We start from the raw sequence: 129,456 nt of genomic DNA, 5'->3' as shown, positions 1-129,456 counted from the left end.
CTTGTGCAGCTGCTCTAGAGGCTTGGGTTTTGCTCTTTCTGAGACTTTGGAATGGAGCTTACTTTCAGGCTCTGAAACTGAACTCTAAACAGGATAAGTATTATTAGACTCTTCCTGTCACAGGTCTTTGTAGTATCTTCCCTTCTTGGATTCAGATAGATTCTAGGCAGTTAGTCCTAGGAGCAGATCTCCCTCCGACTGGCACGGGTTTTGTGCACTTCCTCTTCCAGCCAAGGCCCAGAAACTTACACTGAACAGCAGCAAGTCCATTTGCCTTTGAGAGTGGGGCTGCAGGAGTGCGGTCAGCAGTTTGGCTGCACCCAGCTGTTCAGATGATGCATACAGCCTTTTGTGGTGTGCAAACGGGCCAGCCCCTGGCTCCCAGATCCATGGAACTTGGCACTTCAGGTATTGATCACAGTTCAATTTTGAAAATAACGCTACATCTTCAGGTGGTTTTTCCTTTCTCATGTTTGTATTAAAAGAAAAGCTAATAAACTCTATTTTAATTAAAGTCAAAGGTGAAGTGTGTCTTCTGTACAGCGTCTGGTTTCAGTCCCCCTCACAAGCAGCTGGTGCTGGGCAGCTTCTCTCCCGTATGAAAGAAGGAGCCCCAGTGGTATGAGTTAAGGACCCTCCATTCCCTGGACCAGTCCCTGGCCTTCATTGTGTGACAGTGACTCATAAATGTGTGGGGAGCCAGTGCCAGAGCTCATTTGGTGTCCTTGGGAATTAGACCTGACTAGGGCTGCTCAAATAACCACTCACTGACAGTTCCTTTGCATACAAATGGCCTTTAAGTAGGGCCATTCTTGCTGGAGGTGGTTTGATGTTAACTCCTCCCTTGAGGAACACTAAATGGGATGCTACAAGTGACCTAATTGCTAATGAGCTTTCCTTCCCATTGCACCACCAGGTGCCTTCAACTTTGTGGGATCAGCCTGATGATACACTTTGCTGTGGGCTGGCACATGGCTTCTGCAAACGCAGGCATGCAGCAGTGGGGTGCGCAGCAGCGCTTGGGGTTCTCACTGACCTTTTTTGCCAAGTGGGATGGAGGCTATTCCCCCTGATCCGATGGCAGGTGCATGACAGTTCGAGCTGACAGCTGCTTCTGCACTATATCCTGCAGAAGGCTGCTGAGCTCAGTTTTGCCTGGCTTTAGTTGTACTGCAGCATAGCCCAGAGCATGTTGTCGATAGCAGTGTGATCTGTTCAGCAGACACTAAGCAGGGCTCCACTACACCTCAGCTTCTTGAGAGGGAAAAGAGCAATTCCATTTAACATTCTGGTTCCCCCTCCCAAAAGCGTTAGATCCTGGAAAACACAGCTCATGGGTTTCTTAGGTAAACAATGAAGAGTAAACCACATAGCTCCCTTTTGCAGGGATGAGCAGTGATTGTGTTTCAGGAGGAATTACATTTAAGGGGTTCTTCTGGAAGGTGAACTGGGGGAGGGAGATGCCCTGTAACTTTCACTGTTCTTTATATGGTGGCAGCACTGTTCTCAAAAAGGCAAAAGGAAACCTGCCGTCATAGTCAGAATACTGGAATTGCAGAGATGGGCACCTACCTCTGCTCCCAGGGAAGAGGAGCCAGCTACAGGATCAGTGTGCCTTGTTGCTCTTAATCCAACATCTTTAATCTGTTGAGGTGACCTCTGCCTGCACTTGGTTCAGGGCAGCACCCCCCATCCAGCAGTGAATGCTGTTTGCAGAGACAACAGCTATGTTACGGACCAGCAGGAATCGTGTGAGCGCCAACAAGACTTAACACAAGCATCATGTGTCCTCAGGGGCAGGAACCCAGGGATGGGTCTGTGGGCTGCGTGATGCCCTCAGCAGTCCTTTCCTTCTGTGTACAGGAACTGTGTATGCTGTTTCCAAGGGGATTTCATGAGAACCTCTCCAGTGTGGGTTTGGCAGGTAAGAGGACAGGTACTTCAGGGGCAGAATGAACGTCAAGACCAGGGCTTCTGGCTACGAGTGCAGGCATTGAGCATAACCTGAGCGAGCAGAAAGGGACAGAAGAGCAATTGAGCCAAGGGCTTGCGCAGGGGTTGGCAGGTGTGCGTGGGGCAGGGCGCGCTGGTGGGGTCAGTGCTTGGCATCGGGCAGGCTGCTGCCTCCCTCCTGTGCTGGTGTTTCCCACAGCACAACAGCGTTACGTAGGAATGAGTTTCCATAGTGTTATCTGGGAAAACTCCACTTGCACCCAGTGAGGTGTTTGACAATATACAATGAATGACATGGTGCTGCCAAAGTGCCTATAGCGCGCTTACTAACACCACCACCCCACAACTGACTGCCTGGTGAGAGAGCATTCACCTGCCCGAACATGGGATTATTTGTCATAGGATTAGCAAAGTCTCAGGCTGCCTTTGTGGACAAGGCATGTTTTAGGTGGAACAACCACTTTGGCTTTGCCCTATGCTATTAAAACCTATTTGAGAAGCCACACGGTTCCCATGCTATCAGTGACATTCTCCATGCTTCCCTGCCTGAAACCATGCTGCATTTGCACTGGTCAACCCCAGGGAAGCCAGTGACTGCCTTGAGAATGGCCTAAGTTGGCCAAATGGGCCATGGAGAGCACAGGAGTGACACAGCAGGACAGCACCAAGCTGTGCACAGCCACGTGTGCTCATAGGAGCAGAGTCCTACAGGTGCTTTGTAATCAGCTCCCTGCAGTAATGGCCCTTCCCTTCTTATGGAAAGGTAGCTCAAATGGATACAGTGCTGCCAAACTGGTGTTTGCTGAGGACACGGCAGCTCCCTGGGAGGCAAGGGTAGACAACATGGCCCCTGGTGAGGAGCTGGAGTTTATCACAAGGCAGCAGGAGCACCCACAGCCCCTCAGCAACAGCATGAGACGTGCATGTCCCCACACACCCCGGAACAGGTGCCCTGCATGGGATAGGATCAGCCCCTGCCTGTGTGGTTTGCCTCTACTTGAGCAGTGGGCGCAGATCACCCGGCAGATCACTGAGGAATCAGGTGAGTCAGTCTGTGCGGCTGTCAGGTTTATTGCTGGGTGCTGGAATGCTGCTTCCAGGTAAGCGATCCTATCTGGTGGAACCTGGTGTGTGCCTACACACCTAACTAGATAGCAGAGTCCTGCACCATTAGTCACCATTAGAGCCAGCCTTAACCTCTTGCTGTCCTTCCTGAAGCGCTCCTCCCAACACAGAGCACACAGCAGATGGCAACACGGGCACTCACATCAGCAGCAGCATCCTGCTCCGCTGCGAGCTGTCACCTGCTTGGCCTGAGGAGTATCAAAGGGCACCTCCTTGGGGCAGGAGCTGATCCTGTGCAAACTGCAGGGCGCCAATAGAAGTTGATGGTTAACCCTCTTCTACCGGCAAGCTGTGACCTTGGCCTGTCCAAGGAAACTGGTTGTCAGCGAGGCCACGGGCACCAGCTGGAAGCACAGCAGCCCCTGAGGATTAAACCCTGCTCAGAGACAGGCTCCTCACCCAGGCTGCAACACACAGCGTCCATGGACACCAAATGCACTATTGCTGCCCCACAGCAGTGCATCTGCCTCACCAGCCCCCCCAGTCCCTAGTGACCCCAGCCCTGCACAGCCCTCCAGCACATGCTGCCCTGTTGTGTCCCCCCAATGGAGTTTTTATGGCAATTCATATCCCAGCAGAAGCAAAGAAAACCACACACACACTTGCTTTTGGTCCTCATAAATAACTAATCTCCATACTTCTCTTTGAATAAAACTTCTTCAGCTTTTCACAAAATATAGTACAGGTATTTAAACAACAGGGAACAGCATCGGGAACAGAAGAGGCAAAACCCAATGTGTGAATTGGCCACAGCATACAGGGCACACGGCAACCGCTCCTTTCCCCCTCCAGCCACTTGTTGCTGAGAAGCCAGGCTCGCACAAACATTGATTGCATTAACCTGCCATTAGATCGAAGCTGAAAACGCTCGTGCATTTTTCAATAGGCAATGGTCTGTAGCTAAGCCTGGATTTCTTTTTAACCTTAAAAAAAGAGCTTTACAGTCAGTTGCACTTTGGAAATAAAACAAAAAACAACAAAACACCACCTTTGACACGGTTTTGTTCGTTGTATTGCATGATGTGTGTTTAGCTGTATCGACAAAAGGCACTATAGAAAGAGAGGAGTCCAGCCAGGCGTGGATTGGAGCAGGTTGGAGTCATTTAATGCCCTGGATTACAACACAAGACTACCCACAGCACATCTGCGCCTGACCTGCCTTGCTGCTGAGAACACACCTGCCCCAAACCTGTATCAAAGGTCACTACAGCTTCTGTATGTACAACCCAGGCTATAATACAGCTATTTACAGTTCCTAATACAACGTGCTGCAATCCTGTCTACGGGGAAGTACTGCAACACGTTGCAGGGAGTGAGACCTGCTGCAAGAGCGCTGATCGGAACGGCTGAGCAGCCCCTGCACCGCTGGCTGCTCTGGCCACAACGCCCCAGACACGCACACTTGGAACCTTGTGCCACTGGAACATCCCCTCACTTCCCAGGCTTTGGCTTTAAAACAAGGCGGAAACCATCTTGACTGAAGTGGCCCAAGGGTGCTGAGAACAACCCCGGGTCCTTGCAGTCCCGCGGGAGCAGAGCCAGCGGTTGTTCCCCAGTGCTCGGGCAGCTAGGTCAGCGTGCCACGCTTGAAGGAGGGCAGAAAGGACTTGAGTAACAGCTAGGTGGTTACATATATCACCACTGGGGGGGGGGGGGGGGGGGGGGGGGGGGGAATAAACCAACCACCCTAAAAAACAGAACAAAACACAGAAAAAAAAAAAACCAAACCCACGCTGTATTCCCCCCAAAACCCCCACACAAACCAAACGGGTGTTTGAGCACGCAGCCTGCAGCCAGACTCCGCCACCTCCCACCAGCCCTGCCCCATCCCGCGCTGCAGCGAGAGCCCCTCGCCCTTGCTGTGCTCGGTGAAGTTGACGGCAGCGCTCCCCCCTACCCTGCCATCACTCTGCTTATCAAAGCCCTGCTGCCACCAGCGCTTAACACCAGGCTCCCTGTCTGTCAGTGCTCTGCTGCTGCCGGACCTGGGGTTGCTGCAGGGAAGGGAGTGCAAGCGCTCTGCCGAGTTTTCCTAAACCCACCGCTTGCTCCCGAAGCCGGCACTGGTCCGACAGCGGAAAAAGCAGCACCAAGTGTTGAAGCTGCAACAAGTGGCAAACCCAGCGGCTCCCCAGCCCTGCCGCCCGGCTGGGAACCCCCATGCACACAGCACCCGCTGGGCTGGGCAGGCCAGGGGCAGGGTGCTGGGGCTGGCGCACCCCACGTAACCTGCACAGCACGAGTGAGGAGCGAGAAACCCACCCCGCTGCAGAGCAGAGGCTCGGAGCAGCATCGGCCGCTTCCCAGGCACACGGCGGCTCAGGAGGAGGCTGCTCCTGGTGCTGAGGCCAGCGGTGCCCGGGGTTCCCTGTGACCCCGGTGCTGGGACAACCGCCTCGTCACCCGCACAGCCCCTCGGGGCTCCCGGGAGCTGCTCCAGGGTGGTGGAGCCGGCTGCCCATTGCAGAGCACTGGTTGAACCTGGGATTCGGTGCCACGAGCTGAGCCCCACCAGCACCAGCCCCTGCCCGGCCCCGAGCCCCTGCCCGGGGAGAGCCGGCATGCGGGAGAAGGGACCTTGGGGTTGCCTGGTTCCCACCTGCGCTGCAGGCAGTTGGGACCCCATCCCTGCCCGCCTCGAGGGCTGGGTGGCAGCTCCTCCCTCCTGCCCCACCACTGCCTGTGAAGTCCCTGGTCACAGAGCTCCCTCCGTCCTGTTCCTTCACAACACGGAGCTGTACCGGGGCTCCGGGGGCTGCAGGGGCACCGTCCTGCTGCAGCCCAGCAGGAAGGCAGCCCCCACTACCAGCTCTCCCCGGGCCCCCCTCACCACCCCCACCCCCCCCCCCCCAGGCTCTAGTGAGCTGCTCGGTGCCAGTGCCAGCACCAGCATCACCCGGGGTTGGGGACACCACCTGCCCTGCCTGCTGCATCTCTCCCCTTCACCCAGCACCAGCAAAACCTGCCCAGAGGCTCCCGGTGGGAAACAAATCAGTGCTCAAGGGCTGCCTGCCATCTGACTGACCCATAGGCAGCAGAACCCTCGGACCCCAGGCAGGACATGGGACCCCAAATGAGGCATACACCATGGTGCCGGGCTCCAGGCTTCCGTGCCCCTCTGCCCCTACACTGCTGGGAACACCTCGCCCTGCCCTGCCTGGGGCTGTTCCGTGCCCTGCGGGCATACACACTTGGTCCCAGGAAGCACTACCATACAGGGGCTGAGTATGCCAGGGTAGCCCAGCTGCCAGCCCCTCTTCTGTGGCCCAGGGTCTTTGTAACCCTCTTCTCCCTGTGGCTGGGGTCATCGAGGCTCCCTCGGTCACACGTGGGACAGCGGGACCTGTTTGTGGTAGGAGGCCATGCTGGGCAGCACCGTCCTGCCGGCCAGCGCTGGGCTGGCCTCACCATACACAGAGGCTCCCGCTGGCTTCCTGGCCCGGCAGCAGTGGGCTGTGAAGCGCCTCCAGGACTCTAGCGTCTTGCCAGACCAAATCCAGACACCGGAGGTGATGCCCACCACAAGGCACATGAAGTACTTGAGCATGAAGACGGCGTAGTCAGGCTTGGGGCGGTGGGGATCCCCCGGGCAGGAGCAGTTCTGCGCCTGCTCCCACGCCTCCCGGTTGTGCTGCTCGTAGATGTAGCAGGCGATGACGATGGTGGCAGGCACGGTGTAGAGCATGGTGAAGATGCCGATGCGGATCATCAGCTTCTCCAGCTTGTCAGTCTTGGTGCCGCCCTGCTTGATCACACTGCGGATGCGAAAGAGTGAGACGAAGCCAGCCAGCAGGAAGAGGCTGCCAGTGAAGAGATAAACCACCAGCGGTGCCAGCACAAAGCCCCGCAGGTTCTCCAGGCTCTGGTTGCCCACATAGCAAACCCCAGCCACCGGGTCACCATCCACGGAGCTGAGCGCCAGCACAGCAATGGATTTGGCGCTGGGGATGAGCCAGGCAGCCAGGTGGAAGTACTGTGCGTAGCTGGCGATGGCCTCATTGCCCCACTTCATGCCAGCTGCCAGGAACCAGGTGAGGGACAGGATGACCCACCAGATGGAGCTGGCCATGCCAAAGAAGTAGAGGAGAAGGAAAACCACGGTGCAGAGGGCAGGGCCTGTGGTCTCATAGTGGATGTGGTGGTGCTCCGGGTTGCAAGCCACGTTGGCATGCCCTGCCACCAGCCGCACGATGTAGCCCACAGAGACGAAGAGGTAGCAAGCAGAGAGGAAAATGATGGGGCGTTCGGGGTACTTGAAGCGCTCCATGTCAATGAGGAAGGTGGCCACAGTGGTGGAGGTGGAGAGGAAGCAGAGGATGGACCAGAGACCGATCCAGAAAGTGGTGAAAGTCTTCTCGTCCTGGGTAAAGTAGGGCTGGTAGCAGGGGATGGCACAGTTGGGTACCTGCCCCGTCCTGATGCGGTTGTACAGCGGATGGGACTCCTTGTTGATGGGGATCAGAGGCGCTTTGCACTTGCACGTCCGGCCACAGTCCAGCCCCGAGGGGCGCTGCCCATCAAGAGGAACCAGGTTTTTGGTTGCGTCCTTGGCCGGGCGCGTGGGCTTCCCGAAGAAAGGTGGCAGGGTGGTGGCTTCCGTGCGATTGTAGCCCATGCAGAGCACCTCGGTGTCCCCCAGCACCGGCAGGCTGTCGCAGCTCATCCTCTCGGGCCAGGCGAAGCCGTACTGCTGCATGATGGGCGAGCAGCCTGCCTTGGCCCGCTCGCAGACGGAGCGGCAGGGGGGCAGCGGCTTGGTGTAGTCGGGCAGGCAGATGGGGGTGTACATGCTGCAGAGGAAGAAGCGCAGGTCCGGGGAGCACTGGATCTCCACCAGCGGCCAGAACTGGTGCACCTCCAGCCCGGCCTCGTCCTGCGTGTCGTGGTTGAACTGGTTGGGCATGTAGGTGAGGTTGTAGCCGATGCCCTTGCACATCGGCACCGTGATCTCCTGGCACACCAGCGCCTTGGAGGCGGCGCGCCCCGCCGCCGGCAGCCCCAGCAGCAGCGGCAGCCCCAGCAGCAGCGGCAGCCCCCGGCCGCCCATGGCCGCCGCGCGTCCTACCGCAGCCGCATGCCCCGGCCACCTGCAGCCGCCGCGCCGGAACCGGGGCCCCGCCGGCAGCGGGACCGGGACCAGGACCGGCACCGGGACCTCCACCGCCGCCGCCGCCACCTGCGCTCTGGGGCAGCCGGGCGGCCCCGCGCCGCGCCGCGCCCGCGCCCCGCCCGCGGCACGCCCCCCTCCGCGGCCCCGCCTCGGGAGCGCTCGTGGGCCCGCCCCGCACGGGACTCCGCGTCCCGCCGCGCTCCCACCCGGCGGCGGCGCTGCCTGAGCGCCGGCAGCTCCGACCCGCGCCCTGTCCGTGCAGGGCCCCGCTCGCCCCTGTGGGCGTGAAGGGTAGAGCGGGACGGGGGCAGCGGCTGGAGGAGGAGGAGGCGGTGCCTGCGGTCGTGCCGCTTCACCCCTGCTTGTCGGAGCCTTCAGCCCCTCTCCGAGAGAAAGGGGCCTCACCCCGCCGTAACGGGACGGGGCAAAAGGGGAGCCCTGGGCCGGCGGAGCCGCGCACGGGTCCTGTCCCGCCTTTGCCTTGCTCCGGTAACCGTGCCCCAGTACAAGGGTGGCGGCAGCACCTCCCTCTAGCTCCCCCTGCCGCTGCCCGCGCCCCGGCTCCCGCCTCCGGCAACGCGGAGGCTCCGCGGGAAGGAGGGGAACCGGCTCTGCCGCGCCGCGCAGCTGGCACGGAGCGGGCGGCGGCGCTGCCGCATTCCTGCGCTCCGGCCGGCGCGGGCCGCGGGAGGCGTTTCAGCAACCAAGCGGGCGAGCCCGGCGCTTTCGAGAGTCCCCGACCGGGGCAGAGAGCCCTCCCCAGAGCCCCGGGACACGCGGGCTTCTGCCAGAGCGACCGCGTGGATCGCGCTCGGCTGCCTCATGTGAGGAGCCTGAGCTCCTGCACGAGCGAACACCGAAGTTACAGCCCGGATTTCGGAGACTTCCGCGGCACATCCTGGGCATGCAAGGGAACACTTGCTTCAGAACCCAGATGTGGGACTCACAGGCTGCACCCGCTATGGCAGCACCCTTATTCTGGCCAAGCAGAAAGGCTGCCTCCAAGCCCTTGCACAGGAGCTTGCCACTCCTCCTCAGCAGATGGGGATGGAAGGGCGAGTTAGACCAGAGTGCTCACATACAGCACTGGATTTGCTAGTCAAGGCATACCCACAGCACATCATGTACGGGGACAGCTCACATTCAGCCCTGGTGCTGCAAAACACCAACACCCCAAATATCCCCAGCGCCCAGAAAGCAAAGACTCAGGGCAGGACTTAGCCCCTGCCTTCCACACAGAGGTAAAACCTGGCTTGACTACTGCCCTGTGGCCAGTGGCCCTTGCGCCTACGAGCACTGACTGCTGCTACCACACACCAAAGTCCCCAGGGATTTTAAGGCCAGAGATCTCATTCCCTCCTCCAAAATCCTTTGTGTCTACAAGTCCACCCAGCCTAGGTGCGCATATCATGTGGCACTGCTGACCTTGATGCTGAACAACTTTTTGTTTAAAAGGCAAAAAAAAAAAAAAGGCTCAAGTCCCTACACCTCTTTGCTTTATGCTGCAAGTTTTGCCTGTAATAAAACTGCAGAGAAAAGAATTACCAGTCACATGTTCCTCTGGAGCACAGTGGCATATCCCTGTAGCAGGATCTATACCTTTTAATTCTCCCCAACAAGGAGTTTCTGTGGACTAGCAGCCCAGCAGAAAGCAATCACAGTTTCATTATGGCTTTCAGTTGATTATCTAAGTTATAGCTGAAAGCAGAGGGCAGCCTTTTTATTATCATCATTGCTGTACAATTAGAAAATGCTGATGAAGCTCCACGAGAGCAGAAATTCTCTTTTTCTGCTGGTAGTTTTCATTTTTCAAGCGTTCCCTTGGGCAGTATCTTGGTTTGATTTGACACACAATGAGGAACAGGTATAGAGGTGGCAAGGGGGAAGATAAGAAGGGGAAATGGGGGTGTTCTCCATTTCAGCTAATCTATCAACTCTTGTAGCCTGGTTCAGGTTTCACCACTCCTCCAGATGTACCTAATTCTTAGAGCCTGGCTGTAAATAATGCTATATTGGCTACACTGGAGACACATAAAACCCAATTAAAAAACAGGTAGACATCTGTTGACTTGCTCTGTGCTTCTGCTTCCTTTTTGTTTTCATGAATACACAGCAGAACAGCCAGAACAGGACTGAATATGGTGTAAGTGCAAGTACAGTTGATAGGCTTGTTATTAACCTCTACAGTGCAGTATGAGAGTACAGTGCTTTAAGTGCATCCAGCACTACTGGTGACACAAGCTGTGCCTGCACAAAACCTGTCGTACCCAACAACAAAACAGAAACTGTTTCATGCCCCTAAAACCATGCTGTTGTTATTAAAAACTCTACAAATTATTAGGAAATGGCTTTACCTTTAATCCATGTGTGGAGGAGTTCATGAAACTCCATCACACTAGACAGGTCTGCTCAGAAGTCCAGCTAGTCCCTGCTCATGGCTCCAACCCACAGGATATAGGCTGATAATATACGTGCCCTCACAGACATAAGTTCCACCTGTTGAGGCATTTCCAGCTGCAGGGCAGTGGTTCCTGGTAGAAGCAGAAAGTGAAGAAGAGGAAAGTATTTCTGTATTTGGTTCTTTCACTGCTGTGTTGTCAGCCTGCTCTGTTCACCTGCACAAACAGCCTTTGTGAGGACACTGTGACTTCTGACAGACTTTAGAAAAGGACCAGGCGAGCTCCCTTTGTAAAGACTAGCTATTGCCCTTGCTCTTGTTAGAGAACTCCTGGACTTTTGGCAAAGAGCTTTTCAGCCCAGGCTCTGGGCAGGGATAAAGACGGGGCACACTGATCTTGCCTATACCAAAGCAGGGCAGGAACCTCCTGCCCCTCCTGCTGTAGTACCAGCATGCTGCCCCTGGACCTCGACCCTTCCTGCTTGGAACAGCAGATCCCAGTTCTGTTTGTACTGCTGACCAGTCCCTGGCCCCAGAGAAGGGAGCAGTGGGGGCTCAGTGCAGGTGACTGGAGGCTGTGCAAGCTCAGGTGCTGCTCGAATTAGCTGTGAGCCCTCATAATGAACTGCTCGAGTGAGGTGTGCTGGGGACCACAGGGGTGTTTGCAGCAGCACAAGACCTGCACCAAGCCTTACCGCCTGCCAGGGTGCAGGGATGGACAACCAGCACATCTGGCATTATGGTGCAGCCCCCAGCCAGCTCCAGCACAGCAGACCCACCATGTACTGGTACAAAAGGAGACTGATACTACCCTTACACACAGGACACGGTTGCATGCTGCACCAAGACAGCTGTGCCTCTATTTCCACCTGTGGCAAGTGTCTGCATTCCCACCTGCGAGTCGTAAGGCCAGCATCACAAACCTCGGCACTGAGACTGACATCCCATAACTGGACCTGGAGCAGGATTTCTGAATAAGAGACCAAAGTCCTTGCTGCCCTGCAGGCAGGAGGGACCTGGAAGGTAGGGAGATGGGGCAACTCTTAGACCTTTGTGATCACAGCAGAATAAGAATCATTGATGGCATCTGCAGAGGGATCCTGGCACCTGGATCCTACCTAAGAGCAACAGCAGCAAGGGAAAGCATTTTCTCATGTGCCCAAATGACTTAAAATGTGGGCTGGGAACAGGAATCCAGATTTAAATCACTTGAATGCTTTTCACCTTGGATGGCTTGTGGAAATTCCCTAGAAATTCCTAACCTATACCAATACTGTTTGGTTTTATTTATACCTCTATAATTACACACCTTACTATAGGAAAACCAAACCATGCCAAACTATAGTCATATTCAAAAAGCTACATGGAACTAGACAGCTTCTGAGTGAATTAATGCAAAAAAACCTAATTTCCAACAGCAACACAGACTTTAGCAATGCCTGACCCAAGTGCTGCAGCTTGTAAATGTGAAGTTCAGATAAATAAGACTGAAGTAAAATCAGAAAGCGTGACTGCATTTGAAACTCATCTTGCTGGACTTGTCAATTATTACTCAACAACAGCTGTACATACAAGTGCACATAAAATCTACATAATCTGTTTCTGTTGGTCTCCCTGGGCACCAGGACCCCTTTCTGTGAGGCTGGTACACCAAAGTGGTGTTCCTGCCCCAAGGTGCCAGCACCACAGCACGCACAAGGCAGAGGCAGGAGCATGGCCCTGGTCTAAAGGCACAGGAGGGGTGATTGAGGATGAGGAAGGGTCCAACGCTGAGACTGGGAGGAGACAGTGAACTTTACATTTGATTTTCTTGGGGGGCACACTGCAGCCTGGCCCTTTTCAGATCTGCAGGTTTTGAAACACATCGCGTTGTGCTTCTTTTTCCTTGTCTTTCTTTTTTCTTTTTTTACACAGGCCCTTGAAAAGAAAACAGCCCCATAGTGAAGCTGACATGATAAATTAGCATGGCCCTGGCAAAGCCCTCACTCTTCATTGGGCAAATACTTATTTATGGACTTTCAAATTGTGGCTTATGTAACAACAGGGTGAGTGACTTTCAACAAAACTCTGCCATGTATTGACCCATAGAGCCTAATGGGTCCTTCAGAGCAATTAGGATTTATTGTGTTAGCGGCTATTGTGTATAGAGACCATTTTAAAAACATGTGTTATTTACCCAGAAGGCAGTAATGACTGCTTAAATACACAGTCAGATTGTTCCTGAAATGCTTGCTGCTCTATACATTGCAAAAAAGTTACTCCAAGTATTTTCCAGCTCCACTGGGATTTCCAAGCAGGGTAATTGTAGGGCACATACATTTGTATGCTTATAGCTGTAAGGGAATTGCGCTCTCAGGAAAGCTGCCAAATGAGCAACCTTGAAGCATGAAATCTGAGATTTTTTCTTGACCAAGGGGCCAGTGCTTGCCCCTCTTGTGGTCTGAGCAGCTCAGGCCATTTCCCAGCTCCGAGAGCAGAGCATTCCCCACGAACTACCCAAGTTTTGCCCTGACTGATCTGAATGTCCAGCAAAAGTGACCTGAACAGCCATGGCTTCCACCATGGCCCCTTTAACCCTCTATGTGCATGTGAGGTGGGACCATCACCACTTCCCTGCAGTCTCCTGGGGACTGGCATGCAAAACCGCAAGTGTTGGCTTCTGAATGCGGGTGCAGATTTGAGAAGCCCAACCTCTGGCCAGCCTCCTCAGCAGGCATGAAGGAGCTTGGCTTCACTGCCTGGCAAAGATTGGTGCTGGCTCACACCAGCTTCGACACTGAATGCGAGTAAAACAAAACCCCAACTCACACGTGGGAGCAGTCAAATGGCTCTATGAAATAACAACAACAGTAATAATAACAACAAAAAAGACTAATTACGGCTTGCTTTATCTTCAGACCAATGCTGCTTTGATCAATGACGTCTCTAAATAGGTAGGTCCTTTTTCTGCCCCCTTTGCCATGAGACACCTCTGGGGTGAAACTGCTCGAAGCAGTTCAGCTCTGGCACAATGCTTTCCCTGCCCTGCCTCAGGTCACAACCTTTGGAAACTTGTTTCTATTTGCTTGTTTTGCACCAAAGTTAAATCAACATCTGTCACAGCAGCAGTACTTTATCTGCCCCATCCCTGGCAGTGTTCAAGGCCAGGTTGAATGAGGCTTGGAGCAACCTGCTGTAGTGGAAGGTGACCCTGCCCGTGGCAGGGCAGTAGGAACTTGATGATCTTAAGGTCCTTTCCAACCCTAACTGTTCTATGATTCTATGATTCTATTCTGAACACAGACCAAAGTCGCTCACTAAAACATGCCACCCAAGGCTCTGTCCAACCTGGCCTTGAACACCGCCAGGGATGGAGCATTCACAACCTCCCTGGGCAACCCATTCCAGTGCCTCACCACCCTAACAGGAAAGAATTTCCTCCTTATATCCAATCTAAACTTCCCCTGTTTAAGTTTTAACCCGTTACTCCTTGTCCTGTCACTACAGTTCCTAATGAAGAGTCCCTCCCCAGCATCCCTATAGGCCCCTTTCAGATACTGGAAGGCTGCTATGAGGTCTCCACGCAGCCTTCTCTTCTCCAAGTTGAACAGCCCCAGCTTTCTCAGCCTGTCTTCATACGGAAGGTGCTCCAGTCCCCTGATCATCCTCGTGGCCCTCCTCTGGACTTGCTCCAACAGTTCCATGTCCTTTTTATGTTGAGGACATCAGAACTGTACAGAATACTCCAAGTAAAGTCTCACAAGAGCAGAGTAGTTCAAGTTCAGTCTGTCTTAACCTCTTACGATGCTATAATCCAGATTCCCCAAGTGCAGTGATTCTGGACCTTCTTGAAGCAACCTTAAGGAATCTTTATTTCCAGAAATTGTTACAGACCTATCCCCTGGGAAATGGACTCCTTTACAATATGCCACATTTCCCACTCAAGATCAGAGGCAATTAAAAATCACACAGTATCTGAAAGCTTCATCCTGCATGCACACTCATCTGTAGTACCCCAGAAGAAGGAAGTCCATATGCAATACACACGTGCTGTGTTTTCAGGTTTTCACGAACCAGTAAGTATCAAGGCCAGACACCTGCTGAAACAATGTCCTCTCCCTGACCTTTCAGGCATTCATGCTAAGACCAGGCACTTCAGATTCTCCATGTCTGCTTTTGACATCCTTGAAGTGCTTGACATAGGGCTGGAGGAATATCTGGAGCTAAGGCTTAGTGAGGCATGTCATTCACATCAAATGAACCAAATTATGTTGAAATACAGATTTAAATCCCTGCATAATCAACATTTATTGAACACAAGTAAAAAGAGGCAGAAACAGATGAAAAGGTAATTAGCACTTTCTGGAATTATACATGTTTTGATTACTTCCTCCTGCAAGTCATGGGATAATGTAATACACAGGTCATAGGATGTTGCTAGAAACCTTCACATTCAGGTATTAGATGGAAGAATTAACACATGCAAGTGATCCACAGAGCTCAATCTTAAACTGCAACAGCTTTAGCAGGGACTAGTGTCACAGAATTGGAGTACATCAAGAGATTTGTTGGGCAAAAGAAGGAGCCCATTCTCTAAATCCTGTACTTCACTGCCATGTGCAGCACCATCAAGTGCGCAGTGATATCCTGCTTGGGATATGTCTTGGTGATGCAAGAAAGTGCTCTAAAATAGTTTCCATCTTTCTGGAAATGCTAGCACAGGGGTGCCAAAATCTTTGATGTGAGGCTGTGTAGTCCTTACAGGCTCTTTTCACCAGACTGATACAATCAAACTGATTGTATGTAAGCAACAAGCTGACAAAAAAGGTAACACAACCTCTGCAGAGATGGGGTTCACACAGGCCAGCTCCTTCCTCATGGCATGACAACAGTGGAGTAGCCCTTCTCCATGCCTCCCAGAGGCTGGCACTGCCAGACCCCAGCCCTCACTACACTGTCACAACACAGACAGGACCCACTGAGTGTGCTTGGAAAAACTACCATATGAGCTTCTGCCACACCACCTCGTTATTTGCCCCTCACTGCACTGGGTGCTGAACGCATCTGCGGTACAAGCAGCTCTCAGGTTGAGCAGCCAAGGAACATAAAATACAGAAGAAATAACAGGTAATTCTGACTGCTTTTGCAGATAGAAAAGTTCTGTGATTTGCCCTTATGGCCACACAGAGCTGGGAAATCAACCCTCCAGTCCTGAGCTGGAAAAAGACCATTCTGGCTCCTGCTGCAGACGCTGCCCTCTGTTTCCGTTCCACTAGAGCACATTAGGCTGACAACCTCCAGCGCTACGCTGCAGGGATGTGAGGCTGCACGTCCGTTCAGTCAGGGCCAGGCTGACTGTCCTGGAGACAAAACCCCTTTCTGGTAGAGGTGCAGTCTAGAGGGGAAGAAGGCTGATTCCTTACCTGTGCCAGCCAGGCTGCATCCCAACAGGACTAAACATCCCTCTTTGGGGGAGGAAGGGAGAGGGCAAGGTGAGAAGACAGTGTAATCCTTTCAGCTGAGACTCTGCCAGGGATGCTGCTAATTAGCAGAGAGCGGACATATCATGGCTGGTGAGAGACAGGCACGTTCTGTGTTGCAAGACAGTGCCTTCAACCAGCTCTTATCTGTGAGACACGTACACTGTGAGCTCCCTGATCCTGTTTGCTTTGTGGGAGCCGTCCCAGCAATGCCAGCCAAGTCCTTGATGCCCGCTGTGCTGTCCTCAGTCTTGTGTGAAACCCGTGATGGGATTTTGGACAGACCAAAAGTCTTGGTTGTGAATCTTATTTTCACTGTTTTAATACAATCAAACCCATTTTGTATAGACATACAGAGTGGCTGCGACTTCCAGGTCATGGGAAAAGGCTGGTACTGGAGAAGCAGCTGCATCTCTTACATTTCTCAGGTATCTTAGAGAGATGTGAGTGTTGTACCCGTAGCTAACAGAAGCAATGATGAGGTATTTTCAGTCTCTACCAGAAGAGAAACGGTGGTCCAAAACTGTACCTCTGTGTGTGTATCGTTTTCATGCGCTGCAGCTCGGAAGTCTTTCCAGTGCAGACTACTAAATTTGATCAGTTGGTGTCTGGTCTAATTTATACTGATCTGAATCTGCCAGAGTCCAGTTTAAGTTGTGGGATTGTGTCTGGTCTGCTTGGAATCAGCACCTGTTCCAGAACCCCTAGGTTCTGGAATGCACATCCATCAGCTGAGAAGAGCCAACAAACTCATCACCAGGCCTTGCAGCATCCTTCCATAGATTTTATTTAGATTCCCTGACAACATAATGAGACCAAGCCATTAGGCCTGAACTAACTTTACTTTTCAGCATGAGTATGACTTAGCACCTAAACATGAATGCTCACTCAATAGTGGGCCCCTCTGGGAGTGGGAACCTGCCCTTCTGGTGAGGCATGATAAACGATGCATTAGAATTCGGGCCTGTAGACAGCTTGCATCTGCTTCTGTAAATTGCTTCTAAGCAGGGACATCCCTAATGGTAAGATATGATAACAATTTGAACAAAGAACTAAGCATGTAGCTCTCAGGTATTAGCAGTTGATCAATACTACTAAAGCTAAAAGGTAACCAATAGACTGTCATTGCCAGTAGACACATAGAACCAAGTGTGCAGTAGGATAAGAGGACTACAGCTATATAACTTACTGAATTGTATGTGTGGATGCTTTAGATAAAATTATATCAAGATGACAATGTAAAGCATAAACCCCCCTGAAATTTACTGTGCTTGGGAGACGTGTACGGAGGTTTGAACCCCGTGCGCTCCCAGCGCCAATAAGGGTCTGTGCTTTACAGAGTGTACTGTGAAGTGATTCATTTGAATTACTGCCTTATGGATCTTTCAATCTGGCATAGTCCTGAGACACAGCTAACTGCTGGGCATGTAAGCTCCTGACTAAACCTAGTATGAGCAGTTCAAGAGATGAGCTGAGACTGATGAAAGCAACTAGCTGATCCCTACAGAAGCAGAGATTAAACATACTCAGCTGCACACTAATGCAGCTACCCAAGGCAAACCCAAGCTGTGCTGGGCCAAAATGTGCTTTAAGAAATACCAGTGAAGGCCTTAGCATGACTGAGAGCTGGCACAAAAACAAGGGGAAAAGGGTGAGTATAAGTGCTGTTTGCACTGTGCAAGACTTCTATGGAGAAGGAAGGACTGGTCTTCAGCCTGAGCAGATTCCTCACACCTATTAAGTTGACAGGGCTGCTATCGGGTTTTCCCTATATAGATCCTACAAACCCGTACAGGTGATTATTTTATGAGCAAAGAGGGGAACACCTGAAGCAGAAGAGAACAGCAGCAGGGACCTCCAAGGCTCTGCTGGGAGAAGAGGGACAGGCCATGATCAAACACAGCCCAGTGCGTTGTGCCAGGCTCCAAAAAGTGACTGGACTGCTGTAAAGGTCCTTGACAGAGGCACAGTGCTGATCCCAAAACCATACCCCTGCACCCTGGCTGCAGAGCGCCTCCTGTAATTGGCTACGAGCTTTAGGGAACAAAATCCAATTTACCTGCCACAAAGAAGAGCTAGATGAGGCCTCCCCAAAGCGTGCTGAGCATAGGAGGGCTGCCAGTTCCCATCCCTGCGCTGCTCCCCTCCGGCCGGATCCGGAGGGAAGGGGGAAGGGGCAGCGGCGGCAGCAAGTGCAGGAACAATTCACTGGAGAGCCACGGCGCTCTTTGCAGTTTGCCCACTAATTACTATTAAGCCCTGGTTCCTTTTTGTGTTCCAAGGCGCGTCTTCAATGTGGCACTGCTTCTTGGGCCTTTCATGCGGCTGGGCTAACCCCTGAATAGCAGGCTTCGCCCCCCCTCCCTTCCCCGCTACCTCTCTCCCCCTCCCTTTTTCTTTCCTCCTTTTGCTTTTCTGATAGTATTTTCTGTCCATGTTGTGTAAGGCCCTAAATGAATCTTGACTGCCCCTACAGCCGACTGGAGACGAACAAAAGCGTCCCATTCCAGTGGCCACAGCGCCATTGTGTGCCCTAACAATGCACTAATTGGCGGTGACAATTGTGCGGCCCGGGAGGAAGAGGGGGACGGGGGGGGGGACGGGGGGACGGACGGACATGGGTCTTTTCCAATCAGTGAGGAGAGTCAGTAAAAAGGAGCGTGAGGAGCCAGAAACACGCTCTCATCCGCATCTCCTGCGTGTATGTCCCTGCCAGTCCCAAGCAGTTTGCTCCAAGTTCCCCCCAGATTCCCGCATAGAAGGGTAAAGCGAGTGATTTTAATGGGTGGCTATGCAGAGCAAGAGATGTGTAAAGTAAATGCGTCATCCCGCAGGCTGTCTCGCCATCCCAGAGGCTCAGGAACCCATGTGATGAGGACACCACTGAGATATTCATGAGAAAAGATCACACACAAAGCCAAGGGGACGCTGGTGCTGCAGCACTTCGCTCTGGGTACACGTGTGAGAGACAGCTCACCTCTTATTGAACTGAAATACCCTTTCTTTGCATAAGGACAGTGGGATGCAAGGACAGGGTGTCCTACAGTGCTCTGCTGGGGTAGGCTGTCCTGTAGAGCAGGAGCTTGCAGAGCTGTTGAGAGTAAGGAAACACATCTGGGCCACATCTCCAGCACCGGCTGAGCTGAGGATGGGAGGAATGAAAGGGACATGTGCCACAGACTGAGGCTTTTTACTGCCACTGTGACACCTCCCAGGACTCAGAGGGAGGGACCAACCCAGCCTCATACTGAGATTCAGCTTGAGTGAGCCCGTGGTCTCTCAGAGCTGTCCCAACACAAAGTTAGCCCTGGTGTTTGGGGGGCTGATGTATCTCATGAGTAAGGGACAGGCTTCAGCGCTACTCATAAGCTTTCAAGATCAAACCTGGGACAGGAAATGGCATAGACAATGTTTCTGAGAAAGAAATATAGAAAGTTTACCCAGTTGCCTAGGCTAAAAATCAATTCAGTTAAGAGATGTGGGGTTAGATGCTGAAGCGCTCAACATCTACCCAATGTTTTCCAAACAAGCCTGTATCAGCTCCCTCTGGAACTTTGGTTCATGACAAACAAAACAAGGCAAGCTAGGCTGGTGGCCACACTCAGGTTTATGAAGGGATCTGAAATGCCCCTTCCAAAGGAAATGATTCTCTGTTTTGAAGTGGGCTGATTTTCGAGAAGCACTGTCCAGAGTAGGGTCAGGAAGCAGGTAACTCTCCCACCGCTTGTAGGACAGCTACAGGACAGCTGTAGGACTGCTGTGCTGGAGAACACTGGTGCTACATGCATTGATTGAAAAGAACTACTTCCTGCATCTGAAAAGAAAAAAGAGTACACCTTCCCATGCAGTGGCATTTAACCAGGGAACAACTACACAGGAACCACCTCTAGTGGAAGAGCAATACGTGGTTTGGAGAAGAAATCTTGCTATAACCTCATGAAGAGCAGGGAGGACAAACTGGAGCCGCAGACCCATGGCCATGCAGGCACTGTGCCTGGATCTAAACTCCCTGGTGCTCTGACTGATCGGGACTGGCATTTCAGTTTGGTCCACTACATATAAACACTGAGCTCAGCTGCAAAGTCTGGTCCTGCAGCCAAGAGGGGAAGCCTACTGTGAGCCCAGTGTGAGAGGTGGAGCTGCAACAGCCTAGAGCTGAAAGAGTGCTGAGTCCAGGGCACGCTGTGTAGGAATGCTGGGACCCTGGACTCTTGCCCTTTTCACCTCCTGGCTGCCCTGACCACAGTATTTTTCTTAATGTCATCTTAGCTTTTATGGGTCCTTGTCAGCATTCCTATGAAACACCAGAGGACAATTCAGGTCAGATACATCTCTGGTCCTGGTAGGAACCCTCATCTCTCTCCAGTGGTTGCAAGGTGGACTTGTCAGCTGCATTAGGCTCCTAAAACTTGGTGGTGCCAATATCCTCTCTGAGTCAAAGCCACTAGTTACCTGCTCTAAACATAGTAAACGTGCCGCTTGTGCTCACCCTCCCCTAGCTGGCCTCCACACAGCTCCTGCCAACAGCTATGGAAACATTCCCATGGATTACCATGGGTGCTGGAGGAGGGCCTTATATAGTGAGACTTCTCTGCCTCCCCTTTGCCCTAAGCCCTTCACAGAAGTACTTTATTGTTTTATGACAGCGCAGTAACACTTGATGTAAATCCCTATGCATGGCTAACAATGTCAATACTGTGTAAATGCCTACAGTAGAGACGCTTATTTTATTCGACTGTTGCCCTCTTTTACCTGTTATCAGCCAGGGTTAACTCTGTGCTAGATGTATATGCATTTTACAAGGAATCTGCCAATTTTATACACTGCTACAGCTCATGTCTCTGAACACCGAGAGCCCAGCTCTGGTTATCCACAAACTACAGTTTTAATTGAAGTCAACAGAGCCTGTACCTGCTTAAAGGATCAGTCATGCTGTCTGTTAAATCAGAGGCAAGTGCCCTTCAGAAGTGCAGAGTCCAAGCTGGAACAGGACATTTTGCAGTATGTACACAACAAACAACATCCACCAGTGTCACTAACAATTGCGTGCTGATGTCTGATGAGAGAATGTGCTGGAGTCTCAGTTCTTCCACCCTAACCTTGCTCCTGTCAGAATCAGTACACCTTGCTCTCAGAAATCAGTGGGAATACTTACAGGGGAAGGCACAAGTCAGTGGAGAGATACTCATCATGTTCCATGATTTAGTTATTGCACTTTAGGTACCGGCCTGCAGTGTCAGTCACAAATGAGATTAATTTATAATCTTTAGGGCTATGAAAGCACTTTGGACTGAAGTGCTCCATGCACACTGATTACAGTTACAGATTCAGTAACTTAGAATCACAGAATCATTTAGGTTAGAAAAGATCATTGAATCTAACTGCTAACCTAATACTGCCAAGTCTACCACTAAATTGTGTCCCTAAGCATGCCAACATCTCTTTTAAATGCCTCCAGGGATAGTGACTCAATCACTTCCCTGTGCAACCTGTTCCAATGACTGACATTTCAACTTGTACCATTTTATTTTTAAACAATACTTAACTTTACTAACAATTCCTTCTTATTCACCTCTAAGCACATCGTATCATACCTACATAATAAACACCTGGGAACTTCTAAGTCAATGAAAGTTCAGCCCTTAACACAAGCTCTTATCTGCCTTCTCTTGCTTACCCAGATGAGCCTTACAACTTAATTTTTAATATCTGAGGCTAATGCCTCTAACTCAGTTATAGAAAATCAAGTCACTTCCTATAAAGAGCAGACTGACTTTTTAGCATGTTTACAGCCGCAATGCCAAGTTTTATATTTGTCTATGCTTAAAATGGTTGGAATTTACTCCTGCTTGCCTTGGAGATTTTGTCTGGTTTTACTTGTGACACCTGATTATCTGAGATGCTTTTCACCACCTTCTCATAGTAGTAATACTCAGGCCTCTAGATGGGACCTCTATTTTGGAGATCATTTAGCTAAACAAGAACTCTAAAAAAGACAGTCCAGTGCTATGCACACACATACAGAATGCTTTCATTTGCCCTCAGTATGCTTTTCACTGAAAAAGGTATGGTAAGCCCCAGATCTGAAGGTCTCTCTCCGTCCCTAAAGAAGGATCCCATTTGGGTTAATCTGTTACCATACTGTAATCTGGACTGTATCATACACAATCTGGAAAATTTGAAAGGAAAAGAGGTCTTGTTTCCTTGAGCCTGGAGCACAGTTCTGGACAAGGAGCTTGTACCATTTTGACAGTGTCCTCAGGACTTCACAGACTTGTGAACACTGTCAATCCCTGAAGAAGAGCTGCATTGCACTTCTGCCACCTTTTAGAAAGCCACTCAACTTCCTATATTAAACCAAATGCTGTTAATTCTGGTCTAAGAGCTAGAGGGGTAACTTTAACAAATGAACTGCCCTCAACTTTAAGAGAAGAGCTAGAGCTTGACTTGGCATGCTCAGGTGATACAAACCATAATATCACTCATGGGACTTGGCCATAGGAGATGATCAACCCTCTTGGTTCAACCTATTGTAAAGCATTTAACATGCAATAAGAATATGAAAGTACAAAACCCAAAAGACTTGCTGCCTTGGTTAAAAGATTTGCCCGTGATCTAATAGTCCCAAGCACATAAGCTTATATGGTTATAAACCACTGACTTGTCCCACCAGCATGAGGAGTATTAACCATGAAGAGAACAAGGCGGGTGGATGCTCTGTGGGTGCCAGTCCCTTTGCTACTGCTTCCCGGGGGACCTGGATGGGAAGCTGCAATTCACAGTCTGACTGGTATTTTCTGTGGCCTGCTGCATTGAAGGCTAGCTGATAAATTAACACAGATGGCTAACAGACCAACCCCAAAAGCATGGCTGTGTGGGTGTGCACGCAGCAGTTAAGAACAGAGCTGCCAAGGTAAGATTATTTGGCAGAGTTACACTTCACAGGAGGGCACAGCTTTCATGTAACGAGCCTGCACAACAGGGAGAAAAATCCCACCACTGTAGCTCCTGACTGGAACCAAAGGAAAGGTTGCTTGAAACTCCAGCCCTCAGTTGCCCATGACAGCTATTGGAGTATGTCCTGTCAGCATCTATTTCAGTGATGGTTCATACACTCGAACAGAGCACAACAGGGAGGCTGGGCACAGGCAAGGAGGACAGAAGAAACTGCATAAATACAGACACAGGAGGACATGAAAAAAACAACCAAAGCACTCCTCCCAGGGCTCCCTAGACCCCTGCTCTGTGTTGATGCTTTTCCTACCATCTCTTACAGGGTGAAGTGAGGAAGGGAGGTGGCAGTGAATGGTGAAAGAGACATCATAATGGAATTTGCTCACCTTGTAAAGCAAATAAGGAGGAAGAGAAGGTCTCGCCCCATGGTTTTCTTGTGCAGCTTTTGTGGTCCTGGTCAAATATTAACTCCTTGCTTGTAGCCTATTTCATCACAGAGATGAAGTCCAAAGGTTCCTGCAGGGGAGAGGACTGACATTCCTGGTGGGCTTCTGGTCTTTCTGAGGAGGAGCAGGAAGACAGTGAGGGAGGGGATATTCCTTCTCTTTGAAGGCCACAGGAGCATGGGGCTGGGTGTGGATTTCTCTTGGGCCCTCAAGCAGCAGGTTTATGCCCATGAGCTCCACCATGGCTCAGTGCTGCAAACCTTGGTCACCAAAGCCAGAGCTCCAAGGAGCTGCGTAAGTTCTTTAGCTGCTGCACTGCAAGAAGCAGCCCAGAGGAGCAGGAATCATGCCTGCTTCTACATCTGTTGGCTGGACAGCCCTTATGATGTGGGCAAAGTCATGCCCCTCCGGCCCTTCAGTGGTCCCTTCAGTCCAGCTGGGAAACGCCTCCCTTGCTTAGGACTCAAGCCCCTGAGCTTGGACCCTTCTGGCAGAGGTACACAGAGAGCCACACAGTGGGGAGCTGCTTCCCTATGCCTCCTGCCTGCCTCCTAGGAGCTCCATATCCAAAGGTGTCTGGCAACAGCTCCCACCAAGTTTCCCTGGAAGCTGCTGGCGCTCAGCATTTGTGGCCCAAGCACTTGTGGCTTTCAAAAAACACTGGAGAGATTTAACTGGGAATCCAAACCTGCAAAGCTTGATGCAGTCATTGACAGTACTGCCAGAGAGCTCCTGGTTCAGACCAGGAACAGTAAATACATCATTTGCTTAGATTTGGAAGTCTTTCTGCCAGCAGATTATCACTTTTAAGGAAACTAGCATTCCAAAGCTTGTCCTACCCAGGACGCAGTACCCACCAGAAGGCAAATTAAAAAGGACAAACAACTTTTCTTAGTGTTTATTGAGAGTTGCCTTTATACACGAGGGACTGGTGCTCTGATGCCGTCACAAGTGAACCCAAATAAACCCTGCTCAAGTGTCAAGCAATTCGACCCACTGAATTTAAATTAGAACATTATTACACATCAAAAATAAATTAAGATGACTGCCTAGTAGTTGCAGATAATGAAATAAAAATCCTTGTCAAAAGTAAAAAAAAACCCAATGCAAACACAAGAACAATGAAACACACAGAATGATGTTGCCAATAAGTTAACAAATAGCACACACATGTAATGGTTTTCCAAAAGCTCAGGGTGCACTGTCAGTGATGCTGAAATCCATTGCAAGTGCTGCAGGTGAGCTGGTGCTCAGGCTGCCAAGGATAGCATCAGCCACTGTGCTCAAGGTGCTCACGCCTGGCTCCCCCAGCTTCTAACTGCCTCAATTGAACTAAAGATGGTTTAGAAGCTGCTTTTATCACTTAAAACCCTTCAAACACACATTTTGGTCATGAATTCTTACTTTTGCTTAGCTCAAGTACAGGAGGGACTGATATAAACTAACCTGGTATCACAGGTATCAATGCCATTAAAAATCAGTCTGAAAGCACACTCCAGTTAAAGCAAGATCGACTTTGTAGACAAGTGCATAAGCAAAACCAAAACAAACCCTTTTCCCACCAAAACAATGCTGTGTATTCAAGGATTTATATTGATTCAACATGTGAATTAGACACATGTAAATAAATCATCAAGCCACTGACACTTGTGCACATAGACGAGGCCTAACACACTTTGGTCCTAGAGAGCTGAGAGCTTTCCAGGCCTGGATTCCTCTGATGCTGCCCACAAGTGACACCTTTGTGATTTGGACTAATGGCCACCCTAAGGAATTTGTCATTTTAAGATGTGACCCCAGGCAGTGTGTGCACACCCGGGTTTTCAAGTAAAGAAGGACTTTGCACACCATCATCCAGGCTGTGTCCTCACTACACTGCTAAAATGCAGTGACAGCACTGCCACTGTCAAATGTGATTCCTGCTACTGGTGTCAAACACACACTTAAAAGATCACAGTCAGTATGGACATGTGCCCAGGACTGACACATGCCAGAAGTTAGCCATACACTTTAGCAAATCATGCTAAAATCTGAACAGGTAAGGCTGACCAAGCCCGCACTGGTTAGCCGGTTAGCCTTCAGGGAACCAGGCTGCACTACAATTAAGACCTCAGGAAATGCCGTCACTCCCATGGCACTGGACCTAGCTGTGCATGCAGGTAGGGAGCACCGCATGGGAGTCCCTCGCCACATGGCATGGGCTGCCCAGTGGTTCCAGGAGGAGCACAATTGCATGTGACCTGACTGCATTTTAATGCCCAGTGCTTGCCATTATATATGCACAGCTCCTGAAGGCCTTGCGTAAGCACAACCGCTGAAGACAAACCCAGCTAGTCTCCAAAATACAGGTAATAAAAACCAGCGCCGTCTCCATGCTACCCTTTCACATATTTCCTTCTCAAAGCATAGACAGTAAACAAATTTTATGGTCACCACTCCTAGTGAGATGGAAACTGCCATAAGGAAGGGTTTTGAGCTCCAGCTCCAAACATGCTGCCTCATAGCAGAGCATTCCTGACAAAATTTTTCACTTCTGAAAATTTAAGGCACCAAATTGATCAAAATGAGGGGTTTCCATGCAGTGTGATGTCTTCAGAGCTGGTATATGCAGCCTGTAGAGCTTACTTCCTGAGGGAAGAACTCAGCTGCCCCTGCAAAACAGCATGCCCAGCCATGGGAGAGCTTCAGTTTAAGTGTACAAGTTAATCGAACAGCAGATTCAATCAGGAAATCCAAAACAAGGAGATAGACACTAATGTACCGTACCGTAAGGCACTCCTACTGGGAAGGGAAAACTGGAAGGCAAATTAGGAAGGAGAGAATGATCAGACTCGACTGGTTCAAAAGCAGCACAATGAGCTCAAAGTCTAGCTGTAGGCTCAGCACTGCTGAGCAGACAGGGGCAGAGGGAGAGGGGGGACTGGCTTGCAACTGATCAGCAAAGACGATGGTGATGATTATTCAATTACACTTCTTTTACAGAAATCAACAGTCATCTGCAATCCAGGCCGTGACCTTGGGAAGCTCAGGAAACTCAGTGGCTTTTGTTGCTACAGAGAAAAAGCAAAATACAACTGTGCAGCTTCTGCATCTCACTGTAAACAGACATCCTCTGCTTTTCTAAATCTTTCAGGATGTTATCAATCCATTATAATATACATAATCCTGATATTAGGAGAAGCCTTGACAAGAGGAGCACCAGAGGTACCCTGAGGATTCACTCCTAAAAGGCCATCAGAGCCTGTGGAGTACTGTGAAAAACTCAAGCTCCTCACCAAAAACACACTTCTCTCAGTTATCTATGAAACCCTCACAACTGCCAACTCCTATCCTCCCGGCAATGAGTTCATATTGGTATGCGTCACATCCCAAAACCATCATTTTTCATCACCTAAGACAGACCAAAGAAAAAGCAATAGAAAGAGTTCTACATAAGAGATCAAAATTTTTCTTTTTATAGGTTGCTAATATACAAAGAAGCTGCGGTTTGCATCCACTAGGTAGGTCCTTCGTCTCATCAAAAGAACACTGGAGGAAAAGAGACTTAAATAAGGATCTCTATAGTGTCCTAGATTCAAATAATCTCAGACTAATCAAACTGAGATGAGAAGTTTCTAAGCAGCTCTAGAGGGTCCGGCTATAGTCCAATGCAGCGAAGTACCCTATTTCTACACTGATTACAAGCTCTGTAGAGGCAAAAGCAGTAACTGGATGTACAGATCAATTTCTCCTCTGACAGCTAGGAAAGCACCTTCTCTGCGAAGGAGACAAACAGCACATTTTATCCTGGTTCACAATAAATGCTATTGTTCCAATTTATTCCACGCATGGGCAGGAGGAGACTAGAAATACCAATACGTAATTTCATCCCTGTGTGTGTGGGGAGAAAGTTGTGCAATCTGGAAAGACCCCAGGTACTTTTCCAGCTGATGCCCACCCAGAAGTCTGCAGAACAGAGCCACATGCAGGCTATGGTCTGCAGAAGGGAGAAAATGAGTAGCTAGCAGTGGGTACCAGCCTGCAGCACTGTTGTATAGCAGAGACAATCACATGAGGGCATAGTGCTGTCTGAAACCCAAACCATCTACAGAACCCCAGGCTGAGTCTCCTGCTAGCAGATGGCTCTTGCAGGAAAACTATTCTTTCAGATTTGGGGCTTTTGGGAGTTAGCAATGTGAACAGTAGTTTCAGTTAATCCTTTTGCCTTGCAGTCCAGAAAAATGAATAGGGCATGTTGCTACAGCATCAGCACCTTCTGAGGGCAGGATCAAGCCTTTTGTTATGCTTACATAACTGTGACAGAAGACTTCATCTTATGCATTCATACGGAGTAACTTCTATTGGGTAGAAGCTAGGCATCCCTGAGAGGAAAGCATCTTCCATATTACAGTCTGCTCCTATAGATAGCATGAGAAGCTGTATTACTTTTCCAAAGCAGAAATAAACGCATGTCCATTTTAGGAACTGGCTTGTTTTCAACAACACTGAATTTTAAAGAAATGAATCTGACTTGTACAGCATCCTTTTACATAAAGCCTTGGGTGCCACCAGCATATTGTAAAAATACACTTTTGCTCTTTGCTGTTAGCAACAGCAGTGGTTCCAGGCTCAAGACTAATTCCAGTGCTTTTGCTGACATCAAACTCATTTTTACTGTAAACCTCCATTAGCAAAGAAACCGTTCCACAACACCTGTACAAACCCAGAGTAACTCCAGTGCTGTCTGTGCTGTTATGCCAGCATTCAACTAGAACATTTAACCTCCCACACAACTGGTGCTTTGGAGATCAGGACATCTGACAATGTAATTAGTAGTCTCCAATGTCTGAACCTTGATTCCTTGACTCTGTAGGGTTTCTGACAATGCACACAAGCATCCACCTCTAAATTGAGCTGGACATGAACCAGCGCTGTAAGGTGTCTTAGACACCAGAGCAGGATGATATGCAAAGCACCATCTTTTTTCCTTTAATGACCCACCATTCTGTCTAGAGCTAATTCAAAATAGTACCTGCCAGATTCTGAGTTTCAGAGCTGTTGGCTTTGCCAAAGGACTAGCTGTGGTGACACATGCTGAAAAACATGGGAGCGTACTGTTTATTCAGCCAGTAGCACTGCAGTTCCTGTTTGCATGACTAATTCCACAATACTTCCTCAGTGTTTGCATTTGTGAAAATGCAGGGAATTCTTCACATGGGAATGGACTTGCAAGGAACATTCTATGTTTAAGGATGATATCCAAAAGCAACTCATTTCGCATGAGGAACAGTGAGCCGAGACAGACATCACTGTTGTAGGGGAAGTATTAATTTTAGTGACAAAGGTGCATGATTCACCAGGTTTGTTAAATAATTGAATCCCTATACTACTTTGCCAAGAACATGGAAAAACCCTTACTTCCTTCCAAAGAATCCTACTGAGAGAAGGACTTCAGAAAAAGAAAGGCACTGGTTGTCTAATGTATACAGATATAAACATGCTTCTATATACATAGTAGTTGCACTCAATTTGAGAAAGCTCAGCTTCTCCTGCTTTCTTTGACTGGAGGCTGGAAAATGTAACCACATATACTCCAGTACAAGGCAACTCACTGTAGCATTCTATCTTTTAATGTAAGCATGATGTACCCTGTTCCTTTATTTAAAATACTTAAGCAATTAGTGAGGTGCTTCAACAATCAAGACTACTTTCTGCTTTGAATACAACAGCCTGCAGATAATACAGGAAGCAAAGTATTCCCATTTTCAAAGCATTCCCAATACATATATGACTGGCTTATTTCTCCTGAAACCATATTTGCTTTCTGTATATAGATGTGTGTATGTCAATGCTTTCATATGTACGTAATACACATATTATTGCACAGTCTGGAGAAAGATTTAAGAACGTGGATTGGAGGGAGGATGATCTCTAAGTGCTCACTGGAGGTGAAGCTGCAATGAATCAAACATACTGTCAGTAATGACACATCTCCCCAGCTAAATCCATCATGTATTTCCCTTTTACAGTACATGTAATTCACTGCTTTCACTACTTCCCTGTGTTACAGGTGTATGGAGCAGAACCATACCTCAAGGAATTTCGTTCTCCACCATGGAAGTCACTACAGAAGTATAAAATCCCTTAGAGCTTGCAGAGAATGCAGGACACAAGTTGCACATGAACACCACAAACTAGTGTTTCACAATTTTGGAGGTATTTTCTGATTACTGTGGGCAGGACCACTTTCCTGACTATGAGTCTAACAAGTTCAGGTTAGAGAAATGCTTAAAGTAAACTTCATGAAATTAAACCAAAGCCAATGTGGACACTTAAAATGCCTTGAAATGTGAGACTAGCAGGAGGTCAGAACCTACATCATGTTACTGGAGACGAAGACATGGTCTCACATAGATGGAGAATAAACAGCCTAAACTCAATGGGCTTCAGTGACAGAGCTTTACTGATATACCCAGCCTGAAGTAGCAAGTCCCCTGCTTATCTGCGTATGGAATAGATCACTGGGTTGGTTCTAAATATATAAATATAGCTGAAGGAATTATTCTGTATCTTATGATTGCAAGCACCCCAAATAAGGTTTGATGGGAGATACTATTCTTTCCTCAAGAAGTGACATGTAAATGCACCAATCCTTTAAGAACAGCTCTCTGGAAACATGAGAAAATGGAACCATGTGTCCACATTAGAAAGAGCAGGTGGGTTTAAAATCATTCCTGCCCCACTGGGTTCTGTGAAACACCTCACCAGAACCTCTGCTGAGGCTAATAATAAATAAATAATACATATAAATAAGTAGATGGTTCATCAATTCTAAATTAACAACATAAAATTCATGTGGTTGTGGCAGCAAGTATTTTCTGCCTTCAAGAAAAGTCTTCTCCAGAGGTGGAAAAGAAAAAGTTGGGTGCTTAATTAGCTAGACCTAAAGCATTTCAAGTAAACCACATTTCATATGAGAGCTAGCGGCTGGACTTCAATGCAAAATGCAGTTTAGCCATTGGTATTTCAAAGCCAACAAGGCTTTACGGCCACTTTGGCAGCTGCTATTCACAGATGAGGAAGGTCAGATAATACTTTGCAAAAAGATGTCTGCCTGGCTAAGCCGAGAAGTTTCTTCAGCTGGCAGCTGGGAAAGGGATTCTCTTCAGGCTGGCCACTGCCTCGAGGAACTCATGTGTTCTGATATGATAACTCAAACATGTTGTAAGACTCTTCAAAGTTTTCATCCATATTCAGTCGCCTCCAGAAGGATTTCTGCTTCTTCTGCAATTCCTTACGCACACACCTGGGGCATGGCACAGCCTTCACTTTGCACTCAGAATGGAAGACAGCACCACAGCTTTCACACCTGCAAACACAAATTAGTGTCAACATTGAATGATAAAATAGGACAAGAGCATGCAACGGACATCACATGGATTGCGGGCAGCAGATATTCCCTCAAACAGTTCTGGTAGCTCAAAGAGCACTACGTTTCAAAAGAGTGGAGCTGTAAAAAACACTGTCTTGCCCCCACCTCTGCTGGTATAAAGCTACTCAGGACCACTAGAATAAGCTGACTTGCTGCCACTGCTGAGAATCTGTCCCAGCACCAATACTTATCTTCTTATTAACTAGCATTCAGGTCTATCACAGAATAGATATTTTTGTTTAATGAAAGCCAAGTTTGCTTCTTTGGTTTGTAAATGAAGAGTAACAATATTCATTTCCATCAAGATATATTTCAGCATTTGTAATAGTCAAGATAAGACATTTTCCTCATCGATGTTCCAGTGGTCAGCTGTTCTTAAGTAGAGTCCACTTCAACAGCAGAAGTCACCCCATGAAGTAAAAAACCCCTCAAACAGAGGCGGGTAATGTCTTCTGCTCTGTGTCCTGTGGAAGACTAGACTAGAACACCACAATTATTGCTTCTGTCTTTCAAAGCTGTGTTATTCCATTCTAAAATACAGTATCAGAACTCCAAACAAACCAACTGCTCAAACAAGATGACTGGATTACTCTTGAGGCACTCTGATGCAATGGATGTAATGTCACAACAGATCAAGCCCCAGTTCCAGATAGCAGTGGAGCAATGAAACATCTGGTGATCATGGCGTGGGCTACAACTGAACAGTTGAACATTCTCAGCCTTTCAATGAAAATAACTGTCTGTAGAGATGAGTTAAGAGTTAAGTCTCTACAGCTTTGTAAGCAAATGAAATTAATAAAAGGATGACAGTGTCAGAGCTAAAAAGTCTTAGATTTCAGTTGGATAATCAAATAAAGCAACAAAACATCAAACTTTAGAGTGATTTTCAAATAGAAATGAGGGGCTCTGGCCACCCCAGTGATTCTGTAAGGAAGTCTTGCAATGCCTTGTACTTTCCCTTTTTCGCAGCTATTGTAGTCAAATGACTACAGAAGAAACCAAGTGCCTGTTGTTATATCTTTACTGGTTTTTTTGCCTTTTTGCTTTGAGATTTTTTTGTTAGGTATTTTTCTTTGGACATTTTTGTTATTTTCTTTGGACCTTTTTTTTTTGGTTGCTGTTAGAAATAAGGTTCTTGTCTTCAAGGCTATGAAGAAAACCCCCAACACTGAGAAGCCATAAGGCAAACTGTAGCATTTGGCATGCAGTCTGACAATACTGATACAAATCCATAAGCTAATGCAACCTGTTGGCTGTACTGCCTGCATCTGCATCTCACCTGTAACTTTTAAAACCTGATTCCTGATGTGGCTGTACTTTAAGTTTTATGCATGGGTCCAAATGTGGTCTAAATTTCAGTATCTGCAGAGCTTTGAGAAGGCTATGCAGAGGCTACAGAGGCACATTTCTAGCTAGCATAAGCTGATAAAACCCAAAAAACAAGTAAGAAAAGGAAGGTTAAAGAGGCTAAGTATAATGCTCTATATCCACAAACTTCTATGCTCTCTCACAGTAAAACTTGACTGTTGTATTTCTAAATCCAGTTAGTGAGTATAAATCTAAGTTTGAATCGGGAAACTGGCTCACACAGAGGTATTTATCATATCTGTGCGCAGAGAGTGTGTGTTATGGCGCTGATCCAGAGAAGCACATAAACACATGCTTAGGACTCATATCCCAGTGATCCCCTTGGGATTACCGATCTGCCTACAATTAAACATGTACTTACATGCTTTGCTGGATTGGAATCTCCATGAACAGACATTAATGGATGAGGGAAAGATAGAAAGGACAGCAGTGTCTTAAAAACTTTACACCATTCTGATCTGACACTAATGGTGATTTTATCAAGCTAATTTTCCCTTGTTAGTCAGCAATTTACAATGCCCTGAAAGTTGCTAGAGGGTAATGATTGATGAGAAGTGTAATTTTGTGCGCTCACATTGCCACTCCCTACCCTCGCTCAATATTTCTCCACAGTATGCACAGAGGTGATAAAACTTATCAGAAATTGCTGCTGAAATGGATGGAGCAGGATGACAGAGGAGCCAGCACACCTACTCTTCCCATTAGAGAATATCAAAGGCCATCAGCATTAAAAACAGATTGATGGTGTTTAAATGATGATTAATTCATTTTTCAGAAATAAGCGCATGGAAAAAATTAGCAAACTTCTCTCACATTGCTCAGAACCAAAAGGGAGAAGAAGTGTCTGCACTGTCATTTATCAGAGTCGGAGCCATAGCTGAAGCTCTGACCGGGACCCCATGCTGTCAGGCACTTACCAGAGGCAGTCCAAATAGCCAGACCTGGGTCTCACAGCCCACTGCACTGGCAGCCAGCATGACCACTGTTGGTCCATTCTGATGCCCTCAACCCTGACTGCTGCTCTGAAGACCTATTTTCTGCTTTTTCCAGTGAAAGCTGAGGTACTCGCAGCCCCAGCCGTGGGGTGCAGATAACAACAGCCTGGAAGAACAGTGCTCGAGCTGGAGAACAAAGCTGCCTCTTGCTCTCCATAGGGACAGGTAGAGAGGATACCTGGGTCAGCCTTCACTGTGTGCTTATATCCTCTTATTGCTAAAGAAACTCAGTCACTAGGGCAGGGAGAGAGGAATGCTGATCTCACTCTGCCTTTGTGCAAATGATTAAGTTACTCCCTTTAAAGTGATGGAACTATATTACCCCAAGCCACCTATAGCTTTGCTTTTCATCAGATCAGATACAAGTCAATTTTAACTGACCCTGCAAAAGTCAACTGGTTGACCATTCCTAATCTCACTGTGAGAAATTTTCCAGGGATGCCAAAAAATCCCACCAAAATTATATTCCTTCCTGGAATATTACAAACAGGTTGCTTCTTATTTAATCCTGACTATTAACTTTAAATCCATGTGTGAGTTTCACAGCTTTTCTTTACTGTCATTTTCAAGCCTCGCTATTCCAAAAAGTGTTTCTTTCTCTGGAGAAAAAGTACATTTTATAGTCTATAGAAGGCTCATGTAATATTTCACTACACTTACATTATCTTTCCCTTAACCTTTCTTCTTGTCACAGGTAATTCACAGCTCAGGTACTACTTCTGAATCCTGACTTCTCTGGTTAGAGGCCAAAGCATCTTTTGTGAGACTTCCACTCACCACTGATAACAAGCTGATGAGGCCATAGCTGTTCAGGCCTTTCATGTTTCCTTCTTTAATGAATGATACTGAAATACTGCACATTAACAGCATCTTGCTATTTCTGAAATATTATTTGAAGAATTGAACATTGCATGTTGTTTTCATACAATTTTCTGTCTTCTAAGAAGGCAACTGAAATACCTTCCTCTCTATTTCAGTATTTTCTCTCCTTCGTGACCAACTCAATTTCTACTGAGACTACAGGGGGTGTTTTATGTTTTAAGGATGTCTCACTTGTTTGAACATCAGAGTGACAAAAATGTAGAGAATTATTCAATCCTCTAAATAATTTCTATTGCACTGAAAACTGTAAGAAAGAAAGGGCAAAGCTCTCCACAGCCAGACAGGCACGATAATGCTCTTATCATTATCAGCTACAAAAGAAAAGCCTTTCTACATTAAAAGCATAAAATCATTCCTGTACGCCGAGGAAATGCCAATGTTAGTATCACCCATGAAGCCTGGGCATTTGAAACATTTACATGTCAATATTTGGTAAACTGTAAATTCTGCCAAGTTATTTTCATGCTTCCCACATGTATTTCACAGGCTTATGGCTCAAGTAATTCTAGATTCTGCACAGCCAACTGATTACACTTGTATTTCTCCTCTGCACTGCACCATCATTTAGGTGCCTCTGGGTATGATCAGGTGCACAAATAGGCAGGGGGCAACATAAAGAGGCCTCAAAGACCTTCCACATTAAGCAGACAAAATCGACCAAGGATGATCAACCGGAGGCCCAGGACCTCATCTGAAAGACAGGGGTTTTGCCTCCTAGGAACCCTATATGTTGACAGACTGGCCAGTGTGACCATGTTGGGATGAAGCTGCTGTGAATGGCAAGGTTTATTAGAACAGCTTCTTTCTAGAACATTTAAAAACCACACTTCCTCTGTGTCAGACCTTGCACACATTTGCTCAAGTGAGAAATCCCTTGAAAGGAATTTCAGTAACTGATTTAGGGCTAAACCTTCACTGACTAGACCTTTTCAGGTTTTTTCTTCCCCTCCATGCAGAGTAAAACCAAGATAAAACGGGATTGTTCATTACGCTTTCATTATGGTTTTTAGATGATGCTATACATTCACCAAGCATCCAAAATACTAAGCCACCTGTAACCTGGTTATTAAAACACCACAGCAGCTGAAGTAAGCCTTGCCTAGGGATTCCGGCATGATCACCATCCCACGCTATGCACATGTGCCTGTCTACAAGTATTTCTTTCCCAGTTGTGACACACCTTTCACAACTCTCAGAGACTTTAGTAGAACACAAAGAGAAGGAAAATGGACTAGCCTGTGTTCACCTGCAACACAAAAAAAGCCCCAAAGGCAATCAATGCCTGACACACACGTGCAGCAATATTATTACAGTTGCCTAGGAACCAGCACAAGGAGCCTGCCTAAGGAGGGACGCCCATGTAGTAAATGAATGGAAGAAAGTTGGCACTAGTATGACATTGATTTGTCCCTATAAGGAGCTTGTTAAGCTAATACCTTGTATGACATATGGTTTTTACTAGACATGGTTGGGTTATTTTTAATACCATACTTAAAAACTGTTAATACTTCAGACTTGCTTTTGAAAACTTTACCTCTGAAAAGGAGAATAAAAAAGGGCAAACAAAACCAGAACAAAGCCCACTTACCCAGCCCTCCAAATTGTTACATGCCTGAAATTCACTCTAAATGATCAATTCAGTGTTCAGGGAGCCAGCAGTGATTCAAAGCATAATTGCAGTTTTCCTTTCCATATACTTGCTCATCAGACAGGGCTTGCCCTTGATATGCCAGCAGAGCTTGAAGACACTCTTCATTTATAATGGCATGGCTGGGTCTCGGGCTGGTCCCAGAAGGTACAGAGACAGCAGACATAACTGCAATTGCCAACCACTGGCCCCACTTGGCCCCACCTGTATGCGGGGGAAGTGATGCAGTGGGGTGACCTGGTTACAGGTGGCAGCGAGCAAGGGGTGTAACAGTGACACAGGCTGCACCGATGGGACTTGTCAAGTAGGGTGCCCACGGTTCACACCTCTGGAACAGCCTCAAGGACCAACCCAAACGGTGCCTCCCCATCTGAGCCATCTCTTGCCCCTCGTTCTGTCATGCCAGCACCCACTGCCAAGGTAAGCTGCATCCTACAAATGTGCAAAGTGGTCAGAGATATTAAAGCCTCACAAATGAGGGGGAAAGCGGGCAGCTCACTAAGGGAGATAAAACTAGCGGTGTTCTGCCAGTGCGGAAGCAGCTTCATCGTCAACCCCTCCATTGCTACACATACAGAAATCACAGGGCAGGCCTTCATTTTGGGTGCTCACAGAACAATTTGTTACAGACCAGGGCAGGCCGAGAAGAGCTTGATTTAACCACCAGCTATTCTCCCATGACAGCTGTCTAAACAGGCAGTTACCGCACCAGGGCATTGCTGCAGGGTCAAGCAGGAGCAAAGAGACCCCTGCAGCCCCCAGACCTCTCTTTGCAGAGCTCCATCACTCCTGATTAAGGAGGGAAGAGTGTCCTCAGCTCCCTTCTGGCTGTGGCTGCAGGGATTTATGCTACATTTATGTATGTATATTTTCATGCTTGCATCTGTCAGGAGAACTAAAAACTGTCAACCTCAGTACTGCACTTTCCAAGCCAAGTTCAGAGGCCGCAAACCAAGTAATGTGGCCTGTACAAAGCAGTTCCCAAGAAATCAGTAGAGGGACACTAAAATCAGTATTAAAACATTTAATCTGAAACTCTGTGATTACACTTTAGTCAGCGGAGCTGAGTTACTTTGGAAAAGGGAAAAGCTCTACACATGGTAGATCCGCTACCTGAAAACCAATGGAGAGGCCATTATAATTTGATTGGATGATTCTACTATTCGGCATCCTTCTGTAAGTCTCAAGTCTGGAAAACCTGTGATTAAATCAGGATTTATGCTTTTAATAAAAGAAAAAGGCAAAGGCACCTGGACTTCATGGCTCTGCTGTAATATTAAAACAAGCCTACCTGTACCCAAGATGGAAAAAAGGAACTGAACATTCTTAAAAATGAAGTACATAAACAACAAGATTCTTAAGGCAATCTTAGAACGTCTGAGCACTTAGAGTAGGCAGTTTTGGCTTTTGTGGGCTAAAAGGCAATTGAAAAGCTGTTGTCTGGCCTACTAGGAACCATATTTGGGAGACTGAGCCTATCTTCAAAGGGGAATTTGCATGAGGAAGGAGGAGGAAGAATTAAATGGCAAGTTGGAAATAATCTAGTGTGAGGAACAAGGCACAGCAGGAAAGCTGCAAAATAGAAACTGGAAGTGAGACGGCTGCCACAGCCAGGTAAGAGCACAAGGCCGCACTGCAGAGACCTTCCTACCCAAAATATACATCTGCCTCTACAGCGAATGTTCTAGTTACTACCACTCTGACATGCAACAGGTAAAACCAACCTCTAAAGCTAATACGCTTCTACAATACGAAAGAATATATTTTATCTCTTTCTTTTTATGTATTCTAGATAACATTACTGCTCTACCCTGCACAGACAAAAAACAGATCTGTGCCAGAAGATTCTGACCAGCTTTGACAGATTGAGGTAAAATTAAATTATCAAGAGAACTTAACATCTACTTAGCTGCCCAGGTTTCTTTAAAGAAAGTGCTGAGCAGCTCATTTCAAGGTGCTTTGAACCGACTATCAACATAAACTAAGCTCTTTCAGTAAGTAGGTACTAAACTACTAGCACAGCTCAGGTGGGCTTGGGAAAAGGCTGACTAGCATGAAACAAACTAATCAAAGCAAGAGGGAAAATTAGGTACTTTGACTGATGCCTTTGACCTGTGCCAAGGTATTTCCTGGAAATGCTCTATACTGTATATTTCAGCCTTACCACGTAAAATCTATTCTCCCAAATGCTCAAAGCTGGTTTTGTCCAGTGACACAGCATCCATAACAGGGTGAGGTGTAATCTTGCAAAGACTTTGGCATGCACATAAAGCTAAGCACAACTTCAGAGCCTTTAGTAAGACTTCTCAGTATGTATAAAGTTAAGTACATTCATACATCTTATCAGGATGGTGGCCAAAGATTATAGAGGCATCCAAGCTGGTTGATATAGTCAAGCCTGTTCTGTGGCACGTCTATTTTAAACTTGGGTCTTCTGGTTTGTGTCTTAAAAGGTCTACATGTCTTAACTGATCTGCAGAACAAATTAACTTTGCAAAGTGAAAACAGTTTAGCCTTGATAAATGAATACAAAACACAAAACAGCAACTCTCCATGGTTCACATACATCTACAGTCACCACACAAAGGCAAGGAATTGACTGAATCCTTCTTAACCAAGCAAATAGCTTTACCAGCAAAACATGACAAATTGCCTGTGAAAATAGTCACTGGGATGCTGGCAGTCGGGCAAGCCCAAAACTTTATTAACAGGGTAACATACAATAGTCTTAACCATAGCTATAATTACTTGATTATCTAATTGGACAGAAACCCCTTTTTAATGAGTAATTCTGTTCTCATTCCAATGGTATTTTTCCTCAGTATTCCTTAAGATTTAAAGCTTGTTAAAAATTGTTCTCGGTTATAAAACAAATCCAGCCACATATTACAGACAATTGTACCACTCCACAGGCATTTTCTTTACACTTCTGATTCATTTTATTTTATTTTAGGAGAAAGAAACAATAACTTTTCACCACAGTAATGAAGAATGAGTAATATCAGAACAATTTGAGGGGCAGTGCCTGGTTGCTAACAAATGGGCAAGAATACCACTAACAAGGCTATTTATAACCAGGGGTATTTAAACTCATTTCACAACACTTGTAAAAAATAAAATTAGTGATAGGATGGTCTTCTATGTTCATTTACTAAATTTAAGCCTGGGGCAAATTTTGTCCATGAAATAAAACAGGAGGTAGATGCTCACATCGTTTAGGTTGCCAGAGCTCCAGCAAAGGCAGAGCTGTAAGAGTTTACATTAGTTGGCAATTTGCTTCATGAAAAGTGCAATTAACTCAGGAGGCTTTAAATATAGTTCTCATGACTTAAAGGCCCTCAAATACAATGCCAAAATCGTGAAATTTAGGAAGAACACTTATGAACAGTTACATAAATACAGGTAAAGCAGAAAAGAGGAAATCGGGACAGGGGAATCAAAGTGGCTGGAAAAGGTATCCAAAAGGATGGGACAATTTTAAAGAAATTGTTTAACTACTGAATCACAGCTTTCATTAAGCCGTACAGAATGGCCACTTCCCAAGAAAAGCCACAGAAAGGAAATATCATTAGAAAGCTTATGACTTTGTGAGCCCATCCTTACATTCAAGGCAGCAAACTGTTGCACTGTATTGTTGAGCAGGATGTAAAGAGCCTGCCAAGCACAGCCCACAGACCCGCTAATTAAGTGAACTGATTGTGTTTGTTTTGGAACCGTTTGCCAACAAAGGAATGTGTCATGCTGATTAGTGAGAGAAGGGTATGTAATATATGTGCATTCAAACCCTGAGGAGTGCATAACCCAGGTATTCACTGTTTGCTCAAGGACTGACAAAAATTACTCTCAAGCAAATAACCTGACCAAAGAGAAACTCCAGCTCTCAAGAGGGGCCCTCCTTTTCTCTCAGCTGCATCTATCTAAAGAAGACTCATCCTTCAAAAATTCCTACTGAAGACTGCTCCAGAAACTTCTGAGAATAGTTTGGAGAGAAGCAATCTCTCCACCTCAAAGCTGACCTAAGAGACCATGAAGATGGAAAGATAACAACGAGCTGAGAACCACCTTGGAATTAAAAGGCCTCTCTGACAGCTGTCATTCTTCTCTTCAAAGAGCAAGAAAGGTCAGGGAGGTAGCCAGAGAAACAAATGCCAGCTCAACACAGACACACACACACACACAGACTTTGCTTTTCAAACATTCAACAGAGAGGTAAAGTTTGCAAAAGCTGTCATGCACCCACTTTTGAGTATTTCTAACCAAACAGCCCAGTTTGCTGGTAGAATTAGCACCATACTTAAAAGTGAATGAGCAGCACTGAAAACCAAGAAGGAAAAACATGGTCTTCAGACCTCAGCTGCTCTTCCCTCCTTAACTCAGCAGCTACAGCCAGGTTACTTGGCTGTCTTCTATTGAGTACAAAATGTGAATACTGTGCTGTAGACAGCAAATCCAGAAAACCAGCATGGAGAAAGGAAATCACAGTCAACTCTCACTGAACATTTGGACTCAAAATAGTACAACCAAATGACAAATCGGAGCTAATTGTTTACTCGGAGCTGTGTATAACACTTAGCTAACAAGGAAAGCTGAACACATCATCAGAAACTTCAGGTATAATTTCAAGTCTTCCCACAAACCTTTTCTGAGTTGCCATTCCATCTGCCAGATGTTACACTGTACATCCACCTATTTCTGACTAGCCTCCTCACCTTACACTTGTCACCGTAGTGGTCTGCACACCTACCTCAAAACTCTCTTATGTCTAAGACGTGGAAACAAACACAAAACCCCTCTATCTGGCCTTCTCCCTCACTGCTTTATGGCTGATGGAGCTGGACGGTAAAACAGACAAACTCCTCTGCTGGCATTACTTGCCTCCAGCCTGAAGGTGGAAAAGAGAAAAAACATGGAACTGAAATAATCTGGTTAGTTTCACAGAGGTGCATGTGCACACACCAGTACTAATGAGACCAGAAAACTAACTAGGAAAGGAAATGGAAAATGCTGGGGATAAAATCAAGGTTTAATGATAAGGAGCACATAAGGAGTAAGGAGAATGACCCCTGACAAAATAAGAAAGAAAAACATTGGAGAACGTTTTGTGCTGATTGTGTTCTAATTAAAGTCATTAACAAAGACTGCTGTCTTTGGCATGACATCAACCACGACTCCCTATTTGTGAAACAAGAACAAAAGTCCTTTCTGGCTTCTAATTCACACAAAACCAGGAGCTAGAGCAGCTTCTTTCCGCTTTTGCTGAGCTGCTGACAAATATTATTTGATTCCAGAAGGGTTTATACTCTGTAATTGCAAGGTATTGTCTGATCTCAGCTGAAGGGTAGGGGAACAATATACACCCAACAATGTTTTTGTGACCAAAAATCCTCCAGACAAATCAAATGCACAGGCATTTCAAGTAAACCTGTCTTCCTGTCTTCCCAAATGCTCTTAAAACTTCTCATCAATCTTTGAGGAATATCTTCAATTGCCCCTTATACCGTCTCAATAGACATCTTACGTTTTATGTCATCTTAGTCTCTTTCTAACCCAGCCTTTTTAACTACCATGCACCCCAGATACATTCCTTCTCGAACACCGGTTATAGAGCTCAGCTGCACACCTTGTTTAGCTTATGTCCACTGCTTTGTCAATGCAGTTTTTAGAATGAGAGTCTGAGTTTAAAAAAAAAAGAATGTGCAAACAGTCTTTGAAATTCAGGTCAGGCTGAAAATCCCCAAAGAAAAGTGCTTGGTTACTTGTAATTTGACATCTTTGTGCACACAGGGGAATCAGATTCTTAATGAAGCCCTTTCAACAGGCTGGTCCTGATTGTTTCCAAAGGTGGCTCTTCAATATTTTTTCCCTTCAGTGGAACACTTTGGAGAACAAATTAAAATGACCGTATTTGAAGCAGCCAGAAAAGTACTTATCTGTGGAGGAATGCTGTGCTGTCAGGTGGACTGTCCTTCTGGTGAGCTTAAGAAAAAATATCACCTTTATTTGAAATACAAGACATTTTTGAAATGCCTCGTATTTTGTATTGCAATTGCGAATTGTATTTATCAATGCAGCAGTAGTACACTGCTGCATTGCCAAGACTGCTCCGTTTTCCTGCATTTCGCTTCTAGGTTTCCCATGCAACTCCTGTCCCTGATCTGGCATCCAGTACTCCGTATAATGAGAAATAAAGGTTCTTTTGTTTACCTTGGGAATGGCATATGCTTATAGTTATTTTGTATCCACCTGAGAATAGCAATGCCATTTACAAAAAATAAAATCTTACATACAGAGGCACAGAGGAGTCTGCACACAGAAAGCAGAGAATTAGCCAGAACATCATGGGGAAAACACTGCAGAATAGATGGTTATTGTTTTATAATGGATAACCCCAATACATCAGGGGCCCAGTGTCATCAGATACCAGAAGGATGTCTGTGATCACTTTAGCGAATCCATTTGGGTTTTTAGGACACTTTGCAAACTCAGAACAGCTTTGGATAAGTCATACTGGGCCATGCTAGTGGGGTCATTTCCCTTTTTCAACAGTTGTTCTGAGATTCACAAGGTTTTGGGAAATAGCTCTTTGTATCTATTGCGAAGACCACTCGTGGTGGCCTCCCTGAACCAGTAATTGAGTGTATCTGATCAGAAACACGCATTAGTGGGATCCAGTTCCCAGTTATTTAAATAAGAGGTCATGAGGCTGAGAATCTGCAAGAATACCATACAGGAGTCAAACATATGACTGACATGACAGTACCTGCTTGTAGAAATGTCCTCAAAGGGGTAAAGGATTTCTCCATTGTTGCAAATCTCACAAATGAAACCCTTTTGACTACAAAGGCTGCAGCTGTACACATGAGAGGTGGCAAACTTGATCACCTTCCCCAAGAAAGGAGCCAGCTTTCCTTCGATAACCTGAAATGAGGAGAAGACAATACTGATTGACAATAACATGCAAGATTAGTAGTCATTTTAAATACAACAATATATTCATAGAATCATAAAATAGTTAGGGCTGGAAAGGACCTTAAGATCATCTAGTTCCAACCCCCCTGCCATGGGCAGGGACACCTCACACTAAACCATGCCACCCAAGGCTCTGTCCAACCTGGCCTTGAACACTGCCAGGGATGGAGCATTCACAACTTCCCTGGGCAACCCATTCCGGTGCCTCACCACCCTCACAGTAAAGAACTTCCTTCTAATATACAATCTAAACTTCCCCTGTTTAAGTTTTAACCCGTTACCCCTTGTCCTATCACTACAGTCCCTAATGAAGAGTCCCTCCCCAGCATCCCTATAGGCCCCCTTCAGATACTGGAAGGCTGCTATGAGGTCTCCACGCAGCCTTCTCTTCTCCAGGCTGAACAGCCCCAACTTTCTCAGCTTATCTTCATACGGGAGGTGCTCCAGTCCCCTGATCATCCTCGTGGCCCTTCTCTGGACTTGTTCCAACAGTTCCATGTCCTTTTTATGTTGAGGACACCAGAACTGTGAACTTAGTATTCATATACTAAGGCACAAAAAAGTAGATAAAGAGCTAAAGGCTTCCATCTTATCTAACTGACAGCAATGGATACTGCCTTACATTTACGATTTTCCGTTCTTGTTATTTTTTATGCACAGATCACAGTTTTGTCTTTGTTCCTTTTCCTCCAAACCACAAGTTTTTAACTATCTTTTTGTGAAAAGAACCCTGGGTTTCCTCCTTTAGTAATGTTGTGTTTCCCACTAAAAACCATTAAAACACAATATTCCTGTCGTTGCCAAAATGAATGAATTCTCAGATAAAGTCTTGAATAGGAACTGTTTTCTTCCCCTTCAGTGTCCAGCTCTCAAATCCAGAAGTCCCTCAGTGCCAGACAATCCTGCCTAGGCCATTAGAAGTGATTAGCACTCCCGGTGCTGGTGTGAAAAACCGGCCATGAAGTATAGATTCAACTGCTAGCCACAACACTCATCGAAATTTGTGACTTGGTGACAATGCCTCAACAAGGGGTGCTATTCAGGCAAAATACTTTCCATTCACATCAAACTTCCAGAGACTTTAAGGAATTCTGCTGGTGGAGGGAATAATGAAGATGGAATAAGGCCCCAAGTGTATATTCTTCTCTCCTAAGCTTCCTGTGGTCTGAATAGCTGCCTGCAAGATTACTGATAGAAATGTTACAGGAATTGATAGTGAACTCCTATAAAAAGGAAAGAGAACACAGTAATTGCTGATTGAAGACTTGCACAGGGCCCTGCCCTAAAGCCTCAGAATGAGGAGATATACACTTAAACATGTGCTAGATTCAGTTCAAGCACCCCTTCCCTAAATGTGGTAACAAACCACTTGTAATTTGGGTTCAATGTAAACAAATCTACAGAAAGCAAAGGTCAAGGCAGAGAACAACAACAGAGATTTTGGAAGGACTCCTTCCGTGTGTAACATAAAACAGAAATAAACTTGTGTTCCAGGGTAGCCAAGAGGGCACATGAAAAAGGAAGTAGCATTGATGTTGATGGCATCGAATAGCATGGACTGAATTGTGCCCCCTCTTTGCTTTCACTTCTAGCCTGCTAACATCTGCAACAACAGGAAGTGGCAATGTTATTGCTAGTACTGCAGATAGGACATCTGCTCATGTTAGAGGAAAAATGACGTTCCTATTGCATCCTGGTATAGGAAGATCCCCTTCAACCAGAATATAAACAATGCAGAGAAGCTGCTGCACGAAATATGAAGTCATAGTTCAAGGCAGTGGTATCACCAACCTTCTAACAGATAGTCAGAAGTTAGTTTAGCTCCCCTTGGCTGGATTTTGTCTTTCATCTTAGAGAAAGAAATGTTCTGCTTGCAGACTCCAGTGTTACAGAGGGTCTGAAAGCCAAACAAGTTGGGAGAAGGGGAAATACACAGAAGCTAACAGTATTCAATAAGCAGGAGGAAAGAAACAGTGAAGCCACACAGGCCGTGACAGTGTGACAGTCACCCTCCAAAAAGCCATTTAGCACTAACAGATGAAGTATGCATACAAAGCTAATAAAAACATATTTCCCAAAGCATTTTCATGCTCCAGCAACCAGCTCTGACAGGCCACAAGCACTCAGCTTAAAATGCCAGGCTGAAGACAGAGCTGCAAACAAACTCTGAGTCTGTACTAACATCACTGTCATCAAGGACTTTTGTTAAAACTCTGAATTAAAATCATGATAATAAATATATAATAATATAATAAACAAAATTAACATACTATATTACCTTCCTAAGCACCAGGGGTGAATTTAAGTCTGTCCAAGGTTTCCTATGAAGAGCTCACAACCTAAGCAAAACAGATTGAGATTGGGCAGCTGCCCCTGAGGAGCTGGTGTTATTTGCTCCTATTGATTTATTTATTTGTATGGCTTGTTGTAGCACTGTAGAGGGTTGGTTTGTAACTCTGGCCACTGCAGACATATAGTGAAGATGGTATCTTCAAAGAGACATGCATGCCAATTTTGCAATGTGAATTATAGGCCATTTTACTATATTATAGGAGGAACACAAAATGCAACATCAAACTGATGTTATCACTATTTTTAGCATCTGTAAATTTTGTGTCATTTTGTTTCATCAGAGACCTCAAGGCTGTGCACAGGATGCAACTTTTCCATGCAGCACCTTCTCTCATTTGTGTTTGTAGCTAAGAATAATAAAATCCTCATATCCATTTACCCTGGCAAGCAAAAGGGAAGATTTCTACCTTCTGTCCCCAAGAGGAGTTTCATGGTAACACTTCCACAGTGAGTGTTTTATGGCTTAGGAGAAGGAGTACAGGACATGTAATCAAAGGTGACAAAAACACTCCTGTGACTTAGCACTCTCTTGTCACAGCCAGAAGACCAGGGTCAGTCAGTTTAGACATCCCAGAACCACGATGTCAGAGTCCCAGGATATTCTCCCAGTTGATGCTGCAATGTGATTTTGAGTTAAAGGAAACACAAGTGATTAAAGAATAGAAGTGTGTTAAATGAATGTAATGCATTATCCAGATATCAGGGAAATCATGGAGGGAGGGTGTATATGTGAAAGACCTCAAGAGGACATCTTGGCAGAGCCAGTAACATCTATGTCATTCTTTACAGCTCTATCTGTTACTAAAGCCTTCCAGTAACAGAGACCGCACAGCCTACGTGCTGTCTAACCCAGCACACACCTGGTCACACTGTTGGAGGCACTCCTAAGCTTTGACCCAAAACTCTCCTAAGGACATTTCAGTTTACAAAGTAAGTTTACAAAACAGAGAAACTGTGAAATCACACACTACAAGCTGCAGAAGTCCATCACATTTATTGAATTGTGACAACTTAGCACAAAATGTAAGTTAAGAATATACCAAAGGAATAGAAACCAAAAATGTCAGCATTGACTTCTCCCTGAAGCATAATAGCCTTGATACCTGAAAAGGCTTAAAAATATATTCCTGCCTAAAAAAAAAAGAGCATCAGACTTAAACTAAAGTTTTTCAAAGTTCAGATGCTTTTCTACCTACAGCTCACATGAAGAGCAAGGTCTGTTTTCTAATCCAAATTCTTTGTAGTGAAAGCAATTGTTTCATTGACCAAAATTAAGGATGAAATAGTGGTTGGTCCTGGTCATCAACTGATGGAGGATGCAATGCAGCTTTTTCTTCCTAAACTAGTCAAGGAACCTATCCCTAAAGGATTCTGGACATGGGGCCATGTTTTTACAGTGAGCTTACCACTGCTGTACCTGGAATATTCTGGGATATGCTGCTTCATGACAGTTGTGTTCAGAGACTGAAAGCAAATTGTGTCTCTGAAAGGCTCCAGTGTTGAGATCAGAATCGCTGTTCACCTCTACGGATCGGGAAAAACACTTCTCCAAGCTACCACAGCACAGAAAGCCATGGCTTGGCACATTGCAGCTCCTAACTGCATGTCTCACACTAGGACTTGTATAAAATACACACCCACCTGTACACACATAAAAGACAGGCCCTGCCCTCAGAGCACTTGTAATTTAAATCAACAAAACAAATACTACTTTTTACACTAACTGCCACGTATCTCCCACCCTAAGTGGGACAAATTGTGTTTTGGAGGAGCATCCCAGACAGGCTCCCTGCCCACACTGCAGAGAGCATCCCTCTGGCCAGAGCACGGCTGCAGGGGCAAGGGCTGCTTGGGAGGCAAGAGGAGAAGCCAAGAAAGCCAGCAGGAGCAGCAACCTGCCCCACTGCCCAGCCTCCTGCACCCAGATTGGAAAGCTGAGGTGGTATGGGGAAGCAAGAGGGGAAGGCAGACACTTGTCTGCAGCAGTGGAAGAAACTAAAGGGGTATGCAGTAGCTGAACACATGCCAAAAGGGTGTTGGGACAATCATTTTAGATGATTTCTAGAACAGAGGCTTTTCATACAAGTTATGAATAAAGGTAAATTAAACTTTCTTCTCTGTGTATCTTTGTGCTACCACTCACTTGGGTAGCAGTATAAATCCAAAGAAACAGTTATGCTCTGTATGAGGTGGGGAGGAAATATGGGGACTGCCGAATTTTAGCATTCAAGCCAATGTTGGCAACAGCACCGAGAGCCTTGGGCGGAGAGAAGACACGATTCACATGCACTGAGTTATGTTTTTCCTGATTCAGCAAGAAGACAGAGAAGATGAAAGGCAGCAGGGGCTATGGAACAAGTTGAAATCCCTTTGGATGCATCACACTAATATGATCATGAGGGCAATGTGTGATCAGTCAAAGTTTAACTACTCGTCAGGAGGGCGGCTGGCCCCCAGAGGTTTCCTGATCCTTTTATCCAAAGACTGCAAACTACTCATAGTACTCTCTTCTATCAAGGTGATGTTTCGGAAGCAAGTGGGCAGCCAGCTATCTCCAGAGAATAACTGGGAAGGCCACAGACCACACAGCATCCTTCACAGGCAGAGAAATCCTACTCAGTGGCATTATGCACATAACAGGGCCGTTGCCCACAGACAACTTCAAGGAGTAGCTCATATTGCTGAGGTGACTCTCACTGGTATCCCTGTGTCCTACCTACACAACACATTTCTGAGCCCACAGCGCTGCCCTGCACTGGGGAAGAAAGAGTCCCCTCACCTCTGACACATGCTGAGCTACAGCTCTGTCCTGACCCCACTCCTTAACTGAGCTCTACAGACCAAGCACAATGCTCATACAAGTCCACCTCTGAAGGCCCCCACTCGCTGGGGGTTTAGCCTCACTCCTAAACCTCTTTCTCCCATGCAGCACAGTACAGGAGGGTCCAGAACCCCAGCCCAGAGCAGAGAGGAGTCAAGTCACTTTGTCTTCCCTTTTCAGGCAACAAAGACTCCTTGTATGAGAACATACTCACCAGCATGAAGGAGGGTTGCACAAACTAGTCCCACAGGACAGCAGTGCAGTGAGCAGTGTTGCAATAGACATGTTTTCATGAAAAAAACAAACTAGAAAAGTGCCCAAGTAGCAGAACTTCTTGACTCTGTTGAGAGTTCTAACCCAGAGAGGTGGTAACCAGACAGATGGTAACCTAAACTCATGGCTTATAACTTTCTGGTTGAAAACAGAACAAGACATGTCACTGAGAAGCAATCTAACTGATTAGACAAGGTAAGTATGGAAGTCCCCTTCAAACTCGGACTCTGTCATTCGCAAACAGGTGACATTAGGGCTTTAGGGGAACTAGAGCAGGAATGTGCAGAAATAGAAGGAAAAATGAGTCAGTTGTAACGAACTATTGCTTCAAGTAACGCCTCCACAGCTTTCTGCCCACCTATTACACCAGGTCCACAGAAATACCCAACCTTTGCATCATGGCCACATAAATCAACACTGAAATCTATCAAACATAATGAACTTCCTGGACAGGAGAGAAAAAACAGTACAGTTTTCAGCCATTCTCAGGGCAGTGAGTGTTTGTTTTGAGGGCAGGGCTCCTATCAGCAGTGCTAGCTAAAGAAGTAAAAGGTAAGGAGTCAGATTCCATCCCTGCAGGAGGCTGTGTTGTGAATTTGAGTGAGGGTCACCAAATCTCCTACCCCATCTGTGCATTTTTACCAACTTCTAAAAGCGCAGTAGAGAGAAGGAAGAGAAATCTACCCACATCTGTATATTCTGCCACTCTGGCACAAGCGACAACCAAGAACCACCATCACTTCACCGCAGCTAAGTGATCAGGAAATAAACTCTAAGTAGGGAGCTACAAATGTCCCCAGCTCTCCTGAGTCCTCAGACCTAGACCTCTGATTCCTCATGTACTAGAAGCCCAGGACAAAACCCCGTTTCTAACCTCACAAAGGAGTATCTGTTGCTACTGCTCTGCTCAAGAGCCCTGCAATCAGGGTTCAGTATTCCAGGTGAAGTGGTGAAAATGCCGTAAAACTCCAGTTCTGTATCATTGCGACTGTGAGACAAACTAAATCTGCCTAATGGCTCTGTGACCCCACCCTTGTAAATCAGTTTGTTAATCATTATTGTCAGAGAGGTGATAAAGCTGGTTTATAAGCCAACACTGAAGCAGTAACATTAACTACTATGTAAGGGTTGGTGTATTTCTCTGCAGATAACATTTATTTGAAGGCACTCTCTTTAAAGACACAGGTTTGCCTTGTAACCTCCTTCTGGAGCACAAGCAATCTGCTCCACTTATTCCTCCAGCCTGATTTACATGTCAGACATAAGTGACGCCTGGAGGGGATGGGTTAAGTGATACGAAATCCCTACACCACCTTGAACTACAGGTTCGAATCTCAACTGGGTTGTCCTGGCCTCTCCTTCTGACAGGACAAAATTTATGATTATTTCTCAAGGCCAGACGCACACTTGGCTCTATCTGAGAGACAGACACAGACAGAATTTGCCAGGAGGCACTGACGCAATGCAGAAGAGACATGAAAAGGCCAAGAGGCACTGAGAAAACAGGAGGGGTGATAGCCGTGAAGCTCATTCACCATCACCAATTATATATATTGAAGGGATAGAAAGTACTTTAATTATTGGGATTAGTGTCAGAAGCATGTCTGGCAGAAATAAGCTATCTGAAGAAGCGGTCAACAGTTGTGCACAGCTTTCCACCGTCCTAGAAAGACAAGGTTTCTGCCTCTTCCTGGTTGTTTTCTTTCTACCTCTCTAGAAACAGGTAGTCTGAAACAAGTCTTCTGCTAACAAGCTCAGCAGTAAGCTTTAGCTTGCCTAGCCTTCAGAGTACCATAGAGAATGCGCTTTCTGGAGTGAATGAAAGGGTAAATGAAATCTCCTGAACAGATCAGTTTGGATTCATCACTGTGCTCACTACTCTCCAAATGCCACTGGTGGAAGCTTTGTGGAGGACTAAACACTCAATAACATTTCTTCACCTTCAGACAGTAATCTTTCTTCACCTTCAGGATAGATAAGAAATACACTTCTGAAGGAACTACCAATGATACAAGAAAATAGGGCTAGGAAAACCGCTTCTCGAGACCTCCTGTTTACTCCTCACCCTGTGGCACAACCGACTGATAACTGACTTGCATAAAAGCTTCTCACCAGAGATCCCCCCAAACTCTCCAGTGCTCAAAATAGCTGGAAAGTTGTTCCCAATGCCTGCTTTTCTGCTGCAGTCAGTAATCTTTGTTTCACACTCTACCTTGATCCTTACATGGTACAACCTATTTCAGAAACCATTTTTGATGCATTCTTATCTCTGTCACATGTGATCTCTGTCACAAACCAGGAAGAGCAAAAGCAGTTTAGGGTGCAGGAAAGCTACAATGGTTGCCTTTACTTATTTGCTAGCTGGAGAACAAGCAGGTGTTTTTTGCATGCATTAGGCGTGGAGATTGGGCATTAAAGCACAAAGAGTAAATAGAATCTCCACCCTGTGACAGATTTCATCAGGGTTGGGATTTCTGTGATGAAAACATGGACTTGGAGACAAGCATGGTACAATATGCTTAGCTAAGGATAATGCAAGCTGCAGAGAAAAGAAAGGGAAAACATATTGCCCAGCTGGGAAGTTCCTCATCATTTATATTTAGGGAACAGACAATGCTCATGGACTGCTAATTTCCTTGAGGATTTTTTCCCTTCCGTTCACCACATTCTTAACACCATGAATTCTTGTTATGATTTCAATGCATAATTAATCTTTAGTTCAGAGGAAAGGGAAATGGAAGGAGGAAGGATGATCATGAGGTAAAAGCCCCAGGGAGGCAGATATCAGATCTCAGCTCTGCCCCATCTTTTGTGCAATATACTGGTCCGGTCAGCTTGCTTTGCTCCACTTTGACTCCCAGTCATCTCTTTCAGATTGCCTGTCTTGTTTATTTAAATTGCAAGTGACTTAAGGGAAGAATGATTTCTTAATATATGCGTGCATGCACACCAGAATCACCGACTATGCACCTCTGTAAAACCAATTCAAAAAGAACACGGCAGTAACTTCAGGAGAGCCCCATTCTTTTGTTGCTACTGCCAATCTCAGTTCCTAACAATAAGAGTGATACCACCCCATCCTCTCCGTCCTCTTCCCTTTGCAGCTTTTGCAGGTGTCTGGCTGCTGGTAGCAGGGTGGCAGCAGGGTGGACAGGAGTGGGTGAGGCCAGAGACTCATCCAGTGCTGACACCAGCGCAAGGTGCTGGCTTCGACACATGACAGCATTTTGCCACCACTGACCTTGACACAGACAAAGCAGCATCCCACAGCCATACATTGTGCTGTGCTAACTCAGCCCCCCCTCAGGGCAGAGAACAACCCGAAAGGAAACCTGGCAATAAACACTGTGAAGAACAAAACAATCCCAGAAAACCAACGACTAAATAAATCAAACAAAAGCAGAAATGAGTGAGAATCTGAATAAACAGAAATCACAAGCTCCCTTTGACTTCTTTGCACCAGGCAGTCCACACTGACAGCAAAGCCATTTGCTGTTTGAGGACCTTTCCAACCAGACCACTCAACATGCTGCACTTTGATTTGGTCTTAAACTGATATTCCATAAATTAGCCAACAACTATAACAGGCACTGGGAAGAGGAGGAAAAACAAGACAAGGTCAAGAACAAATACTGCTAATCTGTGATAAGCACATATAGGCAGGGGGCAAGGTGAGGATGGAGTTTTACATTGGCTGGGGGAGAGGAACAAACTGGTGACAGTCCAAGTGAATTTATAGCAGGAGGCAGAGAGGATGACAAGGTCCCTCCAAGCCCTCCCCAACAGCTCTCATGGAGAGAAAGAAAAGTTCGAAATCTCAGCAAGCCTCTGGGTACAAGCTGACACAAGTGAGAAAGAGATGGAACTGGCTCAGTACAAACAACATGCCTGGGAATCACTTGTGCCAACTCCTCAGCCAGCCCTGCAACATGACTCCAGCCCCACAACTTCTGCCTTCACACTCACTGTCTTTCAATCACCTTTCCTCCATTCTCCTTCCCCCAAGGTTTCCAGGCAGCTACATGTCAATTTTGTCACACCCCAAGTTCTCCTAATCTTGTTGCAGGGATGAATTATAGGTTGTTTTAAGAAGCAGGTATTCAAGTAAAGGTTAAAGGCTACTTTAATCAAACAAGGTTGAAAGAGTACCAGGAATCCGGCTGGTAGAGAACAGAAAGCACTTTCCTTAGCTTAAAAACATACATGACTCCAAATACACAAGCACGCAAGTATGCATTCAGGCAGAGAGTACATACGTGCTTTGGAATTTTTTTTTCCTTAAGATAAAGCAGGCAATTGCACGCAGAACTATTAACTGACTCTACATGCCCACTGAGTAAGATCTTATTTCATGACTGATATCACAACATTAGAAACTTTTGCTTTGCACAGGGCTGGATAAGGGCATTTTAAGGTGGAGTCCTCTGAAGGACTTTAGAACAAGAAAGCAACACATCAAGTGCTAGGGTTACTCTGAAAAAACCCTCTGTGAATGCGGAGTATATTTAAAAAAACATCTAAAAAAGCTTTGCTTCTCTTATTCAAGCAGGTAGGGCTGACACACTATTTTGTTTTCTTGGGAAACTGGTTTTCCTGACATGTTATTCTTTTGAGATATGTCCGTGTGGAGTATGGCAATGAGATCAGAGGCCAATCTTTCACGCTGCTAACCCTGATCTCCAGTACTGGGACCTTCATTCTGCACAGCAAAAACCCCAAAGAACAGAAGAACCCTGGTTAGCACTATGGACTAGAAAAGTGGCAGCTTATATTGCTACTACCTCTTCCAAGGCTGAAAACATTAAAACATCTCTGAAGACTGCAACTCAAACTCCTGTGAGCCACTGGCACCACTGCCGGTTGTTTTAAACAGCTTCATTCTAAAAAGCCGCACTAAACCCTAGAGGCCTAGATTACATATTCACATGGAAAAGCACACACGTATTTTAATAAGCCCTGTTGAAAACTTTAATTTCAATCAGGGCAAAAGCCAGTTCTGCTATTAAAAATATCTTATTAACAATCTTGCTACATCTCCACACTCTGCTCCTTCAAGACTTTCACGTACCTAAGTCAGATTAACTTGTCACTTGCCAAAATGCTCCTGGCCAGCTCTTCACCCATGAGCCTGGCAGGCACTGCCATGCTCTCCACCTGACCATGAGCCTTTCTGAATGACAGCAGCTCCTTTCCCCAGCTGAGTTGCTGTAAAAAGGCAACACCAGTAAGATCACTGCCATTACCACTAATCGTAAGCAGAGCTGTCAGCACTTCAGGGAATTATACACACACCTGGAATATCAGCTAACCTGAAGTTTCCTGTTCTGCTGAAAGGCAGCTCATTGCTAGCAAACTCCAGGGAGTGACAACAGAAATGAGTGATAAAGGAGCCATAGCCTGAGGAAAGTACACTAGCTGTTTAATTGCTCTTTTGCTATCAGACCTTTCAATATTTATGTATGGTTTTCCCATCCTAGGACTATTTTCATATTCTGCTAATACAGTTACTACAGTCATACAGGCACAGATCGCAAACAAAGGACATAAAGATGGCTATTAGCATCAGGTTGTTATGGTCCAAGATGCATGTTCACATAGTTCAAGTACAGAATTATCTAAGTGACTCAAAATCTTCATGTATTTAAGTTGTACAATAATAATTAATATAAGTCAGACAAACTAGCCCTCCAAAGTGCTGATTTCCCTCTTTTGAACTTTGGTGTGCTCAGGATGCCTGTTTTAAACATACATATAGTAAAGTGGGACCCATTTTACCTTATACCCATTAAAAATTGTCTGTCTTGCATGTCACAGAAAGTCTGCAGCAGAGTAGGGAAGAGTCCCTGCTCTTAGGATGAGAATTGTTCCACTGGTACAAATTAACAATATGTACACCTCTCACCTCCTCACAGAACCATCTGTTTCTACCTACCTCCTACCAAATATTTAAGAGCTGGGGCTGTACCTGACATGCCAGTGAAAACCCACTGCTGTTTTAAACCATCTCTACTCTGGAGCAACATCTTCCAACCTGTGGTCAGCTGACTGGTAGTAATGCACTGCAGGACTTGCATCGCCATCACACGTGGCTGGGAGGCTAGGGATGTAAATCAGTGTTTTCACTACGGTGCTAAGCTCTGAGCTGTGGCAGCTATGGCACTGACATGCTTGGCATTTTGCTGCCCTTGTTGAGCTCAGTAAACTCTCACAGAGAACTGTGACAGACAAATCTTCAGCCATCTCAGCACTGCCAAGCCTGCCAAAAACCTAATTGTCCTTCTCATTTGCCACCTCCTACCCCGCAAGCAAAAAAGGGCTTGCCTGAACTTAAAAGGATCTGCTGGTACAGCTACATGGGTAAACCTCCTTGGTAAATAAAACTCTAAGCTGACACAGCTTATATTGAATCACTGAATGAAAGAAATGACAGCAAAAGACTTTCTCATTGATATAACAAGTTTGCACTAATGCATTTACTGGTATGGCTACATCCATTAAGAGGTAGGGTGGGCAGTGTTTGTCATGCACCTATTCCAGTAACACTTCTAAAACTAGAGCAAGCCCAGAGTATATCAGCCCAGTATATAAACCCAGTTTTGTCAAGCAATATACATACACATACTAGCTTTCACCAGCGCAGGCATGTGGGCTAGATGCCACATCCCATGCTTTTTATGCTTGAATAAAAAGGAACTGCTGGTAACCTAAGATGAGCATTTCTCAGTAATTGTATGAGGACTGAGTGATCAGAACACAAGTTTTACTTCTGAAAAAAAGAAAACAAAATTCCACATGTCCTTGCAGTCTTTGCTATTGTTGGGACTTGTGAAACAACTTGTCTAAATAACCATTCAGTTTTACACATACAAAAGCATTTTCCATTTCCTCCTCCATCTCAGTCTAGGAAAATACAGAGAGGACTCAAATTTGCCACTGGAAAAGGAGATGTGATGGAAGTACAGCATGGGTTAAAAGTCTGGAAATCCGAACAAGACCTAACAATTTCTTTGTTTTTCTAATGCTTCCTAATCCTGACGTAACAATATACTAGGCTCAAATTAAGTTGAACTAACGTTTCATTGAAGTTCACTTTTATTCCCCAAATTTTTCTTAGGGAACCTTGTTTGCACAAAATCTTGAACAGAAACATCGAGATTTTCATATTGCAATGCTTCTGTTAGACCAACTGTTCACGTAGTCCAAAACGCTATCGGATGCTGTAATCAGTACTATTTACGTCAGAGGAAGATGAAATCATTGATCCGTCTGTCAATAGGGAAGTCATCTTCCTAATCCCCTCAGTAAATAATATGTCTATTCTGAACCCTCATAATCTTTTTATCTGACGTACTGTAACTGTGGATATTCTCATTATGGATACTTAATCCTTTCAAAGATGATAAACTCGTGGCCTCAGTAATATTACTGTGACATTAAGTTCCTCCTGCTCACTGCGTGCTCTGCAAAGACACATTTCTATTAAGGATTTTTATGCATAGCTCATATTCACTGTATCACTTATGCTATATTACTGTGAGAATAGGGCTCTCCTGTTCATCCTTTATCTCCATTGTTCTTCACATTGTTTGTAGGTTCACCTACAGGTACATAGTCAGGGAAGTTGATCTGAAGTAAATGGATGTTTTAATTAAATGTTAACAGATTAGTTTATCTACAATGTTAAAATGGATAAATTATATCACATTAAATCCCTGTATGGACAGACACATTCAGAATAAAAATACTCTTAATATAATTCAGCTCACTTTGCTTCCAAAGTAAATGAAGATAAACCAAATGAAAGCCACTTATATTTTGAATAACAGTATTTACACAGTGATTCAGTGTAACTGAACTCATCATTTTAAATCCCCATATTTTGTCACTTCGTTTTTCTTCCTTTAGTGTTGCCATGTAAACAAATCTTCAAATAATTGTCTTCTTAAATCTCCTATCTTGGTCATGATTTCCATCCTTGACATCCAGTCATTTTTGACATGACATGGATTCTTTTTATTTTACAATACCTTCTGGGGCCAGTACAGCCAGGATGAAATAACTGCCATGATTAAGAGTGCTTCTGCAGTAAAGACCATCACTGCAATAAACTTTGTACACTTGTATGTCTTGCTATTTAACATAAAAAATAGGCAAGATATTAGTTACCTGTGTGGATTAAGCACCTGAATTTTGAACAACAGCTATTTCAAGTCTTTTACTTTAACAGCTCCCATTTATGTGGAATCTAGTAGAAGTAGCAAGACTTATTGTTCCTAAGAAATGTATAGTCTTGTCTGAGTCAGCTTCTGTCCAAACCAATGTTTAAGTGTGAGTACTGTTAAGCTTCAACAAAAGCAGCCCCACAGTTACACAAAATGAATGGATAGTTTTGAACACCAGCTTGCATAAACTGTGTCCACACATACACATAACCAGTGATACATGTCCATTAGTCATGTCAGCAGAGAACAGTTATACCTCTAGTAGTTTTCAGGTGAAGCTGCCCTATACTGTGCCTACTAAAATCAGCAATACCTGCTTCCTAACAACTGGAAGTCTCCCTCTTTAGAGCTTTAATTGATTGGAATAGCCTTCAAAAACTGGCTAACAGAGATGCAGTGGTGTTACAGGTGACGCAGGGCAGATTTCTCTCTGGGCAGATGACGCCAGGGAGAGTTGGAAAGGAAAGCAAGTGTAGCCAATGGGGCAGAATAGGCAAGCTGTCACACTTTGAGATTCTGCTTGTTACATCTGAATGCACCTAATTCATTATCTCGCCTGTTAACACCTCCCACAACAAGGACGACAAGGGGATTCTAAGAATATGTACCTCATGGGAATGCCCATAGATAGACTTGCTGTAAACTTTAATGCAGTCCCTGGGGCCCTGGTCTGCAGTGAGACCTTGCTGGAGTACATGCATGTGTTTTTGTTCACTTTAAATAAACATGTACATGCAAATAAAGACCTTCACTCACTGTCTCTTTAGTTAAAGGTCAAGCCTACTCACATATGCACTACAGGCATTTATTACTGAATAAAGCGCTAGGAAAACCATTGCCTCACCAGGATTTGGTGAGTTCCCAAAGTTAAAGATTTAATTAAATTTGTTTCAATTTTTTCCACTCTGCTTTTAACCTCATAGTTAAAGTCTCCCCCAGCAGAGCCCTATCTAAATGGATTCAAGTGACAGCCATCCCCACACCATCAGAAAGCTCAAGTATATACCTGCCGTATCCACAGGGTCTAGGCATGAAGCTCTGTTAAGCTTGGAAAGAGGTTTAGATTAAATTTAATTTTGGAATAGTATTATCTGCTGCTTCAGCTACTGGCAAAAAGACATTTCAACTTTTTTTTTGCCCCTAAGAACAGACCCTCATACTACATTTTTGAATCTCAGCTGCTTGGGAAGAAATGACCCATGTTTTCTAGGATCTCCACAGAGAACTTGGCTAGGAAACAAATCAGAACTGAGCTGCGACTAACCAGGGTAAAGGTTGCTTACATCTGCAGATTACCCCTCTCTGCTTTTCTAATTTACTCACCATGCCTTATCTTTCCATTAATCTTTAATAAACCTTTTAGTTAATTCCCCAAACACATGCAATCTACATGACAGCAGGATACAGTGCGAAAGCAGTCCATGGATATGAAAAAATAGGCAGCAGAGGAATCAAAAGGAGGAGAAACTTTTAGGATTAAAAAAAACACCCAAATTGCAGATCAGTAGAAAATGATGAGCAACTGGGAGAAAGCAGTTGTAAGGGGCAAACCAGGGAGGAGTCACGGGCTGTAAGGGTATTAGTGTTCCTCCGGCTGTTGGATTAATTTTCTCAGTGGAGCCCTCCTCCTTTTTCCACTCTAGTTCCACTTTGACAAAAACAGGCAATCGAATTTCAAACTTGGAGCCTCTGAAATGCGGAAAACCCTCTCCAGGCTGACAAGGATATAGCTAGATTAAAAGGTAAATGCAATTTAACTCACCCCAGCAGAAATGGTAATCAAATTATATTGCCTCTAAATATGATAAGTTTGGGGCTGGGGCCCTCAGGGGAAGAGAAGGTGTCTTGCAAACAGAAACACAAAGAAACATGCTAAAGGGAACTGCTAAATCAATGGATGAATTGTGACTTCTACCTTCCCTCCTTCCCAGAGGGTGCTTGATAAGCTGCTGATTGCTTCTAAAATATCTACTACCAATGTTAGGAACTGATTAAGCAGCTTACAAAGCACTGGGGGCTAATAGATAGACCCACCAGGGGGACTGCAGCTCTGGAGTTAAGTAGCTTGCTTTTTCACGGCTTGATTATTAAAGATGAGATAGCAGAACATGCTGCAAAGATGTGGAAACAGTTTTAGAGCTCAGATGACTGCCTTTTTATTTTATGTATAGAATCATTTCTACCCTGTGACTTCACCAGCCAACAAAAGCCACGTTTCCTGCAGTTCTGTAGTCTCCAGCTCTGAGGGACATCTCAACTACCTTAACTTAAATGAGTCACCTGACCATCCAGAACTGACTGTGCTATCCATTATCCTGCAGAAAAGGCACCACTAAACAAGGGAAGTATCAGTGGAAGAAGCTTTAAATAATGTGTTTACATATCACCGGCAACGGCATTAGAGTCTGAACACAGATGTGCTCGGGTCAGCTATCACATCTTGCCTCATCACTTTTCCCATTTTGCATCTGAGCGCTGCAGCACATTCACCCTAGATTCCCTATTCCTCTTTTTTTCAGCTTTTTTTTTTTGCCAAATTCTTCTTCTTTAATCTGGAAGGTAATGAAATTCTACTCTTTAGGCCGATGTACTGCAAAGGTGTCCGCTTAGTTCAATCAATATCAATGCAAAGACACATTTTGCTGGCACGTTACCTCTTTTGTGGCCGCATCTGTCACAGTAACACTGCATGGCTTACCTCTGTGTAGCAGCAGCCTTGCTGAGGTTTTTGTGGTTTGGGGTTTTTTTATTATTTTTTTTTTCATCTGTCATGGTAATGCCTAGCAGACTTTATAAATAAGCATGCTGTGTTAGGGACTGTACAAACTCATCCATCCCTGAACAACTATTCTTTCAAAGAAAGAAAGAAACTGTTCTTGTTACCTGTAGGCTGAACCTTAGATGGGCCTTCACTGATCAGATGAAAAACCTCACAGCAAAGTTCCCTTTACAGATTACAGTTTTCTTTCACAGCCTCTTTCCAGCTCCATTTCAACACTGACCCTCTAAGCTTTTGCCTCTCATCCCTAACCAATGCCTCACTAACTCATTTTATCTTAAACTATTAATCACAGATATAGCTTGGAAGTAAAGCTATTTATGCTACGATTAGCTAGAAGGGGGAATGTACAATTAGCACTGAAGATGAGAACAGGTTTGATGTGTAGCAGGTAGAACTAGTTGAAGAAACTTACTTGCTGAAGGTCTGCGAGAGAATAAAGATGGATTTGCTGGAGAAGATACTCTCTGGGAAAAATCCTGGAAAAGAGAAAAATGGATGTGTCACACCTTTTTGACCATGAAACTCAAAGATTTCCTCTCCTCACCAAAAGACTGCAGAACAATAATGCTAGAGAGACAAAGCTTGTCAAAAACTGGAATTATGTCATCCTGTAAACACCAGCTACTTTTACAGCATTCCTCATGGGCACAGCAATTCCACAAGAAGAATGAATGCTGTGCCAGTGTCATTCTCCAAATGTCAGGTAAGTGGGTACCACGACATTTACAGCCACAGAAAGCTCACCCTGAGCACAGATGTGTTTCTTTAAACAATTAACCCAGTAACAAAACTAAATAACCCAAACTACATATCTGTAGTATTTCTTACGGGTTTTAGTACAAGATTGCTGGTCTCCCAGAAAGCTGTGATTTACGGTCTTGTAACTGAAATAATTATATTGGGAAAAATGCCATGCAGATACTGTTCTTCCAACATCAAGTTGATTGGTATAAATTCCTTTTTGCATACAGAAATAAATATATTGGTATAGACTTTATAATGACTTACTTGAGAAAGGCATATTTTCCTTATATAAACCAAGGTTTCAGGCAAGACCACTGATTATCAATTGACAGACCTGTTCAGTAAAGCTAAATTACAGAAACCTGATCAGAGAAGATAATTCCTAATTAAAGTGACTTGCAGTAAGATGAAAAACTGGATTAAAGCGACATTACAGAGAAAAATAGACCTTGTAAAAGTAAGTGGATATTAGCAAGAAAAGTTTATGAAAACCTATGGATCTGCCATAAAGATGTCAGGAAGAGTGCATCTAGCTGAAATGTCTACCTTTGTGTGCACACACAACCAACCAGTCAAAGAGCTTTATTTTCCAGTCATAACAAATGTAACACAGGAGCAGAGAATCACACCACTCTTGCAAAAAAGCAACTGAGTATCTCAAGAGGTGCAACTACTTTACACTACATGCTGCTTAGAGAATAAATGGTGAACTCAGCTCCTGCATTACAACCATGTGGTTTTAAAGCAATACAGAAAACAAAATTCTTGATATTATTAAATACATGAACAAAGCTCTGACAAAGACGAGTTTGTATGGCAGAACCGAATGGCAGTGAACAGAAAAACCACTGGACATGTCCAAAAAAACAGATACTTGAAAGGCCTATATGACCATGCCATGATCCTACTGAGAAGGTACACAGGAACTCAAAAAAGACGTTTTAGAAGCTGTGACAACATAATTAGCTAAAACACAGATCAACAGGGATAACAGTACCAACTGCAACCTTTGACAGAGCACTGAATCTAAGAAATAATGAAAGCACCTCAGTTCATTCTATTCTTAGTTGTCTTAAACAACTATCTTAAACTGCTGCTTTCAAAGCTGTCTTAGAGGGACTAGGACTTTTCACTGCTGTCAAGGTGAGTGGTACAAAGCCTCATACTCCTTTCATACTTTTGATAAAAATCTAAGCTTTATTGGGGTGGGAGGGGAAGAGTCCTGCAAGCAAGGCACTGACAACTGGGCACCACCAATCTTACGGCACTCTTCTGGAGCAGGACCGTGCCCTTGCTCTTTCTGGCTCTGCAAGCATGTCTGCTCTACCCACCTAATTCTCAGCTGCAGTCTCACTGGGATACTGCATTTTCCCTTTTTAGTTCTGCAGGCTATACAATTGCTCCTATTACAGGTGAACATGCTTCAGTGGCTCTGCTGCATCACACCTTCATAATACATTTGGCACGGTGCCAAAGACCACTAGAAAACAGTCACAATCTAGATATCAGATAACATATGACATCTAGATTTCTCACTTGCACATAGGAGATTTATTAAAATTGATTGCTAAGGAGTCAACTCTGAACAGCATTTTGAAGCCATTAGTATTTTTCAGCTCTGACAGAATTTGTCATTAAAATTTCCCCATCATTCTCCTCTGATCACACAAGCAGACACTAAATGGTGCGGTAGCTTTGCCAGGAACTATTATTTGCTGATGCCCTTACAGCACTGCTAAAGAAAATAATTAGCTAATGAAAGATTTCCTTTTTCAGGAAATAGCCTGAATAGCCCATAAGGCAGAAACTGTCAACGACCGATATCGATGACTAACATCACGTTCCCCTGCCGCCTTCAAGGACTGCATTTTATTTCCTGCAAGTTCGAACCCCTAATAAAAAGTGTGCAGATGAAAAGCAAACTCATGATCAAGGGACTTCCTTTGTCAGGGGGGTCTCAGCCAGCATGGGCCCTGGTGACAGTCATTCTCTCCCCGTACCTGTCCCCCTCCCTGAGATACATGAGCCTGCAGCAGCAGCTCTGCAGCAGCAGCATCCAACATTCCTCCCAGATCTATTTCCAGGAAAAGAAGTAGGCACTGCCCTCCCAGTCTTATGCAAGACACATCTGTACATGCATACATCCAGCACTCATTCTGAAAGGAGTGCAATGGAAATTGCTATGCAAACTGAGGCATTAAGAACCCCTCAGTAAGTAAGGCTGGTCCAGCTTCAGATTTGCAGTCCTATTGACTCACAAAATCCCAACCTGGTTGTGGTGGGCCACAGAAAAACAGCTGAGCAGTCAGAGCTTGCATGTACAACAGCACTCACAAAACATGTTATGAAGGCACTGGACCAGCTTTTATATGGTCCAATCCTATATGTTACCCACATCTCCAAAGGTGAAGAGTACACAGCTTCAGGAGTGGGAAATCACTGAAATCACCTAGAAGTAGGCAGCTCAGACCCTGTCATTTAAAATACAAATTATGCATGGTCACCACACCTGTGGCGAGCTGAGCAGCTATTTCAAAACCACATCTTGTTGTGCTGCACATCTGCAATTAAGATCTCTTCCAAGAGAACTTCTGTTAGTCCCATTTGGAAACTCAACAGCTACCTGAATGTAACTTGTGAAGACACCTCCCAGAAATGAATGTTTAGTGACAGTTTTGTCAGCCTTTAGTGGGTGGGGAACAAGAAAATAAGAGACACCAGAATATCAACTCAAGAGGCATTTTCAGAGGAACTCATCATAAAATGCAAGCAAATCAGTTGGGACAGGAAGTCCACACAGACCAAATAGTCCAGTGAGCAAGAAAATGACTGATGTCCAGCAGCTTGCTTGTCCACAGAGGTTCTCTGAGCCTAACGAGGTGATAGCTTATACAAAATCTTTTTCAGGAGGGGGCACACAAGACTAATCCAGAGCCTCTTGGTTTTTGACCCAGACACTTCCCCTCATGTACCAAGTAGGAACATAATGTCTCTACCACCTCCATCCCTCTGTCAATTGCAACTGAAACTGGTTGAAGGAATCCAAAGTCAGTAAAGTACAGCAGGCAAGATGGGGCTCACACAAACACCATGCCGTTGCATTAGCATCCAGACAAAGCACTACATGGCATCCAAATGAACCTAAAATCACATTCATGTCTAAAAATCTGTCAGAGACCATAGAGTAGGCCAAGACAAATGCACTTAGCAACATTTCACTAGAAAGTAAGTATTTGCTTTCTGCATGAGATGTAGCTTTGAGCATTCTTGTGTTAATATAAGGCCTTGAACCAAAACCACCAAAGCATGTGCTTGCACGCTATTTTTCCTTTGACATAAAGGTCCTTTACAAACCCCAAATGGGAAATCTCTGGTAAATTATTCAAAAGGAAAATAAAAGATGTCAGTTTTGTAAATCTTTTGATCGATGTGCTATAACTAACTGGATTTTTTCAGAAGTTGGTCAACTGAAAGCATTCAACAAACAGTGTCCTTTCAGTCAAATCTTAACACAGAAAAAATGGAGTGAGCTAGACAGAGGTCAAGCACAATATGTTAAGATTCATCACAATAAAAACTCAATCCTCTGCTGCTTCAGAATGTGACCTGTAACCCTTGAGAGGCAAATGGTATCAAGTGCACACCCCACTAAAAGCACCTCGTAAGCTTTCACAGTTTGGAAACTCCCGGACCAGTTTCACCATCAATGCAAAACAGAACAGTTGTGAGTCACAAGGTTGCTGTGCTGTAAACCCTGACCACCAATCAGGGTTAAGCCTGCAATGAACAAACCAAGTTCAATGCTAACCAGCCCTCTAGCTTTGCCAGTTCCTGTTAACAATGAAATCCAAAGTCCTACTGGTTAAAGGTCTCTAAACTGCTTTATTGTTATGTGCTAGAAATCAAAGGAATCAACACAAGCAGGACAGAAACCCACTGTAGGAGGCTTTCAGATCAACTAAAAGAGAGAATTGGGCATTCTTATTTTGTGATTACTATTCTTTTTGTTTGATACTTTGTCATCTGAAGCATAACCTTCAGGCAAGACAGAACCAGAAATTTCATCTCTTCCCTTTTGGATGATCTTGTCAGGTAAGTATTTGCACAAATAAAGGTTATCTGTTAGTGTCCTCCTGCAAACAGAACCACTGATAAGACTTTGCTTTTTGCATCTGGACAAAGTATGTAGTCATGGTGCTTTGTTAGCACTAAGTAATTGCTCTGCATTTAAAGCCTGTTTATCATCAGCTTAGGTAATTTTTCTTCAATGGGTTAAATGCCCTGACAGCTCTGCTAAAGCTACAACCAATTAATCTGCCCAAGCCTGACACTATAACCGAAGTACAAACGTGATAAGCAGAGCCAACTCTTCTTTCTACAGTGCAATCAAAAGAAAACAAGTTAGCTGGCAGGTGGGCACAACCACGTCTCTTTTGTACCAAAAAGCCTGTTGAAACCTAGGACAGGAAGGGGGGAGGAGAGGGGAAGCTGACACCGGGATTTCACGTGCCAGCCAGGAGTGCCTTGTTTGACCAGGCTGAGAACTGTATGACTGAGCTGTGACTCACGGGAGAGGCAGATGCACCAGTCTAGAATGCAGCCACACTCAGGCAGCCTCTCCACCCCTCTTCTGCAGGAAGCTGCTACACCCACAGCTGGCACAGCACCCCGGGTACCAAGTCCACTTCCTCAGTCAGCATGGGTCATACCCTGGCACTGCAACTTGCACCACCACCAATTTACTTTTAAGCCAGTGCACCATGCTACAGACTAAAGTAGCTGACAAGCAAGCCCAGGATGATTACCAGTGCTCCCATATTATTTTTATCCCCTAGACAAGCGGCAAGAGGACCTCTGAAGTGCTAGCAGTAGGCACCACCCACAGCTGCGGCTGTGCGCACTCCAACCTCACTGAGAGGAGCTCGCATTTTTCAGGGTTACTACACGATTTAAAAACTATAGAGGGATATCAGTGAATTGCCAGTTATCCCAAATATATGAGAGTTATCCCAAATATATGTGAGTTATCCCAAAGGTACATGGCACGGTAAATAACACCTATTGCTAGGTTTATCCCTTGAAATCATTTGACATGGAGTCTGTTAATTTATGACAGAGAACAGCACTGGAGGTGATGGGGAAAGGTAGGATTTTTTTCCAGCTTTTGATTTTGCATTTCCTTGGAAATCTCAGCTCCCAGAAGTGTGTTGGGAGAGGAGGACCCTAACTTCCCAGCAAAAAAAAAATCATCTAGAGAAGTGGGGCCCTGGGAAACCCAGTGATTTGAAAGTCAAAAAGTAAGAATAAATTAATAAAACAAAACACTAGTTATTTAATTCTTGTGGTCTTATACCAGACTGATGATTTTTTCTAATTCTAGAAAAGCATTTGTGAATCATTTCACATTCGTGAGGTATGAAAACTCTTCTAATTCTGGGAGCAGACATTCCTATGTATCCACAGTCCACACTGTGGACTAGTGTTAGATTTATTATCAAGCATGTTAGGTATTGTTCCATGCTGTTATGAAATTCCCCATGAGCATCTCTATCTTAAAACAGTTACCCTTATCATCCATCAGCAATCCTGAACCAGTATATAAACTTTCAACTCTAAAATGCAGTATGCTAACTCTCTCCTCTGTGGTTACTTGAGCAAGGTTACAGTAACATCGTGAAAGACAAGAACTACTACAGATCAAACTCCAGTTTGGAATCAAGTACCACAGTTACTAAAAGGATGCAGAGAACAAGAGGCATAGCATTTCATTCTGAAATCAAAATAGCTTAGATCCCCAGTTAACTTGCACTGAAGAATAAGAAAATGTTTTTTGTTTTTGTCAGGCACTTCTGAACACTTGTATTTTGCTGCTGGAATTTCTGATATAAAAACACAGGGATAAAACCGGCACAATATGGCGTCCACATCTAATTGGAACTTCTTTTTTAAATGTAGTCTCAAAAAGTGAATAGAAATTACCATTCTGAAAGATATTACTGATCTATTTGACAAAGAGGTGCAGGTGTGCTCTTAGACTGAACTACAAGATCCAGTCCTCTGGAAAACTTATGTATACTGTTGGCATGCTCCTCAGCTGGTTGCCTACCATGGTAGAACACTGGCTTGTGCTTTTAACCTTCCTTTGGACGTACTGCCCCTACCCTGGCTGCTCTGGCACACGTCTTCTTGCTCCAGCTCTGTTTGTTACCCCTAGTTCAAACAAAAGCTCAAAGTCCAACCTAACCTTACCCTCTACAGTTTTAGCCATCTGCTTTCTGCTTTTTAAGATGTTAGCCTGCAAGGACCCCGCAGGCACAGTTACTGCTTCATGAAGACACAAGTGAAGCGAAGATGTGGTTTGTATGTAAGAGCTCCATTAACAGGAATGCTTTATATCAGCTACTGCAATGAGTACACACAAGCAGGATCTATATAAAACAACAAATGGCTCACGCACACATCTCTGCATTTATTTTCTCCTCTTTTCTCACTTTGGGGTATTGTTTGGTCTTAACATTGGATCCTCTCAGGATACCCAGATACTGTCTTTGAATGAGTTTCTCTCTTGCCCTCTTTCCAATCACCCATGCAACAAATTTTCTTCTTCTGTTGGTTTTGCCATTAACTCAGAGCCCTAAGTGCTATAAAAACCAAATCTTTCTGCTCCTTTCCTGCTCAAACTTTCTTTTTGCAGTCTACTGCTTTCACAAGATGTGTCTTTGTTCTCCTGCTCCGCAATTTTCCAGTTTCCAAATGGCCTACCCATTGCAAAGAAAATGGAGAAAAGAGTTTCCTTTGACAGTTGGGACATGACTTAATGACCTTCTGTTGTCCTTAGCCTGAAAGATGACATAGCTCCAGCTTCACATACGTGAGGTATTTGGTGGTATAGTGATTGCATAAGATCAATCAGGATTCCTGTGACGTGTTTAGACAGGTTCCCCAATTGCCACACAAATATTTTGAAAGTAATCTACCCCTGTGTCAGAAGTGATATGTCTAAGGCCTCACTGTAGGAAGTGACAGGACTCTATTGTTCAGCATAACAGAATTTGGGCTTGTTTCGCATCATGCTGACAGACCGGCAGGCTCAGTCAGGAGCACAGGTCTGCAGCACTGGAGGTGTACCTTTAACCTCCTGCTGCAACAGCAAGCTCAAATGTGCTTGTCCTGTAAGATGCTAAGTAATGTAACCAGCACAGGAGTTTTGCTAGGGTGAAACTGATGTATTGCTGGTCTGGAGCTGACAGACAAATGGTATTAGACAGAGACGAGTACTAACAAGAGGGAAATTTTCCCATACGGTTTCTCACTACCATTCAGAAGACTGCAATGAGCATTAATGTATATGGGAATGTATTGCAGAACATTTACCTTGTGCCACTGCCATCTGTCTAAAATACCTGGGGCTAGCAACGCCTGAACTGCAAGTTGAGGGGTACAGCTGAGAGAGCAGAGTGCCCAGAGAAGCTTGAGGGTTGACCTGGGTTAGCCCACCCTGCAGATGCAGGGGTGCCTGAAGACTTCCCCGAAAACATCCTTCTGACCTGAAGAGCCTTCAACCATGACAAGAGCAGAGGAAAAGAGGCTGTGGCACATGGACATGCTATTAGTCTGTCTTGTGTCTAGAGATAAAAGGAAGAAGGCAAAAGCAGAATAAAACTTGCATCATTCAGCATAGCGTCACAGAATAACCTACATCATTATTTAATGGACTTAATTAATTCTTGCTTTTTCTTAGCTATCAAATTTATTGACTCTATCTTGTTTGCCAGTGCCATTCATTCATCATCCCACAATCTGCAGGTGATGGCGGTGGGATCTGTACAACTCCACTTGTACTAATTTCTATGTTGGCATAAGGTTTCAGTCTTGCAGTTTCTGCCTGAACAGCATCCACACAAGCAAGGCAACCAAAACAAGCAAGAACTTGTTGAGTAAAGACATTTGAGGCAAATTATGTCTGTTGCAATACTGAAGTGACAGCCACAGCAAACCAGGCATAACAACATCCCTTGTAAAACAGGGAGCGCAGCAACAGGCTGAGAGTCTCAGCTGGCTAATCTCAGAGGAATACTGCTGATACGCAACTGGTGGAGGGCCTTATTCCTCCTCCCAGCCAAGTTCGAGTTCCTTATTTTTTTCCCTTTCAAATATAAAAAAAAAGCTTAGAATCTGGTGAAGCAATAGGTGAGAATAAATCATTATAATTGAAGACTACCACTTTTATTGTGAGCCTTCTAGCTACTTTTAGGATTTCTTCTGCTTTTTTTCCTTCCTTTCTTTCTATATAGTCACTTGCTTCTTCAAAGTTCACAACATGGTTCAGCCCTGAGTTCTCTACTAGATGCCAAGTTTCAAAGTTCCCAAAGTACCTATCTGTGCACACCAAGCATTATAAATAACATTTCCACATTTAAGCCAACTGGATCCTGAGCTAACCTAGTTTATAGCCATCTGGAATTCTTCAGAAAAAAGTGCCTTGTAAGCACTGTAAACAGTTTTGTCTTCCCAGAGGACACCGAGAGTTTTTAACTTCATTGCCATCTTCATTTTGTGATCTGGGTTCAAGAGCGAGGTATAGATTTAAAGAAGATGATAATGCAAATAGTATTAATAAAAGAAACCTTAGAGTGATCTGCTTTTCCCTAATAAGGCAGGCTCTATCAGTGTCCCAAAGGCAGCAAGGTGCCAATATAATTAATCAGTCTGTTTTTAGTTCTCCCTAGACAGCAATATTAACAGTTTGTTTCAGTCTGTTTATATGGGTCTGACAGGTCTTCAACATGCTGTGTTCACTTTCTTGTGATTAATAGTCATTCACATGCTAAGGTGAAGACCAAGCAGAAAAAGAATGTTTTTAGAGCTGGACAGATAACTGGATTCTCTCCCCCAGTCTTCCATTTCTAACTAGGTACTAAATTTAGGAGTGCCGTCTCACCATATTGTTTAAACTCCTCCTTTTCTTGCAACTTGCCCATGTGACGAGCCAAAGGGAAATTTAAATCACCTATTTTCTTTATTTACTCTTCAGCTGAGCTCTATAAAGCCATCACATTGATAGCGAATGTCTGCACACTGGGATACTAGATGCAGAAAGCAAAGCCATTGGGACTGTTCTGGGCAAGGAATACCTCCTTCTGGGAAAGCGTCTCTTACTTTTCATCTCTGCAGACCTCTAAAGGGAGTTCTGAGGAACTAGCTAAGCACCAAACCAAACTAGCTAAGCACCCAGCGCAACAGACCATGGAGGAGCAGAAATCTAAGATGTGTTTTATACACTCCTGCAGTGGTTTTTACAGCACTTCTAACAAGTCCTACCAAACTGGAGATGCTTCCCTAGTACAAAAGCAAACACTTCTTGGGTTGTGTCCTCCTCTCCACCACAAAGAGTTTTAATTGGAGACAGCGTGAAAGAACACTTAGATAAGAAAAGGTAGCATTTGGAGTATTTCCCAACTCCCCTTTCTGCTATTCTGGGTGTTTCATTTTGATACAGGGAGGTTTTTTCTCTCTCCTCCCCACCCGAGAAAACATTATGCACACATTTCTGCGCTAATTTTTGTTTGTTTTCTCTTCTCTCCATTTCCCCAACACATCTCTTCTTTTGGGAGGTAGGTTTTGGAGCTCCCCCTTTGTCCTGGTTTCTTCATTAACTCTTAATTTCCTGAAATCCCTTCCCTCTTTGACTCTTCTCCTTCTGGCTTTCCCTCATCTCTTTGTCTCTAATCCATTGATTTCTCTGCTGAGGCCTCTTTTGATCTCTCTTCTTTCACTCTTACCCAAGTCCATTCAGTCTCGTGCCTCCTCCTGTCTATTTTAATCAGGGGATTCTTTTCTTCAGCATTAATCAGAAAGAATAATTTCTTTTCTGCCTTTTTTCTTTTTTGTTTTTGAATGCCAGTCTTCACAAATCTGTCTCCTTTTACTTCTATTGCAGTTGAAGAGGATGGCATAGGAAAGTTATTATAGTTGAACAGCAAAAGAGCTCTACAAGATAATGCCAACATCTATAATAAAAAAAAAAACCTATCCTTATTTTTTAACTGCTGTAAGCTGCCCTATCAAGTAACAGGAATTAAACAGTAAGACACAAACACATATTAGCACACAGCCGGTCTCACACAAGAACTCAGCAGTGCTTTCCAGAAACTTGCTATATCCTTCCCTTAGTTGTTCTAGGTAGTTCATCAAAGCAATGTCATAGGTTATGCACCAAATAGCAGAACGCCTCACTCCTTACCTGGGATAAAGGCGCTACTGCATCTTCCTCTCCCTCCCAGAGAATTCAGGTTCCCCATCCCTAAAACACCATGCTCAAAATACAGTCACTGATGACATCTGCTTCCTTGCCTTTTCATGGCTCACAATTTCAAAGCAGTGGCTTTCCTATTTGCAGTCTTGTCTTACTTAGAAACTTGGAGTATACAAATGCTTATAGATGCATTTACTATTAGATCAGCTGCCTGTACCTGGTGCCACTTGCCTCACAATATTGCATGGGCAAAGACATCTCCCCATCTCTTTCAGAGATCCATGACAAAAGCAGCTTGTTTTTTTCAAGATCACAACTGTGGCTTGATAGTCTTCAGAAGATTGTTAATTTTCAGCTTGTTAGAAAAAATGAAGCAGCAGCTGAACGGACTAAGACACAGCACTTCCAAAATCAAGTTCATGTCCTATAGAACTATTGTTTCCACCACAGAAAACTCACTATAAAACACATTCTGCTGTGCTGTGCTGTGTTTTCAGGTAAACAAAACACTCAGCACAGCCATGTTATGGATGTGCAAGAGCACAAGTGCTCTGGTGTCACATAAATCATATGCTGGGTCACATGCCAGGGGACTACATCTGGCCTCTGCCTTCATGTCAGATCATATCACAGAAGAGGGCAGAAGCGTTGGACAGGCAGTTGACTGGGCTCTCCCATGCTTTGCCATACTCTGAGGTGTTTCAAAGGTCCCAACAGTGCCTCCCCAAGCTGGCACTCTGGTGCCATGGCAGGGAGCACGAGGTATCATACTTGACTGGAAATAGTCACCCACAGCCAGGAAGCCTGAGGAGAAGTAAAAGATACTCATCACGATGTGTGACCCCTGGGCTAATAGTTGCCCAGAACAACTTCAGATATTCAGACCCTATAAAACCAACTTTGGCAACAGACAACCCAGCTGCTCAGGGAAGTCAGATACAAGCACAACAGCTTTTACAATGGTTAACACCTTCAGAATGAGATTGTGAGGGAAAAAAAACAATGGAGAAAAGCAATATGACAAGGAAAGGACATCGTTGTGCTGTACATTGTCTTGTGTTTCTTACCTTCTACGCAGATCTTCAGCCACTGCTGCTCTGCAGCTGAACAAATAGGCTCGGAGAGATTTTAGCTGCTGTCTCAGGCGGACAACGGTTGCCAGAGGTTCAGCATGCTTGTACAACATGGGATTTTCCTGCTGGATATCGATCAATGGCTCCTCATAAACATATTCCAGGAACTCTTTGGCTTGCTTTGATACCTGAAAAATAAAGCCGTTCAGCTAGGCTTTCCTCCCAACTCTTCTTAAGCAGATCCTCCCCTCTGTGATCTGTCAGCTGTTCCTTGCATCTGAAAACTTACTTTGTTACCAATTACAAATGAAGACAGAGCTGAGAGAGATCCAGCTGTCTCTGCTTATAGCCAAGTCAAACTTCATGAAACCCATCAAAGTTGAGCGTGTGAGATAATTGCTTACTTACCCAATATACAGCAGTATCTGCAGCCATACATGTTTTCACTGCTGGGTAACATAGCTTACCAGGTGGTTTTTAAGTCTAAAAACTAATTACCAAGTTTCTTCCCTGTTAAGATTTTCCTCTTTCTTTGCTGCTTTCTTTTTGACAAAGGTAAGTGCCAAAGCACATTAGAAAAGGAAACATACACACTGCAAATCCAATCACATTGTACTACTCCAGAGTACAGAAGTCCAGTGTAAAGTACTGCTCCCATTTGTTTCATACTCAGCCGGCAGGGACAAAATGATGTAAAAAGAAAATAATCGGAAGCATATCTATTGAGTTTTGTTTTTTTTTAAACACAGACAAATAATGACTGGTATTACTCACTCCCAGTATTTCATCTGCAATTTTTTCTTAGGCCTTTTTCATGATAGTGCTCTGTTCTATCTCCAACTGCAAACAGCTACTGTAATCTTGATAAATTAATGGGACTTTTGTTCCCACTAGAGAAGATACTCCTGTTTCTGAGGTGAGTAGGCCAAATTCCCTCTCATTCCTTATTTCTGTATTTTATCACAGCTGGAAAAGAGAAGATGGGATTATCTGAAATGAGCTGCAAATCACTTGAAACTGTGCTATGGAAATACTATTTGTTCCACAATTCAATTAGCCTTCCCAGACCTTTAAATCAGTGTTTACACTGAGTGAGGGAGGGATGAATTAGGCTAACAAAAGGAGAAAGGGCACATCATAGACTCTTGAGATTTAGGATGTTATTTCCATTTTGGTGCTGTAAGGTAGGAAGTAGAGAAAAGCAATAGACATTCTTATCAATTGCACCACTTGCAAAACCAGCACAAGTTACTAGCTACAGGAGTCACTAGCTACTTACAGGGAAAGCCAGCCCTAAATGTAAGCTTTTCACAGTGCATAATACAAATGTAAGAAATAATGCCAAGGCCAACCTTCCCACCAATAACTACGCAGATAATACAATGTGCAATTTTAAATGCAGCAGAGCATAACTCCACAGGTTCCCCAGGCCCTAAAATGGTACTTTGCCCAGCATCACTGTCTGACAGGTATGTGTCGGTTCACTCTGAATGCCTGACACAGGCACACAGGTCATGTAAAACATTAACTCACATAATCAACCATAGCAAAGCTACAAGAAGCTGAAATGTAGTCTTATAATGGGAAGGGTCAGGCAGTCACAATAACTCAGCTTGCTACCAGCCAATATTCTAGTACATCTACAAGCATACTTACAGTCCCCCAATTTAACTGGGAAGACTAGACACCCCCATTAAGTAGGCCAGAAGGAGTGAAAAGATGGAAAGTGTAACAAGGTTTTAGCTTTAAATGTCATACAAGGATGGATGCTGACATTTCCAGACCTTTCTTCTCTAGCGGCTGCAAACTCACAATTCGGAATTCAATTTACCAGCAGTCAGCCTCCCTTGAAGCCTTCTGGCACAGTGAGTTCATTTCCTGCTGTGTTTGTCCGGCATTTTGCTGGAAGCCACTTGAACCAAACTGCAATACCTACTGTTTTTTGTGTGCAAACGGGGAAAACAGTTGGCCCAAGTAAAAGGAAAAAGCATGTTCACAAGATTGCCTCTTTTCTTTTCCCCTCACACAAACACATGTAAACACAAATATGAGAACAGTAGGGAGACAGGAAAAAAAGTGAACCTGGGGACTGAACTGCTACTTTGGTTAGGACAGGAGAAACATGCCTAACTGCCAAGTCCTTTCAAATAGCTTTTATTGCAGTGAAGGGGATTTTTCTTCTCCTACCCATATGCTTTCAGGTGCTAAGTCCCAGATACGGAAAATCACAGCTCTACAGGGTTCTACTGCTTCTGTTTTTTCATGACCTGTCTTGCCAAACTCAGACAAGAACCTCTCCATTTCCAAAATCTACTTAATTGATGTAACAGTTTTGCTGCTGCTCAGATGTCTGGGAGTCCATGAAACGTAAAAGAGAAACATGCCCAATTATTGTATCATTATAAAAGCTTATGTCCTAGTGTACCTAGGAGACAGATAGAACAGACCCCAGAAACCTCTGCAAAGGCAGTGGGATGGAGTGCATGTTTTCAGACCCTTAATTTACTTTGATGCCATGTGGGGGACTGACAGGCACATTTCAGACTGTGCGAAACACCAAAGCTTGTTAAGATCGAAACCCTGTTTCAGTTCTGCCCATCAAAGATGCTATATGCTTATTTCCTGCAGAACCAATCTAGCCTATGCCATGAGTCCAGCCAGAAGCAAATCACCCACCACAGAAGCTCCACTTTCAGGCACTGCTGCACTACCTGTGAGGGGTAGGGCTGTGCACTTAGAAGAAGCTCTGTTTTTTCAGCTTCACTTGGGATGTTGCTGCACAGCTTTGTGTCGGCACACTGGCCAATTGAGAGTTGAAATGCTGACAAATTAAGTGATCTTCATTTAAAAGTGAGCACAAATAAAATTATAAGTACTTAGATCACCTCAAGGAAGTGGGACGTGTATCTGCCTTTGCCGAATCAGCACATTTAATTAATACACTAATCAGGAATCACACAGTTTCATTGTAACACTTAAAAGCAGCAGCCAGCACTAAGTTGCCTTTTAGAACATAGAGAAAAAATAAACACCAGGCCTTATCTCTGAATGGAGAAAGGAGAGGCAGATGTAAAAGCACAGGCAATATGTGCTCTGTCTCAGAATAGCACTCCATCATTCCATGGAGGCATCGGAAGGACACAAATAAAAGCATATGTAGGCAGAACTGAACAGAAAGGGGAAAACCCCAAAGATTTCACAAAAATAAAGAGAACAACTTGCTATTTTACATGGATGGGATGGAGTTGAGGAGATCTAACCAGTGATCTCAGCTCAGTTGTCACACTGACACTGTGGTACATGATGTGCTCTTCACCTTCCCTCCCTGCCTTAGTTCTCTGCTCATATAGCTGGGGATGCTGTAGTGTTTTCCTACCTTAGGGACAGCGTTCCTCTCTTAAATCCAACTCTCTGAGCACTTAGGCACAGAGACTGATAGAGTATCTGCACAGAATTTGCTTGTGCTCCCAAGCCACCTCATAGCTGTTCTGCCTGTCTATAAAAGGTGCAAATTGAAAGCTTCTCACCATTACAGTGAGATTACAGTAGATTAAGTTTTCAGTGAATGCTTAAACTTGAAAGTCCCATTTCCTTTTGTGCCTCAGCTGCCTACACACCAAGACCACAGGAGACAGAGCATAAAGCATAGTTTTTACCCTGCAGGTTTAGAAAAACAGTTTATTTTCTTGGCAATATTACAGCTTGATATGAGTTTGCCTTACCATCCACTTGCTCTGTATCAGGGCTACCTATACTACCGTGGGCTAGCAAGTCTGGTCTTTTGTAGAAGCATCCAAAGGAAGAATGCCTAAATATTTTATTCCTAGCTTCTAGGAAAGGGAAGGAGTTTTGTCTCCACACATAAGAGCTTTGTAACTCTGAAGAATCTTGCATTTTATAGTGGAAGACTATAATTTTCCTGATGGCAGGCTCAGGCTACCTTTTAATAATCTCCCTTTCTGACAAATTTTCTTCTTCAAGACAGCTGCTTTTCCTCTAATAGAGCATTTACTGGTTATTTTTTCCCTTTTCAAATAGCCCATAATAATAATATTTGCAGACACAAAACATCAAACAGCCTCTCCCAACAGTGGCTGCTAGGTCTGAAGCTCTAGCATGGTCTGGATTTGTTACGAGTCTTTGTTCCAGCATATGCTCCCTGAGGCAGCAAAACAACACTGCTACTGTGTTTGCTGGTGTAATGCTTTGAGGCATGCAATCAGTTGCCCCTATCTAGCAACCAGCCACCAAGGCAGTAGTAAATAGCAGATTACAGAAGTTTCAGAGAAGCTGCTTGTGTGGCAGGTGAACAACTATAGGATTTTCTCTTTATGTTGCTTTCGTCTGTCTGGTCCAAACAAGTGCTATAGCAATGTCCCTCTAGTGCACTTGAAATGTTCATGCCAACTGACAGGACACATACTGGGCCATGCAAACACCGTGTTTGGGAATGCCAGTTTCCTGTAGGCATTTCCACAATTCAGCATCTATCACCAAGCAGTGCTCATCTATAGTCCCTTGTGCCAATTCATAGTCCCTTGTGCTCATGAAACAGGTACTCTTCAAAGGCCCAATAAATGCAAAGATTAGGGCTAAAAGAGCCTGTCTCTTGAACAACCACATAAACAATGATGGAAAAAATGCCACCAAGAAAGAGAAGCATGGCTGCTCCTGTGGAGGAATGTTTTAGGCCCAGCTAAGGAAACTGATGAAAACATCTGCCTTGTTGATGGTGGCTCATTCTGGTAAAAGGAACAGAGATTACAGTGTTAGCAGTTAAGGCCTGTAACTTTCTATCTGCTGTAATGTCTGTCCTTCTATCTAAAGAGTAATTCAGTTCACTTGCTAGCAAGCCAACCTGCAGGGAGATTACCTTGTATTTGGAAGTGTCCCAGTTATGAACGAGCCGTGCAGGGATGAGGAAGGTGTCATCCACATGGCAGGTGCTGCAGTAATACCATCCACTGTAGCTGCATACCTTGGCTTTCCCATTGGACAAGCCTATGGAGCGCTGACAGCCTGGAGAAGAGAGAGGGGGTAAAAGTCTGGGTCTGTACACCATGCCAGAGTATACCCTCAAGATAAATAATTATGAGACCCTTTTTAAATTTTATTTGTTTTACCAATGAGCCATTTCTCATTCCCTAAAAAACAGAAGAAGAAATATAATAAATATATAAATACTAAAAAAACTACGCTAACTTGGGCATCTATGGCAAAGAGTTCAGAGAACAGTAAAAGGATACTTAGCATTTCTCAAGAAACAAAGGCAGAAGACCAGCTTTGAGATACTGGGCATTTAACAGCCATGGCCATCTGAAAACCGTGACCTGAAGCTTATATAGAGAACACCAGACTGCAGAATGACTGTGTGCTTGCTCCAGACAGCTCCCATTTTCCCCACAATAGAATGGGCCAGCACTGGCTGCCTGGAGGAGCACAAGCCAGCTCCCGCTGACAGCCAGAAGGGACGCTGACTTAGCAGGTAGGATTCAGCCACAGAATTAGCATAGCCAAAGCAAACCAGAGTCAGGCCATGAATAATAACTCTGAGCAGCAGTCACATTGGGAATGAATAGCCCTTGACTAGCAGTAGTGACACAGCTCAGTTTCCTGCAGGGTTTGGGGTTATTTTTTCCTTACAAGTGGATTACCCTGTATCTTACAAGGTCTGAAGTCTGCCTGATACTTTTTTCACAGCTGGATCCCTCACCTCTTCCCATAGTCTCTTATATGCAGTCCCTGGAGTAAAACAATGTATTCAAAAGCTGCTGCTTTAGCTGGAAAGAACAATGCAGAGCTCTTCACCTGACCACACAACCACACAGAAACTCACTGTATTTGACACCTCTGCCTTTCTCTCAGCTGTGACTAAAATAAGCCAACAGGTTCAAATAATATTAGCTGAAGACAGACAGCACAGTCACATTAAACAACCTGCGCAGGAAGCGAGGCTAAAAGTGTTTAGATAAGATACAATGAGATGTCTGTGGTTGTTATTAACACCTCTTACCTCTTTAACACAGCACACATGATGGCATTTCTCTTTTCCCTCAAATATTAGTGTCCCTGTATGACATTTACAGCTACAGACACAATTAGCACCAGAGACTCATTCCAGCACGTGCTGTATGCTCAGAAGGTCTCTGCTGGAACTGGTTAGCAACACTGATCAGCAGAGACCTAGAGACCTTGTGCACCACTTTTATGGCAGAAGTATTGGTTAAACAGAGCTTTTAATGCAGAATTTAACTGACTGACTGCTTTTGTTCATGTAACTGAATTTGTTTAGTTATGTAACTTCTCACACTGAAGGCATCATTTTTTGCCAGGAGAAGTTATCCTTATTTTAGGAGAGATTTCAGCTCAACTACTGCAGGCATAAATTGAACTCCTCCTTCTCCCCACTTGCTGAAGCTACCATATTCCCTCTGCTCTAATCAAAATAATTAGAATAACCGGACCAGCACAATTAGTTCACTTCCTCCTCTTCCACACTCCAGAGGCACTGACTCTGCAATACTCACTCTCAAGTGAATCAGTGTGAGACACTTCCTGTCTCTCTTTCTCCCCTTTTTAAGTGAGGATATGCAGTTTCTTGAAAAAGGAAAATATCAAAACCAGTCAGTTGATGAAAGAGACACTTATATTAATGTTTCCTCTTTTACCATTCATAAGATCAGAGCAGAAGTATAAACGTCTACCTTAAGTGGCATAACATACATAATGCAAAAATACGGTCTCAGCCAATAACTGATTAGAAACCCCAAACATCATGACTGTAAACTATTATCACCGTAGATACAATTTTTGTGTGGCAAATATTAGCAAAACAATATCACTTAGGACTGTAGTTTGGGATTAGAATTTAGGAGTCAACAACTCCATACTTCCCTCAGTGCAAAACAGGCATTTTCCCATATTTCCTTTCCTGTTCCTTGCCTTTGTTAAAAAAAACAGTTTTTTGACAAGTCAGTTAAAAGAGTTTCCATGCAGTCCTGCTCCACTATGCTGTTATGGATGAAGTCGGCCACAGCGGGTAGTAAGCTTAGCATCAGTGCTCTGGAGTACATATAGAACTATTCCTTCAATATTTAAAATGCATTCACACATAAATGTGAAGGTTTTGAACAGCTTATGAGACATGAAATACCAGTCCTGTTTGTCTGACATTACATTTGCCTGAGTAGTAGCCCTGGAAGACACTTGCAGAAGGTACTCACACTGTTGCTATGGAGCCCATGTTTTTAAAAGCGCAAGAGGGGAAAGTCTTGCCCCTTTGTAAAGAAAACAGAGAAGTATGCCCAATCCTTTCCTCATGGAGCAAGATGAAGAAAACTAGGAAAGAGAGCATTCCCTTTTCCCAAGCTAAATGGGAACAAGCCCTCAGAACGAATGATTTTATTAGCAATACCTCAGTACAGCACATTCTTCTGTGCCAGCCTTGCTAAAGAAGTGAAGGGTCTGCATCTTATCCTCAGTAGTTGTCTCTGAATTTCGTACCACTGAAAAGCACTGACGTATCCATCTTTATACCTCAACTGGCTCCAACTTCAGCTTTCATTACATACAGCCACCTCCTCATACTGGATAAAATGGAGACTGCTAAACGACATGCAGTATTTTCTAGATCAATGTGTTTGGACCAGTTGATGAAGTACTAGTAGCAGTCTGAGCAGTGTCTGAATGAGACTGAAGTGTCCTAACTTAATGCCACTGAAACCTTTATAAACATTCCCCACTAGCCAACACTTACTCATCTTGAGATGAGGATGAGACAGGATGCACTGATTTAACCTGACTGCTACTGTGCACTGTCCACTGCACAGGCTAGCATGATAACTTGCAGTTGACAGTCTATCTTAGTGCCCAAACTCCTATCTCATAGACTGAAGGCAAGAATAAGCTAAACTCCGATTTGTACAGCCATCACCTTAAACTAAAATATTTGCAATTGAGAAGTGATGATTTTGAGGCCTAATTTCTTGCAATCTCCTAGAGCCAGAAACTGACTCCAGTTCACAGAGTTTACTCGGGAGAGAAATGCCAAAGCACAGAAGTGCTGGGGGTGCTTTCCCCTTCTTCCCTATGTCCCATAAGAACTGAAGGTCTCCAGGGTGAAAAGGGTCTCAGCAAGCAACCTTGGATTCCCTTCCTTTCAGGAAGGGTGGCTTTATAAGAGGAAAAAGTGGAAGAAGATCCTACCAGAGCAGCATTTCTCCCTTATTCCAGCTCTTCTCTGAGCCCACATTTGTTTCCTTGTTCCTCAGAAACACATATTTACACAGAGTATTTCTCATTCCTCTCCATATCCTCAAGTAAATCATATTCTGCAAAGCTACACAACAGTTGTAAGGTTTGGCTATTTTAGATGAAAATGTGGAGCTGGCACCTACTTTGTATTTTCCCTTACCTTACAAGCTTTGCTGTTTGAAAATCACCATCTTTTCCATTCCCATCTGTTGTGATTCATAATGATGGCTATTTCTACAATCCTTTCAAATCAAGTTATCAAAGCACTGATTTTCTTTGATGTTATGCAGTTCAAAGTGATGTAGTGCGACAAACATATTCCTGTGGCACAGACCACTTATGCTACTTTGTTTTGTTAAGATGGGAAAAAAATAGAGCACAAGTGAGAGAGAAAGAAGAGGAGGAAGAAATAGCTTGTGGCTTAACGCCCTTGGAAATCCTGCACCTGGACGGTCAGGTACATAAAGTTGCCATCATGTTTACCAGAAGCAAAGCTAGTACTGATTCCTCGCTTTAAACTCTTGAGCACCCCTCCCAACAAGACAGTAAGATGTAGCTTACCAACTCAGAGATCAGTAACACAACTCAACAAATAGTCTAAACTGAACTAGGGACCATTTAATGTTTGCAGAGAAAACACTTCCCATAGCTAGAGAAAGGATGGGGGGAAAATGTGGCACAACTTTGACCAAGCCTCTCTCACCTACTCCTAATGCCTACATAGAATATTATCCAGATAACAGCCACACAAAGGTCTGTCAAACCTTGAGCCTAAAGGAAGGAAAATACTGTCATATTTACTAGCATTCCAAATCATCCCTACCTAAAGGATATTACAGAGCAAGCTACAGAGGATAGAAGTGTAGCTGTAGGTACACTGTTAGCAAACAGATGGAAGGAGTAATCCAAAACCTTTAATCACAGAAAATATAACAAAACAGCCTTGGAATCAAGCTAAGAAAATAGGGGTTAGAAAAATAGCAGCAAGAAAGTGCTGCTGAGCACAGATGAATCTCTCTGTACGACATGTCTGTGAGCAGAGCAGGAATATCAACATCAAGAGGCTCATTTCCAAGTGGTAAGACTTTGGGAAGAAAGTAGTACAGGAAGATAAAGTTAAAAAGTTACAATGAGTCTCTCTTCTTGACTTAAGGTGGTGGTGAGGATAGTGTGAAGGAGAAATCCAAGACGCTTGAATATAATTCCTCTCCTGTAAAGTACAGAAAACCCCATTTCTGCCACTTTCAGGGTGCTCCATACTCTTATGGTCAAGGAAGACACACGCAGGTATCTTTTTTATCCAGATACCTTTTTCTTTAATCTTTTAGCACGAAAAGGTTGGAGCAGCTTTACAGTGAAACAGAGACCAAACTAGAATTAAATACACAAATGCTTTCGTTATTCAATAAAGTTCCTTGCTCAGTATCAGGAAAAAGCAACTCCCTCATGATCGTGTACCATAATTAAATCTGTGACAGATTAGCTTAGAAGCTAATTCGTTTAGAAACAACATACAATATGAAGAAAAGAAAATGACCAACAGACTTCAAGAGGCTTTCAGCTTGATAAAGCCATAATGCAGACTAAGCAGAAGGAGCACAGCAACAAATTTTCAAAGTGCTAGATCACACACACAACATTGCTCTAGCTGCTCAGCACAAACACAGAGAAGGTGAGAATTACTTCAGTTGCTGGCCTTGTGCTTCTGTGCATCTATTCCAATTCACTCCACCACGGGAAAACTCTAGCTCACAAGAAAGACCGACAATCCAGCTCAGTTCTCCTTCATGCCTACCCATGTTTGAATTTGCATTAGTTTGTCCTTCTCCCAGCATTACTGCTTTTTTCCAAAGCAATTCTCTTTCTGAAGAAAGAAAAAACTCACACACCTCTAAGCAAAGCCTCACACTTTGCTCACCTTGCCTATTTTTTTGAGTTTTATGGACTACAAAATCTTAACCCATTAATGGCATAACATTTTCCCTGTGGGTTTGACCCTATCCAGTTGTAATTATCTAAGCAACATATAAATCCCATGTTATTTATGTCAGCAAAGAACAAATTCCACTTTAATTATAATCTAGATTAGTCTCTCCAGAAATAAAGAAGGGTTCATTAGCCCTCAGCTCCTAGACTCTTTAATTCTTTAATAGACTCCAAAGGATGGACAAACTGTTTTCAGTCAATGGAAACCTTGACTATTAGCTGCAGCTCAGGACTAAGCCCTAAATTAACAGCTTTCCCACCTTCCTTAGTGCCATATGAAGATACAATGCACAGCTCTGCCTTTCTTGTCTTGCAAGCTCAGCTAAGTTAGTCTAGGCTTGCTGGCCACAGGCTGTAGGCTGGGCTGGGGAGACAGGCCACTCCAGAGTGACCCATCTCATCCTACTAGTGATGCCCCACAGGCACACTGCCACAGAGCATCCCACCAAGGCAGGAGAGATGAATCATACCCACGGCACCCAGGCTTTCTTCCTATCAGTGAAGACTGGATTAGCGTAAATATCCAATATTTAGCCTGCTAGGGGTAAATGAAATAAACAACACCCTGTTGTCAGTCATGTCAAACACACACAGCTGTGGCCCTCACCAAGAAGATGAACAATCTAGAAAAATAAAAATCACTGGTGGAAACAAGCCAGGTGATAGCACGTATACACCATACACAACATTCTGTGTGTCTGTGCTACACTTACCCCTTGTAGAAGATCTCATACAGCATGATGGAGGTTACACAGCTAAATTCTGACTTCCGATAAACCTAATATTAGTTAAGCCTGCAAATGTAACACTGAAAAAACATAAATGTCAAACTGTAAGAATGCACTTTGCATATACAAGTCAACGGCAACATTTCATCAATAAATCAGGACAGAAAAATATCAGCTGTGTGCCAAATGGCTGCAACAAAACTGTACTTTTGGAAACTAGCTTTTCATTTGCTTGGATTTCCCCATTTGAATTTCACCAGATTGTAGGTTCTTTCACTTTTAGTGTCAATGCTGAGAAAGGCTGAGACGCCATTTTCCCCAGGGAACTTGCTCCAAGGGAATTAAAAACAGCTATGCAGATACGCATCACACACAGTTATAGTGTATCCTTTCAACTCCTTTCTCCCTATTCCCAGGATAAAAGGACTGAGAAAGAGTACCATACACCTCAAGCTAATTTGCTGTTCTTTCCCCCATCCCCTTAAGGGATTGTTTTCTGCAATATCTGGTGCTTTGCTGAGACTCAGAAGCACTGCCTGACAGAAGGGAATAGGAGCTCCCACGGAATGAGTTATTGGCAGGATTCAGTAATTCACCAGCTCTTTAGTCAGGGATGAGAACTGAACACACTCTCCAGGCCAGCTCTTTAAGTCTGCCAGCTACGAGTAAGTAGATAATTTGAGCATAATTAATAATGGTATTCCCATTCCTACAGCTAATTACACTCATGCTTGTATTTTTATACTGAGAAGGTAGGCAAGAGAACAGAGCAAAGAGCAGGCCAGCCTTTTGTGTGATCAGAGCAACAGGTCAACTCCAAATCAAATCCTATGAAGGTGCAAATCCCACTCTGCAAAGGTGCCAGCCAAATCCCAGGAAGGTGGAAGACCTAACTTTTATCAGTGTAGGAAAAGCTAATAGCTTTCACTGCCATTTCCCCTAGTCAAGCCATCTTAAAACCAGACTGAAGAGATCACTCACTTTACCCCTGAAGATTAAGGTCTTTTGTGATCATAACTGATCACTGCTAACAGGCTTGATCCACTCAAGCAACTAAAAGAGAGTCTACGTGGTATCGTCTTATCCTTCCCCAAACAACAGCTGCGACATGGCAAAGCACCGTGGACCAGCAACAATGTGTTTTGAAATATGCAGGTCCACTGCAAATTCAGTACTCCTTGCTATGCAAATTCAAGTTACCCTTGCCTGGAAACCTTCCTCATGCTTCTCCCAACAAATCAGTGACCTTGTTTAGACTCAGTGGATTTTCCAAATACTAATTTAGACATGGATGATGTTTTTTCTGCTCAGCTGGCTCTGGCTAGCAAAAAATATGAGTTTAGAAATACCACTGCTAGCAGTGGAAGCTTTACTTTTGAATCAATGGAAACAGGGCCTGAAAGTCGCATGCAAGACCGGAAGACTGGTCTAAAGTGATGATACTTAAACACTGAAACTTTTACTGTGCAGAACACATTCTCAGGGGATTTTAGAGACCCAAATACAGGGAAGGCAAAAAGCTGCTGAAGTCTTGGAACAAAGAGATCAACTGAAATGAAACCAAGCACAAAATATATACAGCGCTTCGAAAGCACAACCCTAAGAGCCCTGGACAGGAGAGAACAACTGTTATTTGTGACTGAAAATGTGACAAGTGTGATGACAACCTTCCAAAGGGCATTCTGGTATTTTATTATTGTGCTGTGTTTGCTAATATTTGTCCCCTAGTGTTTCTATTCCAGTGTTATGCTTCAAATAGGTACTGGGCAGGATGACAGCTCACAAAGAATTTGCTAAATCCAAAGAAGGAGCACCCATGCTTTTCAACTATCTGGACTTGGGAAGTTTCAACTATATGGCTTTTTGAGAAGCTGAACAAAGTCAGCATGGCACCTGGTTTTGGGGCGCGTGGTTTTTTTAATCTATTAGGAAAATACTTTCTTTTCATTGAGGGGAAAAGAATGAAAGGAACTTCACTGTTACCACAGTAGGGGATAGTTTCAGATCTGTGGGGTGAGCCAGAGCAGAGGCTTCATGAGCTGAGCATACTGCACTGGACTGTTCCCCATCTATGCACATGATCACAGCACTAGAGGCAGAATGACTCCTTGAAAGCCAACAGCTTTCCACCTGCTGCTCAATTTGACAGGGCTGCAAGCTCAGGAAATAGCCCATTTACTAACCCTGGCTTCTCTGCACCTAGCGTTCAGCTCAGCCAGCCAAGTCACTGAAGCCCTAATGGCTGTATTTATCCTCCTGGCAAGTGAGGAGACACGGAGAAAGCAGGGAAGAACGGACAGAAGGCATCCCAAAAGAGGAGCAAGGAAAGCCATACAGACAAATGTGGTTTGGGTGTAGAGCACATTTTGCAGAAGGCAGGAACTCCCCCATCCATTAGGACTTGCTGTCTAAGCAACAAGAGTTGCTGGCAGACACAACTGACCTCTCTGAAAAAAAACTGTTTCAGTAAATGACAGGGAGAGAAAAAATAAAAGATGAAAAGGAAGAGAGACATCAAAAGAACAGGAGCTATACAAACCAGGAGGCAAGCGCAGAGGCCATTTGTCTTCCCCATCTACAGAAATTTGAAGGCACATGCCAAAGGAATAGCAATAGTGAAGGGCACCTGAGGACATTTGCTCCTTACAGAGCCCTCCAGGAGTGCTCCTCCAGGAGACGAGGAATCTGCCATTCCCAAGGAGCCCAGAGATGGCCCGAGAGAGGACAGCCACTGGAGCACTCACAATCAGCTACTGCTGTCTGCAAGATGCTGCACTTGCCAAACACGTTTTGATGGAAGCCATCTCATCCCAAATTTGTAACACGAACAGTCTGGGGGTTTCACTTGAGTTCAGCTGAAATTCAGACCAGAAAATAACAACACTGCTCTCCCAACAACTCATCCTAACATGATGCGTCTCATTTCCTACGTATTAAAGAACAAATGATAAAACCTGGTATTTATGAGCTTGGACTTGCAACCAACTTTAATTTCATATCCATTTGAAGAAAAGGGGTAGGTCCCTCCAAAGTCTCACTGAGCAGATCTACACTCACAAATGCCACTCTTGCTCCAAGTCCAAGACATTTCCCATGGGAACACTGCTGTACCCCAGCAACAGGGCACGATTGAGCCTACAATTAATTATATGAACATGCAAAGGACATAGGAAGCTGCCATTCCAGTGCCAGCAGTTTCTAGTTAACCTCATGTTCCAAAATGTATTGCTATTCCAAAGAAAAAAATATAAGTAACGGCAGGAAAGGTGTTTATAAAAAACATGCCTCTCCACTGTTAGTCAGTAGCCTATTCATTAATGTTTGGAAATGATGGGAAATAACATCCTGCCTTCCACAGTAAGACAGAAATATGATGAAAATGTTTGTATGCATTGATTGAGCAAAGGAAAAACTTTTTCAAGCTGCCCTTCTGACTCCAGTGTATCAACAGTTTGTCCCCCCTGCCCCATGACTACATCTGACACCACCTCCCTGGCTTCTATCACGAGTTGAAAAGTGCTAGTCAGATTCCAAGATAAACCTGTCAATAGTGAGGCACAGACATTCACATTCTTCCCTACCTGCTTGGGTCAGCTGTTTGTCTGGGAGCAGCCCCTTGAAAAGCTTTTACTGAGGGAGAAAAGGGAAGGAGGATGCAGAGGGCATTTCAAACAGGAAGAAAATCAGGGAGGGGAACCCCACAAAGACTGCAAAGAGAAAATAAAATTAAAACCCCCACAAAAACTGTCCCCATCAGGTCCTCCCAACAACCTTCTTTATCAGAGGTTCATTGTCAATCAATTAGCCAAGGCAGCAGGGGTCTGCAGGAAGGGGGGTAGCTCCAGAGACAATGGTCTGCCCTGTTGTATTACTATTTAATCACTTTTCCTAAATAAATAAAGCAGCCCTGAGGTGCTGTCATGTCAAGGGAATTTATAACAAAAAAACCCTTCATTTTTCATTGGTCATTACTTTTCCTTCCCTCCCACCCCTGCAGGACTGGAGAGGGTTATTACTGTAGCCTTAAGTTCCATCTTTGTGTTGCTTGCCTTTGATTCCCACTCGGACCTTGCCACTTTCTGGCACTAATTTGTCAGGCCGAACAAAGGAGGGATTTGTACCTCCTGTAAGGTCTCAATTAGGAAAGGCTTCTGCTGTATTATGTGCCATTGGGACAGGACACAAAGACGGTAATTACAGGAATTTGCACTAAATGGCTGAAGAATTCACAGCAAAACTTTTCTTCCTCCCCCCTCCTCATCCTTTTCCAAGCTCACCCCTCCCAGCAGCCCTGGGGAAAACCGCTCTCAATGCCTGCAAGATGTAATTACCAACAGCAGGCCCCTTAGGTTAAACAGCAGCCCATGCCAGGGGGAGCAGAGCAAACTGCCTGCAGGGAGCAAGGTACAAGGAGAGTCTCAGCTTTCTGGTGTGCCTCCAAAGGCTCCTCACACAAACTTTTCTGAGCCAGACGAGTTTCCCCAGTTTCTCCCAGCTGTAATTGCAATTCTTCATTTCTTTGCACCGTGGTAACAGCTACAAGTTCCAGGCAACTCTCAAAGACCAGCTTGAAGGGTCTCACACAGATGGCAAAGGGTCCAAAACCACAGGAAGTGCTCTGCATCCCCACCCTCAGGTGCAGGGAATCCCAGTGGCCGGCTCCTCACAGCCTCCCCACCATCACATTTCTTTGCACAAGTGTTTGTTCAGTTTTGCAGCCTAAAAGGAGGCCACGGGAGCACCGGGGATGCCTCACGTGTGTCAGGAAACCATGCAACCCTCACACGGCCAGAGCAGCTTACTTCTGTGGGACACGCATGAGTGTGTGCAGATCAATCATCCCATGTTTGGGAGAGGAAATCCATCCTTTCCCACAGAAAAGTCTCCTCCCATACTACATAATGCAAGACTAAAACCTCTTTCATATTGAGCACATGCATTTTGTTCCCATCCCAGGGCCTGATCCTATTTTTGACGAGGGCACTGGAAATGCTCACTTGAAACTCTCCTGGACCTCAGTAAAAGGCAAAATTATGATTTTTTTTTCCTCTCCTGAGCTTAATAAAAGAAATTAGGAGACAGGGTTAAAGTTTCAACATTGTCTGGGACATTCCCTTAAAATTAGGCTGTTAATTCCACTGCCCTCTTGAGTTTCATAAAGCTCTCTACTAGGTAACACACTCGGCTAGATCCATCTTGGGCATATATATTTGACCCATTCCCAGAGTCTTCCTCCAGTTTTCACTCTCACAACTATCCTTAAAAGTAAGACATGACCATTGTCCAAAAGTGTTCAGGTAACGAGGGTTATCACAGGACCCAGGCACCTTCAGTGTCAGCAGTAGTTTGCCACATAACTACTCCCAGAACAAAAACAATGTGCAGTCACACAAAGAACATGTACCCAAGAACAGAACTTAGTTCAGGCAGAAGCCCAAATGTTGTGACCAAATCACTAACTGCAGTGAGGACAATCTTCATGATGCTTCATGACAGCAGGTGTGTGCCATGCACTGAAGACGTGTCCAGGAACACTGCCCATGGGTGACTACTAGACAGGGACAAACCCAGCTGCACCCACAGCAAGTTCCAAGGACAACCCAGTACTTCTGGGGCTCAGGTCTTCTGTGGAAGGGATTCAGGCCAGCCAGCAGGTCCTGGACCCTCCCCCCTTCCCCCAGAGCCATGCATGGCTCCAGAGCAACAGGAGACCTCCACATCAGACCCCTGCCCCAGAGCAGAGTGGGGAAGAGGCAGGACCCTCATAGCTCCCATAACAAAAGAGGAAAACCCTCCAGAAAAGTTGTTTCTGATAAAACTGACAACTTCTGAGTGCAACTAAAGCCATGGAGTACAGCTTAAGCACAAAGCATCCAGATTTGTCCCACAATGTTACCCTTGCTAAAGTAAAAGGACTATGTATCCACATGGGTCCCCTCTATTTTCACTTCATTCCCAAACTGGGTAAAATCATGATGGAGCCTAGGACTAGAGTCAGCAGTCAAATGAACCGAGATTTTCAATTCGATGCAGAGGCTTAAGGTCATGTTTTCATCCCTGCCTCAAGGGAAGAACCAAGCAGATGAGCTTATTTTGTTACATTATGTTCCTCAGTGCTGGAACACAAGTTGCCAAATGACAATGTTTCAGGGAAGCATAAATGCTTTGAGGAATCTCCTCAGAAGGCCCAGATCTGAAACTGAGTTCAAAAAATTACCTGGAGACGTACTAATAAAAAGAAGCAAAAGCGCTCAGAGTTGGAAAGTTGCATCATGTCCAGAATTCAAATCTCTTGGATTCTGGACCACCTTTCCACTGTCCTGAATCAAGAAAACAGCTGAGCCACCCTGTAAGGCAGCCCTAGCCCATGTAGTGCTGTATGTGCAAAGAAAGCCTAACACACCAAAGTATTTATGGCCACAGTGAGATGCAGGGATCAGCTGTGTGCTGCTAAAACACATACATGCTCTTCTGAGTGATTTCCTTTTTGTGCAGAAGGGGAGTGGGTGCAGGTGCTGCAGCCTGCTTGCTTACCTGCACACTTGAAGCTCTGAACTGTGAGCCCTCTCTCTAGAGACAGCGTGGTCAGGATGCTCAGGAAGCTGGTGGTCACAGACTGGCGCTTGCTCTTCCTAAGATCATTTCCAAAGGGGCGATCTCCAGGTTTGTTCCGAAGCGTGACCTGTGGGTTCTGAGTTAAACTTCTAGTAGCATTGGCTGCTGCTCTCAGTGCCTCCATCCACTCCTGGGCCCTCTGACGGGTCTCTGCCCGCAGGCGGAGGACATCCTGGGGAAAAATGACCTGAAAGCAAGAGTCACAGCCATCCTGAGTATCTGTCTGGACTGACAGGCACACATCCACATTGTAGCTCAGCAGAGGATCTTCATCCAGCCTACCCGGTTGAAATGCCATGAGATAAGACCTGTTCAAGACAAAAGTAAATGCCTTCCAGTTATTCTGGATGGTCAACCTATACAGAGTCCCTGATTTGAGGATATTTTGGTAGTCTTTAGTGTTTTCAGTCAAATTCATGGATAGGAAGAGCTCCACAGGCTTCTCTAACAATCCATTGGTCTTGGAAAGGTCACTGTTATTTTCAGGCTTTGGCACATTCTCCAGTTTCTCCTGTGGTCTTGTGAAAACAGGCACAGAAGCACGTACCAATTCCCAGAGTTTCTGTCCCCAGTCCAAAGCCTCCCATGAGGACTCCGCCTTCAGCTGTAGCTGCGAGTTGTCTGACAGGACAGCATCCACCACTTTGGTTTCAATGCAACCACTGACAGTGACCCTTTGAAAATGCATGAGTGGATACACGCTGGGAAGAGTCTGGTTGCCACTGCTGTCCAAGCAATAGAGGTACAGTTTGTACGGGGAGAGCTCAGCGTAACAGGTTTGCCAGTAGCTGTCGCTGCCTCTTCTAATTTCTAAGTATCCCTTCTTCAGAATATTTGGGAACATTGGCTTGTGTTCTAGAGGAAACAAAATGAGAATGTTACCATTAGTTCTTTTTAATTAGTCGTTTCAAACTGCTATGTCATTCTGGCTTATACATCTTTCCTACGCATACATGATGTACCTGGAGGATAGGACCACAGAAATAGCATTCACCCAATAGGTTATAATTATCCAACACAAGCACTGACTACATTTGAACAAACGAGAATACAGCACTATTTTATCCAGAGGTACCAAAATACTTTACAAAAAAGGCGACAGGGAAAGAGAGGGACAGAGAACCAAAGCCATTTTCCTGAGATTATCCAGAACAGCGACAGAGCAACAAAACTCTCCAACTCTCCCAGAACCTAGTCCAGAAGAGTACAGCATTATCAAGTAATTTCTTGCCAACTAAAATAGATTTCAACAGTGAGAAACACGTGCAAATGAAAACAACACCTTCCCCTTCTGCCCCACTCTTTCCCAGGCTCAACTTTGTGCTTTCACAAACACCACCTCTACCTCCCCTCTGTCCCAAGCAGCATAGGTGGAAGAGGAATGAGGGGTCATGGTCAGTTCCTCTGGCTGCTCCTTCCTCCTCACTCTTTTCCCCTGTTCCAGTGTGGGTCCTCTCCAGGGGCTGCAGTCCTTCAGGATAAACTCCTTCTCAGGAGCACTCCATGGTCATAGCTCTGTTCAGGAAATCTCCACCTTCTCCAGTATGGGGTCCTGGATGGAGCTGCAGGAAGATACCTGCTCCACCATGTTCTCCCCCCAGGTTCCAGGGAATCCCTGCCTGTGGGCCACTGGCTGGAACAGCACCCAGGCACTGCTTCTGGACTTAGCCAGGACACAGGGAATGGAGAACTGTGCCCAACAACTGCAGTTTCTTACCACATTTCAGCACGATCCAGAACCAGAACATTTTGCACAGCTCCATTTAATAGAGAGGAGCTTTGCTGATTTATGAGAATCAGGCTCAGGACCAGCAGATATGACCAAGAATGAAAAGTCAGAGGCTGCCCAGTCTCAAACACATGCGTCTAAGCATCTCAGCACTGCAGGTGCTTCAGAGCAGACCCTTTCACAAACCTTGGCTCAAGACAAAGCCGAGGGTAATTCTCTTTGTCCCCAGAAAACCAACCATACATGAATCACTCTGGCCACCAAAGTGATACAGACTTAGAAAGAATTACCTAATGCTTTCCCGAGTTTTAAAAAAGGTTTCCGTACAAAATTTGTTCCAATCTCATTTGCACCACTTCAGCCACATGCAGACATTGTATTTTCACCTTGGGCTGGACATGCAGCTCTATGCCATTTTTGTTGGTCCCCATATAAATTCAGTGGCATTCAATTGTTTAACACTGACTTTAACACTTGGCACCCCAAAACCACATGTCCTTGAGGAACAATTCTTGCTCCCGTTTGACTTTTACTTCATCTTTACAGTGGGGGTACCTCTGATGGGTCTTGACTTGCAAACAGTGCCAGAATTAACAGACACAAGTGAAGAGGTTTCTGCCTCCAGCTGTCCATCTCCCTTGGAGACCGCTATTCCTGACGCAGGAGCAAGGCAGCCACCTGGGAACAGCTCCTCATCCACTGCCAGGCACAATTAGGTCAAAACGAAATCAGCATCAATTGACCTTAACACACAGCAGCATCACAAACCGCAGCAATACAGGAGCTGTTTCACTCATGGTTTCTGCCCTCAGGCTGACAACCTTTGAAAGATGGATAGGGGAGACAGCTGGAGGCACAAAATATTTTCAACATCTCAGCTTAACCAGTTACCACTCACGTTAACAGGTCACACTCTTAACAAGTTTATCACCTCCAAGTATACCTAGGGTGTCTTCCTCGCAGAGATAAGAGAACAGAAGCATCTGGGCTTGACCGAAGCTTGAAAACAAAGAGCCAAAGATGAACATGTACAGAAGTTACTGCTACCCCATCTGTATTGGGTTTCCCAGCTAACATGGCCAGGACTGCTGGTCAAGCTGTTGTCACTACTGCTGGCTAATAGGCGAGTCTGTCTACACTCCCAGGGGCACAAGGAGAGTCAGGGACTATGAATATCTGAGGGACTTAGTTACTTTCCCTCAGTATGAGGGGGACAGTTGGTATCAGAAGTAATGGCTTCTGATACCAGCTGGTGAGAAAGCAGAACTTAGGCTGTAACCTACAGTCTAAGGAGATGCTCCCATCCTTGGCTGAAAGCATTGCTGCAGTTGGTTGCAAGACTTTCACGTATGAGCAGGAGGAAGATTCAGAACAGCAACTGTGTAAGAGCTCTGGCTAGCTCTTCAATGAAGACCAACTTTAAGGATGTATAAGGAGTAAGTAAACAAGCTTCAGTTAAACTTTATGAACATGCATGAGAATTAATTGCCTGATACACTTAATGTGAGTATGCAAACCTCAAGGAGGTTAAAAAACAGGGGAAGGATGCTACCTCCCATCCACACTAACAAAAAGGATGCACCCAGATTTCATTTTTCCAGCTCAGCCTCAGTTTCCCCACATCACCCACATACTCAGAACAGAGCCCACATTTAACACTGTGTTTAAAGCACTCTACACTTCATCCACAAAAATTTACTGCAGATATGACTGAAACCGTAACAGCAGTTAAAAATTTGCTACTTTGGCACTAGGTCTGAAAAGGTAGAAAAGAAATCAATGTAACCACATCTTGCAGACAAATAAGCTACTCAAGAGTATTTCAGCTAAATATGAAAACTGAAAGCCTAATCTAAAACTCAAAATGGTAGAGAAAAAGCACACTTTCGTAGCCCAAATGGATAGATACACATGCACGCTCACACACTAAAAGAGAACTAATTTTGTTCATCGTACATCTCTGGCCCTGACATTCATTAGTATTTCTGCTGTAACTCAAAAGCCATTAATTTCTCTGAAACCCACACTAATCCCTTTGTAGTGCAGATAATGGGCAGCCATTCTAGAGTCATCTTCCTTTTCTATTAATCCAATCAGGGAGGCAGTGCTTCTGCGGCTCCAACTGCAATCTCTCTCACTTCCATCAAGTACAGATGACAGTTCAAGCTTCTTGATAATAAGACAACTCATAACCTTCCCCCAGCCTCCTTCATCTGCCCACAGGTTTGCTTGTATTTTGTTGAGTTAGAGAAAGGTTATCTCTCCCTGCCTTTCACAGAGGCAGCCCTGTCTCCCTCCTTTGCCCCACTCCTTCCCTTCAAAGCTCCCATGAATCAGCTCCACTGGATCTCGCACTAACTGGGACAGAACCAGAAGCCAACTTGATTAAAATTAAATGCCTCGTATTGTTTCGGTCAGAGCAATAGATGCTGGCAGAGACAGGTTGAATCCATATGCTACACATACACACACTTTACAACCCGCTGCTCCTTTATCTCCTCGACATGCAATGTGCCAGATAATACCTTTCCACTCAGAGAGCAAATGTTACCATCGCTCCCATCAGCCTTCCAAACAGAAACTGCATCTCTTTTCCTCCCTACAGAGACAGGAGAGTAAATTGAGGAAGAGTGAAAAAACGGAAATAATGACAGCAAATAGCCCACGCCTGAGCCATTTGGAGTTACAGTTTCAAGGGAACAGGGGGAAAAAAGCAGAAAGCAGAGGGAAGCAAAGAAAGACTCAGCAGCCAGGGACAGGGCAGCATCTTCCTCAATGTTTCTCCTCTCCTTTGAGGACTGCCCACTTGTCCAGCCAGGAACTATGCACAGAGGACACACCAACCCCTCTCCACACTGGGGGCTGTTGGTGCAACCAGCACCCCAGGAGAGAGTCCAAATGTCTCAGCATGTCCAGAAGATACATGCTCCTGAAAAACTGACTGTACTTTCATCCCCATTAGTATGGCAGGAAAACTTGAGCTGCTTTCCAACACTGAAACATTTCTGATGGCAGTAATACCAAGTAACGTGGAAAAGAGCAGAAGCAGAGATGCCTACTTTCTGAGGGTTTGTCTCTTGAGGTGGCACTCTTCTCTGGATTCTCTAGTAATTGATGAGCATGCGTTACAGAGTTCTTATCAATGGTCCTCCAATTTGATCTCCATAGAAGTTAGGTTTCACATAGAACCTCTGGGACTTAAAATCCTCTCCAATTGGTCTGGGCTAATCACAGGCTTGATGGGGTTTGCTAGATCAGGGGCAAATTGTGCCTCAGCCAGTGTGATTCAGATCTACAGTGTCCTGTAAATGACTGTAAAAATACAGTCTTTTCTTCCCACTTATTTGCCCATCTGGTTCTGCAGGTATTTCTCTTTCAAGCAAGTATATCTGATTCCACTTGGTCCCAAAATAACGGCATTCATATTTAGCCACAGATTTCCAGCAGATTTTAGCCAGGTCTGGCTTCCCCAAATGCCATCTCTTTTCAAGGGACCAGTACAGCAGTGGGACTTGTAACCAGGTAGCTGTTTGCATTAATTTATATAAAGAAACGGCATCTCTCCCCACCATATGGGAATTCACTCTATTATCTTCCTTAAGCTTAGGGAAAGAAAAACCTTCTTTGAAAATGTTAAACTTGCAAGCTCTTCATTTTAGATTTATGCATTGCTAGTGAGACTGGCTTTGCTGTTTACCAAAAATAAGCTCCTCACTGAATGAACTGCTGAAACAGATGGCTAAAGAACCTCAACAATTTATTCCTTAATAAATTATATAGTCTTTCCCTTCAGGTGTGGCATTGTATGAGAAATACATGAGAAACTCTGCTGATGTCTACAGGATCCTGGCTGCCCAGCCACTCCATCCAATCCTTTTTGCTCCTCCGCAGCAAATGGAACACTTGTATAGTGTGCATACTGACACAGAGCCTGTGTGAAGGGGGGCTATAAAGAAGGAGGCTGGATTCAAAGTGCAGGACCAGCCCAGAACAGGACTCAATTCTGGCAGAAACAGAAGTATAATGAGTTGAAAGAGATCGTTACTTACTACCAGTTAGGAGATGCAGGAAGCAGCAGTACTTGCAGAAGAAGTGAGAATATCAAATAAGGATAGATTTGCTGATGTTTTTATAAATTCACTTAATTCAGCTTTAAAAAGTTGGAAGAAAGGGTATGAGAGCTGGCTGACACCACTAAGGGAATGATAGCAACTAACCTGCAAATTCAGTTATGAAAGTCATCACAACATCACTGGAAGCAATCAGCACTGCCCTAGGAGATGAAATCTGTTCATTAACTTTATGGAGTATTATAATTTTGGAGCAAAAATCTCCATAAAGAATAACCCTCCCAGCCAGAAGAGCTTCACAACCAAACTCATCAGCGCCGTTTACTTTAATCCTCCTGCTCTGTGAATTTACCCACTGTATTTATATGTGAGGCCCTGCCATCACCTCCCTCTGCACTCCACCCTGCATCCTCCACAGCCTCCCAGGCAAGGGAGTGGAGCAGGTCACGTTTCCACTGGAGGAGGTAGCTGCCCAGTCTAACCCCCTCCACTGCTACTGTTGCTCTCTGCCAGCTCCTCATGGCCCTTGTAGCTCAAAGGATGCCCAAGCCCAAGGAGCAATCAGGAGTGAGCCTGCAGGGAACAAGTGCTGAACACCCTGACTTAGCCAGGGGGGTTAGCATCATCCAGCAGATGAGTTGAAGTCTAAATTATACTCTCATTTCATGCTGGGCAAAGTGCCTCACCTCTCTTTGTCCCTGCTCACCCTCCCTATCCTTACTGTGTGGTGTATTCAAACTCATGAGAGAAGGGACTTCTTGCTAGGTGTGCAGACAGTCCCTGGCACTTACAGATCTCCGCAGTGAAGGGCATCCCACTCGCATTCTATTTTAAATAACATTTTTGCCTCCTCAAATCTTGATAGGCCCCAAATCTCTGTGATACAGTTACCTTTTCCTTGACTACCTTTTAATGCTGAAAACAAACTGGCCACAGGGTGGAGTGGGGGTTGGAACAGGGACATCAGTTCTCCAACTGGCCTGATACCTCTTGGATTATTTCCAAGTGGTTTGAGGCTTCCTGCTCTCCACAGGGGAAGGTGCAGAAGTGTTGTTTCCACACATCTGCCTCTCAGCACCATTATCTTCTGCGTAACACCACAGACCTATAATGGTCTGCCATCCCAGTGGCAATTAATGGCCTTGGTCTGCCCTGATCGTGTAGCTTCTTACACACCACAAAGAACAGTGCTACAGGGGTGTTCTACAGAATCACAAATGGCAATTAGGCTTCAGAGACCTCCCTGGCTAGTACCAGCCACCATTACTGAAGCTGAAGGTGAGGATAGCTGGCAAACAAACACCCTGACATAAAGCCTGTGTGGTCATCAGAGTAAGAGAAAGCAGCACTGTAAAATGATTCCTCAGAACGCAAAGCTCACCCCCAGTCCCCAACCTGTTAATCAGTGGTGTGTTGAATACAGATTTAGGTGCCTTACCTCTATAAAAACACACAAGTATGTATCAGAGCTATATGAAGAGAAGCCAAGCCTTGCTTGAAACATCCCCTGCACAAACTCTGAGTACAAGATCATACCCCGAAAGGGTCCCAGCCAGTTGAAAAAAGATGTGAAGAGAGGAGGGGAAAGACATTTTGTTAAACCAGTCTGCCAAAGGAAGATGGTGAAATCCTGGTCTCAATCAGGCACAGCAGAATTTGGGCCCGTTGGCCAGTTTTAAGACAGTCACCTTTCTAAGATATGTCTGTTTTGCCACAGTGCTGCACAATCCTGTAGGCTCAGCTTCCTGACAGAACATACTGCCAAAATCAATAGGGCTGGTGAAGTACCGCCATGGCTGCTGTCAGAGAGGGGCACAAGTTACCAGCCTTCTGCAGCAAGGACAGTGTGTCACTGGGCAGGTGCTCAGCACAAATGACAGTTTCCCACACGGGCATGGTAGGCAAACAGAACAGCCATCCAGGAAAAGTACCATAGCACCCACACTCTCAGAAGTGGCTGTGTTTGAATGAAAACATCCACACTCATACGTTGTGTTTTAATGATCTAAGCAAGCTTTTGCTGGATACTACAGAAGCTGCATTCTCCCTTTGTTTGCAAGGCCACATGCCCAGAAATACAGAAGCCCGACTTGAATTTGGTTACAACTTCCGTCCTTGCTAGGTCCACTTCCCGCCTGACACTGCTCTGCAGCCCAAACAGTGCTCATTTCTAGCACACTAGCTGTTCTGCCAGCAGGCCTACGCAGATACTGCCCCAAAAGGCACAGCTTCTTTTGAGATCCTTTTCTTTCACAGCACATGGAAAAGATCCAGTTTAATTTTATTTGTATTATAAAAAAGCAAGCAGCAGGAACAGATAAGCTCACAGTAATAAATATACTATGAAGATAAGGAAAAAAAACCTGTTAAGAGCTAATCTATGCAGCAACTCGGCCATCCTCGGAGGACTGGGAGACCTCTGCAGGCTCCAGAGGGAAGTCCACTGCAGTGAGGACTGACAGGAGCGGCTGAAGTTGCACTCACTGTCTCATATGCATCCATTTAATCTGCATTAAAGCCCTGGAAAGGGGTGTTGCCACAGGCTGTCGCCACTGTGATCCCTTCAACCACTGCCGTAGCTTGCAGCCAACCTTAAAATCCATTTTTCCAGTCTTTCGTGGAGAACGATTACCAGTCCCAGATACACACACTTGCAACGCCTGCTTTCTTGCTTTTGCTTTTCTCTTTTCAGCTCAGCTCACAGCAGCAAACTTTATAGCAGCCTCTTTTGTAAACACAGAGGGAAGAAATACCACAGTTACCTTCTAAGACCTGCACAGCAGCTGAACAGGTTACGGAAACAGGTTAAAAGAGTGCATTTTCAGAGCACAGAAGTTCTCTTTCCTCAAGGATGGTACCCCTGCCTTCAAACATCCCATGCAGAAAGGCTCTTGGAAGGCACGCAGCAAGCACTGACAAATGCCTTGTACCTTCACAAAAGGCAATAGAAGAAATGTGGCTGAGCCCTTCAGAGGTCCTGACTGCTGATGGGCTGTAGGCGAGTACTGGGGGAGGTTCTTCAGTCACTCTTACTAATCCATTTTTCCCTTTTTCAGTTCACCTCAGATGAGCTAGAAGGTACCTGACACTATTGCAGACAGTCTAAACCCAAGAGCTTTCTTCACTGAAACCTGTCAATTTCTGTTTTTCTTGAGAGTGCTGATATTGCTATACTTCACAAAACTACTTTCGAGATGTGAGGTCTTCACAGTTACAACTTGCAACTACAAACTGTTCAACATGAAAGCATAACGATAAAGAGCGTATCACACTCTAACACAGTTTGTTCACTTTTTCTGTATGAAGAAAAACTTCACTGGGTTAACTGCATTTAAAAAGTGTAAGTGCCTGCTGAAGGGCTGGGAAGAGTACAAGTGAACTTCACTGCTACTACCAAAGCAGCACGCCTTGGGTACTCACTGTGATAGGGACTGCCTGGACACAGCTAAGCTTAAGGAATCAATTAATTGCTGTTTTAAGCCAAGTGGACTGGACCAGCTGAAGTGGGAGCCAGGGTTGAAAGGCATACAGAAATGTTACGTGTTAAGTTAAACCCATGAGATGCCCAGGATACAGCTGGCAAGCCCTGAGAGCTCTGTCTTCAGGCTTCTAGGCGTGTTCCTGTTCTGCATCCCTTCCACGAGAAGGGCAGAGACCCCACTCTACAAGAAGCAATGTATCTCCCTGAACAAAAATAGCAGCAAGTATACTTATCAACCAAGAGAACCCTTCTCTGGGATAAAGCAACTACGTCACAATATAACACAGTAACTTACAGGGTTTTGTAGGTATATATACATTCATATACCTACACATTATGTAGGCACCTGCTTTTCATTCTCCAGAATAGCTGACTTATCTGGAAAACCTAACTCAAAAGGCATGTTTTAACCCTGAACAGGCTACCTATTCATAACTGGAGTCATTCCACCATACATGCAAACACGCTTGCTTTCACAACCCTTTGATTTAGAAATACCTTTGTTAAGTCCTGCCTTCATTTAGATTATAAAAATGTTGGTGGCACTGGCTGCTTTTCTTTTCCATAAGCGCCCAGTGCATTTCTGGCATCTACAAAATAAATCATGGACACAGAGACACTGGGTTAGTGTTTCCGAAGCCCTGAGCACAAAATCTTCCAGCGCAGCGCTTGAGAAAGGAAAAGGAAGAAGAATCGCTTGCTGAAACACCGCTTCATACTGCCCACTGGAGACGCCTGCCTCCATCTGATAACAAGACTTCCTGTAGCCCATACAAAGCTGGCAGAGATGCCTTAATATTGACAAGCACAAATTGCATGCTTGAGTTTTTGTTAATTGTTTATAGACTGAACAGCCAGCATTTCTTAAAGAAACAGAGCAGAGGTCTCAGGCCTCACAGTAAAGCTTTGTATGCCCCTTTTTAGTGGGCACTCTAACTAAAAACTGACTTTGTTTGGATTTGACATTCTCCCATTAGCTTTAGCATTCAAAGTTTTTTTTTAGTTTGGGAACATCAGGTAAGGAAAAGGTCAGAAATACATAACATCTTTTTCTTTTCCTGAGTCAAACTGAACAAAATAGAAGCAAAAAGTAAACCATGCTTAGTTTTTAAACCACAAAACAGAAGACTGGTTTAAAAACTGATCCTTAGGCAGACAAGCAGACAGAGCTACACCAAAGACAACAGAACTGTGCTGGCTGCTGTCCTCTTAAGAGCTACCTCACAGCTGTCTGCTCTGGGGGGGCTGTCTGGTTTTATGTAAACACCCAGCTCCTCTTTCAAGATAAATATCAGAAACAAATAGGAAAGTCCTCATATCAAGAGGAACAATAAAGCACCAGCACGAACCTGTGTTTCCTTGGATGTCCTCTCCCTTGGTTAGTGCCAGGTAAGAGAGCAGAGCGCAGTTATTGTCCTGACCGGGCGCAGGTGGCTGCTGCAGGGAGGTCCCCGTGAAGACCACTCCCCAGTTTACATGGCTGATATCAGAGCGTGACCTGTTGTGCCCTGGTTTGAATGTGGAGGCTTCCTCATTCTGCACCAGGATGTCGTTCACCGAGCGAGGCCTGTCTCTCCTCCGCTGGCAGATATGGAAGATGTTAAAAGATGTGGTCTCCCTTTCCCCTGCCCAAGCAAGGCTGTCAGCAGCTGTTCCCTTCTGCACCACACACTGGTCTTTGGCAGGGAATGCTGTCTGAGCTTTGGTTTCCAAGAGGCCATTTTTGCAGTGATCCCAGATGAGGGTACTTTTGGCTAAGGAGGCGACGTTCCTCAGGTTCCTGCTTTCTGTGATCTGGTCAAATACCTCGTGCCCAACCAGTTCGGGGACCTCATGCACGCCGTACACCTCAGAGGGCTGCACAGTCTTTTCAAGCTTTGTATCAAAACTATTGAAAAAGTCTTCAGTCACTTCCAAGGCAGGGCTAATGTCATCAACTTCAAGAGCCTCCATATCCTGTGCTGCCAGTGGGCACAAGGTGTTGCGATGCTGTAAGAAGATAACACATCAATATCCAGACAAAGAGCTGTTTCTCATCTGTCCTTGGCACACCATTAACTTAGAGGTGGTGGGGCAAATACATTCACCAGTTACAGTCCTTAGTAGCAGAAAGGAACCAAATCAATCTGCCTTCAGATGGAAGACTTGAGTCAAGTGGGCTACTGTCCTTCTAAGAAATAAGCTTCAGTACCTGTAAAGCAAAGCAAAACATCACATCAGTAAGGGCCTTTTCCCAGATGAATACATTTAATCACATCACTCTTTTCAGTCACAGTCCCTTTGATTTTAATTCCTTCTTCATTTGGCACCAACATTATTGTGTATGAACAACCCCTCTGCGGTTCCTGCTGTTCACTATGTGTGAACTCTGTGTATTATCACTTCTTGAACTGGAACCTGCAGACAGCAGGATGAGGCACCAGGTAGAGGGGAACCAAAGTGATGCCATTTATTAACCAAGCTTTAGGAAGCTGGACTGAGAGGTAGCACTGACTAGCACCACAAATGCAGCCACCTAGGGAATGCTTAGAACAGGTTCCCTTGGGGATGTAAGAAAAAGTTCTGTAATAAAGGGTTAGTAAAATAGGCCAACCAACCTCAAATAGTTTGCCTTTTTCTCCCAGATTGCTTGCACTCCCAATTTTAGGAGACCAACATGAGTTTTACAGTAGCTAGTTTTCCTACTTGTCTGCATAAACAGAACTATAGTATTTGCCTAATAAATCTATACTGTTAGGCTGCTGCAGAGCACCACACAGAGCCTCTCTCTCTCTCTCTCTAGAATATTGTCAGGAACCTAAGTGAAACCATTGCCCAGAAAGACAATGCATCTTACCAGCAAAACAAAATATACCATATCCTGTACTGTCATAAACCTGCAGATCTTTCCTTCCAAGCTACTGACACACTGGGCAAAACATAAGAGTGGCAAAGGGCTTTAAGTCTGAAACTACTGAGGAGCTGTACTGAACCACCTGAGCTTACATCTGTGAGGAGGATGGGTGGTTTCTATTCCCTGTTGTGCAATAAATAACGTGGGGCTCTCATAACTGATTTCTGTCACACCAAGCCTGATGCCTTCTAACCTCTCCCTGCTGAAGCTCCATCCACAGTGCTGCCAGGTTCGAGGGACGTGCACAGTAGGTATGGTTAAACTGGGGAAAACAGTCAAATGTGTCCAAGTTCTTGGCACCTGGAGACTGGGCATTCATGCTAGCAGGAAAACGGCTCCCATGGCTGCTAGAAGAAATCACAATACCTAGAGCTTGTACACGCAGAACAGTCTATACATCAGAGATCTACATCCCAGTTTTGAACACATCAGCTCAAGTCCTAGGAGCAGCAAAGCAATATTAGCTCAGAGTTCTGCCTAGATTCATCCTCTCTTAACAGAACTAATTAGCCTGGGCAGGGCTGATAATTAGCAGCTCATTAGCTTTCGAATGCTGCTGAAGTGCTACCAGGACCCATGAAGATTTACACTTAGCAGGAAAAAACATCTATTAAACAGCATCAAACACAGATAATACTTCTATTTAAGGTTCTTCCTTTTAATCCAGAACAGTCTATTTGCCAAACTTCTATCAGCAAAGTCATTTAAACAGGCACGCTTTCCTATAGCAAGCCAGAGGGACAAAGGAGGCCAGCAGCTCCTCCAAGAAGAGGGACACAGAATCCCATAGCACAATCCAACCCCTTCTGCAATCACCATCTGTCTTTCTCCCATCCCTGCTTCAGTTGTGACAGCCGTGACACAGTCGGGTTCAAAAGCAGCAGCTCATTCTCCCTCCTAACAAACAGATCAGCAGTTCAGTCCACAAACACAATCCAAGCAAATAACTTCTAAAAACCATAAAAAAATCACATACATAACTCTGGAAACATCAAGTTTTTACAGTGGGATCTTTCCCCCCTTATCTCGTTGCAAGGATTCACTTCACCAACCTCTTAGTGAACCACAACTAGGATCAGCTTTGAAAAGTCAGCAGAGTAAGACACTGAAGGCAGAGCCAGAACCATAACCAGTGGGGGGAACAAAACAGATCTGGAGCGATTTCAAATCAGAGCAGTATGGGAACAGACTCTTTGCAAAGCTGTGCAACTGTGCCAGATGATGGCAGTGAGAAACAGCCATCCTGGGCACACCTGTGTTGTCAGCTTAATGGAGCAGGGAGTTCACTCTCGAAGCTCATTCTTGCCAGTAACCCCAGAACAGTGTTCTTATCCCTGGCACCTTAGACCTTGGTAGCTCTAGAACAGACTAACGGACATGTAAACAGTCCACTTATTCTACATCCTTCTATGATATGTCTTTACAGCAAAACTGATATTTTAAAGTTGCAAAACTGCAGCAGGCATTCACTCAAACAAAACAAGCACTAACACAATCATATACCAACAGTGAAAGCTACAGGCTGGCCCATTCAAAGATGCTGTTTCACCGGAGTTGGCAGAGAATACAGCTTTGCTATCACTCAAACGACTGGAGCAGCAATCACTCCAGAAGGGCTTGTGACATGCTACTGAATAACTTCAGGGGTAGCAGATGTAATGTTGCTCTGTTCTTTATTTTAAATCATTAGAAAAGGTGAAAAGCAAGGGGGAGAGAGGGGAAAGGGGAAGGATTTACACTTACATTTAACAGGTTTATTTCTAAATGCTGGAGGCTTCATGTGGCTGCATGTTTCTCTGGATCTTGTGAGTCTGGACCAATCCGGTGTCATGCAACGAAGCGTAGTGATGTCTAACTGACCTCATATCCAGTAAGATGCTGAATCATAAGGTCATGAGAAGATTACAGGCCCCTGCATCACACAGTTCACAAACTGCAGCACTCATACCTTTCAAACTAGTCTGTTTGCTCTGCTCGATACAGATGTGAAAGGTGATCTCAATGGAGATGGGCTCAATTCCCTCCTACATTGCCAAGAAACTCCTTAGATCAAAGAAAGAGTTGTGTCAGTAATTCCCACAGGCACTGGGATTCTGCAATCACATATCCTCCATAAACAATTTGGCATTTTCTGACAGTGGCACACAACAAAAATTCAATTCAGGCTTCTGCACAGATTTGGTGCCAAATGAAAGCAAACTTTGATATGTCAGTAAACAGCTCCATCGGAATCCCCTCCAGGACTGGAACTCAATTCCTTCACATGACAGGGAAAAAAAAAGTCAAATAGGATAGGATGAACTCCTTTTAAACTGCTATAAAATGTATTGCCTTAGGTATGTTACTTGGAAACACCTGAAATTTTCCGAAAACATTCAGCTTAAAACAGTGAATAGGACAGGAAGAGAGAAGCATCAGCGCAAACTCTTAGAGACTGCCAAAGCTATACGCAACTCTAAGCAGGGATTTTTTTTATGGGAAGCAGTCATCTATTTGTTCATCTAGGCCCCTACTCTTACTAGAAAAAAAGGTAAAGGAACATGGTGCATTGTACTTAGCAAAAACTGCTGGACACAGGGATTGCAGCAGTTGAAAAACATGTTCTTCTAATGTCTGCTTAGCGCAGATACAGCACTCATCTGTGATCGTGCAGCAGTCAGATAATTAGTCTGTACTTACGAGTAAATCTTTACTCTCATGAGCTTATAGTGGCCATGTTACTCATATGGCTGAGTTGAAGAGCAAGGACTGCTGGTCATGCCACGTGAGACATAGAACTTCAGTTTACTTCCCTTACAGAAACCACGAGGACTTAACCTAGGTGACAGCACAGCCTGACAGCAAAGTCATGGATGACAAATGCCAAGGAATGTACAATGGAATCGATCATTTAACTCCCCGATGTGCTTTTCTGGACCCCCACAGGCCAGGAAAAATACCTGGCATTGCATGACGAAAGTTAAGAAGCATGGAAAAGCAAGGGTAGAAATCAATCTTGCAGGTGATACACACCATCACAACAGGCACTCGCTGTGTACCTCCAGCTTACACAGGATGCTCAAGACTGTTCATTGTAGCTCAGGAGAGAAAGCTAGAGCCAGCATCTGTTTAAGAACCAGTGACTGAAGAAATCTTTAGCCCACCCATTCATACAAAAAGTTTATACAAAAGAAGCAACTTTCAGTTCGGTTTCCTAAGGAAACAGGATTTATGCCACCATCCTGCCCATCTGCCAGTTATTCTCCTCTCTCTTGAGGTGTACAGGCAACTTCAACTAGATGTGACAAAGCAGAAGTGTCTTTGAAGATGCAGTTCTTGAACCACTGTTCAACCCTGGACAGGAAACAGGGCAAAGTCACCCTCCTGCTAAAGGAGAAGCAGGCAAAACTCAATCCCTTAACCTTTCTAAGAGGCCAGTGCTATCACATGGGTCTCTCCACAGCACAAGTGGCTAGTGTGAGATGGATCTAAAAGCACTGGGAAGCACAGGGGGAAAGCAGGAAGGATGAATAGGAGGCATCACACAGCTTGACAAGAAGTCTTGCTGGTTTTGGTGCTCACGAGACCTCCTCTCTTCAGTACACAGGTAACAGAGATGCATAAAACAATGAGTGCTACACATCAGATAAATAGGAACTTCCCCTTTTCTCTTGTATTTGGAGAGAGAATTAGAAAGGAACAATCGAAGATGATGGCAAGCAATGTGTTCAGAAGGAAAAGCATAAATGAGAAGAGCTCACAGCCAGCAAAGGATAGCAAGAGGCAGGTAATAAAGGTTCCCCAAGTCTCATTGATTCCTAACGACCTTTATGCTCGAATTCCTGGCAAAGATTTGGGTCTCAAGTTTTATCTCAAGAGCACAAGAGGAATTTTACAAGTTACCTGCATGCAAATAGAGAGCAGGGGTGCCTCAGTCACTGGAGAGCTTGTGCTATCCCCTTCTCAGCACACTGGAACCTGCTGTGGGAACCAGCTCTGCTTATCTCGCGCTGCACTGCAACCCTGGGCTGAAACTCCAGTGCCAACAAGAAAACTGAAAGAGACTTTCTTTCAATTAGGTAACAATTTGGTAGCCGAGCACATTCAAGCAGCCTCAGGGAGCTTAATTTCTGTTATGTTGCAGACCTGGACCACTACAGTCCAGTTTACGGGCTGTGACAAGCCTGCTCTGTACAACAGGTCCCCTTAAGAAAAGATGGATGTACAGCTTTGTTAAATACAGCCCACTGGGGCTTGAGCAGCTAGTACGTAATGAGCTTTTCTGTCTCTTAGATTGAGCAACCTCAGCCTGTGACCTGAGTGTCTTCTGGTGGCACCCTGAACCATCACAGCCTATGGGTTTTGCTGCTACGATTTCTGACATAGCTCTGTGGGTCACATAGCCAAGTATTGCCCAGAATCTAAATGGGATGCACTTAAATCAATGTCAGTCCCTGAAAACCGGGCTCTGCTGTGCGGAATCCCTGATAAAAGCTATGAAGCTGAAGACACAGATACTACCTCTTAGGTAAGAGGTGGAGCTGTATTTGTCAGGTAGGCACACCTGAATGGATAGAAGAGAGAATGAGGATGCACAGATGGCTGACTGTCACACACACAGTCTTTACCATTGCCTATGCACTTCTATATACCACTGGCAGAGAATGGTTGAAAAACTCGGTGGCAGCACAATGCAAGGTATTGTGGAGTGCCCTCTTTCCAGCAGCACCCTGCTGTAATTATGTGGAAGATGCTGTATTTATTTATAGCACAGCAAGGCCTACTAAGCAAACATCCTCATCTTGTTCTGACCAGAAGCTTGCTCAAAGCATGATGGCATCTAGGTTTCTCTCCCAGTCCAAGCCCTCTCTCCCTTAGCTGTACAGGAAGAGTAGTATCATAGCTCCTGTGGTTGCAGCCTCAGCTTACAACATCCCCAGTCAGATCCACTGGACTGTGTGCCATCCATATATAGCCAAAAAGCAGTCCTGGTCCAAAACACTCATATTCCTAGTGTTTATGAATCCCACGTACACAGTGGCCAGTTTTCTGAGCCATGACTGAAAGCTGCACTCCTGCTTGTCTCTCATACTCTATTTGGAGAAGCAACTGCTAACTAGGAATTTCATAAGGAATGGCTGCAGGGAGCAAGCATCAGCTGGGACACTGTCTCCGTGCAAACTATTGAATTTTCTTGTATTTTGGCTGTGTTTTGATCCCTCAGCACAAGGCAAGCATTCTCCCCAAGTGATTCCAAAATCCCAGGTGATTTACTGCTGTGCACACCAAGGGAGCAACACAGCACACAGGATTATTAGATTCATCATTAAAATATCTGGATGAAATTTACAGTGCCTCAGAAAGAAGATAAAACTACAAGAAGCTTTTCACAGGGAACAGGGGATCACAGGTTCAAAGACATTGTCACAGGACAGTCAATAGCTGGTTCAATATGGCCTGGAAACTGCCTATAAGTCACATTTTTAAAGCCCCTCTTCAAAAGCCTTTTTCCACCAAAACACAGCCAAGGAAGTAATTGCTTAAAATTATCACATGATCCCAATTTTAAAGTGTCCCACGTAAATAGCTTTGACTGATATTTCTGCACAGAACCACTGACAATATGCAGGAAAAGTTCACAGAAACTGGAAAAAGAGGCTCTGTGGTCATGAATGTTTAGTTGTAAGGCCAGGCACTAGAGAGGATGACTGTAAGCCCAAGTATGTCCATGTTACAAGGCCACCTGTTTGCTAGTTTCATTGCCCTTAGGATGGAATTGAATGTCAACATTTACCAGTGAATAACAGCTCCCATATCCTGTCTGTCAAACCCAGGGAGAAGCAAAGGGCAGGAACAGCTGCAATTAACTTGGTGCCTCACCACAGTCAGGCTAAAAAACAGCAGTAATGTCCTCCATACTACAGAAAACAAAACAACTAACAGGAAACACATAAAATGAAGAAAGGGGTAAAACCAGGGAGGAAGACGAACGCCGTATTCTGTGAGGGGAAGCAGACCCTTAGCGAGGATACATGAGTCTCCCTCTGTGAAGCATACATTTTCCCCAGCTGCTGATCTGACCCAGTGCCTTTAACAAGCAAGCTCCCCAGGCATGCTCCCTGTGTGGGGAACTAACTACAGAACAGCTCATCCAGTAATGAGCATGCAGTAATGGATAATAAACAGTGCTTACAGTATATATTATCTTTAATTTGAACTGCATTTTGGAACAGTAATTAAATGCAAGAAACTCTGAGCTGAAAAGTATGCAACAGCCTGCTGCACCAGAACAAAGCGGGTCCAGAGGATGAGGAGGACCCAGCAGTGGAGGAGTACTGACCACAGAAAGCTTTTCTGCATCTGGAGACTGACTGCTGTACAGCTTTCCCCACATCTTTACCAGTGACTCCTTTGCTTTGCAGCCATCTGACACACATCCCTCTTGGCTGAGGAGCAGCACCACTAATGAGAGGGCTGCATCACTTCCCGTGGATGAGTAACCATTTGAAATCTCAGTAGCTGGACTGGGACTTTGGAAAGGATGAAGGACCCTTGGCAAGGAGAGGAAAAGAAAGCAAAGCAGACTGACCAGAGGGGAGTTAGCTGATACCAGCCCAGGCTGCAGGCCAGCCAAACCCATCAGCGTGTGGGCACCTTCACAGGTCACATCACACTAGAACCCAGACTACCCCCTTGTGCATGCTGCCTGCTGGCTGGCTGACTTCACAGGGAAGGAAGTCAGGCATGTAGAGGAACAGAAGCTCTTCTGAGTCCTAGCACCAGCCCTGTAGATCTTGTGGATGCAAACACCTCAAACACACATTTCAGACACAAAATCCACATGGACAAACAGAATGAACCAGTACAGTGATTTGGCCTGAGGCACAGATGTTTGGTCTTGGTTAAGACCAAATAACAACCTAAGGGAGGGTGAGTGACTTCCATGCTTGGGTTTGTTTGCTTTGTGTGTACAGGTTTGTTTAAAGTCGTGTAACTTGCATTTTACATGCTGTCCTTAACTACAAGAACTGCTACCTGTTCTGCGAGGCAGACAAGACACCACAGAACAGCCTGGTACCTCCCAAGTTGAGCACAAAGAATACAGAGACTGTCAGGGAGCAGGGTATCCAAGAGGGGCAATACAAACCTCATCCAGTACAAAAGGAAAGATGATTCAACTGGACACTCAAGAAACAACAACCAACATGATTCAATCTAATACTTCTGCCCTGATGCACCAGCTTGTCTTCTGCTAGGAGACAAGAGGTCAGAAATTAAGACATTATTAGTTTGCACCTGTGAGTTCTGAACAGAAATAACAGGCAAATTTAGCTCTTGGGGATGTTGCTCCTCCAGGACTCATTTACAGAGCCTGCTGGAAACCAGGCTGCTGAGCTTTCAGCTGTTGTGTGCAGCATGTCCTGCTGCACTCCAAGGTAGCTGCATTTAAGCAACGAAGGACATACAGAAGGGGGGCTGCCAGATGAAGACATTTATTTCCTTATAACTAGGACTCAGAAGACACTTGGGGACTTTTCTAGAAGAAGCAGTAGCTGGTATAAACAGCAGTATAACTGAATCCTTTACCATCTATGCCAGACTACACAATTTTAGTCAGCTCTGCAGGGCAGTTTCTCTGTGACACAGCAAGCAGGGGGCAATGACCAGGCTCCAGCATAGCCCAGTATAACCCCACAGCTGGAAATAACAGCTGCCATTGCCCCAGGGGCCAGGAGGGTAAGAAACACAGCATCTCCCACAAGAACACAGGAGATATTTCTTCCCTGAGATCATGCTATGGCTGCAAGAAAATACACCTGACACCTGTATCTGCCCAGCACACAGCTTTCTGAGCAGCCCTGATCTGCGACTGTAGCCAGCTTCTCTCTCTTAACTATGGTACCCAAAGAGCTCAGCTGGGACAGTATAAGCCTTTCCACGGTGAGACCTGGATTTCCATTAACTATTAGTGGTTGAATGCTGCCATTGACGGAAATACAGTGTTTAATAACAAACTCATTTTGAACCTCAAACTAAGCCCTCCTCTTGTCTTTCAAACAGCCAGGACCACAGTGGTTTGGCACTCTTCCAGGGGAAGAGGGGCAGTGGAAGGAAGGGAAGCAGTGATCCAAATAATGCTGAAGTTTGGCAAATTACCACAGCAGCCAGAACCCTCAGGTCCTGGGAGCCCTGCCGCAACAGCCAACCCTGCAGCTTGGCTGTAACCGCATGTACTGCTTCAGTCCTACTCAGCACAAACACTTGCTGATATCTAAACTGAACTATAACTTTATTACAGGAGATCTTAGCAGAAGCCCAGTGGAAGACTCAAAACATCTGATGAAATTGCAATGTTAACACATAAGGTGACTTCAGCCTGGTAAGGTTCTGCAGGAATGATGTTCATAGCTACTGCAGACTGATAAAATCCATCATTCCACTATGTAGTGCCGTGTTTCAATTTTAATTCCAAATTTAATTCACTAATTTCAGATACATAAACCTTGAAAGTGGCAAGATGAAAACTACTGTTGCTAAAAGGTTCTGCTAAAATTCAGATGCTTTCTTATTCTTACATAATGTCATTTTCTGTAGTCACTTGGTGGGATTATGCAGTGCCTAAAATGAGATCTGTCTGTAAATCTTTGTGGGATCGGGGGTGTAAGTGCAGAACCAAAAACTGATCAGGAGCAAGTCACCATTCCTTACACAAACCCAAGCTTGAGTTTCTTTACTTATCTCTCACCTTGTGATACCAGCAATCCTAGCATCTTCACTGGCACTCCTGCTAGCACACATTGCCACAGAACAGATACTCTCCTGTCAGGCCTATTTGATTCCAGAAGCTGTGTTTTGTGTGCTTGCTCCATGAAAGAAGCAATTCTACCGCAGTGTAAGAAGGCCACAGCATTATGTCATTCTTCAGGCTATTAGAATAGAGAGGGACGCCTGCACACTGTGGCTACACATGCTGGAGTTCGATCCCACCGATGGGGAGCAGCCCAAAATTCCTGCTGGGATCGCGACCAGCTACGGGTGGGGGAAACTGCATCCCGGGCCTTTCCGTGCACAGGGGAGCGGTGCCTTTCCAGACGGACACATGACTACAGGCGTGTTTGTGCTACAAGCGCAAGCACGGCCGCGCCCGGGTCCTCGCACGCAGCCCGCAGCCAGGACGGCGGGGGCTGCGGGGAGCCCGGGCCGGCTGCGCGCCGCGGGGGGCTGCGGAACCTCGCCGACCCTTCGAGCCCCGCACCGACCACAGACCAAAGCGAGTATTTACCTGCCGCCCGGGGGCCGCGCTCTGCCTCTGCTCCCAGGAGGGGCTGCCGGCGAGCAGCCCACGGCCCCTCCTCGCCGCCGCGCCGCTGCCGGGCCGCGTCCTGCCGCAAAGCCGTCCCGGCCGCCGCGGGAAACGGCTCCGCGGCACCAAGGTTCCTGCCGCCGCCGCCGCCGCCGCCCGCCGCGCTCGGGGAACCGCGGGCAGCGGTGCGCAGCGGCGAGCGGTCCCCTGCGGCCCGGCGACAGCGCGGGTGGTGGAGGCAGAGCCGGTCGGCGGCACCCCGCGCGGATGCAGGAACGCGCCGGGTCCTACTTCCCCTTAAAAGTAATGATGGAAACACCTTCAGGTTTTGCCGTATAAGCAGAAGGGGTAACTCTGAACCTGGCATGCTTAAAAGCAGCTGAGATTCGTAGCGGGCTGATTGTGACTTCAGGAGAGATGGGTAACACAAACTCCTAAACGCATTTTTACCCATCCCAAGTGCAAGCACGCTTACCAAGGCGTGAAGGCTGCAGGGAGCAGCACGGCGGTGAGTGGATTCATATTGCCACAGGGCAGCAAAAAGAGCTGAGGCACGACCTGTTACCCAAAGAAAAGAAAAAAGTTACACAACTGTAACAAATATCTGATTTCGGTGGTGTGTGGCATGGCACCCCGCCTGGCAGCGCAAAAATAACCTCACTGGGAGAAATACCCACATGTGGATTAGGGATGTACCTGAATCTTGACAGCTGGGGTGCGCAAACCAATTCTGAGTTTTGCCTGTACACATCTAAAACCACAGGCACTGTGCTGCTTCACTGTGGCCCAGGGCAGCCAGTGGTACTGCGCTGAGCCGGGCAACAGAGGCAAGGGCAGTGCTCAGATGTAACTGCACGAAAACATGGTGCTGAGCTGAGTCCGTACAGAGGATTCACAACCTACAACAAAAGGCAGGTGTTAGGTTAGCTTGCATCCACACACACCAACCAGTTCATGTAGACTGCAAAACGTGACTGGCACGATTAATAAAGTGGTATTCATACAGGTTATCTCAGTTCAGTGACAGCATGGAGGAATGAGAGCCATTGGCAGAAGAAAACAAATACCTGATTATCCAACTGAAAACTAATTAATCTTGGCCTTTACAAATAATGTATTACTTGAGCACCGTACATCTCAAGTCCTGCTCCTAAAAATGAATGGCTTCTTGACTGAGTAACAGTCGAAGATTGATCTTTTAATTCCAATTCAACTGTTTGCACTGCAAGCCCTCAAGGATGAGGCAGTACCATCAGTTGCCATGTTATTTATTGCCATCCAGCCTTTCCTGGAATGGTACTGAGCCATTTATCTCTTGGGCTCCTCAAAAGTAAAGAAGATCTCTAGGTCTCCTGGGTCTGACGATGCTTCAGAATGTTGCCTCTCTGCCAGCAATAAGTACAAGTCCCCTTCTAGGCCAAGCATACTCATGCAGGAGGCACAGGGCATGCTGGTTTGTCACTGCGGGGACACAAATGTCAGGGAAGCAGAGCAGGTAGGCAGTGTGGGCTGAGCTCAAAGAGAAGTGTAAAATCCATCCCTCCCTCTGATCTCACTGCTGTGTTGGAGAGAAATTGCCTGTGTTTAACATTACATTATGCTTAGATAGTTTTCTGGGAAGTGGCCCATCTACCATTTTCTACCTGTAGCTGAAAAAAGTGATTTCAGACTGCAGGAGGACATAGATGGCATTTCTTTTTAAGGGAGGACAGCTGAGAGGCCTTGATCAAGAACAATCAGCCCCCTACTCAAAAACAGACTCCCAGAGACACTTGGCATCCTTAAATCCAGCAGGACAGTAACCACATGCTGAGAACCCAAACCAATCTCAGTTGTCTTAGCAGCCAAGTCAAGTCCCAGGCATTCAGTGCAGCCAGGTACTATTTCTGCCCCCTCTCTTTCCTACAGCCCAAGCATGTCCCACGGGGCTCTGCAGGACCCCATTTGCCAAACACATTCAGGCATTTACAATAGTTTGTGTTGTGCAGTCCCCAGCACTTTGCTATGCAGGAGATGGGAAAGGCACCTCCTGCCAGGGCTTCATGCCCTGCCAGATGCTTCCCTGGGGCCAGCCAGCTCCAAGCACTGCCTGGTGCACTGTAGGGTCTAGGAAACACTGTGTTTCCCAAAGAAAGAGAAGGAACACATAAAGAGGCTGACGCTGGTCTGATATTTTGTCCTTCTCAGCTCCCTAAGGAACATATTTCCCAGCTCTACATACTCTTAACTCTGTTCTTACCTTCTGGAAATCTTTTGAAAATGTACTGGGATGGGCAACACTTTCCATTTCCTAGGCAAAATGCAATTAACATGCACCTTTCTTACACTGGCTGCTAAGGAACAGGTTCAAGTTTTAAATTCTATCTGAGAAGTATTTTTTAAACAACTGTCACCTTTTTATTGAGAGCAGGAAAAGATGCCATCCCCTTCCTAAATCACATTTTATATCTGTGATCCATCACATATCCCTCTACCACAGCTTAAAACAACTGAATTGGAGAACAGGTGAATCTGCATTTTCTTCCTCTAGTCTGGTAGAGAATTATCTTCCTGCACTCTGTGTGCCAGTGGAAGAGCATAAATGACCAACATTATCCTTAAAAGCTGCAGGATAACACACTAATTCTGAAGGAATATTAAACTCGGACAAAAATTGTTATTACTATATATATGTACATATATATTTAAAAATGCAACCTCCATATTTTGCAATTTTCATCATTGAAACATATCACCTTCCTCCAACATGAAATCATGAGCTGTTTCATGATGTACTGGTTAAAGATATACTGGTTAAAGACATGGTGGTGGCTATCCAACAGAACCGTCCATACAGCCTGACTTCCAGCTTTGTGCCCCTTGCTCATCAACCATCAACATGTGGCCCAAAACTGAGCAGAGTGCTTAGAGCCATCTGGTGGTTAACTGGACGAGTAAACAAATTGTGCCCTATACGTCTACACGATGAAGACATAAAGGAAGTCATCTTCCTGCTACTTGGAACGTCTCAAATGTCAGCTTTCTCTTGGCTTTTAGATTATGATTCTGCAAGTTTAGAGAGTTAACACAGAAAGAGGGAGAAAACGGCTCTGTTAACACTAGGAACTTAGCTGCTTTCCTTGTGGAAGAGTTTGCAGGACCAAGTGTTCTTCAGATCTGAACTTCTCCCATGAGTACTGCAGAATCGCCTTCCAAAGACCAGATAATTGTACCATGCATTCCCAAGTTTGGCTCCTGTGATAAGAATCCAAATATCTTGCTCAAACTGGGAAAATTCTCAAAAACCCTTTGGGCGCATCCTTTGCTGGCATAATGTAGAAGGAGCAATGCCCGTTTATTGTGGCCATTGACAAGCTTGCCAGTTCACACCAGCTGAGCGTTAGACCCGCTGTCTTTCCCCGCTGCCTCTGAAGAAGGAGCCTTTTTTCACACGTTTTAATTACTGACTCCCTACATGGAAGCTATTACCTCACAGAAAGGCTGTTAACTGGCACGTTCAGCACAAGATGAAGCTTTTCCGATAATTGTTCCTTGAGTTCATGTTTGTGAAAATAAATATCATCAGATGATTAAATTAAACACCGCAGCCAGCCCAGCTATACACTATTTTCACTTATCATGCAGAAGGGGAGATCAAAGAGAAAGGCTCAGGTAGAGTTATTCCAACTCCTCCAAGTTTGGTTGATAGCTACCTATTGAACGCAGTAATTAGCTTCCTGCTTGGGGTGTGCAGCACAAAATTAACCCTCCCAAGAGTGGCCAGTATAGCCATTTCCTTGCTCTGTAATCAACTGGATGCAGAGGAACGACCATCACCTAATCTCCTCTGTATGGTAAAGCAGCAGCACAGCCCGAGTCTGATTTTCGAGACTCTTGGGCCTCTGTCCCCTTTGGTGCCTTGCGTGGGTGCAGGAGGAGAACTGTGCCTGGGGAACCCCAGGAAAGGCTGAAGGCACTCCTCTTCTTCAGTCCTGCGGGGCTCCTACCTCCCTGCTCTTCCCATCCTTCCCTTTTGGCGAGCAGGCGAGCCCGTCTCTGCGCTCCTGCAGCGAGAGGCAGAGCGGCTCTCTCAAATTCCCAGGCTCGGGCCCTGCTTAAATAGGGAGATGATTGTTGCAGAGATGGAGCTTCGCCCAGCATTTCCCTGCTTTGCTTTCTCGGGCCGTGGAGGGCAAGAGAGGCGAGGGAAGCGGTGGGCAGCGTAGCCCCGTTCCCACTGAGAGCCCGCCGTCCTCCCCGAGAGCGCACACACCCGCGCAACCAGAAAGCTCTGCTATTCTTCTGCTAATGGGATTGGCACCGCTTAAAGCGGTCTGCGAGGGTATTGTCTGCAACCACAGCAAGAGAAACATTATTCAAAGGCCATTCAGGCCCCAAAAGAAGCGGCAGAGCAGAGTAATTATCGGAGACTCTCCATTAACGAGGGCATCTTTGCTCTTTGTCTGTGTTGGTTTAATAAGGGCCGCTAATGGGGCCGGGGGAGGGGCACACTAATGCTTCTAAACAAATCTCCTTCCCTTCCCCCCCACTCCCTGTGAGGAGAGCTGTCTTTATGGGCACTGACAGCAGAGCTGGGAGTTACCATATTGCAGAGTGACCTCCGGGAAAACTTAGTGTGAACCCAGCCGCTTTCAGCCCCATCCCCAGCGAGCCGCCGGGAGCACCGCTTGGGTAGCTGTTCTCTTTTTAGCCTTTCCGTATTTCCCGGTCCTTGCTAGGCCCCTTTTATGCTCTCCCCCCGCCCGACCTCTCTCATGTCATGTCATCTTGTGACCCTTCATGGCTGGACACAACGGCGCTGAGTGGCAGTAATGAGGGACGACAGTGCAGATTAAGTTCTCGAAGCAAAACCTGGGGCTGCTGTCCTTTATCCAGCCGCTGTGACTGGGAGATGCTGCTGGGAATGCAGAACCAGAGCAGCCTCTGCTCTCCATAGGACTGGAGAAGGTAGGCTGGGATCTAGCACAGGCCAATGTCTCCTGCCTTCTGGCAGCGGTCACTTTTCTGAGATCCTTCAGAGCCACATTCAGGAGGATGGAGCTAAAATTCTTCTGAAGGGTCGTAGACTGTTCCCATCTTCAAACACCAGTTATAAGGGACACACTTCAGCGGCGGTTTACAATGTTACAGGGTCACATGCACACTGGTCCCTTAAACAGTGAAATGTGGACAAGAGGTCTCAGGAGGTCTCTGCAAAAGACAGCATTCAAACGGTGAACTGTAATGATACACGCACATGTGAATAAAGAATGATATAGCTACAGTATTCAAGGTGGTGTGGATACAAGGTTGAGAATTGCTAGACTCATTTTTAGCCAGTGAGAAAACTAAAGAACAGTAGAAGGAAATTATTCCCCGGAGTTTGTGCAGGTCTTTCACTAAAGCCAAGCCCTGGACATTGTGCTATTCTACCTCTCTTTCAAATGATACACCCCTCACAGAGGGCTGTACAATGAGCGCACAGACCACAGAGACAAAGCAGTGCCTGTGTACCTGCACATGACAGTGGTCTCAAGAGCTGGGCAGCCACCCAGTGTCAGTGCTACATCTTTTGTTATGAGTAATGGTTTTATTCAGCCACAGCTCGGAATGACAAACTTCCTCGTACAGAAACCCACCCAACCCTCTCTCCATTTAAGCAAATGTCCTTGTGCTAAAGGTTTATCTCAAGAAGAAAAAGAAAGATATGTGGAAACTCCCCACATTTTAAGCCACAAGGCTCTGGTTTGAAGACACAGACTCCATAAGATTTCACCCTTGTTTCCTGAGGGTTTGCTAGGTTTGAAGTTTTCATGATTTTGGCCTTTTCCTTTCAACATTTCAGCAGTAACTGCATCTTTTGTAACAAAAGAAACTTTTCATAGATGCTTCTCTGACTCATCTCTATAGGATCAAAACATCTCAGAACAACCTCGCAAGTCAAAGAGGGAGCAATCACCCTCTACAGACAGAGAGCTAAGTCACAGGGGAATTAAATAACAATACCCGAGGTCATTCTTGCCATGGCGAAGCTAGGAAGTGGATACTGTTCTTGCTCCAGAGTCTTAACTGCAGTGTTCCAAGATTAGTGGTATTTCTCCTCCCTCTTTTGAAATGTCTGGAGGATTACACTCCTAAAACAGAAAATCAGTCCTGTTTTCAGCAGGACTTCAGATTAACTTCATGTTAATCACAGTTTCTGTTCATATGCTCTTTTTCTTTTTAGAATAATAAGCGTTAAATATATACAGAGGAACTGCCTTTGCCTATGGATTTTGCAGTCTAAGCAAGGAAGTTAATACACTGATGTGTAAAGCAATGGGTTACTAGGCCCACATGATCTGGCGTCTGACTGATGTGGGTTTTGCTTTATAAGTGTTTTTAAATGTCATCCTTGTTTGCCACTAGCAGATAATACAGTCAGATTTGTTGCAAATGAAGACAGTATTTGAACAAAATCGAAAGAGTGACTCAGAAGAGAGAACTGAGATCTTGTTACCATCCCAAGTGAGGGGAAACAAATGGAGTCATCAATAAAAAGGAAAAAAGGAGTTAGTTCATAGCTTAGAAGATACGGGTACGACAGAAAAAGGCAAAAGCAATTGCAGCATGGGAAAGGCAGACAGAGATTTGGGGAGTTTTGAGACCTCACATGAAGGAAAACTTGATGAGCAGCTTGTGCATAGCAGTTGAATGGTCCTGGGATAGAAGGGAGGAGAGCTTGCAGCAGTGACAGAGGTAGGACGGGCAATGAGAGGCTGGTTAGACTGCTTCTTGAAGCTTCAGCCAGAATATTGCACTTGAAGGTAAGGCATTTAGTGTGAAAGAGATAGGAACACAGTGACTAAAGTCTTGGAAGTAAAGTTTCAGCCTGAGAACCATCACCCTGTCGGCAACAATTTGTCCAGTTTATTCTCCCTCAGGTGCAGAGAACAGGGGGTCACTGCATTGGACCTCATCAAGTCAGTTCTATTTAGATTTGCCCTTTAACATGTATACTTCAGCACAGGGATATTTTCTCCCCAGTTTCCCCTTATCAATTCTGCTAGTATTTCCGGCTAACAATGAATGCAAGTGGATTACTTCTAGGTTGCCCTGCTTCACTCTACTGCTGTTATCCTGTCACACTTTAATCAAACGATCTAACTGAGATCCCATCTGAAGCCCACTAAAACAATGAAGAGATCTGCACTGGCTTTGCAGTTCTGGATCATGCCCTGAATTGTGTTTGAGCTCATTAATATAGATTTGAGCAATTTTTTCTATTGCATGTGCCATGAAACCAAGGGGAAAATGAACAGGAGTAAAGAGAAGTAAAAGATTCCTTTCCAGAAAATAATTTGTGTATGTTTGCAATCTACTGCAAGCAATAGGCATATTAAAATATAGAACAAGAAGCAACTATCAGTCTGCAAGCGCATCCCAGTTTAGTTCAATGTAACTTCCCTGTTTTGTCTTTGCATCCTTTCAGCTCTTCTTCCTCCATGAAATAGGTCTTGCGTTGCCAGCTTAGCAAAAACCTTTCTCTCTGATGCCCTTGACTGGCACTTGCTGTGTGTTCCCTCTCCTTCTTATTCCCGCTGGCCATTCTCCTGGCCAACAGGAGTGGGACAGGAGAGAAGTACTCACCCACTTAGCAGCCAGGTAGACCAAAGCCCCACAAAAACATGGGAGACAGCAGCAGCTGTGTGACATGTTTTGCCTGTCCATGCAGCCATCCTGCACCCAAAGCCTAGGCCAGCCCCTCAACACAGCAGCACAACTTTGCGCAGCCTCCAGCCACCTCAGGGATCTCTCAAAGGCACTGCTTCCCTGCAATACAGATGCAGCCTTGCTGGGCAACAAATACTGTAGGAAGAAAATACTGATGCTAGAGTGAGATCAACGAACAGATGTTATACAACAATGACTTCCAGTCCCAGCACCCCTGAAAAGCTTTGCGTAGAGAGACATGAAACTGAACCCGTCTAGAAGAAGTCTCAGGTGCCAGAGCTTTCACAAATGTAATCTGCTGGTTCTACTTCAAAAAATGTCTCTAAAAACTGGCTATTGCTAGTTTCTCATGCTAGAAACTTGCTCTTGTTTTCTCCTCAGAAATTACATCCAGACCTTCAGTGTCCACCTTGGCACTCCTCTACAGTGAGTGACTCTTCATCTTAAAGCTAATTCAATTAGCAAGTAGCAGAGGAAGAAAAGAAGCAAGATGTCATTGCTGCTGCATTCCTGAGAACTCTGGCTGGTGCTATAGCCATTCAGGTACAGGTTAGATAAGAGTTAGAGCAGCCCCAAGGCTCTTTTTCTCTAAGGTATGAGAAGGAAAGGCATAAATGTGACCCACAGGTATACTTTCTCCATAGCCTGAAACTTCTATACAAATACTGTCCTGAGAGCTAAAATCCTCTTTACTCCATGTACCCACCATTGTACTCATGTTCAGAATTCGTACAAGATCAACCATTTTGTAAATCCTGTATGAAGGAAAACTCAGTGAACTATAATAGTCTCGGTCTTTTCAATTTTGACTTCTATTGTTAGAGTACAAATAAAAAGAAGAGGATAAAAAAAGGCTGACAACGTTTACAGGAAATCCAGCTGAACAAAAGCAATGCCATCGGTGTTCATGGAGATAAACTGCTTACCTGATAAAGGAACATGACCACCTTAGCCTGAGGAGTCTTTACAGTGTCACCTACAATAAAGCAGGTAACAGCATCATTTGGTACTTACTGCATCCTTTAAGAGTAAAGCCCAAGCAATCTGGCTTTATGTAATTGCATTACAAGATACCGAGAAGAAAAACTTCAGCCCTCTGCACCCAGGTGTACCCTAGTACCTTTTATTCCACAAGCTAGACTGAGCTGTTAACCATACTAATGATCAGTACTTAATGTCGGGGAAACTGTAGTACTTAAACCCAGGTATCTATGAAGTCAACATGCTGCGATGCCTTCCCTATCTGATACACTGTACTTTCACCACCATGGCCCTTACAGTGAAGAGCAGACTAAAGGCTCCCATTTACGTTGATGCTGGCCCGACAGCACCCCAAAGCCCCTCAGAAGGACAGAGCTCCCTCCTTCCTGCTGTGGAAAAAGGGAGAAAAATGACCCTGAACACTTCTCACCCCTGAACTGGAAAGGGTCAGAGCAGCCTCACACTTCCCTCCAGTGGTATGGCACTTGTTTATCTTGCATTAAACACTTCACGTTTAGAATAAACTAAGTTAGAAGAAGAACAGTTCAGCTGTATTGCGCAGGAGATGGCTATTGGAAGTCTGTGTTTATGCAAGCCACCAGAACCCTTGCCGGAGCGTGCACTTGTGCATCGCTGCCCTCTCCCGGGCAGATCTGCCCCTGCACAAACACAGAGCCCTGGCTCCCAAAACAGCGGAGCGCTTGACTTCGCTTTGCCTCAGGCTCTGGAGGAATATGGTTGCCCACTTACTAACCCTCGCGCTGACACTTTCAGTAACCTCACTGAGCATCACAGCGACAGCTGAGCTGCTTCTAAAGGAATCAGGATTTGTTAAGATGTAATTAAACAGGACACAGGTAGTGCTCACCAGGATTAGAAATTCACATGTCTAGAACTAAATCACTGTTCTATGCAAAGTTACCTTAGCTAAGATATTTAAGCTAGCCCATTCCAAGCGTGGCTGTGCTTTAACCCCCAAAGACCTTCTAATGGCTGATCTGCTCTCAACTGCCCCATTACAGTGATAGATCCCTAGCACAAAAAAACAAACCACCGTGAGGGAGGTGGCAAAAGAGTTAGCCAACATGTACACACACACACACTCTGTCTGCATGTGCATGCGCTCTCTTCTTTCACCATCCAGCCCCTGCACACAGCAATGCTGTAATGCTGCTTATGCTCTTTCTACACTTCCTTCCCATATTAGGGCCCTTCTAGGGCACAAATCCTGCCAGCTTCCTTTCCAAATCTTCTGTTCTGGCTAATTCTCTCTGCGGAAACCCGGTGAGGCGTTCCTCAGCTCTGGCCAAGTGAGAACCAGCCTTCTTTACAGCCTGCTGCTGGCTGTCCATCTTGTTGAGGTGCTTCTGGGATGCCTTAGGTCCACCAGGCTGGCACAGCCTTCATTGTCTCAGAGAAGACCTAAAGTCCAAGATACATTTGCCTTTCACACTCGCAAACCCACTGAGCAGTTGTTCACTGAATATGTACCTCATGGGAATGCATGCAAGGCGTCTGCTGTCAGCTCCTCCATACCCTGACAGTGGCCTCCCTCCAGCTCTATGACTGGGGAGAGGGCACAACACAGAGAGGCTTAGGAAGCACATCCCTTAGCTGTGTCCGCCCAGCAGCCTCTCCTAACTGAAGTATTATTAGATTGGGCAAGAAGATACTGTGAAAGGTCTGCCTTTGTGCCTCAAGGAACTGGCTGAGCACAGAAACGCAGCACATCAGGACTTCTCAAGAACACTATGTGATGCTTTGATGCCTACGTGCAAGACTGATGCACAACTGAATTCATTATGGCAGGTAGAGTCTGAAAGCTGTGCTCTCATGAGTGCTTCCAATGTTGCAGTCCTGTATGTAATAATAGGGATATAAGAGGGCTTATTTCCTTTAAGAAAGTTGTGAAGATAAATGCAGCCATGACAGAGAGGTGCTTGGATACAGAAGAAATTGCAGCTATAGCATTTAATTATCTGAGTGTCCCTGAAAGCCATGTGTAATTTCCTAAAGCGGACAAACTCAGCTCTTCCAATTTTGCCAGTGATGGGAAGAAGTGCATTACAGTCATCAATACCACTTTACTTCCCGTCTGTGTTTCCTCAAGAATTGTCCAAGACACCGTGTTTCACTCTGAGTGCTCAAGCCATGAGCTCCCTCTAGTATCTAAAAAGATTAATGCAGTTGATACCCTTACCATCCTAAAGGAACAGAGAACAAATGTAAGGAAGTTTCAGTAAGATGAGGGAATTCTGCCCCTTTTCTTCGTTTTGGTAAAAGAAAACAAAAATCCTTGAAGTTAATTGCGTGCACATGCCTAAACACTGGCACCTTAAGAATTAGGAGGCAAACGTGTCCACAGGACAAGAAAAGGCCAGATCTTATTTTATATCCTCAACTGTGAAACACAGGTATAAATGGCAGAAGCCCAGCCTTGGCATCAGCTTTCACAGGAAAACAGTGCAAGCTGGCAAGTTGATGATTCTGGACATGAAGATTTCTATGGAGAGACACCACTGTGCTCACTGCAAAAAGGAGCATTGTCACCAAGGAGGTAAAAAGGAGGTAACAAAAAATAATGAACTTAGATAACTGCGGGTGAGGTGGGGTGTGTGTAAAATAATCCTTTAGAGCATCTCAATATTCATGTTGGGTTTTTAAAAACTCTTCCTCTAGTCATCACTTCCATTTTACAACATTTGAGAGCAAAACAGAGGATTCTTTTGGTTGTGCCAGAGCTCCTCTTACCCAGGAGTAAAACCTAAATGGTGCCCCATGAGTGAATTATGTGTATGAACCCCCTGCTAGGGTTTAGATCTTGCACCTAAAGACCAAAGAGTGTGTTGCATGACATCCTCTTTCCCAGACTGAGATGTAGCAAACATTTTTTGGTGGCATCTGGGATTGGTTTTAGAGGTGGAAGGTGACAAACACAAACACATGCTGAAGCATGTTTATCTCTGCTCTACTGTCTGCACTGTTTGTACTGTACCAGGGGCTCAAGCAGCTTCTCTCTGTGGCAGAGCAAGTCTTTCAAAACACAAGAGAGGGCAAAGAGTATGAAACAGAACGAGGCAAAACTCCTGGCCTGCAGGCGATCTGGGTCTGCAGCTGCACATAGTCACTGCACAAAATTGCAAGCCAAAGTAATACGTAAAAGCAACAACCTTTACACTAGCGCTCAGTAGTTAAAAGAGAGAGCTCCTTCTCCCCTGTTCAGGAGAAAGCCAAACAGCAGAACCCAGGACAAGAACTTTGCTAGGCTTTGCAGATTTCAGTTGTTTGCAACACTTCCTAATGACTCCGCTGCACTAGTGTCTGTTCTGTTTGATATCAAAGCCCTGTCCTTGACATACATAACATGTCCATCAGCGAGAGGGTTCCTTCATGCTGCCAATATTCCAGAACGATCAAATATCTATTAAACTCACTACAGAGTTTCAGTTTTGAAGAGGATGTGCAAGACTAATCTGTCCGATCAAACTGGTCCAATCTTGCTGGGAGGACCACAGACTTCATTCCATGCTGCAAGTTACAGAATAAGACTATATGAAGGGAGCAGCAGAACCTCTGCTTCTTCTTTCATATAGTCCGATATGCTTTATCTTCATGCACTTGTGCTCAGATTGTTCCAATGACCCACAAACGTGGCAGGTCTGTTGTGCATGTTCTTAGGGAAAGAACAGAAGAGTGCTGAGCAGGGATAGTGAAAGAGGAGCAAGTGTCCTCCTGCCTTCCCTCCCTATGCCAGGGCAGGGGGAAAAGACACAAAGGGTGAAAGCGCAGGGAAACAAGCTGATGTGGAGAACCAGGTCGGGTCAGGCTTAGATAAGCACAAGCCTAGCAGTGCAAATGCTCCAGAAGAAGTGGTGCCTGCTGGTATTGCTTAGTGCTCATCTACATTTACAACTCCGGCAATGCCTCTCCTTCATTCAGTGTTACTTTTCCTGATTCCTGATTTTATTAACATTTCTTAAAGTTAAATATTTAATTAGAAATAGCCCCCAAATTCTTCTATAATGCGTGTCAGCTTGGATTCCATATTCTACTCAAAGGTAAAACCATCTATTTGCTGAGTATGTGACTAACTTAGACTGTAGATTTCAATGGCTGCCTGATCGTTCAAGGTAACAGCCATGCTAAACATTTAAAGTTCTTTCAACACAGAAGCACGTTAGTTAATGCTTCAGGAAATACATATTTTTAAATGACTGGCTTTGTAAAGCAGCTGTGTAGACCATAAACAGTTCTAAGGTTCTTGTCTCGTCAATCTATCACATGAAAGCAAGCTATTTGCTTTTTACAGCATGACTGAAAATGGCTTTGTGCCAACAGTTTATAGCAAGCTATCATCAATGGCTGATAAAACGATACAGTTACATGTATGTGCGCACTGTGTGAGGCTGTACATACACAAACTTCAGTCTTTTTGCAGCCTTCAGAAGTATAGCTACTGCCTAAACTTGCCGTGTCTCAATGTGTAGCACTGTAGCTATTGTTTTCTGAACAGCAGCACCTTCATCCTCTCTTTTGCATGACCCTGCAGATGACAAATGTTTCAGCAGGGCATAGACCTTCTAAAGACCCTATAATCATTATGAAGTCAGTTATCTACTGACACTCAAACCAAACAAAAATCTAATAAAAGCCAGCAGAAATGGTTTTGGATGCCTCACTGTGCTAATTCTCTAATCCTGTATGATACTGCTTGTCCCTGTTGGAACTAGATGATCTAAAGGTCCTTTCCAACCCTAACCATTCTGTGATTCTACGATTATGTCATAAACAGGGATTATGACTTCAAGATGGGAATTAGCAATAAGAACCCACCACCCAAAAAACCCAAAACCTGGCCTGTTTTCATCACACAAAATATCGAAACACCAACTCAAGAGAATGTAAATATAGAAAAATAAAAAATATTTTTATTAAATATTAAAATCCCCCAAAGAATGGAACTTTTCATCCTAGTGGTTTAAGTCAATGTTAACGCTCCTTTCTGGCACAGATCAATGGGACTGCTGGGCTAGTCAGTCAAACTGTCACTGAAAGTTGCCAGTTACGGACTATTTCCAGATGAAGTGCAAGGGATGATACCCTCCCTAGATCCCCCGAGAATATCCTGTTATTCTTTATCTCACGAGTTCATGGTGGTACTCTCTATGTAAAAGTTTACATCACTCCAACATTAAAACAGCAACATAGCTGTAGATATTCTAAATTACCATTTTAAATAACATCTAACCTAAGTACTACTTTGTGGACATGTCCTTTGCAGATTAACTATGTATTTGGAAAGAATGGCTTCTTTTTCTCCACTTTAAACCACTGTTTGAATTTTTTAATTGGGAGCCCCTTTCTCACAAAGAATGGAAGAACTCTCAAAATTATCTTCTTTGTAGCACCCATACTGTTGTGTGTGTACCTTTATCACCCACCCTGAGAATGAATGCAGCAAGAAAAACTTCCTCACATTTCCTATTAGAATGCTTTAAAGCAATTCAGAAAGTTGGCTTTAGAAGGGAAACTTTCTTGAAAGATGTATCAGCTAATGCTAGCTTCTGTTCTCAGACATTACTACTTCTGGGCACCAACCTAAAACGAGATTCTGTCATCACAGAGGTAAGCAAATTTCTAAATCATTACCAGTTGCTTGGATTTGAAGCAATAATCTGAACTATTTCTAGACACGTTAAGCATGTATTGAGAACCTAATAAATAGAATACTTTTCTGTTAAAGGACAAGCATTGTAGAATGAAAATGATCGTATTTACCTATTACAGCAGAACCTAAAATCACAACAGATGAAAGCGGGTGAGATCAGTTTGGTGCTTTTTCTGCCCTAAGTACCCACACTACACATGCACATCATTTATGAATGATTAGTTCCACAGTTTCTTGCAGAATCTCATATCAATTTATATGTTCCAGGCACTTCAAGTTCATCAGCTCATTTTTCTTTCAAGGTACTAGGTAAGAGACTTCAGTGTCCCTTTGGGTACATTTAAATAGGTACCTCCCAGCATAAGTTTTTCTCCTCAGACAACAGCATGTTAGAAGTGTATTAATTGCTCAGGCACAAAATTGGGTTAAATAAAATGGAAAACCCTAAAACCTACATCAAGATATCTTGCACAATACAGCACACTCCTTGCAATTTATACTCTACAACAAATGACTTCTGCATTAAGGAGAGGATAAAGATGTGGAATAATCAGAAGTTACAGCAAATCTGTCCATCTTCCTAGTGCACTCCATACACATACAGATGGTTTTGTATAATCTATTATACACAGACTGGCCGAAAGGAATCACACTGGAGGGGGCCTCCACAGGTTGAGTGGCCCAAGCTCAGCTAAGGTCACGGACAGATTCTCATCTAAACACAGGAAAATTCCAGCACTGTATTCCTGTTGCGCAAGACTTCTCCAGAAGTAGTTTACCTGGATACATAGTCCAGGAAAATCTCCACTAAACACCTCTTTCAAGCTATCTCCCTCTCCATAGCATCACTTTTGACAGGATTGTTAAGCTTCTAGAATACCACTAAAGCTCCAGACAGACATTTCTCTAGCATAAACCTGTTGCAAGTGTAAGTAGGTGTCAAAATTTCTCAAGAGATGTAATATAATGGAAGAGCATGTCTCTGTGGTTTGATTACTTACCTTTAAGTTCAGTGCTACAAAAACAACCCTTGAGACTAATCAATACCTTAGCCAGAAATGTTTCACTCAAAACTTTAAATCAGCTTACCCTGGCAATGTTCAGAACACAGCGCTATGGTTCCAATTACGTTTCAATAGTATCAATGTCCCAAATACCTGGAAGCATAATTTTTACGACTACAGCATTTATTACAGCTGCAATCAATCAACATACTTTAAATATCATAGCAATTATGTCACACAACTTATCAGTTGTGTGACTTCTCAGTTGAAAGAGGCATAAGTTTTATCCAGTTCTACTCCTAGCTGTATTTGATGGATGTAAAAATGTGAAAGTATCTTGGAATCTTAAAAAGCCTCTCAGTATTTCATCTGAAAGGTGTATTCCACAGAAGTAAATCCAGGTAAAAATGGTAGAGGACATAAGACACATTTCCTTATCATAATGAAAAGTAAATTACTACTGGGGAAAAAAACAACAGTATTTACACCCAAGTTCACAGCAGCAGTCCTGGAGGGCTGACAGGCATAAGAAAGTAGCAACAGTCAGGCAAATATTATTCCCCCCGTCTCCCTTCTAATGAAAAATGGGGAACTACAAATTTGAACACAGATTTACTTTGCCAAATTCTACTTAAAAAAATGGAGTTTCAATTTTTGACTGCAGTAGTACTTTTAAACTGCTTTCTCATGCAACCCATTTATACTGGGATGTGGTCAACAACACTAAAAATGAACTTTAACTCAGTAAGTGGCTTTACTAGACACCTCTTTCCATGGTCGGGGTTAACAGGAACAAACTTGTGTGGGTGCTACTGAGAGGGTTTTGGAGATTTGTCGCAAGAGTGTACTCAGGTCCACAATGCCAGCTTAATTCATGCTCCAGGATTTAAAGAACATGTTCTATGGGCTTTTCAAAAGCAGGACTTACTTTTGGTGCACGTTTTCTTTGTGATAAAGAAAACAACCAACAAACTGGTTTTTTACCTCTCAAATATCTCAAGACAGGCACCCACAGGAAAAAAATGTGCCCGCTATTGCTTCTGTTTGGGTTTAAACAAAACATTGATTGTGGACTCTCTTCTTTGCATCATCCTGCTGGCACATCAGCAGCAAGACACTACATCATGAACACACAATATTTTAGGCATCTCATAACAAAGCAGGAAGCATCACTGTCTCACAGAATACTGTATTGGTGTACAATACCAGTCAAACCTCACAGGAAACCTTGCTGATCTTTATAACATTATGCCCCAAAGGTGATGTTTCTGTGAATGCAGAGGTGGACTCCAGTGCCTCTTCAGAAATTCCAGCCACTCAGAATAGAATACAACTATAGTTTCCCTAACTGAACCCGTTTCTGCTGCAGTCAGGAACCTTTCTCTCATGTGAAAATAGTCACTTCATTGCTAATAACGGCTCTCAAAGAAATGGAATTTATCAATTCCAAAAGCAAAACACAGATAAGAGTACAGAACTTGTTTCTCTCAAATGTCTTCTGATAATTAACAAAAGTATTCAAACACTTGATGTTAGAAAAGATATGAAATACAAAGCTTGCCATGAAGAACTTGTGTATTATGCTCTGTGTTAACCATTAACTTACTTTAACTTTGCGTAAGAGATTGGATAAAATAGACCCCACATAGGGTACACAAAGCAGCTGAACACTAAGTATGACACAGCTCGTAATTACTATTTTTGTTTGCAAGATGTGAATAAATGCCAGCATACCACCAAAAGTATTACCTTGCGGTTAATGTTTGAAAGATCTTGCCTTACTAATGATAAATTACGCTGGCTGACTTTATGATACCTTTTGTTACCACTTCTCCATAGGGAAACTTCTCCAGTTTGCAGTTATTAGCTAATCTCACTAGTGATCTTAGATCATTTTGCAAAGAAGTTCACAAGTCTGAAATAAAAGGAATGGAGACACTTTTGTGTCATTAGCTGAATAAAATCACAATGCACTATGAAAACATTGATCTTTTTAGAGTTACAGTTTTGTTCCAGGGTAGTTTGCCTGCCTTTTAAAAATAAATAAATAAAGCCAAATTCACTTTGCCTGATCCAACTTCACAAATATATGGAGTACTTCAGTGAAAAGGACTTTTTGGTGCCAGGGAAAGTGGATAATCGTGTATTCTTCCAGAGCAGCTGGTGGCTAAGCAGGCATGGCTGTCCCCAAGAGCTGCAAAATGGGGAACTCCTTTTCCTTTCATAGAAATTCTTTTTTTCAAGAGAATGCATTTTTTTCTATTATCTTGACATAGCCAGGAAAGCTTATCATGTAATCTACTCCAGACCAGTAATTAGAAGTGATGTCATTGATGTCATTGGAAGAAGTTACTTGATGAAGTTATGACAGTGCAATCCTTTCTGAAGTTCATCTAATCTACAATCAAAGAAGTCTTCTTCATCCACTGCAAATAGCTTTGTGTCATCCATAGACAATCATGTTCCTTTTATAAGAGAATCTTCCTTCCATAGCAAGATGCAGAGAAAGGGGAAGAAATTAAAGATTAATTTAGCTAATGCTATGAAGCTATCTCCATCAGTTTTGTATTCCAGTGTGCCATATCACCAAGTACCCTGTCTATATACCCTTAGCAGCCAGTGCCAGGTATTTTTGGTAGGTGGTCTAACAACCCACATACAAAACTTACCTTTTAAAGGAAGTTCCCTTCTCATTCAGGAAAATAAACTCTGAAAAGCACAGGAATATGTCTCATTCCCAAATTCTACTTATTTTCTTCAAGATTAACAGTACTTTCACCAAAGATGCAACTCCCCCCCGCCAAACTTTGCCTCCTTCTGAAGCACAGCTAGATACAATGTCATGAAGATGCTGCATCCTTAACATCTGTAAGGAACTGCCAAAGCAGATAGTACTTGATGTGAGGAAAATTATTTTATTGCCAATTAAAATAGATAAAATTAGTGAGAAACAAATACAAATTAAACCAGCACATTCCCCTCATGTTCCTCTCTTTCCCCTGACTCAACTTCACACCTTCAATGCCCAACTGCTCTACTTCCCCCAACCTGAAGCAGCACAGGCAAGAGGGGGTTGCAATCAGTCTGTAACAGCTCCTTTGTATCATTCCATCCTCCTCCTCACACTTTTCCTGTTTCCCACAGGTCTGCTCCACAGGCTGCAGTCCTTCAGCATGAAGCTGCTCCTTCATGGCTCCTCTCCATGAACTGCAGTTTCTTCAGGAAATCTCCATCTGCACCAGCATGGGGTCCTCTGTGCGCTGCAGGGAAATACCTGCTCCAGCACCGGAAGCAATTCCTCCCTCTCCTTCTTCTCGGACCTTGGTGTTCAGAGGACCGTTTCTCTCACTTTCTTCCTCACTCCTCTCTACCATGCAGCATTTTGTCCTTTCTTTAACATGCTTTCACAGAGGTGCCATCAGATTAATGGATGAGCTCAGATGTGTCTGGCAGTGCGACCATTGCAGAGCTGACTGGAACCCAGCTGTGTCCTGCACAGGGCCACCCACAACCAAAACAGAAGCATTACACAAAAGCTGGAGATGAAGAACTTCCTGACCCTCTCCTGTGCTTCCCTTCAAGTTGTACCCAAGCAGTCGTTTGTGGGGTGCACAATGGGCCAGACCCACACACCAATATAGATTCAAAACAATATGAGGGGGTGAAGGGCAGTTGCTTGTACTGGTGATCTGATGGTACACACAGTGCAAGACACTGCTACCATCACCACAGCTCTGTAGTTGTGCTGGCCTGTGTTGGGACACAGATACAGGAGCAGAATGTGTGGCAGGTGCTTTCTGCAAGAACATCTGGAGCAAAGTGGGCAGGGGAGC

At 44.8% G+C, this 129,456-nt stretch overlaps 2 protein-coding genes and 2 long non-coding RNA genes across 8 annotated transcripts; 1 reads left to right on the top strand and 3 right to left on the bottom strand.

Moving 5' to 3' along the window:
- Positions 1–5,936: 5,936 nt before the first annotated feature.
- Positions 5,937–8,228, bottom strand: FZD5 (frizzled class receptor 5). The gene has a single exon (XM_057419858.1). The coding sequence runs from the start codon at positions 8,123–8,125 to the stop codon at positions 6,401–6,403; it is 1,725 nt and encodes a 574-aa protein (XP_057275841.1). The 5' UTR covers positions 8,126–8,228; the 3' UTR covers positions 5,937–6,400.
- A 15,149-nt stretch (positions 8,229–23,377) lies between these two features.
- Positions 23,378–100,255, bottom strand: PLEKHM3 (pleckstrin homology domain containing M3). 4 transcript variants are annotated; one of them, XM_057419840.1, is made up of 8 exons: positions 99,452–100,253; positions 89,370–89,677; positions 88,742–89,009; positions 76,114–76,259; positions 71,235–71,428; positions 59,581–59,644; positions 42,510–42,667; positions 29,209–30,793 (listed from the first exon to the last, which is right to left on the bottom strand). In XM_057419840.1, the coding sequence occupies exons 1-8, from the start codon at positions 100,053–100,055 to the stop codon at positions 30,616–30,618; spliced, it is 1,920 nt and encodes a 639-aa protein (XP_057275823.1). In that variant the 5' UTR covers positions 100,056–100,253; the 3' UTR covers positions 29,209–30,615. The 4 variants fall into 4 exon arrangements, with proteins under 4 accessions (XP_057275822.1, XP_057275823.1, XP_057275819.1 ...); XM_057419838.1 differs by adding an exon at positions 33,997–34,099 and having other exon boundaries at positions 30,691–30,793; positions 88,742–89,677; positions 99,452–100,255; XM_057419839.1 differs by lacking the exon at positions 29,209–30,793 and adding an exon at positions 23,378–23,515 and having other exon boundaries at positions 88,742–89,677; positions 99,452–100,254.
- On the top strand, positions 57,417–61,834 carry LOC130604896 (uncharacterized). 2 transcript variants are annotated; one of them, XR_008973547.1, is made up of 2 exons: positions 57,417–58,128; positions 61,689–61,834. It is a non-coding gene; the product is annotated as an uncharacterized LOC130604896 (long non-coding RNA). The 2 variants fall into 2 exon arrangements; XR_008973548.1 differs by lacking the exon at positions 57,417–58,128 and adding an exon at positions 59,164–59,871.
- A 15,085-nt stretch (positions 100,256–115,340) lies between the features above and the next one.
- On the bottom strand, positions 115,341–118,083 carry LOC130604897 (uncharacterized). Its single transcript, XR_008973549.1, has 3 exons — positions 117,887–118,083; positions 116,264–116,391; positions 115,341–115,468 (listed from the first exon to the last, which is right to left on the bottom strand). It is a non-coding gene; the product is annotated as an uncharacterized LOC130604897 (long non-coding RNA).
- Positions 118,084–129,456: the final 11,373 nt, after the last annotated feature.

This window comes from Pezoporus wallicus, unplaced genomic scaffold (assembly GCF_028554395.1).
Source record: "Pezoporus wallicus isolate ANWC-B61680 ecotype Strahan unplaced genomic scaffold, APGP_CSIRO_Pwel_v1 contig_4710, whole genome shotgun sequence".
In the NCBI taxonomy this organism is placed as follows: domain Eukaryota; kingdom Metazoa; phylum Chordata; class Aves; order Psittaciformes; family Psittacidae; genus Pezoporus; species Pezoporus wallicus.
The sequence above is the reverse complement of the archived record's forward strand: the minus strand, read 5'-3'. Positions and strand labels throughout refer to the sequence as shown.

What these genes read in the sequence shown, in the direction of transcription:
- FZD5 (XM_057419858.1), bottom strand. Translation starts at nt 8,125, where the DNA reads ATGGGCGGCCGGGGGCTGCCGCTGCTGCTGGGGCTGCCGCTGCTGCTG.
- PLEKHM3 (XM_057419836.1), bottom strand. Translation starts at nt 100,055, where the DNA reads ATGGAGGCTCTTGAAGTTGATGACATTAGCCCTGCCTTGGAAGTGACT. An exon ending in GGACATCCAAGGAAACACAG is followed by an intron (nt 89,678 to 99,451) that starts GTTCGTGCTGGT and finishes TGTTTCCTCTAG; the next exon opens with AACACAAGCCAATGTTCCCA. An exon ending in GCTGAAGATCTGCGTAGAAG is followed by an intron (nt 59,645 to 71,234) that starts GTAAGAAACACA and finishes TCTCTTTTCCAG; the next exon opens with GATTTTTCCCAGAGAGTATC.